At 49.5% G+C, this 131,807-nt stretch overlaps 2 protein-coding genes and 1 non-coding gene across 6 annotated transcripts; 2 read left to right on the top strand and 1 right to left on the bottom strand.

Moving 5' to 3' along the window:
- Nucleotides 1-2,364: 2,364 nt before the first annotated feature.
- Nucleotides 2,365-15,717, top strand: MAPK1IP1L (mitogen-activated protein kinase 1 interacting protein 1 like). Its single transcript, XM_090034372.1, has 4 exons — nucleotides 2,365-2,494; nucleotides 10,392-10,419; nucleotides 10,974-11,687; nucleotides 12,546-15,717. The coding sequence occupies exons 2-4, from the start codon at nucleotides 10,396-10,398 to the stop codon at nucleotides 12,555-12,557; spliced, it is 750 nt and encodes a 249-aa protein (XP_089890498.1). The 5' UTR covers nucleotides 2,365-2,494; nucleotides 10,392-10,395; the 3' UTR covers nucleotides 12,558-15,717.
- Nucleotides 15,718-34,500: 18,783 nt separating this feature from the next.
- LOC149872378 (signal recognition particle RNA) lies at nucleotides 34,501-34,790 on the top strand. The gene has a single exon (XR_016440890.1).
- Nucleotides 34,791-42,483: 7,693 nt separating this feature from the next.
- GNG2 (G protein subunit gamma 2) lies at nucleotides 42,484-127,298 on the bottom strand. 4 transcript variants are annotated; one of them, XM_090034367.1, is made up of 6 exons: nucleotides 127,182-127,298; nucleotides 125,957-126,095; nucleotides 108,938-109,030; nucleotides 52,706-52,800; nucleotides 49,603-49,701; nucleotides 42,484-45,798 (listed from the first exon to the last, which is right to left on the bottom strand). In XM_090034367.1, exons 5-6 carry the CDS (start codon nucleotides 49,687-49,689, stop codon nucleotides 45,670-45,672), a joined length of 216 nt encoding a protein of 71 aa, XP_089890493.1. In that variant the 5' UTR covers nucleotides 49,690-49,701; nucleotides 52,706-52,800; nucleotides 108,938-109,030; nucleotides 125,957-126,095; nucleotides 127,182-127,298; the 3' UTR covers nucleotides 42,484-45,669. The 4 variants fall into 4 exon arrangements, with proteins under 4 accessions (XP_089890493.1, XP_089890494.1, XP_089890496.1 ...); XM_090034368.1 differs by having other exon boundaries at nucleotides 108,964-109,030; XM_090034370.1 differs by lacking the exon at nucleotides 108,938-109,030.
- Nucleotides 127,299-131,807: the final 4,509 nt, after the last annotated feature.

The following is a 131,807-nucleotide window of genomic DNA, read 5'->3' as shown; positions in this document are numbered from 1 at the left end:
TTGATGGATGGCAAGTGGTTCAATTTTTACAGTAAGACATTGTAACCTGCCTTAGCTGCTCATTAACATTTCTAGCTACTGTGGTGTTCAAGTAAAATGCAGGCACCGTCTGAACTCCTGCTGTCACTGCTGTGTATGCTGTGCATGTGGGGACTCTTTTCCCTGGCATATATGAGACTTTTCTAGTTTGAAATCAGCCGTTGTGAATGGTGCAGCGCTGGGAAGGACAGCTTGACTATTATTCGAATTCTTTGCTTTTCCAAGTGGGGGGATCCTCTTGATGGACCGGCCAGTGATAAAGATACTGGCCAATCCATCAAAAAGCCCAAAGAGAACATTAAAGAAAAGGTTTTGAAAACTGGCTTTAGATACCTGGTTAAATGCTGAGTGAACTGAGCATCAGAGATGCTATTAAATGGTCATTTGCTTCATAAAAGAATTGGGGCTTAAGATTTAGGAAACAGTGTTTGATGCAAGTAAGTGGCATCAGCAAACTTACTACATTTTCATTCCTGCTCCAGCTACGATAATAAGTGGTGCCTGCTCCTGTTGAAGTGTTTTCCCCACGGTATGCCAAAGGGAGCAGGTCAGGACCTTGAGAATTTACAGTAGAGGCACACCTGGGACATCAGCAATGAGCATGGGATGAGAGTCCCAATCCTACAGACTTGTATATGCTATCTGAACCTCACCGCCACCAGCAGTCTCATAGAATAATCACACCCATAAACATTTGCAGAATAGAGCATACGTATTTCAGGTTGAATTTAATTTGAATTTGTGGCATTAAAACCATACAGAAGATTACTATCAGGGCTCTGGACAGCACAGTGCAAGGTACATGACGTGGAGAGAGAGAGCTGTGTTAGCCTGAAGTCAGGTAGAACGCAGGGTAGCTCTGCACCGTGTAGACATATACAGGGTCTTCATAAAGTCCTTGGGCACTTTTAAACTTTAATAACTTAGGTTGTAGGTATGATAGAAACAATCTGTAAACGGCATTTAAAAGCAAATGTATTAAAGTTGTGGGACAACTGAAGTACACAATGCTAGACTTCATAAGTAATAATTAATTTATTCTTAAATAAGATGGAGCCCTGTGCCACTACGCTGTGAATGTACGACAGTTCCTAAATGACGTTTTCCCAGAGAAGTGGGTAGGCAGACGTGGACCAATTGTTTGGCCACCTCGTTCACCTGCCCTGTCGCCATTGGACTTCTTTTTATGGGGACATGTTAGAAGTGTAGTTAACTTGTCAAAACCACGTTCTTTGGGTGGAACTTAGGGCTAGGATCACCAGTGCAATTAGTGCAGTAACTCAAAAGTAACTGGGAAACGTTTTCAAGGAGTTGGAAGATCAGATTGAGCGCTGTATCATGATGCATGGTGGTTATGTGTACTCTAGTTGTCCTAAAAATTTAACAAATTTGCTTTGAAATGCTGTTTACAGATTGTTTCTAGCATACCTACAACCTAAGTTATTAAAGTTTAAAAGTCACAAAGACTTTATGAAGACCCTGTATACCATGCATGGTACAAGCTTTCATGAGCTGAAGCTTGCTTCATTACTGCTCATTTGTTTGCCTCTTCTAGCATTTGTCCCCCTACCCTCTTTTTTAAATCACAGAAAACCAGGTTCCTTGTTGGGTAGTCTATAAGGTGCAAATCTACTTCTACATGATGTGAAGGCAAGGATTTCTTAGGGTGATGTCTTGTATTTGACCAACCACATAGTTTATCCCAACTGCATTTAGCCCAATGGAAGATCCCACCCAAAGAAATCTTTGCCTCTGGCACAGTTTCTAGTCCATAGCTGCTACAACATCGTTCTTACATTGCCACGGTAGGTGATGGGCAGAGGTAGGTAGGTGGATGGATCCATAGGTGGATGCAGGGACCCACGGCTGGGTGGGTGGATGGGTGTGGATGCATGGCAGGGTTAGTGGCTGGGTTGGTGATGGATGGAAGGAAGGATGGGTGTGTGCATGGACTGAGTCATGCCTGGGTGGGTGGATGGAAGAAAGGGGTGTGTGCATGGATATGTGCATGGGTTGATCTGTGCCTGGGTGGATGATAGATGCATGGAAGGATGGGTGTGTGCATAGATGCATGGCTGGGTGGGTGTGGATGGATGGGTGGATGATAGATGGAAGGAAGGATGGGTGTGTGCATGGACTGATTCGTGGGTGGGTGGGTGGGTGCGTGGAGGTGGATAAGAGACAGACCCGCCCCTTCCACCCCCACCTGGCAGTTCCACGTGCCGCCGCTAGGGGCCTCCCTCTCCCAGCCCGCTCCGCACCACGTGACTCCCTCCCCTCCCTCCGCATTCCAGCACGTGACGCGGGGAGCGCTGACCTGCGGAAGGGGCGGGACGAGCGCTCGTGCCCTTTCGGAGCGGAGTCAGGACGCGCTTCCGCTTCCGCCTGGGTCGTGCTGCCGCCGCTGCCGGGCCGCTTCCGCCTGCTCCTCCTCCTCGTCCCCGTCCCGCCTCAGGTAAGGGGAGGACCCCCCCGCCCTTACAGTCCCGTCCGGAAGAAGCCGCGTGGGAGGCGGCGAGGTGTGGGGCCGTGTGTTGAGGGGCGCAGGGAGCCGCCCGTCGGGGTCGGGGGTCCGTCTTCTGGACGCCAACGGCCCTCGCGGCAGGGCAGGCGCCGTGCCGGACGAGCGTCGAGACGGGCCCTACTGGGGCGATGCCGTCCATGTTCCTGGAGTCTAAAGAGCACGACGTACAAAAAACTATTATTCTTGGTTGCAAAATGATGCCTTTTATTAAACCAACCGGGAAAATCGCAAGAAAATGGTGCTTTTCTGCAAGCTTTTGGGGATCAAAGTCCCTTCGTCAGGCAAGGACCATTTTCCTGCAATTTCCCAGTTGGTTTAATAACAGGCATTGTTTTGCAGCCAAGATTAATGGTTTTTTGTATGGCGTCTTGTCTCGGGCCAATGTGGCTACCAAGTGCCGCCCTGCATGTCGTATAAGCACTTTGTTAAAGAGGAAAATGCAGGTAATAAAGGGCCTTTCAACCCTGCAGGTGATCGGGACTCGTGGTAGAGGTGATCTCCTTTATTAAACCAACTAGATTTTTGCAAAAATAAAAAAAACCCCTTTAATTGCAAGTTTTGAATTGTGTGCCTGAAAGCTTGCAATTAAAATTTTTTTCAATTTTTGCAAAAATCTTGTTGGTTTAATAAAAGATCATTACTACGAGTCCTGTTTGTCTTTTAATGTATATAAGCACTTCATAGCGTATAAGCACTTTGTCAAAGAGGAAAATGCAGGTAGTAAAGGGCTTTTCAACCTAGTGGGAAAAGGCTTAACAAGAGTTAGTTGGGACTCAAGGTAGAGAGTGATCTCTTAGTAGACCAGCTAGGTTTTTGGGGGAAAAAAAGTCTCTAATTGCAAGCTTTTGGGCGCAAACATCACACATCAGGAAAGTTCATATTTCATATGGAGGAGTCAATACATGTAATTAATTGCCTGCCCAGAGGACTAGTCCACCTTACTAGTTAAGAAAGGCGGGCCCAGAGGAGTAGTCCATCTGTTGACTCCTCTGAAATCCTATGAAATATGAACTTTCATTTCTACCCAGGAGAACTTTTATGATCTTTTCTCCAATGCCCAAAAGCTTGCAATTAAGGATCTTTTTTTTCCCAAAAATCTAGTCGGATCACCTCTACCACAAGTCCCAGTTACTTTTTCTTCTAGACCAATACAGCTGCAACCTGAATACCTAACAAGAATCAGTGGCTGGAAGCTGAAATTAGGTCAATTAAGACTGGACATAGGGCAATCATTTTTAACAGGAAGGATTGAACCTGCCCATGGAAATAATGCGTTATCTTCAGATGGGCAGTAAACACCTTTCTGGAAGGAATACTTTTAGCCCAGGGGTGGGCCATGTGTGGCCCACATAGATCTGTCCTGCAGAGCTGTGGGGCCAGGTGGCTGGGAGCTATGTCCACACTGCAGCTGGAGGGCAGGGAGAAGCAGCAGTGGCCAAGTTTGGACGTGGATCCAAAAACCTGGGGACCGCTGTTCTAACCAAATACAAATTACGCTTCAGTTAAACCCAGGTTATTGGGTTCATTACATGGGTAGCAGAATGTCCTTTTAGTTGTGTGCAGCCAGGTCCCTTCTGGCCTTAAGCTTTATGGAGCTGAGAATTGGCTGCCCAGTGCAAACAGATGGTGGAAGAACAAAAATGTAATGAGACAATGAGCAGAAATCCCACAGGGGAAGGACAAGAAATATTAGTATGGAGGAAGTTACATGCCTGCCAGACCAAGGCTCTTAAATGGTTTGTTTGGGGGTGGGGTTTGGATGATGGGAGACAATTATTTTGAAGAACGATTCCCCTTATATGCAAATTTACTTTGTCTTCTTGGAATCCTAGGTAATTGTTACCACTGACTGTGTATTTATGGCATTTGTCCCTTTGTTCTTCCTTATGTCTACCTCAAAAATAGTCTGGAAACTTCTGACAAGATTTAAAAGCCCTACTCCAGCCCTTTTCTAGTTGGGACAAAGATAATGGTGGTATTGAGAGCGAGATTAACCTGCTAATGTTGAATGATTTAACTGCTTAATCTACTCCCTCCACATGTACTAGTCATATTTATAGCTCATAATGATGCATGGTTATGAGGTCAGAGTCGATGATGCATATAGGGTGTGTTGGCCTGTCTTCTGATAAATCATGAAATGTGAGAAAGGAAAGCATGATAGACTGACACAGTGATTGAAGGAAAGAGCTGTAGGAACTTGACCATGGGATAAACTTTAGGGTGTCTCTTTTATACTTGATCATACATTTACGGTTTTGCCACCACTATTATTTGTTTGGACTGTGGAAAAAGAAATCAGAATCATTGGCATAGCTGTGCAGAGCAAAACTCATAATGTAGGTGCAGTTATACTAGGTAGGAAGTCCTTTTGCTGTTTTAGTTTATTCTGTTCAGTGAACTGGGTTAAACTGTGCTGACAGAAGAGCTCTTTGCCAGGAAGGGGGTTGTGCAGGCAAACTAGTTTTAAGGATAGACCTACAAATAGAAGAGAAATGACCCTGCCCCCTAAAATATCTAATCTAAAAATTATAAAAGGATACAGAAATGAACACACTGCAAAGGCAAGAGGTAAAAACTCCTGTGTTAGTTTTAGGTACCTTTGGCAGCATGATTAGTATTTCAAATAATACCTCTGGGCAGGGTTTTTTTTTTTTTTGGGGCGGGGGGTGTTGGTAATGAATGTGTATGTGAGGGGGTGGAAACAGGATTGGGGAAACCACAGAGAATATCATGCTGGGTGCTGGAAGTGGGGTGGTGTTGGAGGTTAGAGGGAGTAGCAGGTAGTCGGACATACTTAGGAAAGAATTCATAATCCTGAAAAGTTGGTGTAGAGGCCACTTGTGATTTCGGGGAGTGAAGGCAGTTTGCTGGTTCTCCTGTGACCTGGGAACTTCTAAAGGCAGAAGGCAGACAAGGTTCGTTGGGTGAATCTGATATCTTTTATTAGACCAACTAAATAGACCAACACGGCTACAACCTACACCTCTCTAAAGGCTGAAGGATTTCATAGCCTCCCTGGAGGCCTCTCCATACCTGGTTGTTGGTGGTTAAGATTGGAGTCTGCTGCAAGGCTGTACATTGTGTGTCTAGGGGAGGAATGAGAGGGTCTAGCAGACCCTCTGAGGGTCAGCTATGGGTAAAGGATGAGGGAGGCATTCGGGGCAGGCTCCAAATTAACCCTGATAGTCCTGGGTAAAGATTTGGGTTGATTTGGTGTCTCAAAGCAACCAGATCTGTCCCAATGGCCTGGCGCTGCCAAGTTCCTGTGCTAAAATTTACTCTTGGGAAGAAGGGACAGTTTCCAAGGGTGGAGGAGGGGCCTTTCCTTTTGTTTTTATAGTCTTATCTTGCAGCAGAATGGATAGAGACAGGACTTTGACATCAACGTTGCTAACTCTAATCTTTCCTGTTCCCTGCCAAACTATTTAAACCATAATAAGTCCTCTGCTCCCAGCCCCTGAAAAAGAATAGTTTGAAAATTGCTTCAGCCTCTAAACTCTGGTGCAAAAACTGTCAGTTAATTTAGTTGGTTTCATTTTTCTTCCTCTCGACATGTAATAGCACTTGTGTAATTCTCGTCTAGGAGGCACGTAGCAAAACTGTTCAGGCTGAAACTCAGATTCCATTTACGGCTAGCCCCAACTTTTGCACAAGATACAGTCAGTGCATTTATTTGCTGCACTTCCCTGTAACACTGAGTTCATTAACTTTAAGTAAAATAATTGGATGGTCTCAGGTTAAGTACTTTAAAATAGTTCATAAGATTTTCAGGAATCGGTTTAATGTTTTGCTTCATGATTTTTTTTTTTTTTAATTGATGCACTTCCACTATGCCATTGAGGTTATTCATAAACGTAAAAGTAGTACTTATAGTCCTGCCATGATAAACGATGCGTGTGTGGGGGGGGGGGGTCCCCCAGTAGCTGACCCAAAAGTGCCGGCGATGGACCTAGAAGTGCTTCCCTGCATCCCACCCACACAACCTTCGCATCCCACTGGTTGAGAAACACTACCTTAATGCATTTTATAGTTTGGACTACCTTAATGCATTTTATAGTTTGGTGGCTTGTTTGTTTTTTAAGTTAGCTTTAGATTTATGAAAAGGGAAGGGGCAGGGTTATGGTAAAACAACATAAATCTAAGACTAAGGTTACTGAATGGTGTTCCTTTGACCTGCCCCATTCATGTCTTTAAACTTTATCCTACTTCTACTAGGCTTAAGAATCAGGTTGACTTGGGAAATAACAACTGTCACTAAAGCCTCTTGTTCCAGGCTTTATCCCTCCAGTGTAAAGGAATAAAACAATTGTGTTTTTAAATTCTTGTTCAGTATCTTTGTTCTGTGACAAGATTTGACTGGTTTACTGGTATTAGTTGAATAATTGTCATGTATGGTGGTTGAACAGTGTAGAAGGTACTTTGTATATAGCTGTTGACAAACTTATTTGGTGTTGTCAAATTCTGGATAACTGCTCCTTTCAGCCAGCCCCACTTCTTCCCTTCCTTGACTCACGATCTTCCTCAGTTCTGCAATAGATGATGGACCTCAAAAACGACTCCGAAAAAGACATCCATCTGCTCCATTTCTCTGCCCTCTGTGATTTATAGTGTACTGCCAGGTCTCTGATTTTTAATCTTGTTCTGTATCCCTTCCACCTCTTTCCTGATTATCTTTAATCAATTAGCAGGAAGGCTTTATTATTATTATGTCAAATAAGCTATTTTAATCTTAAATTGGTGCTTTTTATTTACTTATTTTTTTTTTTAGAATTTAAGTCTCATTGGTTTCGCTTTTATTAGCCAGGAGCTAGCTGTACAGATCTATATTACAGTACCTCTATATAGCTCATCATAAGTTTGCTTAGATGCTCCCATTTTTGTTAAATGATGAGGAATGGCCTTTTTCTTATTTACTAGATTGTTATGTTCATGTCCAGCTATGTGCACATGGAAATAAAAAAAATTAATAAAGTGCATTTAAATAATTTTTTAAAAATTGTATTTAGTCAAATAATAGGTGATGATCTATCAAAGTTCATAAAATAATAGCAAGATTTATGTTTTCCCTTAAACTAGGGGTGCTAAACTCACCCAGCTCCCTGGGCCAGACCCAGCCTGCAGGGCCTCCTGCAGGCTGGATCCAGATGTGGAAGTGGCCTCCACTGGGGTTGACATGGCTGTTGCTCTCCTGCTGCTGCTGATGCACATCCCCGGTGGAGCCTAGATTGCAGTGGTGGGCTTGGCCTCTCCAGGAGCCCTGCAGGTCATATGACATGGCTTTCTGACCTGGATTCAGCCTCTAGGTCTTGCATTAATGCTTGTACCTTAAAGGAAATATGAGGAGTTGGTGATTTGAACTGGTTATTTCTAGACATCAACCCCTTCAAGACTCTAGAAGTAGCAGATCTCATCCTCTGGCCGCTAGTTTATCTTCATAGAGTGGATGAAGAAAGCTGAATTTCTTGCTTTCTCACCTCTGTGTGAACTTGTTTTTCAACTAGTACGGTTCAGTAAACTGAAATGAAGAAAATGGTCTTTTCTGCCGATGCAGAGAACATATTGCCAGAAGCTGATTTAGTACCTTAAGCAAAAGCTAGTTCCATTGACTTCCACAGGCTCCGTGTAGTTTGACTTCCTTTAAAACTTTTTAGCAAGAAGTATTTCTCAAACTATTTTAATTTTTAACTATTATAACAGATTATGCTAAATTGAGGTTTGAATATGTTGAGTTTTAAAATAAGTTATTCATATCCTGTCGATTTGCATCCTAGGCTTAGGAGTTGATCTCAGGGCTGACATTTACGCTGCCTGGCCACAGATTGATACAGAGATGCAGAGGTGCCACTCCAGGGACAATCCCTAGTAGGGTAGTTGATGTGCCTTTGCTCTCAGGTTGCTGAAGAGGGTTGTCCTTTGTGGTTTCTGTTTGGGTGTTGTTCTTGCATTCTTTTTTGATAGTGCTGTGTCCGCTTTACAGTGTTACCCCACTGCGCAGCTTTTTACTTTGAGAGAGAAAGTAGAACCATGGGGTTTTTTTCCCCACTCCTCCTCCCTAGGAGCTTCCTGCTGTTGGTGAGGGAAGAGGAGTATAATTGTTTCCACTTATTCCTCCTTCCCTGCTTCTGGCCACACAGATGTAGGTGTCTGTGCATTTGTCCCTCTAGGCTTCTGGTTGTTGCCCCAGTTTTTCCCCTGCCCATTCTTCTCGATATTGGACATCTTTTTTAACGAGTAGTCGGATTCCAGATCTTGCTGTGTCTCAGTTTGCGGAAGGAGCAGATTGAAATTAATTTATCAGGTTTGCCGCTGTTGTGCGGATCCAGACAACAGCTTTGAAGACTGCCAGGGCTGGTTGGTTTTCACCCTGCCGCAGTTTGGGTAGGTTCCTGGTAAGCCATTCCCAATCTTTGTGTGTGACCACCCTTACAGTGCAAGCTGCAATGCCAGAATTATGTTTCTGTGGGTGTCGCACCTCCAGCTTTGAGAGTGCCTGATTTGAGCAGCACTAGACTGGTTGGTTGTGATGCACAAGCATGGCATTTGTTTAATCACTTCATATTTTGAAGGTTATCGCTGTAATTTGAATAGTACATTTTTAGACCTATTTAAAATAAGACCTTAGGACATGCCTATGTGCAGTTGGGTTATTTTTGACTATTCCACAGGTGCAAGGAATGCACAAAAGATACCACGTATGAAACTTTGTAGGTACCCTTGTGCTTCTGAGGATTATGCTTGGGCAGTAGAGGGCCAGTTTGCTCTTCAATGAGAATACCATATTTTTTCACACACAACACCCTCCCCAATATAATACTTTATTTATTTATTTATTTATTTATTTATTTATTTTAAATGTTATGAAAACATTTTGTGCCCCCCTTCCCCCAAAGTTATAGTTGCAGGGAGCCAAGAGAGCCTCATCTTCAGCTGATATTTTCCTGCTTAACTTTCTACCCTTTCTACCCTTTCTACTGCTGAATATTGGTCTCCATGGGTCTTGAAAAGAGCTGTGAAATAGGAGGAGAGACCAGAAGCCGGAGCAGCATAATTCCACTAAGGAAGCTAACTTTTCTTGGGGGAATTCAAGGCCATTAAAAAGAAGAGATGATCTTTAACACCTGTAAAGTGAAGAACAATGGGCCATTAACTGAATGGCCTATTAATAGCCCATTGACTCCTTCAGCTGCCTTGAAGCTAACACCAGAGTTGCTGCGCTGCAAAGCAAGGATCACAGCAGGCTGCAAAAAATCTGCTTCCTGTGTAATACATTCACCCCAGTTTTAGGGAGGGGTCTAATTTTGGGGATGGGAAGTGTGTGCTGTATGCAAGAGAATATGTACCCTTATGTTTAACAAGCTTTAACTTGAATACAGTGACTGGGAAGTTGAGGCAAATCAACTGAAGTTAAGTGCCTTCCTGTAGACAAGCCCTTATATTTTGTAGAAGCTGAGATTTGCTTGCCTAGGCAAATGTCCAACTTGTCAATAAATGGATATTACAGGTTCTGGTTATAAGATCCAGGATGGCCAAATTCTCCCTGTTTACTGATTTGGGTCCCTTTATGTGGTTATAATCCTAATATAGATGAGGGCTGTACTAAAGCTCTGTCTCTTCACCCACTGCAGAGCTGCTTGAGGCTGTACTGGTAACAGATGGGTATCTGTTCAAGTCTAAATCATCAAAGCAAAACTATGTTGAGCAGTACTACCACTTGGAGTGTATGCAGCAGTTTCTCTGTTTCTAGGCAGATAGCCAGCTTCCTTACAAGCTGTGGCCTGAAACACTTGCGGAATTATTTTTAATCAACTTTGCTTTTACTTTTCAGTAAAATGTCTGGAGCTGATGACTTTTCGGTAAGTAATCCTACCACTTTCCTTTCTCTGAGATCATGTGGTCCAGCCACTTGATTCTGAATTCCAGATGTAATGGTTCAAGAAGTGGGGAGGTCAGCCCTGGGAGCCTTTTTCTTTGCTGCTGTGGGTGTTATGCTAGCTCTGAAGTGGGCATAGCACACTGCCATGCTGAGTGTACAGTGTGCGCTGTCTGACTTGTGCAGACTTTCAGATCTGATACCATTCTTGAATTGTAAATTCTATTTGTTGCTTTCAGTGTGGCTGGGTAGGAAACTTTTAAAGGCTTTTTGAATCTGTTTTTGAGAAATTACTTGCTGCTTCATACAGTAGTTCACCTCCTTGCCCTTGGGTTTTTATAATTACTGCATGTCCATATATCTTTTCTTTTCATCTTAAAAGATAAAAAAATGCCATTTGTCTCGCCTTAGCAGCACCAGATGCAGCCAGTTCTCCCTCCCCAGTAATACAATACTCAAAAAGTAATAGACTGTCAGGCACAGCAGATGATTGCCATCGTGGGCAGCGTGCATTCTCATCACTGCTTTATTTTTCAGTTGGCAGATGCTTTACCAGATCAGTCACCTGCTAAAGCCTCCAAAGTGAGCAACACAAAACCCAGTCAGCAACCTGGGCAGCCACCGCAAGGTTGGCCAGCTTCTAATCCTTGGAACAACCCGAGTGCTCCACCAGCAGGGCCATCTGGATTGCCACCAAATACATCCGCCTCCAATGTGCCATTTGGCCCACCACCAACAGGAATGTATCCTTCAATGCCCCCTGGACCACCTGCTCCATTTCCTCCTCCTCCTACTGGACCCTCTTGCCCTCCTCCTACTGGTCCATATCCACCCCCAGCTGTTCCAGGTCCTGTCCCACCAGGGCAGTATCCTCCACCAAATATGCCCTTTCCAGAGCTTCCACGACCATATGGTGGTCCAACAGAGCCAGCTGCACCTCCTGCTCCTGTTGGGCCATGGGGATCCATGCCCTCTGCAGCATGGGGACCAACAATGGGAGGGCAGTATCCTGCACCTAGCATGCCATACCCACCCCCAGGGCCATATTCCACTCCTACCCAGACACCAGGGGCTGCACCCACAGTGCCATGGGGTACTGTCCCACCTGGACCATGGGGACCTTCACCACCAGGTCCATTCCCTCCACCCACAGGATCTTATCCGGCTCCAGGACTGTATCCGACACCCCCTAATCCTTTTCAAGTGCCGTCTGCTCCTGCTGGTGCTCCATCAATGCCTGGTGGCCCCCATGTGAGTATTTTAATATTGCTATGTCAGACGTTGCCAAAATTCCTTCTGTTAAAAATGGTAGACCTGGATAGTATAAGACCCGTTAGCAAAAAGCATGGCCTCTTGGAACAGCCAGCTGCTTAATGCCAAACTCCCTGCTGAGGAGAGCAAAATGTACCAAAATGTTTGGCGTAAGCAATTATCATAGAAAATTAAGGTTGGAATGGACTCGGGAGGTTATCTAGTCCTTCTAGCTTGGACTTTGAAATACTGTTACACTTGTATTAATATAACAGTGATCTCTAGGTCTGCATTTTATGGTCCTAAAAATACTTAGCAGTTTAGCAGTAGCTTTGGTTGGCTCTCTCTGAGCACAAATTAAAAATGGGAAGAATTCAACTCTCTATACAAATAGACAAAAATAGACCAGGGCTGTCTACCTGGCATCCCACCAGGAGTTAAGTTGTAGCCCTCCAGGTCCCTGCCCTGCTGTAACCCCCCTTATGTGTTGCAGATGGAGTCTCCAGGCTCCCCCTCCCTCCCCTGGCTTCTGTATTTTGTGCTTGCATGAGGAGGGGGCATTCACATGGGGTGGTTGTAGTTGATGTGGGGGTAGGGTTGGGTGCTCAGTGCATTGAAAGGGGGCATCCATGCAGCCCATGGGGCCCATGAACCTTACTGGTGCAGCCTGTGGAGCATGCAGCCCCTGGCCACTAAGAAGTTTGACAGCCCTGATAGACATGTGCTAAAACACGGTAGTAGCGATTTGACTTGTATGCTTATCTTGAGAGAGACTGCTTTCAACTGTGCTTAAGAATGGGTTACTGTCTAGATGCTGTACATTGACCTTATATTTTATTGGGTTGTTTTTTTTCACAGCCTTACCGTTGAACACATGCTGGGCAACAAAGTACTGTAGCTTTCCACCTCCAACTGATATTTACAGAGATTTTTACAACTTTTGTTTCAGTAATGTTTGGGGTCGTGAAGAGCACTCGCCTCTTGTACATGCATTTTGAGGTATGAAGGAGCAACCTGCATAAATTTAACGTGCTGGCATCATGTTTTGTTTTGTTAAAATGACTTAAGATGAGCAAGCAGAAAAATCGATCCTGTAGTTCTTGGACAGATGTTCTTGGGAGGGTGGGGGTGAGGGGGAAATGGAAGTTGCCAAGTAAGGATTATAAAATCAGGCCCAAAGATTAACTAAAATGTTTAATCTTAAATTTCAATGACTGCTTTAAGTGTAGATGCCAGACTTGTGCTGGTCGTTAAATGGATGGATAGTCATATGTCATGTTGGAATTTTCAGGTTCATCCAAAATGTCAATAAAAGCAATGTACTTTGAGATTTTTATTTTTTTTTCCCCGAGAGGTCTAATTTAAACATGCTACAGTAATCCAGCAAACTAAGGAGGATCAGAGCATGTGAATTTGAAGGTGTTCTCAGCATTTTGTATATACTCATTCTCTGTCTGAGACTCTAACAGAGAAACTATGTATTGAAATACTTGGTCTGACTTGTGCGCACACCTGTTCATACTCACCAACAGGTATTTCTGTGCAAATCAAGTACCTGGATGTGCAGTTAATTAACTTGGAATGAACAAATGTGAGGTTTGTGCATGCAAACAAAGGTATGATTTTGCCACTCCAGATTACGAAGTGGTAGCTGGAAGTTTGGCTTTGTCTGCATAAGGATAACTAATTCCCACTGGAGTGTCGGTACTTACTTCCCTGTCTTGTAACCTGGGTTGTAATTATTTGAGATTGACTTGGCTGCTGAGTTGTGTACACTCTGCACATTTTATTCATAATCCCTGGAAATGAGGCCTGAGATTAAGAGTACAAATGACAAAATGGCAAAAAAATTGCTTCCGGCATTGCACATAGTCCTACTAGATACACCAGGCCTTGGGCTGCATCTCCCTTCTGCCCTATTTGGAAATGAGCTGGTCTTGTCGGAGCTCCAGTGAATGTGGTATTGGGGTAGTCCTTTGTTCTGACCTATGTGTATATTGTGTATTGTACCTCACCAAATGACCTGATACGGTTTGGGGCGAGCTGAACGACTAGATGTCTGTGCTCTGCTGCAGAGCTGCCTTTCACCTGAATGGATATTGCAGTCCGTTTTATCCTCCTGCCAGTTCTCTTGGACAGAACAAACCTTTTTAGCTATTTTTAGGGGACTATTGCAACAGTAGTTTTGCATCATGCTGAGACTTGGGCATTCATGATGGTACTTGATGAGCTAGGCTTTGTAACCATGGAAAAAAAATCATGTTATCCCAGCTGGGGAAATCCTAACTCCACCTTGGTAGGTGGAATTAAAAACATAAGGGAATTAGTGATACTGATGACAGCTCATTAGAAAGTCCCTTCGTCTTGTGGATCTGTGAAAACAAGATAACTTTCTTTTCCCCTTCCTTGCCATGGCCTCCTGCATGCACGTAATAAACTTTTAAAAAATAAACTGGGTTGCCTGGTAGTAAGACTTGTTAGGCTGGCTTAACCTCCATGGCAATCGCAAAAGCCCTGGCATCTTTTTCAGGGCAGAGCAGTCTGCTGTGGAGCTGTGGTTGTTCTAACATATTGCCATGGGGTCTGATAGCCAGGATAAATCTGTCTATATTAGGAAGAAAATAGTGGCACTGAACACAATAAAACAAAGGATTGTCCCTAACGCTTCAATGTAAATCATAGCATTTTTGAGTCCTAGAAATAAGAACCAGAAACTTTATTTTTCTGTAAGATTTTTCTCATAATTTTAGTGTAGGACGCTATCCCTATAGAATAGGAATAAGAAAAAATTCCAAGAGTATATTTGCCTAGATTTCCCCACTACTAATTAATTCTACATCTGACTCAATAAAATGTGCATTTGATGTCTGCACCCTTACTTTTGTAAATCTAATGAAAACTTTTTATTTAAATGAATGAATTCTACTAGTGATATTCCTGTTTGAACTTGCACTGCTCTGGATCTCTTGATCAGGGAATGAAAAGATGTAGAAAAGGCTCTAGTGAATACTGGGGAATGGAGATTTTCCCAAAGTAGATTCTTTAGGTTCTTCCTGAAATAGGCAGGATTTATTACTGGAAAGTCTAGGCTAAAATTCAGATACGTATGGGACATTTTTTTTTTTTTTCAATGTATATGCGTATTTCTTGAAGTCATGAAAATTGTTTCCTAGCCCCTTTGTTTTGTGAGCAAGGCTCCTTGCATAGCAGTGAAAGGGTTTACCTGTTAATCTATTGTATAAAAACTCCAGTTGTCCCTATATGCTGTGTAGTAACTTTATCACATGTTATGTCAAGTGTGAGCAACTTCTGGCCTGAAGCTTTTGCGATGGACTTTGTACATTTCTATGCATCATTTGAGTTAAATTGCTGAGAAGTTTGTTTTTGACTTGTGCTTTGAGATCGACATACTGCATTTGTTTACAATATGAAATATAAGCAATCACATCTTTAAAGTATAGATTATCACCTGCTGCTGTATTTTCTTTAGATGAGACAAATATTGCTGTATGATAGTGAGAAGCTATAAATACAGGATTTGATATTTTTTGAAAATGCTGTCACTTTTGTATAAGATTAGACATTAAACGTATTTTCAAAACTGTTGCGTTCCTGTCCTTCAGTTACTGCTTTATCCCTCTGCCATGCATCAAAGTACAAATTGCACCAGGATGGGGAATGGCAACCCTGAGTAGAGAAACCAAGGAGAAGGTGACTATACAGATTCACAGAAGTTTAAGGCTGAAAGGGACTGTGTCAGACCATCCAGTCCAGCCCTCCCTGCTCTGGTCAGGAAAGACTGCTGGGGTCAAACAACCCCAGCAAGGTGTGCATCCAGTCTCCTTTGGACGAGCTGTAAAAGTGTGTTGCTATCGTAACCAAGATCTTCTACTTGATTGTCATTTAGAATAAACATGTTTTCTTATTTGTTCAATTTATATGCTGCCCTTTACCACATGGGCTCAGAGCAGCTTAAAATAAAAGAATGAAATAATGTATAATAAAAAGTAACAAAATAAAGCAAAAACCTCCTCAACAGTATACCAGCCTACCTCCGTATGCTAAATGTTTGTACAAATTGGAATGTTTTACAGCGCTTTTGAAGGATGCCCAGTCTCGGGTTTTGCACTCAGAAACAGTTGATTTCTGCAAGATCCTGGCACTTGATTTTAAAGGTTGTTATAAATATGGATGTGACTGCAGTAGCAGTGTAACACATTAGGCCAGTGGTTTTCAAACTTCCTGAAGTTGCAGAACCCTTTTATATCACTTGTGCCATAGAGCCCCTACCCGCAAGCTAAAGACGAGCGGTGACCTGACCTGGCAACGGCAGGGCACCACGTTCCAGCCTGATCTTTCACCCTCAGTCTCCTTGCAGAAGCTCTGGTGGCCTACTGCAGAGCCACAACATTGAAAATCACCGCATTAGGCTGTGTGTGTGGAGCCTGCTTTAAAAACTGCTTTGATACACTCCTGTCCAGTTACCTTTAGCTAAGCTGTTAAAGCCTCCTGCCCCTTTTGGTATCCTTGTTTAAAGTCGGGGAAGAAAGGCAGTGTGCTGAACTGAAGACCCCTTTTCCTAAGCTAGGCACTGTGTATACACGCACTCTGTAGGGTATGGTAAGTTGTGATATCTTGCAGGAAGAAAACATGTTGAGCTCATTGGCTCCACTCATGACCTCTAAAGTTACACTCCCGTCTTATGGAGGAAGTAAAATATTCACCTCAAAGATGTAAAATTGAGGTGGGTTTGTTTTCCATCACTTGTCACCTTCAAGCTGGAGAGAATATAACCAAGTTAAGAGATGAAGAAAAACCAAATTACCTGTTGACAACACTAGCACTTTTTGGGTGTTTATATATGTGCTCCAAGGGGCATGGGGGGGGCGTGATTTAATTAGATCAGCTCCAATCTCTAATTAAAGCACCTCGAGTGGTCACATGTACCAGTATCCCTGCCCTGAAAAATGGCAGCAGGGGGACTTTAATGCACATCAAACAAGCTTTCATTAAAACACCCCTGCCACCCTTCAGTGTGGGGAAGCTGATACACGTGATGCTGGAGCACGGTTTCAGCAGACTTGATTAATTAAGTCTGCTTTGACATGCTGTAAGTACAGTACATTGCAGCAGCCTTGATGCATGTGTATAAGCATCCCTTGTGGTCAGCTATGTCGAATCGGGAACCAGCGCACTGTATTGTTCAATTTAATGTTAAAGCCTGGATGTTATCACTACAGGGCTAACAGCATCTTTTGTCTCCTTGTTGGTCTCTGAATTCACTCTGCCAAATGAAAGGCCTTTTACTACCTGTCATGGAGTGAATCTTGCCATTCTTCCACTCATGTGGAGACCAGGACCTTGGTGTATATTGGCTGCTTACCACCAGCTGATGTACATGGAGCAGCATGCTCAGGTCTGGCTCTTCACATCACCCTGCAGCTCTGAAGGGGTTCAGGTAACTTTTTTCCTTTTTTAAAGTTGCATTTAATAGTATGAAAAAATATTCAAAAAGACTGAAAAACAAACTGCTTCCATGCATGCTTGGCCTATCTGTAGTGTGACATGCAATTAAAATAAGAAACAAAGATACTTTCTCCTATACAAGAATAGGAGAGCCAGTTAATTCTCCCCTAAAAAACAGACCAGCCAAAAGAGTGGGCTTGTACTATTTAAGGGTTTTCACACTGGCAATCATTAACAGAAGTGGTTGGGTAAAGAAGCTGTTATTTGGTTGTGGAGTGAAGCTATCTCATCTTACTGTGAAAATCAAGTGCAAAAGTTCCACATTGAGAGCTATCTTTCTATACGGGTGTTGGCATACTTTGCTGGAGAATTGGTCCAAGTGCTTAGCAAAACATTGACTTAATGAAAAAGCACAAAAATGTTCATTTGAGGTTTCCATCATACCTTTCTGAACTCAAATCTTGTATCAATAACGTGCACTTCAGAGCAATCTCTGCAAAATGTGCATTGTTCTTGTTGGGCATTTTTGGCATCCCTCACCCAGGCTCTTCCAGAGCCAAGGTCAGTGTACTTGGAATCGGAGTAATTGAGGCATTGGGGTGAGCAGGTCAGGTTTGGGCAGCCTTTTCTAAGCACTTCAGGAACATTGGACGACGTGGATTCTCGTGCTTGAGATTGAGTTGGTCACGCTGGTTGTATGGTACTTGAGAATTGGTTCTGTTCAAGATAATCAGCTCTGCTGAAGTCTTTGTTGCAAGTGGTTATAATTCAGTCGAGCCTGAGGGCATTTATGTGCATACATTTGTTCGCTCTGATCTGGCGTGTCGGAGTAGACGCAATCAAGTCAGCTCCGCAGGCCAGCTGATACATCTGGTGCTGCATCACATATGTTTGTATAAATGGCAAAATGCACGTTAGCACTGAGAAAATGGTGGTGGTGTGCTTTTGACCTAAAACACCTTTGATGCGTTTTAGTTCAAAAGCGCGCTGCCACCATTTTCTCAGTGCTGATGCACATTTCACCATTTATAGAAATGGATGCACTGCAGTGCCGGGCGTGAGCATATGTACAAGAGTACCTCTCTTCTGAGAACAGAGCTGGCCTTTACTTTCTCATTGTGAAATCTGGCGTGTGGGGGCAGAGGCATAACTGCTTGGCGCAGCATTGTGGCCAGCCATCATCTGCGGTGGAGACTGTTTCTGTGCCCCCCGCAGCCCATTTTCCCATTAGGTTGGTGCCTGGGGCTGCTGCCTTAATTGCCTCTTTCAGGTACACGACTGGGGGGAGCGGGGGGTAGTAAGAGACCACTGTTGTCCATTTGCCCTTGTGCTTCAAGTGCCTGACAGCTGACTCGAAGGTAGGCTTGACCTTTGTGCTAATCTGGCTTCAGTTTGCCATTTTCTGCCCGTTGTTCCAAAGCCGTAAGTTGGGGGACGTTCCACATGGACTTAATGGAGTACCTCCTGGTCCAGGGGGCAGTGCTAGTTCCTTCCCTTCTCCAAATACGGGCTTGATAGTTCAGATACTTAAATCTGTGATTCTCACCCCGGTGGATGGGGCACCTTGGCGTTCTGCTAGGACCTCTGAAAGAAGCAGGTAAGAATAGGCTCAAGCTGGCCTTGCCTGCCTGCTCCCTCTGCCCCCGGTGCTCGCCACATCTGCAAGGGGGAAAGCACTGTAATACATGCATTTGCTTTTGAAATAGGGTGCCATGCAATTCACAGAAGCCCTCAAGAGTGGCCTGGAGTCTGAGCGTAAAAAGTTTGGGAACCGCTGACTTAGGCACCTTTGCAAGGGGGACGCGTCTGTATGCCACTTCAACTGTAGGGCAGACTTGTTTTGGCATGGTGACATGGTTGCTTAATCCTCCAGCATCTTAGCGCTCTCACTTGTGATGGTGCGAGACTAGTTGCAGCTGACAAACCTCCTTACGTTTCTATGTCAGGTCATGTCCACCATTGCTGCCAAAGCCGGTAAGTACTTACAAGGCTGCATATCTGGTGGAAATGTGATGTTTTGCAGTGGAAGCTGTGCATCCTACTAGATGCCCTTTTGCTTTTTCCTACAGCTGACATGTACTTAGCACAGGTCAAGACTGTCACTATGTGCTGGGGGGTCAACTGTAAAATAAAGCATTTTATTCCTGTTGTATTTAGGTCAGATGGAGTAATATTGCTGTTTCCCCTTGGTAAAGGGCTCGATTCTGATGTTTAAAAGCAGCAGCTGATGTTGCTACAAATATGCAGCCTGTTCAATTAAAAATATGCAACGAAACACAAAGTGAGCCTCTTGGCAGGGCGCCTTTTGAGAATTCAGTGGAAAAGGTGAAGTCATGGCTGATCAAATTGCATCTGTGACTTTCAGGTGACACCTTTAGACCTTGTTTGTATGGTTCAGATGGTCTCACATCACGCAGATTCATTTAACGAAAGTCTTGGACAGCCTGGAGCTCTGCCCACGGGACCTCTCGACATTTAGGGATGTTGCATATGCAGATAGGAGGCTGGATGAGCATCGGGATTCTGCATCATGCTAAGCCTACAGTTTGTTTTCAATATGTATTTCAGTGTTTTGTTTTTTAAGATAAAGGGTTTCGTTTCTGTTGAATGGTCGAACTGTGTGAAAAGAAATTTGGGTGCAAATATATTCCCTTCTGGTAGTAAATTGCCTGCCTTTTTCTTTTAAAGGTAAGTGGCGTTGTTCTGAGGTGTGCAGCGTGTTTTCTCGGGTGGTATCTGGTTGCTGGTTTTGACGTGCAGGCTGCTGGAGTCTGCACCGGGGGGCCGCTAGTAGCAAGACGTCTCGCAGATTCTGAAGGTGAAGCAGAAAACCAAAACCAGGTTTGTGGTTGGTGGCGAAAGGCTCGTCATAGTCGACAGCACGCCAGTCAGTCCAACTTGGTCGAGCTCGTCCTTGACAGGTAGAGACACTACAGGTTATTCACGGTCCTCTAAGTCTCTGCAAGGGACTCGTCTCTGTTCATACTTGTGTGCCCCCTGCACCCTGTCTCATGCCAATTCTTGTCTCTGTTGAGGTGTTCGGCTCTACTTGTTTTCTTTGCCAGGTTTACACGCCTGCTCTTCCGTTCTTGTTATCTTGTTAATGAGTGCTGACTTTTTACATTCGTCCTCAAGTTTTTAGCTGCTCTTTTCATACTCCCTTCAGTGTCTTTTTGCACATGAAGATGCGCTAATTTTTTCTTTCTTTCTTATTAGGTCATCCAGTGATCATGGTCTCATGTTGCTTTTCCACACTGCCGCTTACTATAGCTTAGCATAAGTATGGCCTAGCATGACCAGAACTCCTGCAAGTGGATTAGCCCGAGTGCAACGGATGATAATTTCTCAGTTTTAAATGGTTTAGAGCAGTGGTGCTCAACCTCCAGTCTGTGGGCCACATCTGGCCCGCGGAGCTGTGGTCTGCCCCACGGGCCTGGACATTTAGTGGTGGGAGAGGTGGGGCAGTGTTAATTGCCATTCCCCCGCTGCCAAATTTCCAGGCCTGCAGGCCGGATAGCATGGCCCTGTGTGCGAGATAGCAAGGCCTCACACTTTCCTGGCAGAGCCCTGTGGTTGGATTGCAGTGTGTAGGGCCATTTATGGCTGGTTGGGGGTGCGTGGGGCTTGGACCAGTGTGTGGCCGGACTGGGGCGTGCATGTGTCAAGCCATCACCATGTATCCAGCCCACAGGCTTAGACTGACCAACGCACGTCATATGTAGAAACCAGTGCTTGTTCCCATCAGGAACAGCATGTTGCACACAGTTGTAACTTGTCAGTCCTGATTTGGAAGAGTCTGTCAAAGAATTAGTTATTATTTCTACTGGTAATGGTTTGTTGGCTTAGACCAGGGGCGGGTAATTATTTGGGCTGGAGGGCTGCTCTGTCTGGTGCCCTGGGTGGTGGGTTAGGGATGGACTGGCAGCAGCAGCCAGGCAGGGTGAGCCACCACTGCCAGGAAACGAGTCCTACAGCCGTGCCATCCTGTCCCCGCTGTGTGCCCAGGGCCGGCAGGACCCACATGCTACCCCCTGCATCTGGGCCGGCTAGGGACAAGGGACCCACTGCGCACCGGATACAGTCCCTTGGTGGGCTGGATCTGGGCCCTGGGCTGAATTTTTCCTACCTCTGTCTTAGAAGCTGCTACTTCCTTCTTCTGTCTGGGTCTCAGTCCCATATAGGCATTACAGTCCTGTGACAGACGGAGCATATGTGTGATCTGATGAAGTGGGCAGTGTTCAAAAGCTTATGCTATGCATCTGGTGTGGTTAGTTCAGGGGTGTCAAAGATCTGGCCAGCGAAGCCCTATTGTCTGGCCCATGGTATTGCCTTCCACAGGTCTTGGACTGGATGCAGGACACTGCATGCAGCGGTGCCCAGACAGGCCCCCTGTGCCGGATCTGGCACACGTGCTGCATGGCCAGATGAGTCTGAGCTAGTCTATAAAGTACAAATCTACCCTGCCTTTAAACAGGTCAGGTCACACAGGTAATCTCTGGCATATTTGGAAGCAATATGAGATCTTATATGGAAGATGGCTTCCCCCCTGTCTGCGGGGTTTTGCCTTCCTCTGTAGCAGGATCCTCTACCCGGGATCTCTTAAGCATATATTGACAACATTTCCTAGATGCGGGATGCTGGCTGCTGTGGTCCCCCTGCTTTACCTGTGGTGAGTTCAGGTGTTAAGTTTGTGCTGTCAGGTTTGATGGTTGTCTTATGTAGAGTTTAGATGGTGGATGTCATAGACATTCGGGCTGGAAGGGACCCCGGAGGATCATCGAGTCCAGCCCCCTGCCCAAAGGGCAGGAAGTCAGCTGGGGTCATAGGATCCCAGCAAGATAAGCATCCAATTTACTCTTGAAGGTGTTCAATGTAGGTGCTTGAACCACCTCCGCTGGCAGACTGTTCCAGACCTTGGGGGCTCGGACAGGAAAGAAATTCTTCCTTATGTCCAGCCTGAAACGGTCTTGCAGGAGTTTGTGACCGTTCGACCTCGTCATCCCTTGGGGCGCTCTGGTGAACAAACGTTCCCCCAGATCCTGGTGGTCACCCCGATAAACTTATAGGTGGCCATCAGATCACCCCTGAGCCTGCGCTTTTCCAGGCTGTTGCCGTAAGGTTTGCTTTCCTGACCTCTGATCCTGTGCGTGGCTCTCCTCTGGACTCTCTCAAGCTTCTCCACATCCTTTTTGACTTGTGGGGCCCAAAACTGGATGCAGTATTCCAGCTGTGGCCTCACCAAGGCCGAGTACAAGGGGAGAATGACGTCCCGGGATTTGCTCGAGAAGCATCTATGGATGCAAGCCAGCGTTTTGGTCACTTTACTAGCGGCAGCGTCGCATTGCAGGCTCATGTTCATCTTGTGGTCAATGATGACCCCCAAGTCTCTTTCTTCCGTAGTGCTAGCCAGCGTAGCACTGCCGAGCCTGTAAGGGTGCTGCAGGTTTTTCCTCCCAAGGTGGAGAGCCTTGCATTTTTCGGTGTTAAACACCATCAGGTTCTCATCCGCCCATTTGCTGAGCCTGTCCAGGTCAGCCTGGATCACCCGCCTATCTTCTGGCGTGGATGCTTTGCCCCAAAGTTTGGTGTCATCGGCAAACCTGGCCAGTTCGCTCCTGACTCCAATGTCCACATCATCGATGAAGATGTTAAACAGTGTAGGCCCTAGGACAGAGCCTTGGGGGACCCCCTTGGTCACAGGACACCAAGACGATCGGCTCCTGTTGACCACCACCCTCTGGGTCCGACCGCGGAGCCAATTCCCCAACCAGCAGCTTGTGGTGACATCAAGGCCACAGTTAGCCAGTTTAGCCAAGAGGTGATCATGGGATACCAGATCGAAGGCTTTTTTAAAGTCAAGATATACAACATCGATCTCTTCCCCCTTGTCCAGGTGATAGGTCACCCGGCCATAAAAGGAAATTAGGTTGGTCAAGCAAGACCTACCTGCAACAAACCCATGCTTGCTATCCCTCAGGGTATTGCCTTCAGCTAGTCTGTTAACGATAGCCTCTGATAATCTTTTCCAAGATCTTCCCTGGGATAGAGGTCAGGCTGATGGGCCTGTAGTTAGCTGGATCTGCTTTCCTCCCTTTCTGAAAAATCGGCACCACATTGGCCTTCTTCCAGTCTTCGGGCACTGCACCAGAGTGCCAGGAGCTGTCGAAGACCCGCGCCCGGGGCTGGGCTCTGACGCTCGCCAGCTCCCTGAGTGCCCTGGGGTGTATAGGGACTGTATAGGGCGGTTTGCATAGGGGTGATCTTTACCTCTAGGGGCCCCTTACAGTTTCTCTGATTACACGATTCTGTGCCTAAGCCATGAACTGCCCTTCCCTCTGTGAGCCTACCCTTTACAACAGGAGTGGGCAAAATATAGCCCATGGGCCAAATCTGGCCCACCAAGGGATTTTTTCTGGGTCATGGCAGGTCCTTTGGTCCCACCTAGCCTAGGTGCAGGGCAACCCAGGTCATGGCACGTGCAGTTGGTCCTGCCGGCCCGGTGCGCAGCAGTGCTGGGGTGGCGCAGCGGCTAGACTTGCTGCCTGGAGGTGGTGGTGGCTCCTTCCAGCCGCTGCTCCGGTGTCACTGCCACCGCTGGAGCCTGCTCTGCTGCCTGGGCACCCCGGCCCTACCGCTGTGTGTGGGACCCATGTGGGCAGGGCACGAGGCTGGGCAGGTGGGATGGGGTCGGGGCAGGATGGGCAGGTGGGGCCAGGGATGTGGGGCCGGATCGTGAGGCAGGGATAGCGCAGAGCCAGGGCCTGGGGCAGAGCCGCAGTCTGTTGCCCACATGCCTCTGCAACGGGCACCGGCTGCATGGGCAGGGACATGCAGGGAGCAGGTCACAGTTTTGCCCTGGGCCACCCCCCACCTGCCCCACTTCTGGATGCCGCTCCCCACACCCATGCCCATCCCCCTGGCCCGGCCATGCTCCCTGCCCGCACGGGTCTCAGCCAGTCTCCGTGTAGAGCCCGGGGTTGCCGAGCAGTGAAAGCACGGGGCCAGGGCCTGGGGCAGAGCCGCGATCTGCTCCCCGCACGTCCCTGTCCAAGGAACCGGCGTCCATCACGGGGCCGTGCAGGGAGCAGATTGTGGCTCTGCCCTGGGCCCCAGCCCCACTTACCCATCCTGCTCCTGGCTGCCATTTCCCACGTCCCCACAGCCCCGGCCCATCTGCATGGATGAGCGGAGAGCAGAGCCACGTCGTGAGCTGCTCGGGGGGTGCCGACCCAGCCCGTGACCGCCCACCAAAACTTCCTAAGTGCCCCTCCAGCCCAAACATTTGCCCACCCCTGCTTCACATCAGTTCAGCTCCCTCCCTTATGATGTTCTCGTAGCTTCGGGTGGTGTTCATTTCTAGAAAATGGGCATCCTGGAGAGCACCCATCCTACGGCAATAACGTTCAACAAACCGCTGCGCGTCCTTGGCAGCTTCCAAATAATTCAGACAAAATTCTGCTCTTCAGACTGGTCCAAAACATTAATTACTGAGCTTTTTAGTTGAGTCCCAGTCAGGACGGTAGAGGGCACTCTGGTCATGCTTTATCAGACACCGGAGAAGGTGGGTCTCCAGCTACTGTGCCAGCCAGGTTTTCTTTTCAGCACTTGTTTTGTCCAGGAGCTTACTGTTTGGTTAAATGGGAGGGGAAAAGGAAAACTGTTTTGCAGAATGACCATGCCCATCTCGGTCCTTCGTAGCAAACCCAGTCCTAGAGCACCTGTGTCCGTTTTGGCTTTGCTCGGTGATGGCCCAAATAGTTTTCCCTGGCCTGGCCTCTGAGCAGGGCTGGCACAGCTCCCTGGATTCACTCTGGAGACTCAAAGTGCATATGTGCATGTCTGTGTGTGTGCACGTGCACTCAAGAATTGAAGTGTGTGAGCATGCGACTTAACCATCAACCTGGAGTAGTCGTGTCTCAAAATCTGTATTCACATTTGGACGATGGCAGGTCTTTTCCCGGGTTTGATTTTAAACAGTGCTGTTTTCTCTCATCTAGTTCTCTCTTCTTCCACGGCGAGAATCCCCTCCTCGTTCTCGGCACTAACTTGGTTGTAGATTAGGAGGAATTTTCGGACTCGGAGGGTGGTCGGGCATTGGAACAGGCTGTGCAGAGAGGTGGTGGGATCTCCATCCTCGGCAATTTCCAAGAGCAGGTTGCTGGTTGGGGATGATCCTGCCTCGACCTGGCGGCTGGACTAGATGCGTCATTCTGCAAAACAGTTTTCCTTTTCCCCTCCCATTTAACCAAACAGTAAGCTCCTGGACAAAACAAGTGCTGAAAAGAAAACCTGGCTGGCAGAGTAGCTGGAGACCCACCTTCTCCGGTGTCTGAGAAAGCATGACCAGAGTGCCCTCTACCGTCCTGACTGGGACTCCCAGCCCTATGTTCCTATGAACTTAGTGTCTTGAATAAGCTAAATTCTTCAAGTGCACGATACCGGTGAACTGGAATTACAGATGTTTCTTTATCAGTTAGATTTCTGGGCATCACACCTTGGATTGTATCCTACCGGTTTAACCTGCGGCCCGGTTTTGTTCAATGCGAATGAACTAGTTCTCTTTAGCCCCCGTCCCCAGCTGCTCCCTCTAGCTTGTTTGCAGCCACTGTCCTAGCCCCGGGCGGGAGCGAGATTTGGAAGCGTGGACACAGAAGAGGGCAGGGGCTTGTGGAGGGCCATGGGGCGCATTAAGCAGAAGAGAGGTTTTGGGGTGCCTGTTTGGGAGAAGGTGAAGGGGATCTGTGCTTGTCTGACCCAAGCCGCTAGGGTGCTAAATTGTATGTGGTGGCCGTGTTGGTCTGAAACTAAAAGAAATGCAAAACTCTAGAGGTCTTGGTTCAGCGATGATACCTTTTATTAGACCAACTAAGGGTACTAAATTGGCATTCAAGAAGGCTGGGTTCGATTCCCTGGGCTGCCCCTCAGATCACTTCACTCCTCCCTTTCTTCCACTTTCTGTTTGTTTCCATTAAAAGCCTTTGGGGCAGGGCCTAATCTGTGCCATCTTCTTGCACAATTGCCACCCCGGTTCTCCGGGATCTCTCTCTGGTGATCACCCGGGTATTTAACGACGTAAGGTGGCCGACCTTGTCAGTAAGCGCGCCGCTCGCACGCTGCACTGACTCTTCGCCTCCCCTGCAGCCAAGCCAAGAAGGAGCAAGTTAAAGTTTGGCTTGAAGATCTCTCTAGATGGCATTTAGCTGATTTTTTTGGATTTTAAACTTCATTGCAGAACAAGAACAATTTTTAAACCTCCCTGCTTGCTGTCAGACACCGCCAGGGAAGGCATCCTACCTGATCTACACAACAAAGAGCAACTCAGAACAACTCACCGCAACGCTCTCATGGACGCAGCGGGGCAGATTTTCCATCTCCAGCTCCCTCTGTGCAAAAATGAAGTTTATTTCCTACACATGGGGACTTTTTACCATCTTTAATTTTCCCAGAGCCTGATGAAGGGCATTTGAGCTCGAAAGCTTGCAGGAAAAGATTTTTTTTTGGTTTTTTTTTCAATTTCCTAGTTGGTCTAATAAAAGGTATCATTTCTGAACCAAGAGTCTGAGATTTTTGCATTTCTTTAGATGTTGGGCTCTTAATGTCCAGGTTCTGCAGCCCTCCTGCTGGTTTGCGCTTAGAAAGTAGCTTGACCTGAACATGCAAATGGAGGGGCCCTGGGCCTTGCTCCTCAAACACAAAGTGCTTCTGGGACCAGGCAGTTTTTTCATAACATAAAAGCTGCAAATTGTAGTGCTCCTTGGCTCTGCCCAGAGCATCAATTAGTGTGCGACCTCCCCAGGGGGTGGAAATGCCTTTTGCACCGGCTTTGCAAGAGGGGAAATGCAATGCGCCACAGTCTTTTACATTGGTAAAGCAGAGCAGAAACTATGTGAGCAATCTTGGGATGGCTACTGGAAAGAACAAAGCTCTGCCGTTCAACAGAAAAACAAGCAGGAGCAAGTCAGCCCTGGGCTGCTGGGTGCAAAGGTGATACCCTGGCTGGACACGGCAGCATCCCACAGTCTCCCATGCCAAGAATGGCCCGAGCTAATCGGGCACGAGGCAAGGATTTCTTAGGGCACTCTAATTGGACAGCTATGTAGTTTTTGACAGGCTTTTGAAGGTAAGATGTTCCTCCTACTTGAGCAAACGGGAGTGGGGACCCCAACCCTTCTCTAGCTTGCCAGCTCAAGTAAATCACATTCATTGATCACGCTAACTCTCCCTAGAAATAGCCATCTCCCTGCTTCTACCCAAGCGTGTAGTAGGAAGCCAGAGGCACGTGTATGAGATCAAGAGCTGTTTAGCCGGCTGTTCGGATGCAGAAAAAGTCAGTGGTGTAACTTGGGGTGGGGGTCCCCGAATGGCAGTCCCTTGAAGTCTGTGGTGCTGCTGCAGGAGCCACCGGGTGCACGGACCCTGCGTCGCTGCTGTAGCCACATGCGTTGCTCCATGCCAGCAGCGGCCCTGGGGTTTGTGGTCCTGGGCTAAATCCTGCTCGGGCACCGAGCACTCGAGCATGGGGGGAGAAGAGGGTCAATGCGTTCTGCCCCAGGGGCAGGGGTTTTGCCCCCGTCTTGGCACTCATCTCCCCCAGGGGGGGTTGCCCAGGAAAGCCTCTGGAAAACCCACTCTTCTCTGCACCAGCATATTCGTTTCTGATTATTTGTAAACTCACTAAAATGCTGCTGGTTTTGCAAACTTGGCATCGTGCTATGTCTGTGGGTCACCACTGCTTTGTGGTGCTGCGTCAGTCCCGTTGCGTCGCTCACCGTGACACCTTGCACCTTATCCCCTTGCAGATGAAGAAACCTGGCCAAAGAGATTGAGCAACTCACTGGACTAAGGTGCCAGAGAAAGTTAGCGCTAGAGGTGAGGCTAGCACTTGAGTGCCTGGCTCCTGCGTCTCTTATCTGCACTCAGGATAAATCTGGGGATGTTTTATGAGACCAACTCAAATGGTTGGAAAAATTCTTCTTTGCAAGCTTTCGGGTACAAATACCCTTCGTCAGACCAAGGAAGCAAATTGGTGTGTGCTCTTCCTTGATGCATTACAGCTTGTCCTGGGCTTCCTCGAGAAACACTTGCTGGGACCCCTAGCCTTGCTCAGTCTCCTGGAGCACGCCTGGCATAGCTTCCCGGGTGGCTGAGACCCTGGCTTAAGACCACTTTTTTTTAGTCCTCAACTTGCCGGGTTATCTGCGGCCTCCTCGGGAAGCTGCCTTCTGCCTGAGCTCCTGGACAGGGGCTTTACTTGCTTAACAGGATGGGGTGCACCTGAAGGCTCATGCAGCAAAGCAGGCGCTCTTTTTAAAGCCCAGCAGCATTTACTGGTCCAGAGCAATACAACAGGCAGCATCCTTGGGCCCCAAGGCCCCTGCAGTCAAATGCCCTGCTAAACAGTCTCTGCTCTTGCCTCTCAAAACCCACCTCTGACTCCTCTCCTCCTGCCTAGCTCTCTCTCCCCTTCTTTTTGTCTTGGGGAGACTCTTTTTGCATTGTCCTCTGAAGAGCTCTCCTGGTACCAGGCCCTGCAGGTGCTCATCCTTTGCTTGATGAGCCGTACTAGAGCCTTCCAGGCAGGTCGCCCTCCAAATACAGCTAACCCCTTCTTTCTCCGTGTCCAAACTAGGGAACCGAGGCATGCAGCACTAATAACATTAACCCACTCAACTTGGATACACTTCGAACCACCGTCGGGGACGGTCACAGACCTGGCAAAAAATGTTGGATAAATCAGGAAACGTAGCGACTAACTGTATGTCTTGGATCGCATCAATCTGTATGCATGCCGCTACCACGTGGGGGGCCCGTGTTGTAATAACTCTGATTTTTAACAGTGTCTAATAAAGTTTTAAAATCCAATTCATCAAAACCTGTATTGTGTAGCAGACCAAACCTGTTTGTGGATTTGGCTCTAGTTCAGCTCGTGCTGAAACAAAGTAGAAAACAAAATTCTGGAAAATGGTAAATGCCACAGGATCGTGGGAAAATAGGGCTAGAAGGGACCTCACATAGGAAGGGATCTTTTAAACCCTCATATAAATGTTGTCCTTAATATATGACATGGACAGACTTTTTCCATCTGGGGAAAGGATTCCTAACCTTGCTTACCGTAGCCCAGGGATTCCCACCCAGGGGTGCTTTGAGATGCTTTCAAGGATGCCAGGGGGCACCACGGTGCTGTGAGATGCACAAACATGATCCACAAGATAAGCCAAGAGCTTCCCAATAGGAAGCCATAGCACGAAAAGCAGATCTGCTGTGGTTTCCTGAGTTCTTTGCAACAGAAGAATTGCTCTATTATTTTTCTGTAGGCAAAAACCAAGAAAAGTGAAAAGCTGGTATTTTCCAAGGGAGGCCTTGAGTGCAAAAGCGGTGACTCTCAACGCCCCAGTCACAGCCCAGGAGTCTGTCGTGGCTGGGGCTGTACAGACGGAGGGGAAAGGCCGGCGCTGCCTTGGAGAGCGTTAGATGCTAAACAGAAAACGCAAGGCAAAATACGGCGGGAGGAGGGAGCACCAGGCAGCAACACGGTGACGTACATCAGCTCCGGCCTTGCGTTCATATGTCTGCGCTGGACGGTGCCAGCTCTCACCCCGCGGGGCGGTCATCTCTGTTAGCGGGTCTCTCCCCTGCCCCGGGGCAGTTGCAAATCTGCCTAAGCTTTACCCTTCCTGCAATGAAAGAAACACTATGCAGTTATTGAGGGTTGAGGATCCCGCCAGGAGCGTCTCACCAACTCATTTCCAGGGTAGGAGACATACCCTGCGCATGGTTTTCTGGCCAGTACCGTTCTGGGGATCTCCGGGCTAATGCCCGTGCCCCGCGGAGGCGCCCTGGTCCTGTCGGCGGGAGAGGGGCCGTGCCGCGCTGCTCCCGCAAGTACGTGACAGCGGTGCCCGTTATGTGCGGGTCGAAACAGCTTTGTGAGGCTCCGGGTCCGTGGCATCGCAGATACGTCTGGGTGAGTCGGTCTCGGCGCGCAGGGCTCGGAGAGCGGGGAAACGGGAAGGCTTTCCTCCCAGAAACAGTGGGTGAAGGATGCTGGAGCTGGCCAAGGAGTCGGCAGCACTTTCTAATGCCAGGTTCCCCGTTCGGAGGGAGGAATGGCTCTGAGACGGGGCGAGATGCTGAGGCTGTGGTCACTTCCCCAGCCTGAGATCTGAAGGCTACGGGCGACGTTTGAAAAATGCTTGGTCACGCCGCTGAAACGTGCAGGCCAGCTGCCCGTGTTTCAGGGAGCCGTGCAAAATCGTCACGTGGAGGATAAAGCGTTGTTCGGGACAAAGCGGGCTATTGGCGCCGCAGCAGAAATTTGTGAGGACGACTGGAAGACCCGCAGTCTCATGCATCTGTTGGCCCAACCATAAAAGAAAATGCTCCGTCCGTGGTTTCTTGCCCCGTTTAATATTGCACGTATCTATGGTACAGGAAGAGGCAAGTGCTGGAGGGAGCGTGTGCGGCCTGGCTCTCTGGGTAACAGCATCCTGCTACGAAGCTCTGCTCCCTCTGCCTAGTTAATTAGCCGCGGCATTGTTTGTAACCTCTGGGGCCAGCGTAGATGAAAAGGACCCGTGGACATCAAGCCCAGGCCTCTATTATCACACGCAACCGCATCCTATAATCCCTTTCCTGAACTAAGCAAGCTCCATTTTTAAACTAGTTGAGTTTTATGACCCCACTACTCCTTCGGGGAGCTTTTCTGGAAGCTGTCCCCTCTGATGGTTAGAAACCACCTAGTTTCTACCATAACTGATTCACCGCCAGTTTAATCCCTTTAGTTCTTTAGCTTCAGTAGCTTTTTCCCGGCGTCTTCCCTAACGGCCCTCTTAATAAGCCAAATTAACATCAGCTTGCTATAAAGTAACCCTGTGTGGGCACGCGGCAATCGTTCTCATAACCCAGTTGCATCAAGTACTTTAATTAGCCAACAGCAGTAGGTAGCAGCACCCTTAAATGATGATCTAGCCATTCCTCCTTGTGTTCAGACCGGGCCTGTGGTGGGGATGGGACAGAAGTTCAATACTAGATAAGAGGGCATGTCAACGCAGCAGGCTGCAGGGGCCGGAGCTAGCCTGGTTTGGTTAGGAGTTTGGCAGCGTCGGGATGGTTCGGCGCTGGTTTACTTACTGTACAAGGGGCTCCCATATTTCTTGGAAAGAAAGATGATTGCATGTGGCTTAAGTGTGTAGACATCCCACACGTGCACACACCGTTACAACCATATATAGCTGTATAAAATAAGAAAGTATCTGTCTGCTAGCGCTCAAGGGCTAGGTGGAGATTTAAAATGAGCCGAGGCTACGGATAGTAGCGCTATTCGGAGGGTACATAGGGAGACGGTAGAGCTAACCAGCCTGTGGAGCTGCCCGATCAACGCTGCCGTGTGGCTGGCCCCTTGTTCCCTCCCGTGTCCCTGTGTGGGGTCTAACAAACCTAATTTTGCGACCGTATTGACAGGGGCAGACCACTGTGCCTAGGCAGGCTCTCAGCCATGGTCAGCTGAGCGCTTCACACTGGTCGGGGCAGGGACCCTGCCTGGTCCAGCACTTCTGTACAGGGGCCTCGAACACCTCTCGGGATGGGGACTCTGCAGATCCCCCCGGCATCTATCCCACTGCCTCGCTGGTCTCGCAGTGACGAAGTTGTTCTGGGTATCCAGTCTAAGCTAACTTTCTGCAACTTCCAGTCATTGATCCACATCCTCCTCTCTGCAGCGAGAGAGAAAAGGTGCTTCCCCTCTTTTATTGCATCCCTTCAAGTATTTGAAGACTGTTATCATGCCCCTCTTCTATGGTCTGCTATGGGTATTGCCCATGCTTCTGCGCTTTGCTGGTTGCTCTCCCCCTTACCATTTCTGCCGCATGTATCAGGGTGCTTTTAAACCCCCTTCAGAGACGCTGGAAGTTGGCTGCAGCCCAGGCTGAGGATTTTGGCGGGGCTGTGCCGATGTTCCTGCTGGGACCTAACTGGGAGGGTCCTGGCTGGAGGGTCTTGCCCCTCTGCTCAGGGTCAGACCGACAACATATTTGGGGTCAGGAAGTAAATTTACCCCCATGGCCAGATTGGTACGGACGGGGGTGGGGGACTGCCTTCCTCTGTAGTGGGGGTATGGTCTCTGCCTGGGACAGCATTTCGCAGAAGCAGGATCCTGGCTGCCCTGTTGCCTGCTTGCCCTGTGGCAGGTCCGGGTTCGAGCTCTGCGTTGCGTCGGGATTGCTTGTTGTCTTATGCAGAGTTTAGAGTATGGTTTTGTGGCGTGGTTTGGGTAGGGATGATCCTGCCTGGAGCGGGGCTTGGACTAGAGGTGACCTCCGGGGTCCCTTCCAGCCCCACTTCTCCGTGAGTCTTGTGCACGTGTGTGCATTAAGGATGGATCACTGCACCCGCTGCTGTAATGCAGCCACTTCTGGGGTGGTGGGCAGCAGCTGTTTCGTTATGCACAACGCTGTATGACAGTCTGAGCAGAGAAGTAATAGCTATGACTCATACATTACTGGAAGCAGCTTTTTCACGTGTTTGTTTCCATGGCAGTAAACCCAGCGATTCTGGTATAGATGTGTATATGTATTGCATCCTCTGATTCTATTTTATATTCCCAAGGAAGAAACTTTGAAATCTTGGGAGCCGTACCCAGGCCTGCGGCCACACCTCACTGCTCTCCTGCAATTCCTGTTACCTGAGGACAAGGCTAAAGGATGCTACACAAATTAACAGCAACACATGCAAAGAGCTGGTTGAATCCATCCCTTCCAGATGGAGAAAGCATCCATTGACTGCGTCTGGCCAGCACTGCTAATGTGAGCTAAAAGCTGAGATTCTGATGCAGGTTTTCATCGCGTGCTTTCTTCAGCGTATTTTGGGTGAAATGTTGTCGGTGAGGTGTCAGCTGTGGCATTAACCTGGGCTGTGGGATATGGCTTCGAGGATGGACTGAGGGGCTTCCTGGACAAAGCGGTCCCCAGCAGAGTATCTGGGGACCCGTGTAACTCAGCAGTGTCAGTCCCCTGGGGAAGTGGCTTCCTTGGGGCAGGGGCCAGATGACCCTCCTGCCAGATGACCTTTTGCAAAAATCTAGTTGGTTTAATAAAAGATATCACCTCTACTATGAGTCCTGGTTGCCCGTGCATACAGGCACTCACAGGCGGTCCTAACGAGGAGGGAGTAATGGGCATTGCAGGGGCAGAGAGGTCCAGGAGAGATGCAAGGCCTCAACATGTGATGAGCCAACCATGAATTCATCACAGCCACTGTCACCTTGTGAGAGGTGAGAGGGACTCGGACTTGGGAGACCTGTAGGAAACAACGAGCAAAGACCCTGCTGCTCTCTTGCTTTGCTTTCCATGGGGTCAGGAGCTCTTCTCATTTTCTGGTCACTGCCACCTCTTCATAAAAGATCGACCGTGGGGACAGCACGCCCCGCCAAAGGCTGTAAGAAGCAAGCAAGGCTTTTTTGTGATAACTTATATTGGACCGGCTGTAGAGGGGGAAGAGCTTCTGTCCTTACCATGTCATGGGCTATTGCATCCTGTGCCCTGACGTGCCAGGGCACCATCCTGGCATCGTCTGATCACTGCAGTAGTGGAGGTTTCCCCATGAGAGAGGAAGGGGCTGTTCCCCGTGTGAAGCCTGTGGTCAGGAAGAAGGCAAGGCAGGACGGCACTGCGAAGGCTAACTTGGTCAGTGTGACAAGAGCTTTTGTAGCCAGTTGGCTGTCACCTGCAAAAGCTCATGCACGCCTGGCAGAGTTAGTCTCTTAGTGCCTCCCTGCCTTGCCTTCTGCTTGGAGTAGGCATGATCAAGGCTGCTGAGTGTCTCTAGGTACCGCTGCAACCGCGGCAGTAGGGAGCCCGAAGCAATCCTGTCTGGAGGGGTGTGCTGCCCTGCTGGCTTCAGTAGGGCACGTCCCCGTGCTTGGAGGGGCTGCATTTGGTGCCCACGCCATGCCAGGAGGGAACCTATGTGCAAAGGCTGGGGAGAGAGGAGAAGGAAGAGCCAGGCTGGGAAGGTGAGCTACGTGCGTTGCCCAGGAGGGTGATGATGACTCGCTGCTTCCCTTGCAGACAGCACAGGGGCTCTGTTCAGCAGCGCTGCCTCGGGGTTGCTCCCAGGGGGGCCTCTATCCTCGGGTGCCTGCCCGCTGATCCAACGCCGAGGCTCAGGAACAGCTCACGCTCGGTGCGCTATCGCCTGGTCTGAGCGCAGGGGCTGCTGGGCTGTCTCGGCTCCTTTCTGCGTGCGGGGAGCAGGTGTGCACGGACTCCGTGCACCAGCCGTGCTCTCCTCTCCTCTGCCACGTCACAGCGGCGGCTGGCACGGTGACCTCCGGTCCTGGGCAAGCCCTGCCGCCACGCTGGCGCGTGCCTGCAATCCCCGCTGCTGGGGAGCAGAAGCTGGTGGATCACTTGAGCAGGGCAGCTCTGGGCTGCCTTGTGCCCTGCTGAGCAGGAGTCCACCCTAGGCCTGGCACCAACCTGCTGGTGCGTGGGGAGCTGCACGTCCCCAGGTCACTAAGCAAGTGAACCAGCTCCAGCCGGGAAAGGTGCAGGTCAAAGCTCCTGTGCTGACCCGTGCTGGGACAGCGCCTGCGAATGGCCCTCGTGCCACGCCTGGGCAAGAGAGGGGGCTCAGCCTCTTCAGACCAAGGCTGCTTTTGGTGGGGAGATGGACCCTGCTGTGGAGCAGGACAGGGGTCACGAAGGAGTGCCCAAGGGGAGCCGGGATTAACGAGGGCTAACTCCTCCACCCTGTCAAGCCATGCTTGGGGCACGGGTGGGGGAGATGGAGTTACGCGGCTCCCTGTACCCGCAACGGGCTGCCCTCCAGTCTGCGCATGTAAGGCCACCTCTCCCTCCTGTGGATGTCTTACTCAGCACCCGCCTGCCGCAGGGCAAGTGCTGGCCGCCGCGTCGCTTGCTGTAGGCACCCTGCCCCTGCCAGGCTGGGAACGCTGGCCCTGGACCCCCGGACCCGCACCCCAATGTTAACAGCTCGACCCTCAGGGGCTGATAGAGTCATAGAAAATGAGGCTTGGATGGGACCTCTGGGGGTCACCTCTAGTCCAACCCCCTGCTCAAGGTGGGATCATCCCCATCTAGGTCATCCCAGCCCAGGCTTTGTCTAGCCGGGTCTTAAAAACCTCCAAAGAGGGAGCTTTCACCACCTCTCCGGGTAGCCTGTTCCAGTGGTTTACCACCTTCCTAGTGAGAAAAATTCTTCCTAATATCTAACCTCAACGTCCCTTGCTGCATCTTGAGCCCATTGCACCTTGTTCTGTCACCCGAACACCTGACGCTGGGCCCAGCTGCAGAAGATGCCTCCCCTGCCCTCTTTCTGCAAAAGGAGGACAGTCATTTCGTGCCCGGGATGGAGGGGTTGGGGGTGGGGGAACGAGGCTGGATGAGCTGCCGCTCTAAAGCCGCTAGCGGCGATGCGTGCAGGCGGGCACAGCTGCAGCACGGCAGCCTGCAGAGGGGAATAGGTGCACCTAGTCCGCTGCGGGTGCAGGAGCGGAGGCGGTGGGTGCTGGAGTTGGCCCACAGAGGGCATAGCACGAGAAGCAACTGCAGCGCCGCACCCAGACACGTCTGCACACGGGGAGATGCACTGAGGCACCGTTTTCCAGGACGCTTGGCGTGGCTGGTACACAGGAGCTGCGGGGACCCCTCGGCACATCGGCCCGCGCGCTGCTGCCTGGGCACTAGGGCTTTGGGCTGATGCTATAAGTCGCAGGGGTGTCGGAGGGTGAGTTGGGAATAGTTAGAGGAACGGACTGGCTTTGCGCATCCTCCTTTGCCCCCAGACCTTTTCAGGCTGCGTCTCCCATCGACAGCCGAAGCTCGCTGTCCCTGACTGTTAGGAGAGCCACGAGGTTTGCCCCGCACCAGCAAGAGTCCCACCTGCAGGGACAAGGCTGCGGCTGGAGATGTTCAGGGCTGGTAGATTTGGACTCACGATTGTCTCGTGGCTGTTGGCTGTTTAAGTTGCCATGTGTTTTCCTAGGACGGCAGGGCCGGATTCTGCTCCCTGGTAGGCACCAAACTGCAATCCTGTCCCCCTAATGGAGCCCTTGAAAAGGCAGGACTGCATCTGCTTCTGTAGCACGCTTTAGCCTTAAGACCGAGTCCTAAAAAAGCAGCGGGTGGGAGGAGATCCCACCCACCTAGCCGCCTTCTGCAGTGGCGGTTCTTCGGGCTTCAGGCAAGCGGGGCTTGGGATCTCACTGAGGTGCCTAAGTCCAGTAGGCCCCTGACAACAGATGGATTAGAATATGGCCCCTTCTGCCCAGTTCAGCACCCACCTTCATTTTTCCAGCTGGGCAAATTAAGGCTGAAGAAGGCCAGATGGGAAGCACGAAACTGTGCAAGCAGGAAAAGCCCTGGCAGCAGGTGGCTTCTAACCAAGGGGTCACTGCAAGCAGAATCTGCCTCTTCCTTCGGCCCTTCACACTGGTGTAAATCTGGGATAACTCCAGCTGTGTCAGAATGAGGCCTAAAGCTAAACGCGAATACTAAAAAAAAGAAAAAAAAATCTGTAGGGCAGCTTGCTCCAGGCTGCAGCCTGAGTTATTCTTTAAAATCACTGACCAAGACGTGTCTGGTTAATGCATTCAAGGAGTGCATGACCAGTGGCGCGAGAGCTTAAGCCACTAGGGAATTCAATAGGAACAGGTACCTTTTTTCTAGAAGTTTGGGAACTCGTCTATGGCACTTAAAAGAGAATTACATTCCTGCTATAGACTCCTACAGAGAGATACAACGTGCCTAAGAAAATATCTCCTTTCCTATGTGAGTCTTGGGCTGTCTGGACAGCTGTCTAGAGACCTCTTATGTTTTGCTGGAACTCATTTGAGTTCCCCCGCCCTGTCCCGTGAAATCCTAAAGGGCTCTTCCATCAGGGGGACAGAAAGCAACTACACCGATGGAAAAAAAATAGCTAACACAAATGGCTTGTCGCTAGCATCAAATGCAGTGATGCTTTTAGGAGATGGACTCGACTGATCAGAGGCCAATACGTTTCACAGAGTCCCCATGGCAGTGACTTACTACCGGGGCCATGACCGCTGGCGCTGCATCCCCAGCTGTCACCAAGTCCATCGAGGGAGTCGTTTCCAGTTACGGCGTCACTGGAGAGACCCTGGGGAACGCTGCACCCTTTGGGGAGATGCTAGGGCTGTTCCAGATCAGCCATCGCGATGCCTGGGAGGAACTTACCTACTATTTAAGGGCCAATTCCTTTGGTGGCTTTGGATGCTGCCTCCTTACCCAGCTTGCTCGCACTTCTGCATATGCCCTTTGGGTGCCGGGGGGGCTGAACAAGCTCAATTTGGGGGTCAGAGGAGCCACGGGTTTCCAGGAAACACCCTCTCCTCTCAACACAGCATTTCTTAATTCCTGACCTACCCCACCACTGTTTTTGGCACCTATCTGGCGTCGGATCCATGCCTCTGGTCACACTCCCAGCAACTTAGGGGCTGAACATGTGTCCCAGCTAGTCAACGCAGCCTCCGTGGGGCAGCAACGTGGAAAAACAGGATGAGAAAAAGAGTTTGGCTCTCTGGGCCGGCACCACGCACCTATGAAGAAAGGTCTCCAGCCAGTCTGTAGTCCCGTGGCTCCGGGGGCTCGCAGGAGGATGTGCTGTGGCTGCTGAGTCTGTTGTGCACCCAGGAAAGATGCATGTGAGCTGCCCGCTGTAGCAGGCAGAGGCAGCAGCACAGGCCTGGGTATGAAGGTATGTGCTTTCCCCATCAGTGGGAAGAAATAATCCCGGGGCATTAGCACAGTCAGGGTTTGTCTCCAAGGACAAGCTCCATGTGCTGGGAGGGGGCAGTGTCTGGGGCTGCAGTCATGGGAGGAACGAGTGCTGGGGGCAGGGGCAGATTGAAGCCTCCAGTAGGGTGGAAGATATAGGGGGAATGGCACTGGGCACAGCTACATCCTCCCTGCCTAGTCCAGCCTCACCCTGGAGCTGAGGTTCGTTCCCCTGACGCATAATGCTGTGAGGGGTCCCGGCTGGCACAGGATGGGCTGATGTGGCGCGGTGCTGATAGGCAATGCCCTCGGGACTGGGCTGCTGTGCTGCAGGTCACGCTGATGGCTTGATTCAGGCTCAGGAAGGCATTTGCCCCCAGATCTGTTTGGCTGGGACCTCGCTGGGGGTCTGGGGGTCCCTCCTCTGCAGCACGGGGCATGCCAGGGTTGCAGCCGCTGCATCATTTCCCCTCACCAATTCGCAGCCAGGGTGGGGGGTGCGTCAGGCTGGATGGCAGCCTGGCTCTGCTGCGGTGCCGCTTTGCGTGGGGAGGACTGCCACGTTTGCTCCGAGGCGCTGGGTTTATCATAGCTGGGTCCCATGCCAGGGCCTGCGAGATGCTTGCTGGCTTTCATGTCCGTGGGGAAGAGCCAAGGACTCAGCCCTTCCTTTGGGGTGGGAAGGAGCACGTGGCCTTCCTCCTTCCCACCTCGGAGAGCCCGTGCAGGGGAAGCAAGGCAGCCATCGCCATCGCCCCCTCCAAACACCAAGGGAGCGGAGGGCCGGCAAGCGGACACAGCCCCCACGAGTGTGGAGGGGGAGCGATGCACGCTACCGGGGTCAATGCTCCAGGGCTACGACCACCGCCGACACAAGGTGCTCATGGCCTGAGGGTTGTGGGCCTCAGGTGAAGCTCGGGGCTCCCCAGCAGCTGCTAAGATCCTATCAGTCACATCCTGGCCGCGATGAGCTCCCCTCGCCACCCTGCGCTCGGCATGCTTGACTCCACGCTTAATGGAGTGATAGGGGGAGGGAAAAGGGGGACTTAAGTTAGTAATAACTATTTCTTTCAGTACTCAAAGACCTGCGAGGGAGCCAGTTGGGTCTTTGCATGATCAGGCTGTAGATGGAGAGCTAAACAATGCGCGGATCATTGCCTGGGAGCTAAATACTCTCTTTGCATCTGTTTTCAGTGTGGAGGATGTAGGGAAATTCCCTCCCCAGGTCCATTCCCCCCTACGGACAAGTCAGTAGCGCTGATCCCAATGGAGGGTCCAGTAGTTGAGTTGGTAGAGCAACCCGGTCCACCGAACAGCAGCAAGTCATCAGGACCTGGTGGCATTCATCCTGAGGTCTGGGTTGGAAACTGTTGAACGTCTAAATCATCACTAAAAACAGCCTCGGTACCAGAGGACTGGAGGGTTGCCAATGTTACGCCCATATTTTAAACAGGGCTCTAGAGGGGATGCTGGGAACCTGACTTCTGTTCCTGGAAACCCTGCAGAAATAATAAAGAACGAATTGCTCAGCACATGGATGAATACGACTTGCTGGGGAGGAATCAACGCGGCTTTGTCAATGGAAAATTGTGCTTCACCAACCTATTTGAGGGTGTCAGTAAGCAGATGGATCAGGGCCAGTTAGTTGACATGGTATATATAGCTGGACTTCCAAAAAGCCTTGGACAAGGTCCCCAGCGGAAGCTTGAAGCTGAAGTCAGGTAGTCAGGGGATTGCAGGGCATGTCCACGTCTGGGTTAGAAACCGGCTCCGCGATAGAAAGCAGAAAGTGAGTATAACCCGTCAGTTTTCATCATACAAAGAAGTGACCAGCAGGTGCCCCAAGGATCAGTGTTGGGACCGGTGCTCTTGAATGCATTCATAAATCATCTGGGAGAGGGGGTGAGTCGTGAGGGGGCCAAATTTGCCGGTGACACCAAATTATTCAAAGGGGGGAAGGCGGGCCACGAAGAACTACAGAAGGGTCTGGCGCTGTTAAGCAAATGGGCAAGGAAATGGCAAATGCAACTCCATGGCGGTAACGTGTGCAGTGCCGGATTGTGACATGCTGAGGCCCTAAGCTATGTCCATTATTGACCCCACGATAAAAATAATCCACAAAAACGGATTTTCATGAAATCTGAAGGTGAATTCTTGTTCTTTCTGCACCAGTTTATGAGCGCAATATGAATAATAATTCTGGAGCCATACATATATATGTAGAGTTTTGTCATATTAGAACACAGGTGTCCAGTTTTTTTTCTTATTTAGAGGCCCCCTCATATTGGGAGGCCCTAAGATGTAGCTTAAGTATTTTAGGCCTAAATCCAACACTGTGTGTATGTGTGTGTGAAGGATTGCACCCGGGCCCAAATAACCCAAACTAGTGAAGGTCCAGAGAAGGGCAACAAGGCTGAGGGGTGCTATGGAGGGGCTTGTATATGAGGAGAGACTAGCGGCCAGGCCTGTTCAGCTTAGAGAAGCGCGGGGGAACACGAGAAGAGTTTACACTGGAGCACGGACATGAGACGGGTTTACAAAATACCCTTTATTATACCAATTATTATTCATATGGCGCTCAGAAATGTGGGCAAAGAGAAAGTAAGTCGCGATTTCTTATTTATGCTCTCTCACAAGACCGGAGCTGGGGGTCACAGCGTGCCACGAGTAGGGAGGAAAGTTAAAATGAACACAAGGACGTTCTTTTTTTCACCCAGCGTGTCATTAAGGCGTGGGACTCACGGCCCCCGGATGCGGTGCAAGCCGGCAGCTTAGCCAGAGCCAAGAAGGGCCTGGACACGTCCTTGGAGGAACGGGGCATCAAGTCGCTATTGAGCCAGGGAGTGAGGGCCACGGCCTCTGCAGCAGCGCTTCCTAGCCCTGCAGCGCTGGAGGCTGCGAGTGGGAGAGGAACAGCGGGAAAAACCCTGCTCAGACCCAGCTCACCCTCCCTTTCAGCATCCAGTCTTGGCCCGTATGGCACAGGAGACTGGGCAGGCCAGACCTGTGCAAGCGGCACGTCTGTTCTTACGACTGACTGGCAGCAGCCGTCCCTGGAGCAGGGACACGGCCCCATAGGACATCGGGGCAGCACTCCTGCCCCTCATCTACCGCACAGCCCATTTTGTGCCTAGTCTAAACCACCTCTATTCCCCGCTGTCCGGAGCGGGGCTTGGGGACCGTCAAGGGTGGTCACAGGGGTGTCCCACCTGGCCGGACGTGGCCGTGGCACAGAGCAAGGCTTGTCCTGGTGAGATGCACACCACAGCTGCCTCCCTCGTGTTGAGCACGAGGGGTTTGCACGGCAGGAACTCCATCCCCGTGCGTTTCCTTGTGGCTGGCAGGATCTGAGAGAGGGCCCTGGGAAAGATGAAGGTCTGAAAGGGCTCTCTTTCCCCGTCCTACCAGGACAAAAGCTCCTATTGAACGCAGCCGCCTCGGCGCGGTTCACCAGGGAGAGCTGCAGTTTACTGCTCGGTTTGGACAGTGCCCTAAACCAGCACTGCAGCCTGAGCGCATCTGGCTCTCTTATTAGCAGCCCAGCTCGCTGCAGAGAGGAGCAGAGCCCCTTCCCTTCCCCCCACCCCGCATCGCGGGCTGGTCTTTTAAAGGAGCAAAACAGCCACTGGGTTTGAAATGAATCCAAAAGTTTATTTCAAACAAGTACAATGATCACGTGGGATGAGAGTGCGCACGTCACGAGTTCAAGTTTCCCTGTTTAAATAAAAAAAGAGCAAAAAACCCTGACACTTACCCCTTCCCCTCCCCCCTCCCCGAAACAAATCACTTCTTTTGTCAAAGATGGGTGGCCTATCCGATGGCGATGATGTCGCGTACACGTGGCAACTCACCGCTGCCCTGAACAAAGATTGTAGGGAAAAATAAGTCACATGCCAGTACTCGATTTTTTTTTTTTTTGGTAACAAAAAGAAACCCCACAACAGCCTTCAGTAAGCGTCTACCATGTTGAGAATACAAAGTCACTGGATTTGTCAGTAGGGAGATACAAATTTTAGTGCCTATGGGGGGAGAATTTCCTGGTAGATAATCTGTACCTATAAAAACGAGGGCAGTGGTGGCCAACCTGTGGCCTGGGCAGCCTCTGTGTTAGGGCACATCCCAGATCGGGCAGAGAGCAAAGCATCAGCTCGGGCAAGGAGTACAGGACAGGGAGCAGAAAGCAGAGCAGCAGATCGGGCAGGGGAGGAGGGGCAGCGTGGCACTTGGGGAGGCTGCAGGGCTTCATTTGGGCCATGCCTGCCAAAGAGGTTAGCCCCCGCACTGCACTAGGGACAGACTTTCTGGCTGCCTGCCCAGCTCGCTATTAAAAAAAAGAGAAAAGAAAACCAAAGCTTCCAACTCAATCAAGAACATCTCAAAGGAAGGTTTCAGAGTCATTTAAAAATCTCATACACATTTCATGCAGTGGGTTGTTTTCTTTTTAAGCCGTAAAATATGCAGGTCATTAAAAAGTTATGACGAGCTCCTGCATTACGGGATTGGAGTACTGGCAGGGCATTAGTGAGACATTAGGGGCCTTGCGTGATTAGGCTGTGCTTCATTGTCGGTTGTAGTAGATTTCAGAATTAAAAAAAAAAAAGAACGGCTACAATATATTTACACTTTAACACCACGAGTGAAACCAGCTGTAGAGTTATTCACCGTTCAACTGTTTCTAGAGGAACCTAAGCTACTCGGGAATGCAGTATAAAGATGGAAACATGGGTTCTTTTATTGAAAGCTACCAGGGGAAGTCTGACACCATTTCGCTAATCGCTGAATTGTACAAATATTCCCAGATGCCAAAAAAACCAGAATCCAGTGTTAGAATAACCAGTCTTCTAACAGAAAAGACTCTGTCTGCACAGAAGGCTATAAGAGTATGAAAAGTTAGCAAAAAATGCACTTTGTATTGGGCTATAAAGATTTGCAGAAAGGTACCTAAAAGACTATTGCCCTTTGAAATAAAAAAAGAGTTTTCATTCACACCTGATTTGGAATTGCTGTTTAACAGGGTTGCCATCGATCCTGCACCGTCCTAAAGTCTACCTGCGGGCTTGCGGGTCCCGTGGGGATATGCCTCGAGAGCCTGGCGTCGCGTGACGCGAGGGATATGTCACCAAATGAAAAGCACGGCCTTGCAAACCTCGTTCTCTGTCCCGCTCAGCGTCGAGGCGGGTTGACATCAGGCCACGATGCATTTTTCAGCAGCGGAGAGACTCCAAACAAGGTAAAGAGGGACCTGTTTTGATCCCTTCAATATTTAAGCAGACTTCCAACTGGTTTGGCCTGGATGTGTCCAGATCGCTAAGCTAAATAGAGCAATCTTATTGAGTTGTCTGCCTTTTCTATGCTCCTAAAATGATCATCTCCAGATCCAGAGGGAAGGAGGGCTGGAAGGGATGTCACGCGGTCATCTAGTCCAGCCCCCGGCCCAAGGAAGGATCATCCCTGACTCAGCCATTCCCGCCAAGTGTCCAACCTGATCTTGAAGTGTCCCCAGTTGGAGACCCCACAACCTCTCTGGACAGCCTGTCCCAATGCTTGCCCACCCTCCGAGTCAGAAAGCTCCTCCTCATCTCCAGCCTCATTTCCCCTGTTGCAGCCTGAGTCCATTGCTCAGAGTCCGGTCCCCGACGGCCACAGAGAAAATTCTCCTCTCCATCCTCTCTCATTGCCCTTCAGGTATTTGAAAGCTGTTATCAAATTCCCCCCTCAGCTTTCTGATCACCAGGGTAACTAATCCGAGCTCTTGCAACCTTTCCTGATAAGTTTGGCTTTCCAGGCCACGGGTGTTGCCCTTTCCAATTGGTCCCCACCCTCCCCGAAGCGTGAGGCTCAAAACTGGACGCGGTGCTCCAGGGGAGGTCTGACCGGTGCGGACAGGACCTTTATTTACCTCCCGCTCCTGCCGATGCCAGGTGGCAGATCAACAGCGCTGGGCGCTCCTGCCGTCCCATCAGTCTGACCTCTTTGCTTTGCAAGGTGCACCTGCCAGAGAAGGGAGCCCCATCTCCTTTGGATGCCTGGCTAGCCGTGTCCCCGTAACAGCCTACCACTGTGCATGCGTCTTCTTAGGTGTTACATATGTGCATACGTCTGGATTAAGTGGTAAAGCAACAACCGAAGAAGGTGGAGACCGTGCAGGAAGTGCTGCCTGGACACGAAGCAGGCAAGCAACTACGCTGGCACCTTAAATGTCCGAATTTGGCCACCTGGGATGGAACCAGAGCTCGGCTGAGCCTTTATTCACTCTTCTCCCATTTACCCACTTCCTTCCCATCTGCACGCTGCTGTTGTTTGAATACAGACTGCGGGGGCCCGTATGTTGCTAACAACATTCTCTGAATAATCCCTGGGGGAGGAAGGAAAATAGTCGCGCAGATGAGGAGGCAGAGGGAGTTGCGCCAACAGATCGGGGGAAAGAGAGACTCGTGGAGGACAACACAACAGCAGCCGAGAACCGTGCGCGGGCGGGCGGGCAAGCTCCCAATGCCGTCCATCTGCGGCCCGCTCTACGAAGCCGCGCTCAGTCCTGCTCACCAGCCTGCCTGCTGCCGTGCAGCGTGCGCCGGCTCTGTCACCCTGCTTCGGAGAGGCGGCTCTGCGAGGAGACGCCGCCAGGGAAAATTCACTTGTGCCCTGCGACACAGGAGCCGAGAAACAGGTAAAAGGCAACAGGTAGAGAAGCGTGGGAGAAAGGACAGGAGTGCAGAAACACGGTCAAAATAAGACGTGTCCTTGGCAGCGGGATCTGCCCGATTCTGGGGATCCTACACTGCCCTGAACTCAGGACTGGGCTTCAGAATCGCTGGCAACCCTATTATAACACAAGAGGTATTTCAGGCATGGCTAAGGCATCACTGTAGTCTTCTCTTTGCTTTCAGGACCTCCTCTGTTTTTCTCTCTACAGCTTCTTCCACCAGCACGTGGCACCAAGCAATAGAAAACTCTACGTGGAGGGAACCTAGGGAATATCTTCATGCACTACGACCTCCGAGTAGTCACAAAAACATGAAGCACCGATCACAACACACAATTTACTTTTACTTGCAAAATGGAAGCTACCATATACAAATGTTAGACCTGTGGTAATATAGTTTGCTAGGAACACACAGACAGCCAGCATTTATACCGCAAAGTGGGAAGTAACATTGGCTATGGCCTTGCTAAACTCCTCCGTTTAATTTTTTTTTTTTAAATTTTGGAAAGCAGTCATAAATCCAGTTCCAGTCTATCTCTGTGCTATTCTAATGGGGAAAAAAAGATGGAGCAAAAGAGAAAAGCACAAGAAGGTATGTTAAGTAGCATCGTAGTCACCTAGGCAGCTGCTATATATATTGGACAATTCAACTTAAATAAAAACACTTGCAAAAAAATGAACAAAAATATAGTCATTCTGATACGGTTATACACATCCCTAGCATTGAACTTGCTCAGCACAACTGTCTCTCTTTCTTTTTTTCAAATATGGAACAAACAAATATTTTTGTGAGCAGAAACGTGACACAAATTGAATCTTTATATTTTTCCCCCCTCTCTAGGCATCTCTGCAGACTTCAGATCTGTAGCCTCATGATGTAGGTCATCTTGTTTCCCAAAAAGGTGGCCAGTTTCTTTAAACACACACATCTCTGTAGCTTCCAGGGCTCTTTTTTTTTAATTATTATTATTTAATTCTGTGGACTGGAAAGTTGTCCACGTTGCTAAAAACTCTACATCAGTGTTCAGGGTGCCCGAGGCTCAGCAGGCTCCTGCAGGGTTTACAGGATTGCACAAAAGAACTTCTTCTCTCTAAAGGGGTTTTCTGAAGCCGGGACAGGAGTCAATAGAGGGTCTTCCTTGGCGTGAGCTTCGCAGTATGCCATCAAGTCTGCTGCTGCTTTGGATACCTGCAAGCAAGCCCAGACACAAGCCAAGTCTTGGATTAGCTGCATGACTTCTTTCTCAGAGGGAGCAAGGAGCGGAAACAGCTCACTGCGCTGTGGGGGACTCGGAAACACTGATCCACATTCCCCCTGCATGCGCCACGATGCTCCCAGCCCCGCAGCACATTCAAGGGGCCCCTGAAGTCCCTCCCGGGACTGCCTGGAGCCTGGCCTGCTCCTGAGCTAATGCTAGCTGTTTCCAAAGCATGAGGCGCTTGGTTTTTCTATAGCAGGCGGTCTCTCGTCTACCTGCAGCAAAGGATTCCTAGTTGTAGTGTACTGCATTTCAGGAGGCGAATACCTGTGATCTAGCAAACCTTACTCAGGCTGCACTTCAGGGAAGTCTGCCTGAGGACACACCTTGATCCTGTTCACAGGGATAATAAGTGTGAATGTGTGTGTGTGCACCCGTACCTTTCTTGAGCAGTGGTCACTGCCCTCCACTGCTTTCCCCACAACACGGACGACTGGCCTTGGTCACACTTGGGGAATACAAGCGGGTGCCTCTATTGCAAGGGCTGCGGGGAGGAAGCCGTGGCGAGGAGAGCAGCCCAAGGGGATGCAGCACTTCAACGGGAGAGCTGAACGCTTTCCCGCTGCCAAGGGGTTGAAATGCCTTGACGACCAGGCAGTGATTTGCCAGGCTGAGCATCGTTTCAGGAGGCAGGTCCTTGCTGTTAGCTGCCTCCTCCTTGCCACCCGTGCCGCAGCGTAGTGCCCCCAAATGCCACCTCTTCCTGGACACTGCACCCCCTGCCCCTTTTAGTCTAAGCTTCACACACATGTGCCCAAGTGTTCTGTGGCCTGGCTCTCTTCCCTTGCTAGACCTCATCTCCTCCCCTCCCCTTTTGACTTGTTACCTTTCATCTTCCCCAGCTGGGTTAGCTACACAGCCGCCAAGAAGTCCCAGAAGCTGGGGGTCCTGTTGCCAAGCCATTTCCCCTTCAACCCTCTCTGGGCAGAGATTCAGGGGACTGTAGGGTTGGAAAGGACCTCGGGGGTCACTTCAACTCCCTCTCCCTGATGAAACGGTGCTGAGCTTGGGCGTATTTCAAGAGTCTGACGAGACCAGGAGGACGCCAGCAAAGACATGTTGGACCGTAACCTGCAGACCTCTGTTTTATGCTCACTACAAACCTGAAGGGGACTTTTGCTTTAGCAGCTTTGATGTGCCGCGCATATAAATCAGGGCCTTCCTGCTCCCAAGCCCCAAGCCATGCACGTCTGCATCAAGCGTACAGACTGCAGCGCTGATTTATTTTACCGTTAAGGTAGTTCTCATTTGCATCTCTTTCAGGCAACACAGCCTTTTTTTCTGACCAAGCAGCCTTGCCTTTCAGTGCCTCTAAACATCCAACAAGAGCCTATTAGCATTTGATTTTGAGAGAAAACCAATGTGATGTGCAAGTCTATTTTTACTGTTTGGTTCCAGGCAGGTACTGGATGTCGACGAAACAGCCCTCCCCCGATTTCATCTCACTGAAGGCACCGGTGTCGTGCAGGGCAGATGAGATGGCAAAGAGCTTGCAGTCGTAAATGCTACGCTATTTGTTACAGGCATAACGGAGGATGCAAGCACATGCTAGGAGGGGCAGTCATCTTTATGCCATCCCCAGTCGTGCCCGTGGAGATTTGGAGTTCCCATAGTAACCGATGTTTGCTGTATACAGTCAGTGATCTCACCATCTCTGATTAACATGAATCTGGCTCAGCAGAAGCTCCTGGAGATGTGGACATTTCACTGGGAAGGCCGACACACACACACACACACACAAGCATGCACACATACACATGTGCGTGCACACACATCCCTCTCTCAAAAGGCTCAGATACTGGGTGCCACTTTCTGAAATAATGACAGCCTGCTGTGTGTGTGTGTGTACACACTCACGCATATACATATACACACACATACACATCCATTCATGTATGTATGTATGTATGTATATATACACACACACACATATACATACATACACATGCACATCCATCCATCCATGTATAGGCAGATGCATATATATATATATACACACACACGCGCGCGCGCGCACGCACATGCACATCCATCCATCTATATACATATACATATTATATATATACATACATACACACATGCACATCCATCCATCCATATATATACAGATACATATATACACATACACACATGCACATCCATCCATCCATGTATTTACAGATACATATATACATATATACATACACATATACACACATGCGCATCCATCCATCCACCCTTTCATTCTTTCTTGCTAATCTACAAAGGTGCATTGCTACCCTGCCTTCTGACTAACTTTAGACTCATACTACCTCTCTCCCACCTCAACCTGGGATAGATCAGTTATATTAATCCAGGGGGACAAGTTCTTAGATGCCCGAGCAGCGCATGAAAAAGAAATAGGTAATTGCATGAACCATCCGAGTTCCTGACCAGCAAGAAAACCTGTGCCTGCCCAAATTTCTGTTTGGGGCATGCAGCCACTTGTTTGTGAAGGCATGCACTCCCTGCTCTGGTACAGACTTGCAAGTATGACATAGGCACCTGGATGAGAACATTTGCCTTTAAAGAGAGAAAGAGGCCCTCCATAGCCACAACTGTTTGCAGTAGCATTCATATTAGCCAGCAGCTTTCTAGGCATTCAGGCAGGGGCAGCCCACTCCCAAAGAAGCTCCTAGATTAGAAACAGAGCTTGCAAGTGCTGGAGGGGCAGGGGCAGGACTGTACCCACTCAGCACAACTCGGCTGAACAATGTAGGGTCTCATTATTCCAGCCTGAGACCCAGGCTTTTTAAAAGCTGGAAAGTGTAAACAGCCACAAAAAAGAAAAATACCTCCTAGAAAGGACCAGCCTTTCAATTTAGAAGGAAAATCCTGATTTCTGTTTGTGGTTGCGTTCTCAGTTGGATAAGGCATGGAGTGCAATTTCACGCATTAGACCACATTATGAAGAGAGCACAGTTTTGAGTGGCTGCAATCAGTTAGCTGCTCACATGCATTAACCTTCAAACAACACCCACGCAGCCTGAAAAAAATCCCTTCCCGTTTCCCAAAAGGCCATGCAAAGAGGGTTGCTTTAGCCAAGTGTTTTCGAGTCCCGGTGTTTGTCTGTGATCACACCAGCCACACTGCCATCACCAGTGAAGAAAGCAAGGCAAGTGTCTACTGACTTGACAGATCTGAAGACCAAAAAAGAAAGAGCATCTAGGCTGATTTCCTATATTAAATCACTGGCAATGATTTCACCCAGCAATTCGTGTGTTTAGCCCAACAGCCTGTGGCTGGACCCGCGTGCATCTTTGAGAAAGACGTTCCATCTAGAGGCAAGGACCAGCAGCGCTAAAGAGCTTGCAACATCCCTTAGTGATCTTTCCCAATGGGTGGCCACCCATTACCGGGTGTTTTTTGTCACAGTAGGACTTCAGTGAAGTCAGAGAATCAACCCTGTGATACACACAGCTTATTTCAGCTGCCAACCACTAGGTTGTGTTTGGCCTTCGGCTAGTAGATCAGACCTCTTTTCCCTCAGTGAGGAACTGTCGACCACCACCAGGTGATTTTTCTAATCTTTCCTTCTATAACCAAATAGACTGAGCCATTAAGTTTGCAAAACATCCCATATGCAAGATTTATTGCCTGTGTTTTCCAAGGGGTCAAACCACAGGAGCAGAACAGCCCTACCTGGCCTTCAAATCTGCACCCAATCATGCAAACACCCAGAACAGGCGAATTAAATACCTTGGACCAAGTGTTACCTTTATTCTGTCGATGTTGGCCTCCATCTTCAGCTGTTCCACCAGTTTCCTGGCTTGCGCTATGCTGGCGGTGTTGTTGCTAGCCATCTGAGGCAGGGACTGCGGAAACAAAGTGAATTAAGCAAGCGCACCGGGGAATTCAACGGCATCAGCTGCATGTTCCTCAGGGCCACGAAATCTAATAAAGGTTGCTGCAATTAACCCAGGTGGCAGCACCTCAGCTGAGCTGGAGATGGCCTCCATCAACTTTTGTGTGATTAAACAGCCTCGAAAAGATACAAGCCCACATGTAGTATCGCTGCTACAATCCTGACAATTGCTTGCAATCCTGACCCCAGGTAGAAGGAAGGAAAAAGGTCCCAGAGTCAGAAACACTATCCCAGCGGGACAAGAGCAATGGTTTGAGACCTTTAGAAATACATGCAGCGAGGCCTCTGGCACACAGGTGACAGACTGGGCGTTTTTCACAGGAGGACTTCAGGGAAGTCAGCAAATCACACAGAAATTGGGCTAGAAGGGACTTCTGGAGGTCATGCAGTCCAACCCCTGTTCAAGGCAAGGACCATCCCTGCCTAAAAACCATCCCCAGACGAGTGTGTGTCCAACTCAGGGCAGACAATTATTTCAGGCAGAGGGCATCTTACTGAGTTTTTGCAAGCCATCAAGGGTCGTAAGACAGGCAGCCAGGGGCAAATAAATATTAATTTTCTTAATTTTTTAGGGGCCCCGCGGGCTGGATAGAATGGCCTGGTGGGTTGCATCTGGCTCGTGGGCTGCATTTTGCCTACCCCTGGTCTAACCTGTTCATAACTGGATGAACAACCGTTGCGTGCAGCTCCCAGGCACGATGCCCCAAGGTACCAAGGACACCCTAATCTGTCACAGGTAATGCAGAGAGATGAGGGGAACAACATCAAGCCTTGTTTAAAAAAAAGAGGGGAAAAAAGATCAGGTTCACAGTTTGCTTCCTTACATTCAGGGTCTGGGGCTGAAGGGAGAGGGGCCTGCCCTGAGTTTTTTCCAACTCTTACTGCACATAGTCACCAGGGCTATAAGTACCAGGATGTCCTGAGTGGAGGCCAACCTTTTTGCAAAAATTACCCCTACCTGAGTGCCACTCCGGTGCCCTTCCCCTTTCCAATGTGCTGCTCTGCTTTCTACTTCCTCCATTTTGCTCCCCGCCCAATCTGCTGCTCTGCTTTCTGCTCCATGCCCTACCTGCGGCTGCACTGCCTGCGCCCTCCCCGGTCTGCTGCGTGCAACGTGGAGGCTGCCTGTGCACCCGGGCTGCTGGCTGGGCGCCCTGCCCCAGACCTTGCTACGCTTCGCTTAGCTATAATAAGTGCTGGGATCCTGTTCATTTGGCCGAGATGGCTGGCTTCAGAACAACAACGCTGTCACCAGCTTGCTTCGGCATTTGGGGTGTGAGCTAGCTGGCTTCCAACGAGCAGCTCAGTCACTCGCTCGTTAGAATTTTAATTTCCAGGTGGGTATGAAAGAGAACAAGAGAGAGAGTGCACAAGTGAGAGATCACGGCTACTGCAGAGGAATTTTCTCCACCGTTCCCTTTCCAACCAAAAGACCTGACACTATAATTATGGTCAGAGTAGGAACAAGCTTTTCCTCTAGCCTTTAAACAAATGGCACCGACTTAAAAAACAAAACCCCCACCTTTGGTTCCAGTATTAGGCCACAGTGGACACATGCTTTCAGCAAGTTTCCTGCTCCACTCTTTCATGCTAGTGTCAGTCAACTTAGGCTCGTTACACCGGCCCTCCGATGCCCAGGCTGATCACAATGCTTGGGAAGGAACGTGCCCCCGGGAATGAGAGCATCCAGTTATAAACAGGCCGATTTCTACGGGCAGAGGCCGTGCCCTTGCCCAGGGACGTGTTAACAAAGCGGCCAGTGAGCAGCTCGATGCAAAACAGGATACGGGAGCTTCCTGTTTCTTTAGACACTTCTACAAAGAGGCAAGCTGCCGGTGTGCATTTGGTTACCCACTTGACTCGGTCTCCAGGAGATTTTTGAGCGCTGCCAGGCTCAGTCAACAGTGGGTAGAAAGACACAGCACCCGTATCCTCCAGCAAGAGCGTCACTGAAGCTCGCTTAGCACTTGTCAAGGGAGGAGATATAAATCGGTGCAGGGCTCTTTCAGTGTCAGTGCACCGTGCTACCAGCATCTCATTTTGCTGGTGACTAGGCATCAAGAAGGGGAGATGCATCTTCCCCTTGGCCTTGGGGATGCAGCTGTTGTGTCCTCACTTCGTCCATCCCTGGCTTTCCCCGCAGACGCTGTCCTCGGGAGGCTGGAGCGGTACTTCCCCCATGACAGGATGCAAGCGCCAGGGAGGCCTGGATTCCCTCGAGCCCACGGTTAACGGGGGCAGGTGCTGCAGCTGGTCCCCACTGCATTTCCTTTTCCCCACAGAAGCTAAATCCGGGCACTTCAGGTTAGCGACTGCCCCAGGCACAAAGGGTGCTGCCCCAGAGCCACTGAGATGCAGACGTGTCCCAGCCCCTGTCCAATGCAGGTGCATGGACAGTTACCCCCGAAGGGGGTTGTAAAAGATGCTACATCTAAGTCGGGTTGTGACAGGAGCCAAGTGGAAATCCCAAGCCTCGAGGGAAGCTGCTCTCTGCTCAGGCTCTGACTGGCTGTCCCTGTGGCTTTTCTCTGCAGGCAAACAGAGGAATTTCCTCCCAACAGTGCACCCCAGGGTGTCTCAACCTGGGCGCTGACAGCACCCCAGTTTCAAGAGTGCCAATGCCTGGGAGAGCTTGAGTTGTAGAGAAGCAAGGCTGGAAGGGACCTCAGGAGATCATCTAGCCCAAGCAGGGAATCAAACCTGCAACCTTGGTGTCATGAGCGCCATGCGCTAACTAAGCTAAATGGCTGCTCCTTCAACCATTAATTCAGGGACTCAACTCAGGACCTAGGCAGCAGTATGAGGCCACTGCCAGGCCAAGACTAGCTTGAAATAGCCAGCTACCAAGGAAGGCAAAGAAAACTCAAGCCATGGTGTGATGCTCTCACTGCGGAGCACCCCATGAAAAGCCTTCCTGGTCCCCGCACCATGGCCAGGTGATTGGTTGTACTTACAATTCAGTAACAAAGTGGGTGATGCCCAAGAGTCTTTTCAGCAATTTGCTTCTCGAGTGGGAGTAGGTCGTCTGCCAATCTTCAACAGTCACTGCCTTCAAGGGAGGGAAAGAGAAGGGGAGAGAGGAGGAAACAGTGTTAGACCAGTGTCATGTCAACATGGGTGTCACTAAATGAATGCACGGGGAATTTTACACGAAGTATGAGGAAATGAGTGCGTCTGGCAGGGGAGGGCAGTCTGAAACAGCAGTGCTCAAGGACAGGTAGAACAGCAGTGTTTCATTAGGATCACAGAACAAGGGAGTTGGACGGGACCTCAGGGTCATCCAGTCCAAACCCCTTCAGGACCAGCCCCAACTGCATCATTCCAGATGAACATCTTGCCGGGGTCGTTTGACCCCAGTGCTCTTTCCTGCCGTGGCAGGGGGTCAGACTAGATGATCTGCTCAGGTCCCCTCCGACCCTAGAAACTATGAAACTAACTATTCCCTAACTAGCCGGGTCTCAAACTCCTCCAAGGATGGAGATGCCACCACCTCTCTGGGGAGTCTGTTGCAGTGCTTTACTACCCTCCTAGTGAGAGTTTTCCCTAACATCTAACCTCCACTTCCTTTGCTGTAACTTGAGCCCATTGCTCCTTGTTCTGTCATCAAAAAAGCCACCAAAGAAAGAACCGCGGCGATGAGGCCTGTTTTTACTCTGCAGGAATGGAGGGGCTAAATCAGAAGTTTGCAGACGTTGCATGCGGTACCAACAGGGCCCCCTTCATTGTGTCCCAGTTCTCACTTAGCCATGCATGGTTTAACCATCCCCGGTTATGAGCGACTAGTCCCATGTGGCATTCAAATCTGCTCCCCTGGGAGGGCAGTTACATCCTCCTGCACCATCCATGCAAGACTGGTGAAGTAACTGGGGTGGGGAGCTGTTGCAAGAGAAAAGACATGAAACCCGTGGTTCAGATGATGCAGTGCTCTCATTCTGCGCCCATTCATTCTCCACTGCGGGCACGACGCAGCCAAGGGATCAAGCAGGACTGGTCTCAGGTGGGAGAGCTGGCCTGACTCACCGCTCCTTCCTACGGCCACCCCAAACTCCTGCCGTTCCAACCACATTGCCTGTAGCAACTCATCACACATCCTGTGTTATATAAACATACCCCCAAGTTTGCGCATGCACACATGCACTTCTATAGCAACACTAGACAGAGGACAGCACTGAGATCTGACCTCCGGCACATCTTCAACATGTCCTATATATACCTACACGAGCTGCTGGCTTTCTCTCCAACAATTTGCCAAGGTTTTTGGGAGGTTCTTGAAGAGGCTCTTGAAGAACTTGAAGAGGTGCTTGGGGAAATAAGCCTTCTACATACAAATGCACTCACAGCTTTACCCTTTTGGTGCTTACTTGCTCATGGAGTAAGAACTGCTCGCTATCTGTCTCCTTTGTAGGTTTAGGATCCAATGTCAAGAGCAGCCGACATGCTAGAAGGCATCCTCACTGCTGCCGAGACGCTCCACGGCGCAGAAGATATCATTCATTCTGGATAAACTACACTGCTGCTTTGTGGTTAACCAAGAGCAGCTGTGATTGGAGAATGGCACCAGCAAGAATCAGAGGGGAAGTAGCCAGCTTTCCTTTTTGCCTCCCTGTATGTTCACGTAACCTTTAGACCCGCCTCTAAAACCCGCCTGCTGCAGGACAGAACGCACCAGGCAAAGGACGAGTTTTCACAGCACTGTTTGGTGGCTGGACCCGGGCTTGTTTAGGACATTCAGCGCTGCCTGGTGTGTGCCTGTAGCTACAGCTTCATTAAGAGAAGCTCTTTACAGCTCCGTTAGCGCTCATCAGCTATGCTAATATTTGAATGTTGCATTCCCTGCTTGGAGGCATCAGTGTGGTGGGGGGGAGCAATGACTGCCTATCTAGTGGAGTAAGACTTGTATCTTGATTGGTTTTTGAATTACAGCAGTGCCTAGAGGCCCCAGGGACTGGCTCCCTTTAATGTTCATGGGAAAAACACCTAGCAGGAGGCAGTTCCTGACCAGGAGAATTTGCCGTCCAAAAACCCAAAATAGGCTAGAGGAGAGGAAGAGGCACAGAGACAGCAAGGGATGTGACCAAGAACACCCACCTGGTCTGTGTCAGAGCAGAAGCCTAGCTGGCTGACTCCCAGTCCAGCACCCTAGCCACTAGGCTACATGACCTACCGATCACACTGCGCTGCTCAGCAGCCGAGTGCTAATGCATACACAGGCAGGGCATCGCTGAATGAAATGCTTCTGGCGGGGACCCAAGGCAACTTCAGTGGCACTTCTGCATGCTTGTGGGATCAGGTCTTCACCCCATGGACAGAAGCTCTCTGCAGCTGTGAGCTTCCTTGCTCACAAGAATGCTTTTGGAAAGTTTTGACACTGTGCACCCGGACCACATTCAAGTGGTGCTCCTCATGTTCAGCAACACACGTGTCCTTGACTTGGCCTACATGCCACACCACAAAGAATTAAATGCACTTCCCCTGCCACACAACCCTGTAACTACAGAGAAGAGCACAGAGGGACTCACAACCAGGCTTGTGAGGGTGAGACGTAACAGTGCTGCAGGACTACAAAGGACAGCTTAAAACAGAGCAAAGCAGCAGGCAAGTGCCCATGTCTGAGCTGCCTTCAAGTTAGGAAGAAGTGTGTGTGTGCATGTGTATGTGCATGTGTGTGCGTGCATGCATGTGCAGGGGAGGGGGATGGAGGAAGGAAGGGAAGGAAACAAGTGCATCTTTTCCACCTCTCACTCACAGAAGGATCTCAGCGGCTCAGACCCTCACAAGCTGCTCGCTCATCCCCTCCAAGGCAACATGTCCTCCTTACCAGGGGCAACCTCCTCCCTTTCTATCCAGTTCCCTTCTGGCAGGTCCCACCAGATTTGTCCTTGTTTCAAGCTAGCTCAACAACCCCTTGCTGCCCAGGCCATCTACCTGCATATACCTTAACCCAGCCCAGAGCGAGGTCAGAAGAAAAGAGAGACTCCACCACAACTTCCCTTGGCACCTTGCTCCACTGCCCTACTGCGCACACCCTTCAGATGCTCTTCTGGAGATCTGACTTTAGCAAATGTCTCTCTCTCCTCATTTGCTTTTATTTATTCTTTTTCCCTTCCACTTCCTTCAGAAACACACATATGGGACACGCCGTCCGCAGCAGGATGGTGTGAAGGCCCAGCCGCTGCAAACACGCACTTCCGTGCCACCAGGAAGGAACCCACTGTGAGGACGGTGGGAAAGCCTGGCCTGTGCGTAAGTGCCTGCTGGTCAAGGTAAGCGCGTGCCAAAGTGTTTGCAGGCCTGGGGCCTCTACTTGCAAAGTGGATCAGAGAAGGGCACGGGGGTTGGACCCGACGATGTCACGAGGTCCTAAACTTCTGTGAATCTGCAGATTCTGGGACCAGACAAGTGATGCTTTCCACTTAGCTGCATTGCATATTTACTCCTTTTTCTCCCCTTTCTGAATACACCGCTACAGATAAGTTGCTATGAGACACTTGACTTTTGCCCTTCCTTATTGATTTCCTTAAGAAGAAAACAGCAGTACACAGGCAAACTGCTGCTGTGCCTCTCCCACTGGAGTCAGCTCAGTCACCCAAGGGTAAGATTAGTAGAGTTTGACTTGTAGGAGGCATTCCCCCCCACCTGAAAAAAACAAGAGTGTGATCAAGAAAGATCCTTTTGTGTAGTGTGCAAGAGCTGTTCAGGGCTGCATGAATGCCGTTTCTGATTTGATGGCATGTCAAAAGTCCTTGCCTTCAATCTGAAGCTCTCCTCCCCACTTCCAGCTGTCCGCCCCGAACCACTCCTCTTGAAATGCAGTTTGTCCATGATGTGCCGAGGCAGATAAGCCGCAGGGAGAGATTGCCACTGCCCAGCAGGGAGAAGCAGTCCAGGCAGAAACAGGAGGCTCATGCAGGTGGATGGGGGGTATTTTCATACCCAGGATGATGACATCTCCAGTAATGCAATGCGACGGTGCACACAGAAGCAGGAGTGAACGTAGGCGTGACACAAAACACGCTCTTCTTATTCTAAAAATCAACCTGTTCTCATGGCAAACCTGTACTTGAGCAAAACCTTGTTTTCCCAATGGGTCAACACTTCAAAATCCCCCTTCCAGCCCTCATTGGAAGGGCATGGACGTCTGCTTCAGTCTGGACACAATGTCCACTGGTATTTTGGATGCAAACGTATTTTTAGGGCCCCAACCATGTATATTTTTCACAGTGGTTTTCTATTACTGATCCAACTTATGGGGGTGTGTGGAAGGAGCGGGGGTAACAAATATAACACTCAGTAGACGCGTACTTCTGTGAGGCCCTTTCCACCTGAAAAACATGGGAGGGAAGACAGGCCACTAGTCAGGTGGAGAAACTCCACCCAACACAGACTCTGGCTTTCTTCCCGATCAAACCTTTAAAGCTTCCTTCCTGGAGACAGAGGACATTTATATTTTAGCATCATTATACAATGCACTGCTAGTCCAACCTCACCCCAAAGACACTGAAGGCATCCGAAATGATGTTGCTCATTGTGGGGAAACCCTGGGTGGCCCACATGTCCTTCTGCAGCAGGGGCTACCGCTTTGCAGAGGACTTGGGCAAGCCACTGCCTGTGGGTCTGACCCACTTAGCTACTAGGAAGTCTCTGTGCAAGGGTCAGCCCCTGGCCAGCAACAGAGACAGAAGCAGAGCTTGAGCTGTGTGGATGCCCAGGTGTGTCCCTGCAGCCTGCTTTGCTCAATAACCCCCTCCTGGTTTAAATACATGATGACACCACACAGCCTCCCGAGAGGAGTCTGGGATAGTGGAAGACCCTCTGGCTCAGTCCTGAGTGCTTGCCCGTGGGGAACTCTGCCAGACACGGCCCAATTACTGACACCCCATGCAGAATCCGGGACCTGATGCCCACAGCACACACTGGTGCTTACAGGTTTCCAAATGCAGGTTGTAGACCGCCCGCCATGCTTACAGGCCAACCTGGAAGTTAAAGAAGTCGGGCCGGAAGGGACCTCCAGAAGTTGTCTTGTCCATCCTTCTGCCGGAGGCAGGGAGCTGGACTAGATAACCACCTCATGCTAAACAGACAACACGTGGCCCGTGTCAGTCACTCATTCACCAACACCCAAAGTCCTTCTGCTCTCCTCAGCTCCGCATGTGACTTCCAAACCGACCCACCGCACAGCTGTGCCTATGGAGGCTGGCAAATGTCAAAGGATAATGAGTCCAAACACGGTGGCTCCCAATGCAAATGGAAAGCAGCAGATGGAAATGAGGCAAAGAAATCCTTTTTCTTTTTACCCAGCAGAGCTCGTCATTAGAAAGTGTTATATTGAGAGCTTAGTTGGCTCCGAAAGAGCTGGATGTTTGCATCAGGGTGCTCAACTGTTGGCCTGCAGGTTGGATCCAGCTTGTGACACTGTGTCCTCAAGCCAGCGGAGCTCCTTGTTGTTCCAGAAATGTGGTGGTGGGGAAGTGTGACATTAGGAACAGCATGGGCCTGGAAGGGGTTGCCCAGGCTACAGAGTCCAGTCCTTTGAATCTCCAAAATGACCTCAAATACCACACATGTGGGGACGGACACTGCCGATGCAATAACAGGGAAATAACTGGTTAATAAATGCTCAGAAGACCCTGGGAAGAGGAGTATGCTCCATGCGCTAGAGGAAGGCAACACCTCCACAGTCCAGCCAAGCTGGATTAGGGGAAAAATTCCTTCCTAACCCCAAATTTTGGCAATCAGTTGGACCCCAAGAAGAGCCTCATGCCCAGAAACTCCATTCCCCTGACTGTCTCAATGGTTCTTTTTGACGTGCGTTCAAGTTAATCTGTTGTGAACCCTGGCAACCAGAACAGCAGGCATGGGGCCTTACCCATGTCTTGAACAGGAAGCTTCCCCAATGGGCAAATTATTTCACAAGGACCCACTCCAGGGATTTCTGCACCTTCTTCTAACACGTCTGGGCTGGCTGACTGTAGAGACAGGATGTGCAAGTAACCAGATCGCTTGGTTGGTCCAAAGATGGGAAGTCTTGTGCTCCTAGTACAACAGTGTCACTTAACATGGGGTGAACTCAACAGCTTTGTGTGCAAACAGTAATATGGGTTAGTAAATATATAGCGGCTACCAGGTAAGCGAGGGTTTATATGTGCAGGTGTGTTAGGCGTCTCATTTGTGTTACCTGATTTGATCCACATTGCTTCCCTCTTTGCTTCCAGGCAACGGACTCTGCACTTCATCATCTCGACAATCCTTACAGCACAAATGGAGTGATTATCCTGAGCAGCATTTTTCCAATGATGAGCAAGAGACCCATTTAAGCAGAGAAGGAAGTCAGGAGAAAATTCAAGCCTAAATTGTCCACCTGAAGCCATACAATAAAGCAGATCAGGAAGTAGCTTCACTTTGCAAAGGCCCCTGAACCCCAATGTGCAAGCAGTTAGCTCTTTTTATAGATAATAAACACACGTATATTGTTGTGCGGGACTTCGAAGAAAGACCTGGGGTTTTTTCTTTCTTTCTTTGCAGTGAAAAGAAGCCATTTGGGTTAAACTAACCATGGCATATTGATGGCTCCTTGCTTCTGCTGCTTAATGATGCGCACATGTTGTGGATAACAGGGCTCTGCCTCGGAGACTGCAGGTTAATGATGGAGGATTCCATTTATTTCCATGATAATGATGTTTATAAAGTACAATATATAGGTGCCACCTCCCTGGGGGATGGCACTTTAATTACAACTGTGTATTTCTGAAGATTGTTTTGATGCTTGCGTATATTGTCCTAGGTACAAAGGGCTTGGTTGCGAGTTATTACTTGCATGTGTTCCTGGGTGGGATTCATTCGGAAAGAAAGGACAAAGAGCTCAGATATCAGCAGCTTTCTAGCTGATTTTTTTCCTTCAGCCAGTACCTGCACTCAAAAAAAAAAAAAGAAAAAGAAAAAAATAACCGTCTCATTTGAATTTTCCAGTGCTTTTTAAACGAAGAAGAGCGCTTTGTATATTTGAGCAACATTTTCCTCTTTCATGCTTTCCTGGCTTCAGAACAGCTAATGGGTTACTTGTATTCAAAGGAGAAATACTTTCCTCTTCATGGAAAAATGCAGTTTTTTCCTACATCAAGTCCTGGTGATCAGAATCTCTTACAAGAGCGGGTCTTAGTCTTTTTTAGACTCTAGGCACCCCTCAGAAAATGCCAGGTCTTAGGGTTGTGTTACATGTGGCACGTTGAGCTGCTCAAATGTTGATCGGTGTTAGTGCTAGCTGGAGTTTGCAGCAGTTACATCTTAAGGCTAAAAACCTTTTCTGACGGTCCCTGACCTGCACAGCTGGGACTTGAAATGAGAGGCCTGGTAACCAGAGGCCTGATCAGGAGCTACTGCTAGGTGTTGCCACCCTAGGGCTGGTGAGCCCAGACAGGCTTCCATCCCTGCTGTAGGTGGGGCAGGAGATGGAAGGGACAGGGAACATGAAGCGGGGAGGCAGAGAGTTAATGGGACAGGGGTGGGTAATGAACTGGGAGGTGGCAAGGAAATGGGGGTGGGGAAAGGGAGTGAAATAAAGGAAGTCAGCCCCTGAAAGATAAAATAAAAAGTAAAAAGGATGTAAAAAGAAATAAAGAGGAAGGAAATTAAAGAAGGTTTCAGGTTTTAATAAGTTTGGATTTGGGATTGGGAGCTGCTGGATGTGCTTCCCAGGGTGGCTGAGAGGTGGGAGCAGTGACAGAAGGCACTTTTGGGGGGAGCTACTGCCCCTATCCCAGGAAGAAAGCCCCAGGTCATGGGGACCTGATCCAGTCCCCTACCTCGTTCATCCCCCCAGACCCCCACTCCTGGGCCTGTCCATGGCCGGTGACCTGGCTAGCTGGCATGTGCTCTGTGGGCTGTTTGCAAAGGCCTCCACTCCTGGGGGCAGGATGGTCAGACCCCTGGGGGCAGGAGGGGGAGTTGGCTTGGTGCCAGAGCTGCCTCCTGGTCAGTAGAGTTCAGGGGGTGGAAAGTTTGTCAACAGGAGGGTGGGGGAGGGGACACTGCATTCTGGGGTGCTGAAGGACTGCAAACCTAGGTGCCTCACCTGTGGGGAGTGGCCACATTAACAGAACAGGAGCTGGGTAGCATGGATCAGAGATAAACCTATCCTGGAGTGGTGCAACTTTAAGCTGCTTAAAGTGTGCTTAAATCTAGTTTCAGGTGTTAATGTGTGGAGAATCCAGGGATGAAGAGCTCTAAGAGTCACCTAAAATTAATGTGGAACAAGGCCCTTAGTTTTCACTTGCTTTTTTACTATACATATTAGAGCAATTCTTCTGTTGCGAAGGACTCAGAAAAGCCACAGTAGTTAAGAATGTTTTTGACACTATAGCGCCTCCTTGAAATCTCTGGGTTTATCCTAAAAATCCTGTTTGCACACCTAACAGTGCATAGCACCCCACAGCACCCTTGAAAGGATCTCAAGGCAGCCCAGAGTGCCAAGGCACTGTGGTTGAGGACTGCTGCCTTACAATCTTTTTTCTGAATTCATCTCATGTTATGCTTAGGAAATATGTAGCCTTTAAAGTCCTCGCCATCGGCATCTATCTTTGTTCACTGATTACTGGCCATTTACACTCGCTGCCTTTCAACATTAAAACATTGTTGCCATGAGTATTCTGGGGCCTGGGAGGAACTGGGGAATTTGTGTGAAACGTACATTTTGGTGGAGTCACGGAAAGTCCTAGCATGGGACAGGTCAGCAGTGGGCTGACCACATATTGTGCCCCTGTCTGGAAGAAGGTAGGGGCAAAAACAATGGAACCATTAACTTTAACAGCTGAACTGTGATCAAACAATAGGTTTGCAAGGATGGGGATGGGAGTGGTGAAAACCAGCTGCACCCGAGTGGTGTGAAGGAAGTGGGCTTCAAGAGAGAAAATCCTGAAAGAGCAAAACAAAGGCAACAGGTGGTAGCATTTGGCTTTGAAAACTCAGAGGGTCTGGCTGGAACAAAGGATTCCTTAGCAAGGTAGGGCAAGCAAGGGGTCCTTTTAATTATGGGACTAATGAAAGGAAAAAGGAAATTGTGAGAGAGAGACTCCGTGATCCAAAGGTGAAGTTGCCATGTTAAAGAGGCAAAGTCATGGACTTAAATGCATGCTCAGGATTGGTGAGAGGCAAGGATTTCTTAGGGTGAGGACTTTAGTTGGACCAAGGGTAAACCTGGGGTAGTTAGACAAGCTTTCGAATGCAAGACATTCTTCACCAAGTCTGAGCAGTGAGGGCCAACCAGGACTGGTGAGATAACTCCAAGCAAGGAAACAGGCAAGCACGTTGTATTGGTTTATCTAGGGCTGCATATTTCTTGTGCTAGCTCAAGTCAAGAGTGCCTGGTTTTTTGAGGCCCCTGCAAAGATGGCCCATCTGATCCTATTACAGGACCAGGGTCTAATGCTCCGGTTCAGCACCTTGCTAAATGCCTGAGCAGTCTCATTGACCTCTGTGGCGCTGCTCACTTGTTTAGCAGGACACACGGGCTTGCTGACTCGGGTCTAAGATTGTTGGAGTTTTGCTAGTGTTTGATCTACAATATGTGGAAATCACAGTACCCCCTAGGAGCTGCCCTAATTGCTCAGCCCACGATCTGCTCTTTGCTTATCCATCTTTGCTATTTGAGCGGTCAGAATATCAGGCTGCTTACCTGCAAGTGCTTCGGTTTAATACTTCCTTCCCTATATTGTTTTTCCCCACAAGACTCAATCCACTGCATTAAGGTTAAAGCAGAAAATCTTTTCCCTTTCTAAATACTGTAAATGATTTGTTCCTGCCTCCTTGCATTGTTTTCCCCCACCTCCCCTCCATATTTTTAAACAGGGAAATAGCACCTGTACCCGATCGAGTCCTGTCTGATTGTTCATCTTGTGTATACAGCACAACGTCCGTGCTGCTTTGCTCTCCTGGCAAGTCACTGCATTTGCAGAAGTTGCAAAATATCTTTTTTTTTTTTTCTGGAGTGACCCTTATCGCTCCCAACTAATACACACCTGCTGCAGGCCCAGAACTGAAAGTCTAATTTCATTTTGATTCCAAACCACTGGAGAATTTTTAAATCACTGGTAGATTAATTTATGATAATTTACTCCCTATCCATTTTGAGCCTGTAGAGCATTGCTTCAATGAGATACTGCAGGTAATCAGGGCTGTGCTTTGTCAACATCTTCCCCTCTAGAAGGAAAGAGAAGAGCAAGAGAAAAACCACATGTGGGCCCTGCACCCAGGGAGGTGATGCTGATTTACATCAGGTGAAGATCAGGGTCATGCGAGCCCACAGAGTTTGCAAATCTGTTTTCTCGCTCCAGATCCTACAGTTGTGAGTTGTGGCACTAGCTGTATTCTAGCATGGGTGTGCCTCACGCACGCACATGAGGCAAAAACCCAAGAGAACATATGCCCTTAAATTGTGGGATGCCCTGTGTGTGCATCTTCCCTTCAGGCCCCTATAGTGATAGTTTGCTTGGCGCCTTGGACCAGCCACCGACTTTTCTTCAACTGCAAAGCTGAGGTGAGGTAATGTTGTGGTGCTTTTTATGCAACAACTCTGGTACCTCAAGAGAGGAACAGATTGTGTTCCCCATCCCCTTCCTTGTCCCGTCAGAGCAGGTCTTCCATGATGGAGGGAAAGAGGCAGCTACTGAGTGAGCTGCTGACAAACAAGCCCTTCTTTCCCCTCCCAGCTCTCCTGTAGCCTGGTAAAGTCTGGATGGGATAATATAGACCAGAGGTGTCAAACACAGAGCCTGTGGGCTGGACCCAGCTCATGGAGCCAGTCTATCCAGCCTGCTGGGCTACCAGAAGTTGGGGGATATGGCCTGCCACAGGATTCAGAGCCTTTGGCTCCACTGGCCATGGCCATTGGCAACAAGTTTGGCTCACAGTCCCCGGGCTCATACTGCCACTGCTGCCTCCCATCACCACCCCATTGTCCCCATAGTGGTCAGGATGACTGCCCTGTGACTTGGTAGGATCCAGCCCATGGGGAACCACACAGTCCATATCTGGCCTGGGACCCCAGGTGAGTTTGACACCCCTGACATAGACCCCTGGGGCTTTAAAGTGTCCTGTGCCGGGTGGGTTTTGCCTATGCCAGTGGTTCTCAACCTTATGGACTCAAGACCCCCCAAATAGATTCAAGAAACACCTCATTAGACTCAAGACCCCCATTAGATTCAAGGCACACCTCATTAGATTCAAGGTTTCCCCCCTTGGAAAATGCCAGCTCTTAGGTTTCACTATGGAAAAGGCCATTTCTTCTGTTGCCAAGATCTCAGAAAGACTACAACAAGTTTTCCTGCTTGAATGGATACCTATCTGAAGTCTTTGGGTTTATCTTGTAAATCATGTGTAGTGTTTGCATACTGAAGAGTGCTAATATTGAGCTGCACCCCACAACACCTCTGCAAGATCTCACGGCACACCGGTTGAGAATCACCGACCTAGGCCAGCCCCCAGGTACAACCCAGAGATGAAAGGGGCCTGGCCCTTCCCACCAAGAGACTGACCGGAGGATATCCCTCCCTCTCACTCTTGCTTCAAGCATCTGGAGTTTCCTTCCAGGCAGAGCTTTAAAAATATTGGCTTCCTTTCTCGCTCATTGTTTGCGATGGGGTTATTTTTGTTGCTATGCGTGGTTACAAAAAGCTTTATTTGCTGCATGGCCATGGTGGCTTGTTGACAAGATTTTGTCTTCATTAATCACTGTTACCACCAGGCAGGGTGGACTGGTTTACATCTCCAATGGTAATCACTATTTATAGAGCTGGAAAGCTTGGTTTAACTCTTCAATAAGTTGAGGTTCCCATTTGTACTTTTCAGTTCTTTTTCACAAGAAATATCCATCATCCTCAGCCAGCTACCAACCAAACACGGATTTGAACTAAATATGACCTTTCCCTTAAATTTGATATCTTTCCAGATCCAGGAAGACACATTATCTTTACAAACATCTACAAGCATTTTTACAGCTCAAGATGGACTTATTCAGATTTACTGCTCCTATCACTTCAATTTTTACTCAGCAGTTTGTGTGCTCTACATTTGAATGGCAACTGGAATTCAGTTAAATATACACAGGCAGCATGCCTCTCAACCAACACGTATTTCAAGATTTAGAATGAATACAATTCATCCTTTCACACCTGATTTTTGATAGTTTAGCAAGAAGGTTTTCCTGTTTTTTTAGCACCCAACTGATTTCTCAACTTTGAATGTACTTGTCTAAAAGAAGAAAACATTTTCTTTGTACTTACAGGCTGAACTGAAACAAAAAGTACTTTGCTGAAACACAAACCTTTTTCTGCACAACCAAAACTGAATGCAATGTTTGGAAAAATATAAATGGCAGTATTTACTCCACGGAAAAAGGTGAAAATAGATACTTGGTGCAGCATATGACACTGTGATATTTTATATCCCTGAATTCCCCTCCATAGACCATAGGATCGTAGGAAAGTAGGGCTGGAAGAGACCTCACAAGGTCACATCTAGTTCAACCCTCTGCTCAAGGCAGGATCATCCCTGTCTAATCCATCCCAGCCAAGCGTGTGTCCAACCTGTTCTTGAAAACTTCCAAGGTTGGAGATCCCACAGCCTCTGTGGACAGCCTGTCCCAATGCTTGACCACCCTTATCATCAGGATGTTCCTCCTAATCTCCAACCTAAGTGTCCCCCACTGCAGCTTGTGGCCAACGCTGTTAGTTTTGTCCCCAGTGGTCACAGAGAAAAGCCCATCTCCATTCTTTCTGTAACCACCCTTCAGCTATGTGAAGATGGTGATCAAATCCCCCCTTCAGTCTCCTCTTTTCCAGACTAAATAACCCTACGTTGCTTCAGCCTTCCTCAAAAGCCTTGCTTCCCAGGCCCGGATGTTTTCTCCTATGTAGCTCTTTACCCCATGTTTATTTAAGTGATTACTCGGCTATAATAAGTTTAAGCCTTAACACACTAAACATCATTTCATCTTACACAGATTTATTCCTAAAAGGAAAAATGCACCCCTTTCCGTAGGCTTACCCAAGCAATACAGTGCTTACAGCAAGAGCTTGGGCTAGGGGATACAGGACTTGAGTCCCTTACTGCTATCTTGATGTTGGGCAAGTTGCTATCTGTTATCTTTAGCTATTTAAATACACTCACAGAATATAGCCCAGAGAGCTGTTGTATGCACAGAAGCCGTGTGTGTGCGCGTGTGTGAGAGAGAGAGAAAGCTGCTTATGAGTATACCCATGTAAACGTCCCACAAGGACCAAGCCCAAACTCAGGGTTGCACTGTGAGCTGTAGGTAACAGCTATTCCCTGCCTCTCATAGGGAGGTGATGAGCAATCTGAATCCTCTCAACAGGTTTTCAACTTTTTTCACCCCCCCAAATTTCAAATGGACGTGTGGACCCCTTTGGAAATTTCCAATGGAGGTGCAGACCCCTTTGAATTGTAAGTGTGGGTATTTACATGCTTTTGCTTGATCAGAGTCATCTTTTGCAGACCCCTTGGACATAGTCTGCAGACCCCCATGGGTCCATGGACCACAGATTGAAAACCACTGGTCTAGATGACTTAGGACAGGGACATCCTATAGGAATAGATGAAAGTGAGATGGAAGGGGGAGAGAGATACCATGATAATAGCCTCCCCCCCCCACCAGAAATCCCCCTAGAAACAAGAAGGGACCACAAAACTCTGCAGCTTTGGCACACAGTATAAACTGAACTTCAACCCCAGCCTGCTGCTGATGTGCCACATCCAGTCCCTGCAGGTTAAAAAGAGATAAAGATACCATGAAGCCTCAACAGTTCACCCCGACCCAACCAGTCCATTAAGCTGGTGCAGTTAAGGTGGGGCCAGATGCAATAAGCAACAGTATACGAAGGGGAGATGAGGCTAACAGCCCATCTGCCACCTTGGGCTCCCTTACCTGAATGACTGGGGGCAGCTTCTAGTCAGGGTTGAGCCCACAGCCCTGGAGTCATCACAAGATGCCACGGCTGCTCTGCCACCAGGCACCAGGACCTCTGAGTTTAATCAGTCTAATCTGATGGGGAGCTTAGAAATCGTAGGGAAGAAAAGTGATATTTGACAATAGGCACAGAATTGCTTAAACCGTAAAAGCTGCTCTCGGATCTGAGGTTGCATCCAACAGTTTGAATTCGACACGCAGCAGATTCTGGACTGCCCAGGAGAGAAGGCAAATGGTACCCAGGCTGTGGAAATGCATGGCACTTGAAGGTACCTATGCTATGAAGTCACGCCGGTATCATCTTTGACCAACAGCTCAAAACCAACAGCACTGGGAACACGTGCCACTGTAAAAGCTTCACCCATACTTAGGATCACAGGATCCTAGGGGTGATGAGCATGGTGCAAGAACGTGGAGAGATGCAACACGGCACCCAGAAATAACACTAAATAAGTCCGTATGCTGTTCTCTGTCTACATGGATCTCCTCTGTGGTTGTCTCTCTCATCTATGGGAATCCTGCACTCCATGCTCAGCAACAGTCAGTTGGCATTTTCAGCAATACTGCTGTTGTGAATGGGTTTCCTTCTCAAATAAGCAACTCAGCTGGAAAATAATTATGAAGAGCATCTCCCCTGGCAGTAAAGCAAGAGGCAGCAGGCTAACGTGCTAACTTGGCGTGATGCTGTAGACTCCTCTGATGTGGCCCATGGTTTGCAAGAGGGTCTTACTATGTGGGGCGCATGCATTTCATCCTTTTCTTAAGCAAGGGAAGTGTTGCACATTAAAATTGTGCCTGCAGGTTCCCCTAGAGCTCATTAACTCGGACAAAGGGCTTTATTCATAAACAGCAGTTAGAGTTTATAGACTCGGATACAGATTTTTTTTCTTGTAAACGCATATTTTTGTCTGATTTACGATGCAGTGTTGAAATTTTGTAAAGCAGCTTATAAATCAGAAGGGAGCCAGCAAACAAAAGAGAAGAGAGAGAGTTGTAATGAGCCACTTTCTAAAGAAACGGATTCATTATCACGCTGGTAGCTGATACTTTCTGACAGCAGGAAATGGTGGGGGAGGGTCCAATACACTTTGTACTTCAGCTCCAATGCAGGGCCAGAGAGCTTCAAAAACAATGACGTTTTGTGGCTGATGCTATATTGTCCAGGGATGAGCCTCTGACTTGGGCTGCTGTTTTGAACTACAAAGTGAGCCTTTAAAAAAAATGAATACATCAATACGTTTAGTGAAAACCTGTTGGCCAAAGCAGGTGAAAGGGCGTTTGCCAGGGCATCTCCGTTCACAGAGGCCCGGGAACAGTTCCAGCTTCTTCCTACATTTTATTCTGAAATAGTAGAGTGGGTTGTGTTTAAACAGTCCAATAAAACAGATGGGGTGGGGGGACCTCTGGGAAGATGGAGAGGGATTCTTCGGGGTTCAGATGTCAAGCCTAATGCCCTGTACAGAAAGGCCTGCTTGCATCCAGTTTGAGATTGGAACAGCTCAGTCAACACATACCTTGGACCGACTACATAAAAGGGAGCAACTAGCCCTTCTCGTGTTTGACCTTCAGCAGAGCTGGCACAGAGGCATGCTTCCTGCACCCTCCAATACAGCCCATTGCACCCAACCCATCCTTAGGCAAGACAGGTAGTGTTTCTCTCTCTCTCTCCTTTGCTGGGGTGGGGGACAGAAGAACCGAAGCATTCCTCTGTACTGGAACCATGAAAGAGGATAACTGAAAAGAGCTCCTTCATTTGTCTGGCTAGTTAACGCCCCGTTAGGATCAACACCACCCTACGCGGACATCAGCAAAGACAAAGAGAGATGCCTTCCCCCTGGTACGGCTGTAACTTCAGGCAATGCTACTACTCACAAGACTGGAGATGCTGATGAAGCCAGTGAAAAGCCAGTGGCATTTATGGAGCAGTAGAACCGGCTGTGGGCAAGCATTGATTTTACCCAGGTAGTCAAAGGAATACGGTAGTCCTCAGCTAGCTGTACAGACGGACTTTATACTGATGGAGCCTCGGCCGTCCAGGGGCTATATTAGCATATGTTATCTCTGTATCATGCAACTGTCCTCACAGTTTTGAGCTGTACTTATATAACTGCTTCAGTAGAAAAATTAACCCCCTACCTAACACAGCTCCTGAGACAGTGGGTAAACCAAGCCAAAGGGGGGCTTAAAACCTACAAACCACAGACAGAGTCCAAAGTTTGACAAGGGGTTTGGAGTGCGAATGAACACGGGTAGTTCGAGAGAGGAGACACATGGGATGCCTGAGGCTCACTGAAAGTCAACGCGAGTTGGCCATAAACTCTTGCAGGTGAAAAATGCAGCCTAAAACTCTAATTCTGACCTTTCTCCCCAAACCAGAAAGAATCCTAAATGAGACGTGCCCTAGGAAACTTCCAGCATGGGGATTTTTGGAAATAGGAGATATTTGCACTGACACGTAGGAAGCCAGCAGGTCTCTTCTAAGAATGGAAATAAGCTTCTATGGTCGGGGTGATAACCAGGGATCCTACTTTTCTCCGATTTAAAAAAATCCCCAGTTTTTGATTTAAAAAAGTCACCTCAAATCCACATTTTTCCATGATTAAAATAGAACATCACTTTATATATATATGTGGTGTTTCATTTAAATCACGGGAAAATGTGGATTTGGGGTGACTTTTTTTTTAATGGAAAATTGGGAATTTTTTTTTTTTTTTAATCAGAGAAAACCAGGAACCCTGGTGATAACTTAGTCATGAGCATGTGGCCCACAGTTGGAAACTGCTAGGATGAAACAGAGAGTGATCTTTATTTCCAGCAGCTTGCACGTTTTTCTTCAAGTGTTGGCAAGCAGTAAAGATTTTAGCAAGCACAACAGTGACAGGATCCTTCCCATAGGCTCATGGTCAAAAGCACAGAAACAGCCACCATGTGAAAATTATCCAGGTGACACCAAGTGTTTATTGCAGAAGCACAGAGAAGTGGGGCTGCAAGGGACCCCCATAGGTCATCTAGTCCATTCCCTTGCCTAAGGCAGGATCATCCCTGCCCAAGTCAACCTGTACAAATCCAGAATCGAAACTCTACATATGACTACTGTCTACCCTGACACAATACAGACCTACCACCTTACCCTGCCAGAGGTAAAGCAGGGGAAGCACAGCAGCCAGCAACAAGGCAGACTACTTTCAAATGGGAAATAAAGATACACGCTTCAAACAGTGATGGGGATCAACTCTTGGGGTGAGGTTAAGTCGTGCACTCATTCTCCTGTAGCTTCTTTCAATCGCGGTGGATGGCTTTCTGAAGGCCTGCTCCAGTTCATCCACAGATCATTGGATTCACTGCTAATTTCTGGAGCAGGAAAGAAACATGCTTTTCATTGCAGAGTTTGCAGGGTGAAAGTCTTCCGCCTGTGTTTATGCAGGTCGGACAAGCTGACTGCCGGGGTTTCTTATGGCTGAAGACATTTATGAAACTCCAAAGCCTTGAGCAGCAGAGTACGACCATTTTCAAGGCACTGCTGACGCATGGCAGGCGGTACGGAGCGAGTCTCCCGGCAGAGACCCACTCCAGTACAAAGCAGGCAAACAGGGTGGATGAGAGGAATCAGAACTGGACCGCTGTGAAAAACCAATACAAGATGCAGAGGTATTTTTGTACCAACGTGGGTACAGGGCCATACGACTGCACAAGACCTTGCAAGGCAAAACAGGAAAGGAAAACCTTCACATTGAGGAAGGTAAGGTCACCACGGGGCAAATCTGGAGACTTTTACTACAACTCTCACACCAGTTTGCATTTCTCAATGCTCCAGCTCCTTAAGTCATGTGAATTTGAGTCAAGAAAATCTCAGTTTTCATTTAAAGATGACCTATAAGCTCCTACCTGTCTGGTTCCAGAGGAGGTGACCAGTGTACACCTTAGCAAAGGCAAAGGAGAACACTAGGATGGGAAAAGGATGGGAAAAGGAGTGGCCACTTCCCACTGTGTTTTGTGTAGAGCCTGGTTCTGCTGGCGGCTCAGAGCACGGTGATACCCAGCTAATCAGCCCTGACGGGACAGCAGTGAGTGCAGGTGTGCACAGTAACACAACTAGACGAGCCCACTGATGTTGCTGGTGGAAACTTAAGTCGCCTACAATCTTCAGCTGCTTGCAGGGGAAAGCTGAGATTTTGAAGGCTGCGCTCCTGGACCTAGACGTCTAAATTTTGCCTAGGCAACATTTGGGACGCCCAAGTCTCTTGGTGCATCTGGCCCTTAGTCCACATTTCCTTCTTTTCCTCAACAGGGATAATAGTTTCTCTCAACATCACAGTTAGGATGATGAGGAAAGACATGCTGGAAGAGCATGCATTTCTCCGCTGCCACAACACAAGCCATATTAGCGTGGTAGACACAGCATGGAATTTGGCCTCCTCCCTGTAAAATGTTGGAGAAACAGCAGAAGCATAGAAAAATGGGGCAGGCATAGACCTCGGAGGTCATCTAGTCCAAATCCCTGCTCAAGGCTGGATCAGCCCTGTCTAAGCCATCCCAGAGAAACACTGGTCTAATCTGCACTTAAGAACTACAAGTGACAGGTGTCCAGCAATGGAGGAGAAACGGCAATGGGCTGTGCTATTGGAAAGATCATTTGGACTCAACCACCTTGCTCTGTATAAGGCTAATGAAAGCTTGGGATGGTAAAAGAGTTAACAGTACAAATAAAAATTGTTGGGCTTCTAAGATGGAAAGGATTCAAGAATACATGCTGCTGAGAAGTCAGCTGCAATCATGCTCAGATGATGTGGGACTGTCACATCTGCCTTCAGTACGCATCTCAACAGCCAGTGACCTTGCTGATTGTAGAAAGCTTCCAAATATGTCAGGGATGCTAGAGGACAATGCACAGAAAGCAGCCCGGGGGCCCTCGTTCGATGTCAGAAGTCAGCATTGAGTAGACATCTTCATCAGCAGGCTGCTGCCGATGAGCAGAAGACCGACAGTGACTTATGAGAGGTCAACAATGTGTTTTCTTGACTCTGATTTCTAAATGACTCCTTTCCTGAAGTCCACCAAAGAACAAACCTATATCATAGAGAATATCACCCCCGCAACCAAATATTCAACGTAAGCCACAGTAGAAGCTCACACAATAGCAACAGATTAGACTGTGCTTTAGATGGGTTAATCAATGTTCAGCAAGGTAGTTAAGGAGGGGCATATATTTTAAATGGCTGTCCTCCGCCTATGTGAGTAACTGCTTATGGATAATTAGCTAAAATATCAAAAGTGATGAAAATTCGCTTTTTGAGAAAGCAAGCGGTAGCTGAAGTGGGCAGGAGTGAGAGCCCTTGTGTGATACAGTAAATTCAGCTGTTAGTTCAGTCTCCTTAGATTAGGACGGGAGGCAGATCCCTTTGAATTTTAGAAATATTCAGCTCCCTAGAGCCAAACTTCAGGGTTCAGCTGGTTCCCTCTCCGCATGCACTCCATTTCTGTTGCTGCGTGGCTGTAATATATTTGTAAGCAGGTGGTGGTACTTCTACAAATGCTGCTTCCAGTAGATGGGGTTGAACAAGTCAGGTAGTAGTATCCTGTCTGTTTTACCTGGATGCAATACTTGAAACCATCTCTTCCCATGGATGCATGTGTATAACACTTAGTCCTGAGCACCCTCCCGCGGGTAGGTGAGTTTCCACATTAGCAGCCTTCCAGAAGAGCGGTTCTCAACCAGGGTGCCGCAGCACCCTGCAAGATGCTCTTAAGGGTTGTGTTATACAATATGAGCTCTGCGAGCTGTGCAAACAGCTACACACAATTCACAAGATAAGCTCAGAGATTTCAGATAGGAAACTAGAGTATCAGACACAACCTGACCTGCGGTGGACTTTCTGAGCTCTCTGCAGCTGAAGAATTGCTCTAGTATTTTTCCTCAGTCAAGAAATGACCCAAAGCTAGGAGCTGGCATTTCCCTGAGGGGTGCCTTGAGTCTAAACATGTTGAGAGCAACTGGCCTAGACCAGTGGTTTCCAACTTTTTTTTATTTGTGGACCCCTTTGGAAATTTTGAATGGGGGTGCGGAGCCCTTTGAATTGTAAGCGTGGGTATCTTTTGATTGATTCTCATCATCTTTTGCAGACCCTTAGACATGCTCTGCTGACCTCCAAGGACCACAGGTTGAAAACCACTTGTCTAGAAGGTCCAGAGGTCTGTGAACTTAACTGAACAAAACTAAGATGGATTCTGGCTGATCAAAGCCTAAAACTAGCTAGAATATATCTTAATTTTGCCTTGCCTTCACGTTACTGTCTTCCATTTCCCACCCCCAACCCCCCAATCATCCTTTTGGGGTAAAGGGTGGGGAAAAAAATCTTCAAAATTAAAAAGCACAAGCTCTTCATTAAAACTTCCTGGAGGAAATGATGCTTGATGAGGTGCTGGGTAGTCCAAAATGTAACCTGCACCCAACACTGTCAGAACGCGTGGAAGTGGGCCTGAGATCTGTTTATAACATGGCACAGAGAGGAAGATAATCTGCCATTCTGCCAACTGAAAGTGGTTGCATGTGATGGTGCAACAAACCAAAAAGGAAAGGTAGAGCTCACGTTACATCCTGTCAGGCTTTGCTAGCCTGCCTGAGGGTTTCTTTATGTGCAGTCCAGCCTCAACAGGCAACGTCAAAACAGGTACCAGCCCAGCACAGCCCTCTGAGTACTTCTGTGCATGCATCCCACCGCACACACCAGTGAGCTGATGTCCGTGGGGGAGAAGCCATGGTGACACTTGCTGGGAAACGAGGAGGAAAGATAGGGCTGCTTTCAACTTAACCAAATGTTACAGCTTGCTTGGAAGCGGACCAGTCATTTGGTCACTGAAATATCATTTCATTCTCCGGATACTTCCCCAGCCACCTTGGGCTACTGGGTTAGGAGGCTGGCTTGAAGGTCCTAAGAATCAGTGCCACTTAGGGCATGTTAACTGCACTTTAAACGTGTGCATCTGTGCATTCAAGCAGTCAAATGTGCTAAGTTAGTGACTTGTCGTAGGAGGGGTCATCATCAGCATCGGCAATCCCTCGCAGGTGAGGATGATTGTTTTTTATGATCATCTTATCTGAGGGTCTGATGATGGCTGATGAGGTCCATCTGGGATTGACGGACTCTGTTGTAGCTCGGGCACACGTTTCCATGCGGGGTGGGTGGCTCTGGGCTCTTGGTTCAGTCTGTGACACTGTTTCCGCTGCTCCTGTATTTCTGTCTCCCACAGATGTTAGATTTCAAAGTCCTGAGATCCCTCCATCTTCATTTGGGGCAGTCTCCCATGACTTGATGGCGATGTTGCATTTTTTCAAGTTGGCCTTGAGGATGCCTGGAAGTGCTTTCCCTGTGCTTCTCTTGAGTCTGGAGTCAACCTGGGAGAATAAGACTTGCTTTGGGAGTCTGGAGTCATAGTGACACATGTTTACCTGCTGATGGTCAGTCCTGGCCCTGCCACTTTACCAGACCAGTCCATGGAGTATGGGCAATCTGGGGTCCCCTGATGTGTCCATTCAAGTTATAATTGGCAACAGCAAGCAAAGGGGCAGATTCTCACTGCCCCTCCGGGCTTTGCTGTAGGTGTGCCCTAATGAGAAAACAGCACCAGGGCCTGCCTGGAGCCCGATCCTGGTGTTTCTCCTTCCTGAAGGGGCTCTGGTGCCAGGGCTGCAACTGCCAATCAGCTGATTCAGACTGGTGCAAGACACTGGTGAAGTGCCAGGGCCAGGACTCACCATCAGCAAGCTGTGTGTGTTGGAGATAATAGCAAATATTATCAAGGGACTGCTCAGAACATGCTCGATAACAGATTTAACACGTGCCCCTTATGGCAGGACCTTATGAGAGATGAAAGAACAAAGCTGCCTGTCCAGGGAGCCCCCAGATAGAAACTATGCCCCTCAAATTTAAATAAAGGCAAATGTGGCGCTTCTGGAAGTCAGCTTGTGGCACAGAGCACAAGGAAAGGTGACTGAATACAGTAGCTGAGGGGGTCTCTCATTTGCTGTAAACTCTCCTTTGTTACACGGTGCATGTAAATCCAGTTACTCCACATGCTGTAGCAGAGCGTGTCAGGGCCTAGTCTCTTGGGCAGAGCAGGGACTAACTATCTGGTGGTTCAAAACCTGCATGGAGAGACCTTGGTCAAAGCTCACAGGCATCAGAGGAAACCTCCTGCAGCATCTGGGGTTGTCAGGGAACACTCCCATTCCTTAAGACCTGGAAGGATCCAGAGATACACAAAGGCACTACCCTGAACCTTACAGTAAACAAACCCTTGTCGTGGGGTATTCAGCCCTGGGTCACCCAACGAAGGAGGCAAGTTTGTAGATGGTGGAGCATGCCTCTGACTCAGGACAGGGTCAACCTTTTTTCCAGGTATTTTGAAGCTTACTAGGTTTGGGTGATCTGGGCAATATTCCTTTAAAAAGAAAAAAAAAAAAGAGAGGGTTGTGGTTTCAAGTCTGATGCATGTGTGCTCTAGGGATATAAAGGACAGTGTCATTCACAGCCCAGTGGTTTGCAGAAGTGGCTGCCAGCATGAAATGCCCATTCCTCCTGGAGACCAGTGAGCTCGGAGCAAATGCTGTGGCCCCTGAGGAACATCTCCCACCCCACAGATGTTTCAATGTCTTTGCTGTCGGCTCATCCTTTTATTTTGGTCTGTGACTGTCTGGGGACACGGCCTCTCTCTTTTTAGAGGACGTCAGCTCTGGTGCCTTGCAGCCAGTGCAAATGCTTCCCAGCCATGCTGAGGCAAGTTGGTGCCAGACTGAAATGTGCTGGGGTATCACAGTTGCCCTGAAGCAGGGCAGTAGTACATACTGTGAGCTGGTCCTTGGCCATTAACAGGAAGGCACGTTCCAGCCATGTTTCCTTCCCCCAAGTACTGCTCTGGGGTTTCTCCAGGCTGGGGGAGCAGATGGAGAGTACTTGGGCTGGCCTGCCAAGCCAGCTCATGGGTTTAGATGATCATCAACTAAGAATTAGATGAAAAAGGCAGAAACCAGACCACAGAATCATAGAAAATTCGGGTTGGACGGGACCGCAGGAGGTCGCATCTAGACCAACCCACTGCTCAAAGCAGGACCAGCCCCATCTAGATCATCCCAGCCAAAGCTTTGTTGAGCCAGGTCTTAAAAACCTCCAAGGATGGAGAAGCTACAACCTCTCTGGGTGGCCTGTTCCAGTGTTTTACTACCCTCCGTGTGAGACAATTTTTCCTAATATCTAACCTAAACTGCCCTTCCTGCAACTGGAGCCCATTGCTGCTTGTTCTGTCATCTGCCCCCACTGAGAACAGCCCAGCTCCATCTTCTTTGCAGCCCCCCTGCAGGGAGTTGAAGGTGGCTATTAATACTAATGATACCACTGCAGACCTGGGGCTCTCAATGGTTTTCCTACACTCTTGCACTGTACACACCAGCTTCAGGATGCAATGGGGCACTCACAAATGACTTCAACCTGTCACCCATATACTGGAAAGAGCTTCTGTCCTATAGCAGCAGCCACTAATGCATTGCTTAGCTGCAGATCACAACAAGAACATGTGGCGGGCCAGTAGGGGGCGCTCCTGCGTTGAGCCGCCCACCTCCCTGCGCCCGCCCACCTTCTGGGCTCCGAATGCCTCCCCAGGGGCGCCTTATGCTTGGCCGACCCCTCTCCCGGAGCACACTCGCTAGTCTGGGGGTAACGTCGCCGCCACCACCCCGAGAAGGGACTGTCTCGGCCCTGTGTCCTCGGGGAAACACAGGCCTAATAGTCCGATGGGTACTCGACCCGGTACAGGCACTTGGGGCACTTCCCCAAGTCAGGGGGCAAAAAGCAAAGTCTCCCTTAGTCCGCAGACCTAAGGGGTCTCTTAGGCATAATTTAGACCCACCCCTCAATAAGTCTCCCACACCAGCCGAAAAGGAGAACTTTATTGATTACAAGGGGTAGGGTAAACTAGGGTACAGGGTTGAGCATTATCTTAGAAATCCTAACGAGCAAACAGTGTGGCTGAGGTAGCCTTTTGATCACGCAACTGTGTTACTGCCAGCTAGATATCTAATCCGATTGAGTAGCTTCCTCACAAGCATCTTCCAGAGTTCTCCAGTTTCCCCTCGGGAGTCTGGGGGTGAGAGAGAGCTGGGTCCCGATGGCAAGGCTCCTCTGTCTGCCCTGCTTTGCTGCTGCTTCACCTCATGGCCGAAGAGAGAAGAGCGAGCCTCCTCCCCCTCCCAACCTACATAGCCCCTGTGACCTCATTCACTTGGTCCAGTGGAGGTCAGCCCCAGTTGGCTGTCAGTCAACCAATTTGAAATACATCACCTGTTACCAGGCAGATTCCAGCTCCCCAGGTAGAAAGCCCCCACCCAGGTCATTGATGCAAGTCCCGTAGGCAGAGGGAGCAGGTTTCCCCCCTCCCTCAGGAATGCAGCCAGCTCAAGTCACCTAAAGAGACAGGCCAGGGTGTGGTCCCCTCCGTGCTGGCCCACCCTAATCAAATGGTTGCTGCTCAGAGATTTTAGTCACAGTGTCACAGGGCAGAGATTTTGGGGAGAAACAAGGTGGCTTTCTGCCACAGAACGCACCAGGGATTTTTGTTTCCTATCTTTTTGACTACGAGCATCCTCTCTCTTCCCAATGGGGTACACAATGCATGGTTTTGGCAAGTCATTAAAGCATTAGTAAACAATAGGGTAGCTAGACACGTTTAGGCTGAGTAAGCATGCATTAACGTTTTCCTAATTTGGGGTTATCTGATGCTTTTATTTCCTGTTCCATGCCCCTCTGCTCCTTCAGACTCCAGATAAGGCTTGCTTTGTTGTTGTGCCAACTAAACTGTTATCTCAACCTTAGGAAGAAAGTGTGCCGACCATGGCTGAAGTGCGCTGCAGAGTTATTTGGTAAAAAAGCATTATTTAGCCCAGTGCTTCTCTTTGCCGCCCCCCTGCAGGGAGTTGAAGGTGGCTATTAGTACTAATGGTACTACTGTAGACCTGGGGCTCTCACTGGTTTTCCCACACCGTTACACGGTGGGGTGCCACGAGATCCTTTAACAGAAGGCTGAAGAGTGTCAAGTAATATTAGCATTGTTCAGTGTGCAAACATCTATGCGTGGTTCACAAGATGAAGCCACATATTTCCGACAGGAATCCAGAGGGTGAAAACCATCCTACCCTGCTGGGGTCTTTCTGAGTTCTTTGCAACACAAAAATTACTCAAGTATTTTTCTGTAGGCAAGAAATGAGTGACAGCAAAGAGCCGGTCCTTTCGGAGAAGTGTCTGGAGTCTAACGAGGTCGAGAATCGCTGATCTAGCTATTAATGCTGGATGGACAGCCTAGCCCTGTTCTCAAGCCTGCCGCTGCCTCTCAATATAACCTTCATCAAATCATTTAGGTTACACTGATTTGCCACAACCCTGCTGAGAGCAGATTCTTTGATGCATCACCCCCTTACACTGGGGCTTCTCCTTGCTGCCCCCTCAGATCTCATCACAGCCTCCTCACCCTGGGGCTTCTCACCGCTCATAATGCCCCCTCTACTCGGGGTCTCAGGGCTTCCCTCCTCAGGTGGGCTCAAGTGGCTGTAGCCATGCCTGGCCCCAACTCTTCTCTTTGGGGTCTCACACCCGCCAGGCTCAGGCAGCCTCGGTGATACCTGGCCCTAGCTCCCCACTCTCCTTCTCAGGGCTTGCACCCCCACAACTACCTCCAATGGACTGCAACCCACCTGAAGGCAAGGGCTAGGGGTTAAGGTGCCCCGACCCACCTTTCACCAGGATGGTAACTGGCCTGGCATTTCCCCAGGGGCTCCTGCACCACTGGGAGCCTCACCAGGCCATGCACTCCCAGCAGGGTGCAGCTTTAGGTCATACCCAGGACCAGGAGCCTCCTACCATCCCCTGCAGCTCCTCCCTTACCTCCAGATGAACCTCAACAGCCCTCTGGCCAGGCAGTGTTGTTACCTGGCCTCCAGGCAGGCTAACTGCCTTGTTTATATGGGCAGCCCTGAACCTAAAATGGCCACCCTCATCAGGCACCTGGTGGCTGCCAGCTCCAGGCCTTAAAGTGGCAGCACACGCAGTGCCCTGCCACATAACCGGACACTAATGTATTGATGAATATTCAAAGACTGTAGTAGCTCAGTGATCAAGTGCAACAAGTAAGTGTTCCCATCTGATCTTGTTCAGAAGGGCTGGCAGAGTCCACACCCATCTCAGCCAAAGCAGGTTAAGTCCTTGAACAGCACCTATCATAAGTATTTCTGGGATATTTCTGCCCTCCTGCAATCCTACATCAAGCCTATCTTTTTAGGCCCTGGTGCACATTCAAGTTACAGCTAGATAGAAACCAGCTATCAAGTAGTTACACATCTTCAGGCATGAACTTTATAGCTGGTTAGCTCTTTTTATAGCTGGAGAGTCGTTTGTATGCTGTGATGATTACTTTGCACGGGTGGTCGGTCTAAATTGATTTCCCGATTAACCAGATAACTGCGTAAATAGGGAACGTGTTGCAGGGGCCTTTATCACAAAGATGAGCTCTCCTTTATTGCCCCAGTGACTTCTGAACTGGCTGTTGATTTAAAAATGGTCTGGAGTGCTGCTTTCCTTCAGGCCAAAACCCCACAGCCTTGCTGCCCTTGGGTTGAAGAGCACCCTTCCTTTCCACTGCTCAAAAGCAAACAAGACCAAGCTGACTGATCTGCAATGCTCTTGCGCCTGGGGGAAATGCTATTTCATCAAAGACGGCGGTGACCTGCATTCACACTCTAGTTATCGCAACTTGAACTTGCCAACGCTGCATCTCACAGGAAACACAAGCCTCAGTCTGGCAGCATCCTACATACAGGCTCTCACGGTGAAGTTGCATGCGATCTTGCCATGCAGCTAGTCCCCATGCATCGCTACGGGAGTGTTAGCACAGGAGGCTTCACACAAGTAGAGTAGCACCTAGGGAGCCTCCAGCTGTGGATCAAGAGCCAATTCTGCTGGGCAGTGAACAAACCGACCCTACTTTGTTACATACGATACACACTATTTTTTTTCCAAAAAACTGCCACTGGAAATTGCAATGCACCGTATGTGGGGAAATACGGTAAGAACAGTTTTTGCTGCTTACCAGGCAAAAGCAAAAATTAAACTGCACACAAAGAGCAGGCTCCATGTCCTGGCTGCTGCTCCTCAGTTACTACAAGGAAAGATCTTTCTCTCTTCATTCTGCTTTTCAAAGACAAGGTGCCTATTTTAGAGGGAAGGCAAGGGAGAGAGAACCATGTTACGTAGCATCCATCCACACAGACATGGTTAGACACCCATGGGCTCCCCCCCCCATCAGTGCGGTGACCTTATGGCAGGTAGATCTCTACAGCTTGCAGTGCCTACAACCTTTCACTGGGATGAACGATGCTGCCGGCAACAGGTCAAACCTTCTGGAGAAAAACGCAGCTGAAGACCTCGTGAGAAAGATGACTGAACTCATCAGTGGCATGCATGGGCCTAGGCATTTACATGAATGCATGTGTGCATGCATGTAGCTCTTGGTGGATGCTGCCAGCTTGGCTTGGTTTTGAAACCCTTTGCGGGCATGAAGGAGAGAGTTGCTTTTCCCTACAACCTCACCAGCTATGTGCCACCACAAGCACCTAAGGCCTGGATGGTACCCTGGTCTATCCTACACAGCTGTGTTTCCTAAGGGTTGTTTTAGTCTAATGCCTTGGTCTCCCCACCTGTATTTGCAGACTTGAAGACTCTTCACCCCTGCTCACAGCCACAGGACAGGTTGCTTTCCACAGATACACATTGCTGGGGACCCACGTTGTAATTCAAGTTTGGGACAGGGTATCTGGGCAAACCTTTCTAGCCCATGTTAGGTGGGGCGGGGGGGGTCAGTACAGACTATCTAATGGTTTCTTCTGGCCTTAAACTGCTTGGATCCTTAGATAAGGGAGCACATGCATTTTTGCAGGGTTTCTGCCACATTACATTTTGTCTTTGTGGTGGTTTTACCAAGAGATAGCAAAGTCTCATGTCCTGATAAATGACGAGGTATGAGGCTGAAAGCGGAGTCTTCATTAGACCAAAATACACAGCCTGGAGTGCTTTGGGATTCGGAGGGATTAATGATTAAAAGGAAATGCACGCTGCGTGAGAGAGGCTGTTGAAAGAAGAGAGTAAAACAAGGGGGTGGAAGGTGACTTTGGAAAAAACAAACAATTAATTTATTAAAAAAAACCCCAGGAACTCAACATTTGATCATGGGGAGAGCACAGCTCTTGGAGAGCTGTTGAGGACTGGGCTGGGGGCACATGGAAAAAGCATGTTTTGAACATGAAGCAAGGCTGTGTGGGCAGGCCTGGTGTGCTAGGACTCAGTTGACTTCATTCTCCCTGAAGTCAAAACTTCAGGGAGTGCTGATTTTGCACAGTTGAACGTTTCCTTTTTTTTTTAAAGAGGAACTTGAATGCTTGAAGAGGAAGATGTCAGAGCTGTTTTCTAAACTATTCCTAGCTTTCCCCAGGCCGCCTCGATGCTGGCAGCAGCATCAACACATTAAAGCACGCAAAAAGACACTGTTGTTTTTAACCTCGCCTGCCTTACCTATCACCTAACTAATGCTCTCATACAGAAGTCAACAGGAGCCACACAGAATAGGGAAAATCTGATTAAAGAAAATGCATGATGCACCCGTGCCAACCCCAGCTACCTTTTGCTACTTACTGAAGTTTAAGGGTTGCTTAAGTTATGCCAGTAGGCTATGATCCCTTTTGGCCTGCTGTGAATTGGCGTATTTTAGGTGTCTCCTGCCACCCTCCTTTACATCCCTGTGCCATCAAGGTGTGTGTGGTGCTGGCGGAGGAGGGACAGCTGACAAAGAAGCCAGCTACTCCACTTCACAGGGGCTTATCCCTATTGCTCAGGGAGCATTCAGCTAGCCAGTTAGGGTCAAACCTTGATCCTATGAATTGCAAAGTGGCCAGAACAGCAGGAGAGAATCGGAGCTATCTTTGGAAATTATTTATTTCACAATGCGAGTCTAACACTGGGATTTTAAAAGAGAATTAATAAGCGTTGGCATGGCAACCAAACAGAAACGCAAACGGGAAAGAGCCTGGAAATCCAGAGCTGTCGAGAATGTAGAAGCTTTGCATAGCTGACAACTTTGGACAGGCACATTTTTTTTTTTTAATTTGCAGTGCTCTGACTCCTGTCCCATTGAACTATGATGAGCTCAGTTATACTTAGAGCTGGGAAATATGAAGGTTAAAAGGAGCTGGGTAAAAATTGGTGGATATTGTTGGTCTCTAGCTTTTAGTTTACTTAGATTACAGGACGTGCACCAGTCTCCAAGCAGATAAATGCACACATGTGCACGTGCACGCATGGACATGCACACACAGTATCCATGTCACGTAAACAGTCAATAGCCTCTGAAATAGCAGCACGCAATTCCTTGAGCAACAGTGTGAATGCTAACATGTCTAATTACACCACATCCCTATGACAACAGCTATTTCCATTGGACATGGGGCCCAAGACCAGCTAAAGGAAAGTAAATGCAAAAAACCAAAAGCCCATGTTTTGCAGCTTATAAATAGTCCTGGAAATTACGAAACCCACATTGCAGACAGAATTTATTAGCAGCTCCCAGCGAAGCATACATGGACTTCCTTTTCCAAATATCTCACTGAAGGAAGCAATTTTCTGCCCCAGAGAGAAGCGGTTTTGGGTGGCTAGTAGATGCAGGTCTCCATCTGACTGTGGGAGATCCACTGCCCCCATCTCTGCAGCAGCTGAGTTTATTGCATTCGATGGAGTCACTCTATAAACCACTGAAATGCTGCTGTCCTCACAGATTTCCTTCCTATGAATAATGATCTCCTCGGACCTGTGACTATGGGGACATCAGCTGTTTGCAGCCAGCAGCTAAAACCAGCCCTGCCAGTACCAGGGAGCATGGGAAATGCCTCGTCCACAAGGTTCCTTCCAGGAGAGGGAACTACCAAAGCCGGGTTAATTCAATCCTGCTTTAGAAGGCATGCGGCCGACTACTGCTGAACGTGGAAAATTCCACCCTTGGGACAGCCAACGCCAGCCCATGGATGCCTGTTTCCATTTCTACCGGAAAGGCATCCCTGGCAGGCTGCATCTGTGGGCCTTCTTACTGAATGAGCAACGTCTTCATGTAAAACATGGGCACATCTTCCTACTCCTCAGCTTCCTGTGGTTGGAAGGCCAAGGCAGAATCTGGTGAATGAATGCACCAGTGGCCACAGGGCCATTTAGGACAGGGATGCTCAACCCCTGGCCCGCGGGCCAAATCTGGCCTGTAGAGCCATGGGCTCAGCCCCGCAGGGCTCCCCACAGGTCAGAAAATTTGGCAGCAGGGGAGCAGTAGCAATTAATACTGCCCTTCTCTTCTGCCAAATTCCCAAGCTCTTTGTGGCAGGACTAGAGTCAGGCCACTCTCCCTCCTCCTGCAGGGCTGGATCAGGGAACCCATCCCAAGCGACTGGATCAGGCCCCACCGCCTCCACTGGATTGGGCCCGCTGGTTGGATTCGACCCACAGACAGACTAAGCACTGCCCATCTGGTCCACCGGGCAAAAATGATAAGCCCTCCAGATCTAGGACGTGGGAAGTTCTCTGCCTTGAGATTGCCCGTGTACCAAAGAACTCGATTTTGATGCCTAAGAGATAGAAGAGTGTTCTTTGAATTTATTTTGGGCAGGCCTGCTCTAACAGTGCTGAGGATTGCCCGCCTGAACAAAAAGGTCAATAGTAGGTTTTTTGAGACAAAGCTCTCCACTTCAGAGCTTGCCCGAGTGGAAATTACTACTATTGAGAGACCAATTTGAATGGCAAGGAAGCATAAAGACTTCAGGCCACAACTCTTGGAAAACCCTCCCCCACCAATTTTAATGACAACTTTCATCATCTCTCCAACTTCCATGTGCCTTCATCGAAAGTGCAAACAAGTCACTGTGTAAATTAAGTTCATGACTATATTGTTTGATTACACACCCATTTTCCCTTCCCCCAGCATCCCAAGGCTATATGCAAGCTTTGGCTTGTTAAAAAGGAAGCAGCACATTCCTATAATAGCGAAATTATTTCCACATCTGTTCCATACAGCTCTGAACTGCTGACCCTTAATTAATAGGAACAGCCAAGAGGCAATTATTGCATGTTATTGCATGTTAATTAGCTGATCCTTTCTAAGTTTGTGCTTCTGATATCTTGTCCTGCAATACTTGCGAGTCTCAAAATGTGGAAGTTTTGCAGAAGGTGCTAATAGTGAAAAAAAAATGAAATGCATGTTTTAATTAAAAGAGCTAAGCTAATTTACAATATGACTGCTGTGTTCTGGAGTATGAAAAGACTTGTGGCTGGTCTGGAGATAAGGACACTGCTTCCAATGGAAAAGATTAATGGCATCATTAACTCAAAACCAGTGCAACTCCAGGCCTGGACCCTTTTAAACTGGTTTAAACCGGACTTACTTCAAGTGAGGTGAGTGAAACCATCCTATGACCCCAGCTGACTTCCTGCCCTTTGGGCAGGGGGCTGGACTCGATGATCTCCCGAGGTCCCTTCCAGCCCTAATGTCTATGAAATCTATTACAAAACTCCTACCCATATATCTGGACACACTACATCAGAAGAACATCACACCTTTAGGTTTTTGGAAAGCTTTTGGGATGTATCATTATACTAGTGCAGCAATCCTAGACTGAAGGCACTGCATGCCAACAAAACTGGGCTTTCACTTATTCCTCCCAGCCCCACCCTCACCCCAATCCCAAACCAAAGAAGCTTTACTGGCAGAAGTTAACATAGATTTGGCTTGAGTAAATACGTTACAATCTCTGTACATAAAACCAGACCTAACCTCTGCATATTGTCAGAGGCTTTCATTTCTCCCTTTGCCAACACAAATCGAGGGCTGCACCGAAGATAAATTCACGCCCAATTCACATGTGATACTCTCCCACCCTCTATGCAGCTGACTCAAGCTTTGGCAAAAATGGAAGGCAACAGCATATGTAGATTGAGAACTGCTTAAAAGATAGGAAGCAAAGCGGGGGGCTAAATGGTCATGTTTCAGGATTCAGGAAGCTCAAAAGTGGGGTCCCCACAGGGAAGGGTGCATCAATGACCTGGAAATGGAGGTGCATGGTGAAATCTCCAAGCCTGCAGACGATACCAAATGATTCCACATAGTCAAGTACCATGCTGACCAAGAGAAGCTGCAGAAAGATCTCACTAAGCAAAAAAATGGCAGATGAACTTCATTGAACAAAAGTGCAAGGTAATGCAATGGGGGGGGAACCCCCTCAACCAAACCTACACAATGCTGGGTTTTGAACTAGCTATTGTGACTCAGTCATTGTAGATAGTTCTCTAAAAACAGTCGCTCGCCGTGCAGTGGCGACCAAAAAAGCTAATAAAACGTTGGGCATGATTAAGAAGGAAACTGGAAACAAAACAGAGGACACCTTCATGCCATTATACAAATCCACAGTGCAACCACATCTTGAATACTGTGTGCAGTTCTGCCTGTGTCTCAAAAAGGATGTAGCAAAATTAGTAAAGGTATAGAGACAGAGCATCAAAATAATCAGGGACATGGAGCAATTGCCATACTGGGCAAGACTCGGACTCTTCAGTTTGGAAAGGATGCTGAGCAGGCGTATGATAAAGGGCTGCAAAATAACGAAGGGTATAGACCGAATGAACAGGGAACTGGTGTTCACCAAGGCACAGAATACCAGAAATTAGTAGGTGACAGCTTTAAAACCAACAAGAGAAATGACATTTTTATATAACACGTCGTTAACTTGTGGAATTCATTGCCACAGGAGGTGGAGGAAGTAGAGAGCACAGCCAGGTTCAGAAAGGGACAGGGTGAATTCATGGCTGGTAGTTCTATTAATGGCTATTGAACAGAAGGGTTGGAGACATTTCCTTTGGCATCTCTGAACCAATAATTGTGGATGTCAGGGAGAAAATGAAATAGGGGATAGATCACATGAGAGATATTCAGTTCACTGCTCTTCCTCTATAGCAGTGGTTCTGAACTGGAGGTATGTGTACCCCCAGGGGGTATGTGTAGCCTCATCAGGGGGTATGTGAGATATTTCATACGTTGTCTAAAACAGGTCGAAGGGCCTAAAATATTAATTTTCCATTGAAAGTGGGTACATGAAGTTTCACTCTGAGACCAAGGGGTACGTCAACTGAAAAAGGTGCAGAACCACTGCTCGATAGCATCCACTTCTGCTGCTGTTAGAGATGGACCACTGGGCTAGACAGACCATTGGTTGGACCCACTGTGGCATTTCTTATGTATTTATGTATCAGGCATCACAGAAAAACAGCTCAGCAGAAACCCTTGTGCTCAAACAGGTGCACTGTACCCTCTTAGTAGAGAATAAAAAGTTGGTTTTCCATACCCGAGAACTGCCAACTCAATCTGCTGATCACCAGGGAATGTACCTTTTTACTACAAAAATTCCCTTCACAATCTCAGACCATCAAACTCAGGCCCTCTCTTTTTGGTGGCATTTTTCCTTGCTCTAGCTCAATTAAAATAATAAGAAAAAAAAATTCCTTTCTAATAACTAGGAAGGCTTCTTGCATTTCTCTTTCACAGCAAAAAACTTACTGATCATATCAAATTCAGAACTGCAGCCAGGTTTTTCACCCCCTAATAGAGCTTCACTGTCTTCTCCATCCAAGTCAAGCTTTTATTGGAGTTTTATTTTAAGCAACATTCAAAGGAAACCTCATAAAGCTGTCCGGCCTGTGGGAATCAATTCAACAAGTTACATCAGCGGAGAAACAACCCTGTTAACCCTCCCATTAGTTCAAGGCCTCGCAGGAGTTCTCGGAGACTGTTTTAATTAGGTATCCATCATACAAATGAATGAATTAATTAGTGATACACACCTGAAGCATGTTACGTGTAAGGATCTATTTCAAGCTTCAAATACACCATATGGGACGCATGCCCTGTCAGGGCCACAACAGAACAAAGCCGCCGGCTAACTTCCAGCTCCCCATTTCCAATGCAGCCCAGAAAGGAGGCCGAGAGCGCTGGTTTTAACCAATCGCTGCTGCTGGAGTGCAAGGGCTTCCCAGGAAGCATCAGCTCTAAGAATGAAGATCTCCAAATTAAGACTGGATGAGTTTCTAGAAGATGAAATTGGATTTGGTTGAAATTCTTGGGCAAGAAATATTGGGCAAATATCCATGGCTTAGTTGCCACAAAGCGTTCCTATGAAACGTTCTCCCTGCCCAGTGCCATTCAAGCATGCCCAAAATGGATTAGCTACTGGTCAGCTGACAGATCTCAGGAATTAATGGTCACAACAGAGTCCTTATCAAATGGGCTAGGATCAACACTGAACAGTTTTATCAATGACCTGCAAGTCATTGCTGCCAATGATGTTTGCAAACAATGCACAGACTGGCAGCGTGACAAATAAAGAGGAGGACAAGGCAGCCAGAAAGAGCAATGGGGTCACTTGGTGAGACATTTTGGAGCAGAGAATATAGACCTGTGCACTGGAAAGCAGAGCCTCTGAAAAGGATAGACAAATTATACAGGGTAAACAACTCACCACAAGCTCCCAGTGAGATGCTGTGCAATATGGGCTAATGCAATCCAAAGGTGTATACCCTGGGGAGCCGTGAGCAGGGTTAGCGAGGTGATTTTGCTCCTCCATATACAATGATTCTCAACCAAAGTGGTGGGATACCTCAGGGTGCCTTGAGATCCTTTCAAGGGTGCAGTGGGATGCCATGCCATGTTAGCACTCTTAGGCGTACAAACAAGATCCACAAAATAAACCCAGAGCCTGCCAGAGGTTATCCACAGTGTTCAAGCCATACTTCTCTGCTGGCATCTTTATGAGTTCTTTGCGACAGAAAAAATTGCTCTAGCATTTTTCTGTAGTCAAAAAGGAAATGAAAACTAAGAGCTGGCATTTTCCGAGGGGGGCCTCGAGTCTCATGAAGGGTGCTGTGAGTCTACTGAGGTTGAGAAATCACTGCTATGCACCATTGCTAAGACAGCATCCGGTCCTGGCAGTCACCTTGTAAAAGAGAGGTTGAAAAATTACAGGCTGAACGTAATTTCCGGCCCTTCAAAATGACCAAAGGGCTGGAAAAAATCCCTTTAGTGTCTCTAAAAGAAGACTGAGAAGCGACTTGACCGAAGTGTAATAAGCACCTCTATTTGAAGGAAACGCCGCTCGCTGAAGAAGCCTTTAATCTAGCAGAGAAAGACACAACAAGGAACCTAAGCTGGGAGCTGAAGCTAGACAGACTCAAAAGTCAAAAATAAAAAGATTCACCTTTCTACCAGGGAGGGTGATTAACTTTTGGAGCAAGCCACCAGAGGAAGTGGCAGTTCCTTTCTCTCTTGTAGTCTTCAAATCAAGAAAATGTGCTTTTTCTGGCAGCTTTGCTTGAATCAGAATAAGACTTTTTGGCCTCTGGACTAAATGCAGGCCAGCAAGATGCACACCATCAGGCTAGATGATCCAGCGGCTTCCTTTGGCCTTTGGATCCACAACAAGATAGTCGTTCTGTTCTGTCCTCATCCCCGCAATGTTGGAGCACCCTTCCAAAAGCTCATTAATGAATGTAACTAATGTTGATCACATGTGGCTTGTTATTCTATCATCTAAGGCAGGGGTGGGCAAAATGCAGCCCAGGGGCTGGATGCAGCCCACCAGGCCATTCCATCTGGCCTGCAGGGCCCCTAAAAAATTTAGAAAATGAGTATTAATCTGTCCTGGGCTGCCTGTAATGCAGCCCTCGATGGCGGGCCAAAACTCAGTAAGCGACCCTCCGTGCAAAACAATTGCCCACCCCTGATCTAAGGAGTACTGAGGTCTCAGGTCAGCCTTAAAATGTTGGAGTTGACCAAACCCGTCAGAATGGTTAAAAAAAATAAGTTCTTCAAAGTTGTTTTCTGGCATTCATTCGTAGAGACCTGAACCCCCAAGAAGCTAAAATGCTGGTTGCAACAGCTCACTCAGCAAGTCCTGCATTTTAACTTCTGTACAAAATCTCGGGTGAGTTATCGTCATGCAGGAAGGGGCTACTCAGTACATCCTCTTGTCTCTGGAAAACCAGACAAACAAGCACAGAATTAAGCTGTTATTTCCTCCCTCTCCACAATATTAATATGAACCAAAGGTGAAAAGGGCACAATTTTCTGATTGCTCTCTAAAGGGCTTTGCACAAATGCAGTGGCAGCTGTGAGAATTGGCCACCCCTAGCCACGATATGCCACCTCCATCCACAACGACTGCCATGGCCCTCTGACTGCACCGTGGCTCAGCCTGCCCTTTCCCTGCGGCTCCAGCTGCCTGGGTGCTCTACGCCTGCAGTTCCCCTATACAGGGACGTGCAATAGGGGAAGCAAGCAGATGGGGGCTTTCACAGACAGTTGCAAAGCCGCTGAGCTGGTATGAGAAATATGCCGATATACAAAAAATAATGAACTACTTGCATGCATTTCCCTGCCTCATTTCCTTGTCGCTCTTGATGCAGCTTTCGGACACAGGTCAAAATCTCCCAAGGTGTCCAGGACGCTTCCACTTGTCCTGCCCAGGGCTTCTCCTCTGAAAAAGTCTCCCTCTTTGGTTTCTTCTCCCCTTTGCTCTATTTAAGAGGGTGATCTTATTTATAATCTCCCATCCACTTCACCATGCAACTCACTGGACATCCCAATCACCTGATGAAAATCCACCACCAGTTACCAGCCCCTTTTCCCCACCCCAAGAGCTCAGACCTAAAAATCTGCTTTGACCAGGGACACCATCTGCTTTGCCCATCTCTTTGTCCAAAGATGCCCATATGAATTGACTGTCCAAGCCAAAGGCAACATTTTTTCCTAATGCTGCCTGTGAATTTTATCTCAAAAAAGACAGCAGCAGGGTAGATAAAACATAGATTTAGAAACTTTAAACTGGATCCTGTAATTTAAATTAAGACTCATTTTTCTTTTTATAAATAAACCTACTTGAAATTAAAAATTATGACAAATCTGAGTTAAGGCCCAAAGCTAATGATCTATGCAACTATTTCAATTGAATTAAAAAAAAAGACATCACACACGTTTAAAAAAACAAAACAAAGCTCATAGCGCTTTACACGGTAAAAATCCCTAGAACCAGAGTTTACTTAGTTTCCGACAACAGTACTGTCCTCTACAGATGCAGAGAGAATGATTTCTTGATTTCAGCTCAATGACTAATTCATTCAAGTTTGAGAAAGTGTGTGGAAATGGAAGAAAAAAAGCCCGAAGCTTGTTTTCTTCTTCCAGTCTATGAACAGCTTGATGTTAGAGTGTGAGATCTACTAGTTCGAAAACTTTAAACAACAGGAAAAAAAAAATCAGTTCCTTCGTTACCCGTATTTCCTGCATTTAACAAAAGGAATCAGAACTCGTGGTAGACATGATATCTTTTATTCGATCACCTAGATTTTTGCAAAAACATTTCTTTACATTTTTTAAGATAATTAAATTTCTTAAAGAATTTTTTTTGCAAACATCTAGTTGGTCAAATAAAAGATATTACCTTTTCCACAAGTTCTGATTTCTTTTGCCTCTACACCAAGACGGCCACAACCTGGATACCTGTATTTAACAAAACACCGTTCAGTGCAAAGCATGTTTAGAAAAGCCAACTTTTTATGTATCCAGTATATACAAGTTAAGTTTATTTGATTAGTAAAAGCAATTTTAAAATGCTGGTTTTGTGCATTTCTTTATTGAATTCCAATTTCCAACAATAGAGATCTCAACTCAAATCATAAGTAAAAAAAACTACTTGTTCATTAAGAAAGGAATGAATCATTCAAGATAACAGCAATGGAAAATATAAGAATGCAAATAAACGTGTGTTGATCTACATAATGGCTTAAATTAATGTGCAAAGACTGAGTACATTCTGTTTGCAAAACTAAATTCCAATTTTCCTGTAAAACCTATATTTATGAACATGCTTGTATGGTTACCAACCGGTGAAAGGCAACCTTTCCTTAAGAAAATAAATTAAAAAGGCAAATAAAAAAAAAATCTTGTGAAAATAAATACTGATATCAGGGTTTCGATTTTGCAGAAACAAATCAGGTTAAGAATCAGGTCACTTAAATCCCATCCACCCTGGAAAGCAGAGCCCCTGTCATGATGGAGTTTGCGGTCTAACACGTGCCCAGGAAGACTGCTCAAGATCCCGCAGAATTTGCTAGTGTACGGTGATGTTCCCTTGTCACCGCATCCTTTGCGGCTTTGGATGCAGAAAACCCAACAGTGTGGATGAGAACAGGCAAGCAGAGGGCTCCCTGGCCAGCACTTCAGCATAGGCAGACAGACCAATTAAGAACTGGGTCCAGGCAGAGGACCTGAGAATGGCTGCTACAGCATGTCCACGTGATAAGAAATGTAGGCTATGGTAGGTCCCAAGATCCTTAAAGACAATATGGCCTAGCATTTGCTTAAATTTACTTGACCACGGTGTGGGTAAGAAGCAGCCGCAAAGGCAACGAGCAGGCAAGAGAAGGTCTGAAGTGAGAATAATTTTAGGAAGTTTAAAAGAAATAGGGTAAAGGTTGTTCAAACTACGGTTAGTAGTTTTATGCCAGTTAGATCTGCCTGGAGAATAAAAATAGGTATATGAATATTAATTAGAGTCAAGCCTATTAGTTAGAGTCAAGCTTATTAGGAACATTAAAAAAAAATTGGCCTTACTAAAAAAGTTTTTTGATATGGAGCTGGATCAGAGTATAAATATCTGGGTTCATCTCAGCATCTTTGCTTTTCAGCTTTGAATCCTGGTTCTTGCTGCACAGCCCGTCTGCAAATGAGCCATGGGCACTCTTTAAAACCTACGGGGGAAGTCCTTTTCCCTAACAGGCTGCTCACCTGAGAGAGGGTTTTTTTTAAAAGACTTTAGGACTTAAAAGAAACATTCTCTCAAATGTTAATAATATTGCTATTTCTCTGGATGAGCGACCATTTTACAGAACTTCACCATCAGTTGTTTGAAACGCCTTACCTGTCCTGTTTGGTCATTTTTATCTTGTCTGCATTTTATTATTACATCTGCTTTTACCATTTCTCTCCATTTATGTTTGCGAGTATCTCATTTTGGTGGGGCTGGCTCTTTGAACCTCTCTTGGATCTCAGAGTACCTCCGGGGGTCCACAAAAGGGAGGACAACCTCTCAACTGCCTAATGAGCCCCAAAGTTGGCCCAAAGAGAGGCATGGACAGAAAAAGACCTTCACCTCTTGCTGCTCTGCAAACCTCACCTCCCTGGTACGGGTCCTGATAAGTACAATAGGAAGTAAGTTAATTGGGTTCCCACTGTTAACTCAGCTTGGTTGTGCCTTCTCTTAACTTCTCAGGTGCTGCTGTTGGGTTAAAGGGCTCTTCCTTCCTTTTCCTGGTAACTCTCTCCATAACTTTCCTTGCAGAGGGGTCAAAGGCTTTGCTCTCCAGATGTGGCCTGATGCTTTGATGACTGTGTGGGCAGCATCCAGCACAATGAGGTCTTGTAGCTAGGAACCCCTGTCAAAGAAGGACTGCAACTACAGACAAGTCCTAATCAGACGTGGGAAGATTGTTAGGAGGAGAGTTGGCCAACATATGCCTTAACAAACCACCCAGAGGCAAAAATGGCAGTGATCTTGAACTTGTTGATCCCTCCTGGTTTGGGGAGCAGAATGCAGGAGGGGACTCTGGGAGGAAAAAGCTGGAAGGAGAGGGGTAGAGGAGATGGGAGGTGGCAGAGGGAAGGCGTAGATGGGTAGCAGAACACACCCAAGACTCACAAAGGGATCAATGTTTGCAGCTGCCACTAAAAGAAAAAGTAAAGAGAAATAAAAGGAGAGAAGGAAAGACAGCCAGAGAACGAGAGGCTAAGATGAGACCACGGTGCTGGTGCTCTGTCCCGAGAGGCATGGCTAATGCCAAGTGGAGATGAGGCAGAGGCTTCCCCCATGCTTTGCTCATGCTTCTGCAGGCTCCCACCACCCTGCAGGTCCCTGGTGAAGGATAGTATGGGGACACTGGCTCCAAGCTACTCCGCACATCCCTTTTCTGTTGTATGCTGACCTCCCATTTGAAAACGCTGGTGCAGCAAACTGGTTTCTGGGAAGCAGAGAGAAGCAGGCTGCTGACATGTGCCTCTTCCCAGCAGCTGGGGTGACCCGCATTAGCACAATTCAGTTTTGCTCCACCACTGTGCTCTGTTCCCACCAATGGCTTTCGCTTGCAAGCAGCAGCCGACAAAGGTGACAGGACACAGTTAAAAGAACGGGGCACTGACTCCTGCTGCAGGGCGCATGGGCCCGGGCTGCAGAATTGGGACAGTCACTTTGAGAAGAGGGAGGCATCTACAAAGAAGGGCTTGGTCCACACCGAGCACCTGCCCCGACGCAGACCCAGGTGGTTGCGTGGGTACCAATTTCATGCTCAGACACAGAAAGTGGCAGGTTGCACCAGCTGAGCCTGGTCTGGGATTCAAGCAGGGGGAAGATAAGATGGTGCAGCTTCCCCTTGGCTTGGCTCTCCTCAAGGATTGCCATGTACAGCTCTGCCACTCGGTCACCTGGGCTGATTCTCCAGGGCCAACAAACCCCAAAGCAGCTGAGTGCACTACATCCACCACCCCTCCACCTCCGTGTCCTCTGGCACCGGACTTGCTCCCTAGTCCTTACCAGGACACATTCTCACCAGCCTCAACCAGGTACCGGCTCCATCCTGGGGACCTGGAGGAGCGTGGACTGCAATGGTTGATCTCTCCTGAAGAAGGGCCCTCTGTAGTGGCACGGGGAAAGATAATCCACATGGAACATACTGGAGGTTTCACCCTGCAGCAGCTTTGAGGGGGACTCAGAAATCAGACAATCACAGAGATGGGCTGGAAGGGACCTCTGGAGGTCATCTCATCCCCCCTTGTCTGATGCAGGATCAATCCTATCCAAGCCACCCTATACAAATCCATCATCTAACCTCTTAGTAAAAATTACACAAGACACTTCAAGAGGGATGTGGACAGCACGGAGAGGGTCCAGAGGAGGCCAGGGGACAGCAGGGCAGGCCCTATGAGGAGAGGCTGCGGGACCTGAACCTGTTCAGCCTCCACAAGAGAAGGCTGAGGGGGGGTCTTGTGGCCTGTTACAAACTAGTCAGGGGGGACCAGCAGGCACTGGGGGAGTCCCTGTTCCCCCGAGCACCGCCAGGAGTGACCAGGAATAACGGTCACAAGCTGGCAGAGGGTAGGTTTAGGTTAGACATCAGGAGGCGCGACTTCACGGTCAGGGCGGCTAGGGTCTGGAACCAGCTTCCAAGAGAAGTGGTGCAGGCTCCTACCCTGGGGGTTTTCAAGAGGAGGTTAGATGCACATCTTGCTGGGGTCGTTTGACCCCAGTACTCTTTCCTGCCATGGCAGGGGGTCGGACTAGATGATCTGCTCAGGTCCCTTCCGACCCTAGAAACTATAAAACATAACATCAAACTTGTCACAGGTAAAGCAAGGGACCGTGGTGGCCAACGTTGTTAAAAGATACTGGAGAGATGCAAGAAAGAAGGTAAATCCCCCCCTCCCCCTCCAAGTCTGTACCAATCTGACTATGGAGGAAAATTCCTTCGTGCCAGTGTGTACTTCTCAGTGAGTACATGCAGGCTGGGCACATGTGCCCGGGCCTTGCCAGCGCTCCTGTGGCTGCCTGTGTGAAGGCAGACAGACCATCGGTGCGTGCTGTCTCTCTGCGGCTTTCCCCGCGTGACAGTCACCGCAGAGGCTGAACAAAAGGTATAAAACAGGATGGCTGGTGCTAATTAAAGCACTTGGGACAGCAATAGTCCGGCTGGGATGCTAGAACACTGTACAGCTGGCACACCAGATACACGGACCCATGGACGAGACACAGCCTGGGTGGGGAATGCTGCTTCTCTTCTGTAGCAAGGGAATCCTTTTCACCCCAGGCAGCAAAGCAGGAGCTGGGCTCTCATCACATCCCCCTGTTTTAAAGCTTCCTGTAATGCTCCCCGCACTACTGTGCACCACAGTCGTCACGAATTAGAGGCAGGAAAAGAGAAGTAACCAGCTCACGCGATTTGCATGTGGCTGTTCAGTCTTGCGAGCAGGGCTGAGACCAGCGGCCTCAGGCACTGGCAAGAGGTGCAGGGAGGGGAAAGGGCACATGGCAGGGATGAGGCAGTGCAGGGTTGCCCCATGCACCGGCTTTGCTGTGGCCGAGTGTGTGGAAGCGCCGGGGTGTGGCTCATCCGGCACGCAGGCCACAGTCTTCCTCCTGTACAACGTCACGAGAGTGCAGAGCGGGGGTACTGCTGGCCTGTTACTGGCACAGTGCTACCTCCCACATGGGGCCGAGCATACCAGGATGCCGTCCTGGACGCTGGTCTCTGACAATCACAGAGTCACATCTAGTCCACATCTAGGAACGACCATCCCTATCCAAACCACACTATGCAAATCCATGGTCTAACCTCTTAGCAAAACTGCACAAGGCATAACACCAAACCTGTCACAGGGAGCAGGCTGCAGGGCGAACTATTCTTGCAGAAATGGCTGCTGTACCTGCTGCTGCCCCAGTCCCTCCCCACCTACTCAAAACAGTGGCTATACCTCTGTACCATCTTCGTGATGAGCAGCCGGGCTATCAGGCATCCTGCATACATCCTTTCCTGCCCCATCTTCCCGACGTGATCCAGGGCTGCCTAGCAATTGCTGGCAGAAGTCCCTGGGCCGTCTGTGCTGCGGGGCACACAATGGTAACCAGGTCCTACCCCTCCACCGGATGTCCCAGCCCTGCACTTGTAGCTTAGGTTGCCTCGACCCAGAGGATTCCCCCCAAGCTTCAATCACACCCCAAGATGCACCTCAGGCAGAGGGAATGGGGCCAAGGAGTTTGTCATAACATGCAAAAATCTATCTGGACGATATTTATTTATTCACCTCTGCTGCCAAAGGAGGTCAGGCCATGGGCTGGCAGGCTACACTTAGGAGAAGAGGATTCAATCCTTTGAGCATTGTTTTAGCCTAATGAGCTGGCCCCAAGACAAGAGACAGATGAGCTCCAAGTGTGACATGGGGTGGGGGGGAAAGTGGGATGTCTAAAGCATTTGGCAACCCAGTTGTAAGCCTTTGTTCCAGGCTGAAACTCATTCCTCATGCTCTTGGCTCAGCGATTTTTATTTCCTATTGAGTAGTATTCCCCCCGGCTCTTCATCTCATTAAATTAAATAAAGCTAAGCCTGTGTGAATGTCACAGCTCATTTAAAGGAAGGGGATGGGGGTATGTCTGATGCTAGGGGGCCAGGCTTTCTCAGATAGCTGTAAAGGTACGTAGGATGGCAGCCTGCAGCCCCCTTGCTCTTCCAGTCCCAGACCTTTCCTCACTCGCAACCTCTGCAACGCAGATCTTGGCACTGGTTTGGTAAAAAGGGGAAATGACTGGTTAGTGGTTTGCAGGCTTTTTAGACTCAAGGGCTGTGTCTACATGAGATGCTTACTGTGCTGTAGCTCGTTACTACTGCGCAGTAGTGTCGTGGGGCAGAAACCATGATGCATGCTACTGCGCAGTAGTCATGAGCTACTATGTAGTCAGCAATATCAGGAAGCCATGCAGGGATGCTACAAGTGAAAACTACACACTAATGTCCCAGCCTGGCTTCCTGGTGACACTACTGTGCAGCAACGCCGGTGTTACTAAGAATGCAAGTACTAAATAACTGTGCAGTAACAACTGCGTCTCGTGCAGACGTGGCCATGACTGCCCTCATTAGAGTCAGTGCATCCCTTATAAAATGCAAGCTCTTGGCTTTCACTTGTGTTTTTGGCTATGAAAAAAAAAGACTAGAGTGGTTCTTCTCTTGTGAAGAACTCAGAAAGCCTGCAGCAGGGCAGGATGGTTTTGTCACTCTGGATTCCTATTCAAAATCTCAAAGTTCGCCTTGTGAATCACATGCAGATGTTTGCAAACTAACAGTGCTAATAGCACATGGCAAAAATGTATATGGCAGACAATAATGGATCCAGTGACGCCAGGACAAAAAGCTATGCAGACAAGGGATTTTATTAGCCACTTTGTGATGCGTACTTGTATTAGCCACTTTGTGATGTGATGTGGTTTATTACCATATTTTCTCACATACAACACACTTTCCTGCTCCCCAAACTAGCTGTTGGAAACTATACTGCACATTATGTGCAAGAAATACAGTAAGAGCAGTTTTTGCCTGTTACCGGGCAAAAGTGAAAGTAAAATCTGCACATGACAGAGGGAGCAGAAGAACGAGTAGGCTCGCTTCCTATCCTGCTGCTGCTCTGCACAAAGAACTGTTTTCCTTCATTTTGCCTTTCAAAAACAAGTGCGTATTTTATTCTAGAGTGTGCTGCATGTGAATAAATATGGTATAATTCCTTTGTATTATCTTTGCACTAAGGAGGCCTATTGTGCAGGGTGCTGCACAAACACAGATCAAAACTGCTGTCCCTGAAACAGGCACACTATATAAATTTAACCTTTGAGGCCGGGGTCTCCACGCACGAGCAGTCGAAGCTTTATCAAGTGTTTTGAGGTGTCCCAGCAAGGCAGGGTTTGAAAGGAGGGAATCAGAAGGAAGCTTATCTTTATCTTGAAGCTCAAAGAGATTTGCTTTTCCTATAAAAGGTCAAAACTAAACAAAGCCACCAACATTAAGTCATTTTAAAGTGCAACCCTCAAAGCATATTTCTTCCCCTGAGCACGTTGCTATTTAAAGTAACCCCCTGGAAACATATGAAAGCTGATGGTATTTCCTTACTGCACTTCCTGCAGAGGTGAGGCCACTAAATTTAAGTATTGTTTTTAAAAAATGTGCAAAAGGAGATGGACTTTGCAAGAGTTATATTATGCAGAAGGGTGAGGAAGGAAAAAAATACTTGAAACCTCCCAGCCTTGGGATTCAAACCAGGAGAAAACAAGACTCAATTCCAGGATAACATCCCATTCTTAAGACGCCATCAAAGGGCCTAAAGACCAAGAGTATGGGAAAGGGCCTAAAGACCAAGAGTATGGCATTTTGACATCCAATCCGTATTCCTGCACAGTGTGGGACGCAATGACCATGCTGCATTTCATTCATCGTAGGGCCACGTCTTTAATACAGTATTAAAGCATGGCCAGCAGCCATTCAGTCCCCATTAACACATAGCCCATGTGTCCAGGAGGTCACAGAGGCAAGATCTCTACCATCCCAGTTGGGCAAGAGCGAGCCGCTAGAGCACAACCCAAGCAGCCATGGTGCTATCAGCACTGGAAATGTCTTCGACTCCATCCCGTCTTTCACTTCTGTGCAAAACCACATGGAACTCTTCACTGCATCTCAACGGGACACCGTAAGCAGCTGCAAGCAACCCGCCCTCCTCTGCCTGCTATCTGTATGACTCACGCAACCAGTCATTGCGTGATCCATCCCCAGAGCATGTTTTTGCTGCTCGCTTTCTCCTTTTTTCTCAACTCGAACTATGAAAATCAAGTTAGTCCATCGCAATGTTGAGTAAAATGGTGCAGTTTCAGGCCTTGCAAGGGAGCGTTTCTTGTTCCCACGCGTACACACACTTTCTGTTGGGCTCTGAAAGAACTGATGGAAACGTCATTTCCACTGATTTTAGTAAGAACAAATTTCACTTGTTCATTATCCACTATTCACTTCTTTCCCTCAGTCCTTTGTTTCTGCTTCAGAAGCATCATTTCCACCCCAGGTGATCTGGAGAGATGAGCCCAGTGATTCCCAACCAGGGGGCCAACGCATTCTGGGGTGCCTTGAGATCCTTTCAATGGTGCCATGGGGTGCCATGCAATATTAGCACTGTTAAGCATGCAAATGTGATTCACCAAATAAACCCAGAGCTTTCAAACAGGAATTCATAAGTGGCAAAACCACCCTGCCCTGCTGTGCTCTTTTTGAGTTTCTGCAACAAAAGAACTGCTCTAGTATTTTCCTTTGGTCCAGAAACAAGGGGCTGGCATTTTCCGAGGGGGACCTTGAGTCTAAATCGAGAAGTCCTTGAGTCTAAAAGGGCTGAGATCCTGGATTAGCTTTTCTATCCTGACTGGGTACAGCCTAAATGACAGGCAGGCAGCAAAGGAAAAAGATCCCAGAATGACACAAGGCAGGAAGAGGAACTGGGGCGGAAGGGAGGCAAGCTGTTCCTCCAGCATTTCTCTCTCAAGCATTAGCCCAGGAAGGGAAGGAAGCACTGGATGTGAAGGATGGACTAGCTCATTGAAGATGAATGTCCGACTGACAATCATATTAATCTCTGAATAAATAATGCATTCTGTTATTATAGTACCAGCAGTCAGTGCTTGTCCCAGGGCCCACCGTAACTCTACCCTATTAAAAGTGCAATAGATGGAACATGGCAAGATAAAAACCACTGGCATAATTGAAAGAAAAGCTGGGCTGCAACCTTTCAAGATGACAAGGTCCTGACTTGCCTTAAGATAAGGTTCCAGCTCTCCTCCAGGAAGATGCAGGCAACGGGTCATAGCAGAGGTTGGTGTCCAGCTGATGTTAGTGGGGTTCCACATGGGACCAAGAGTCCCTCGAAGTAGATCCAAGTTCAGAGTCAGGACCTAAAACCGTGCTGCATCCCACATCCAGCCCAGAGCCTGAATGGGTCTCTCTTCATGGTAGAGTATCAGATATAACATGGACTCTACTCTTGTGCCCATGTCCCTAAAGCCACCTCTTCCACTTCACTCATAAATGGATTCTAGGCTATGGGAACCTATACAGGATAGTAGGGACTTGGCCTTTGAATGGTTTGGGGAGTTACAACAAACTGTAATCTCCTTCCCAAAAGGCAGCCAGTGCAGAGCCCCAGGCATCTGCGTCCTTATAGCCCTGTCTTCTCTTCTGCAGAGCATGAGCCCCATGGGTCCCAGTCCTGGTTTGGGCATTTGGATGCTACTAGAATGCAGACACCATACTATTTCACACACAACACACATCTCTTCCCCAAAAAACTAGCTGCCAGAAACTGGAGTGCTCGTTGTATGCGAGGAAATACGGTAAGAGCAGTTCCAGCCACTTACCGGGGAAAACAGGTGTAAAGTCTGCACTCGAAGCACAGGGAGCAGAACAACACAGACTTGGTCTCCCAGCTGCTGCTACTTGGCTACAAGGAAAGATCTTTTTTCCTTCATTCTGGCTTTCAAAAAGAGGTATGTTCTAGGTCATGATGCACACAAGCAAATAGCATTATAGCAGCGGTTAGGCAAGACTTGCCTGAATCAAGTTATGTGCATGTGGGTTTGCAGACTGTGTCTGGTTCCTAGCTAGCTTTCCAGATGAAGGCCTATCTATGGATGTGTGTACAGGTCCTGATGTTCTCTGGGCACCACTTAAATAATACTGTCACAAACAGAACAAGTATGTTGGAGGACATCAACCAACAACTTACAAGCCACCTGGGAAATGGAAGAGCAAACTGGAGGGACAAACAGTTAGCCAGGCTGGTTCAGACAGAGCTGATCCAGCTGTGAGGAGGGAGTTGGACTGGATGTGGCCTCCTGAGAGCCCTGCCAACCCCACTCTTCTATGACTGAGACACTGGTGCTAGAGAGGTGTCATTTAGCCTTGGACTGAGTGTCTCAGCAGTACAATTGCACCACCGCTCCCTAAATGAACATCGTATGGGTCAAAACAGGAATCCAGCCGCACTGACTCCTGATGTCCTCTGCCCCTGTGAGCCGCAGATGGGATCACAGGTACCAGCCAAACAACCGAGGCAGCTATAAGGCAAAGAAGCTGTCCTGCAGAAAAGCGACCACCCTGCCCAAGTCCTTTCAAGCTTTCTCTTGGCTAGCATAGTCTTTAAGATAAAACTTGGACGTTGTACTTGGACTGATCTGGGCTCCCAGCACGATCGTTAAAGGGCCTAATTTTTCATCAACACAGGGCTTTGGCCTCTTTGCACCATGCTGGCACCAAAAAATGACCCTCAATGACTTGCTGAGACTCCCCTATGAGGCAGGCTTCCCCAATCAGTGCAGAGTTCATTACAAGGGTCCTGTACTGGTCCTTCCATCTGCCCTGGCATATGGGACCTGCCTATAAAGGTCCAGACTTACTAGAGTGACCATGGCTACAGTCCTGCTATTCTCTGCTTTGCAAAGGCCACTAGAAGAAGAGTGTAAATTAGAGCCAGTCTCAGAGCTGTCCCAGCGGACACTGGGACCATGCAGATCCACAGCTGGCCCAAGAATACTGTCAACATAAAAAAGTGGCTTAAAAGCCCTGAAGCCTCATCCTTGCCTCAGGACAAGGCTCCAAGGTCAGACCGGGGTGACCACCCTACAGCACAGGTGCCATACGTGGCATGGGCAGCGTCTGTATGTGGCACGTGGCAGACCAGGGAGGGGGGGACACACATCACACTGGGAGATAAAGCAGGGAGCAGAAAGCAGAGCAGCAGCTCAGGAAGGGGATGAGGATGGCACTTGGGGAGGATGCTGTGCTTACTCTTTGGCATGCCTTCCAAAAGTGTTGGCCCCACTGGGTTAGACCACAGATAGTGAAAGGAAAACAGGTAAAGCAGACTTCTATCTTGAGAGAACAGCGGCTGGTATGCTGTACCCACAATGATTCATGATCTCAGCTCCTGATACCCACAGTCTTTACCTGGCTCCAGATGTGTTCATCTGGAAAAGTTCAGCAATTCAGGACAATGTGACAGTGAGGGATGACAAACCCTGGCCAAATCCTGGACAAATTTCCCCATAATGGATTACTATCTCTGCTCACATGTCTCAGTCCAGAGCTGGGCATCAGTCCGGGCTTTGACCAGATTTCCCATTGTAGCTTGTTTTTATTACACAGACGGGCAACCAAACTCTTTGGACTGGCGCAGATCAGCAAGCAGATCTTCAGATACAGTCCACTACCCACTCAGACCCAGGTTTCCCATAGTTTCTCTCTGCCACAATGCACTTGGTTAATCTGACAGAAATAGAGAAAATGCACGGGGAAGCATCTGGGACAAAGGCAACCCCGGCCTGGACCTTTGAGACCTTGGTCTCTGCTCTTCTTGCAAACAGCTGCTAGCGATAACCCTGGAGCTGCCTTGCCACAACATTTCCAGGTTGGGTGCATGCAGGTGGGCAGGGTGTGCTCAGAGGCATCTGGTGCCCCATGCAGACATACCCGTAGATGAATGCAATTTGCTGCGATATAACCTGAATGTACAACATAAACACCTCGCGTGACCAGCGCAGAAGAACTGTCCTCAACCCCGGCTGCCAATAATGGACTACACGTACGTCCATTTAACTTGTTCATTTGACAGCAAAATTGCCATTGCAAGGGCCTTCTGTGTTCTGGGGAGGATTGTGGATGGGTTGCAGCGAGAAAGGTCTTTGCAATCCGGAACGCAGATGGTGGGTCATTATTAGTACATTGTCTGGGAAATTGAGGGGGAAGCTTGAGCCAAGGAAGCCTTTGATAATCACAGAATCATAGACAACGAGGGCTGGAAGGGACCTCAGGAGATCACATCTAGTCCAACCCCCTGCTCCAAGCCAATCACTCACTGCAATGGACATGACAAAAAGCAGAACTTCAGAGTGAGTTTGCTGAGATGGGTGAAGCCCAGTTTGCAAAGAAGGATCAGGACATTTCAGACTGCATGCAGCTCCCAAGTGGTAATGTGTCTATGCCTCATTACTGGCATGCCGGCTCTGCTAACAAGTGCTTTGGTCTCTTACTGGTGAACCGCAGGCAGGATGTCAGGCTTCATTCCCTATTTTGTCCCCCCCAACACCTAGTAGAGGAACAATTTTCTGATAAATCAAATCCTTAGCACTCCCATCTGCTAGGAGTAAGAACCATGTCCCAAGAGCTGCCTGGTTTCCGCTTTGATTTGCAAAGACAGCTCCAAGATGATGGTTGCGGAGAAGGCAATGAACCAGAGATAAAATCTGGCACTGTGTTTTTGTATGAGGAAGGTACAGATAAGGAGCCCACTTCCTCCAGGTGGTGAGCACCATGCACATCACAGCTCGTGCGGGCTATGGGTTCTCCACTGGGACAGGTATGGAGGGACGAGTCACTCACCAGGATGGCAGCAAAGAGGAGAGACTGTCAGAGGATCCTTCTGATCATCTACAGCAGGGGTGCTCAGGCCCTGGCTTGCAGGCCAGATCCTGCCTGTGGATCTGTATCAGTCAGCCCGTGCAGCTCCCCCAGGGTCCAGCATTACTTGCTGCTCCATTGGTGCCAATCTGGGGAGCGGTGGCAGCATTACTTGCTGCTCCCTTGATGCCAAACAGCTGGGCCCAGGGGGAGTCCTGTGGGCTGGGTAACATGCTTTTTGCACGCTGGACTGTGCTGGCATATGGGCAGAGCAGGGTGGTGCAAGCCGGACTGGGGCAGTGTATGGGTGTGACCAAATCCAGTAAGCAAATGGCATGCAGCTGGATGGGGGCAGTGCAGGATTGGACCCATGGGCCCTGCACAGGATCTGGCCCACTGCCTGGCTCCGCATCATCCATCCGGCCTGCGGGGCCACAAGGTTGGACACTGCTGATCTACATGGATGCCCAGTGTGACCCAAGCCAGAGACCCTCGCCCTGTGGCCACTGCCCAATGCCCATCGATCCTGGGCACACACAGGCACGTTGCTCCAGATATGGAGTCTTCTTGCTGCATGGGGCTACCGTACAGGGCATTCCCCCCTCTGAGGGGGCTGTGTTTTCCATCAACATCACATGCCAGAACCCTTGTTGGATTAAGCAGGTCCTCAGATCAGATCCTCTATCAGACAGGGTGCACAGGGCAGGGAGCAGAAAGCAGAGCTGCACATCAGGCAGGGAGAAGAAAGCAGAGCAAGAGTTTGGGCAGAGGAAGGGGATCCGAATGGCACTTGGGGAAGGTGCAGTGCTTGCTTTCAAGGGTCTATCCTGTCAAGGGCAGCGTGAGCACTGCAGAGAGGGAAGGATCACAGTGGTTACAGACCATCAGTCCATTGGAAATTACCTTTGTGGCCTTGGTTACGGGCCATTACTATTGGACCTATTATCTGCTATTATTATTTTATCTGTTACTTGCCATCAGACACATGCTGAATGGACCGGGCACCCTACCCAATAGCAATGTTTGCCTGGGGAATGACCCTAGGCTTCAGTTCATTTTGCATTAACTCCTCCTTGGGCACTGCCAGGCTATTATGAGGCTAGTAACAGAGCCGACATGCCCACTCTGAATACAACAGTGGAGGAGGTTGTTTGCTCTCCTGCAGTCGCAGTGCACCTGCCTCCGGAGTCACAGCGAGGAGTCTGACTCCCGTGGGCAAGCCAGAGGGGACATCTGCTCCCCACCTCCAAGCCCTCTTCTGTCACTGCATTCTCAAGCCCAGCTTTCTGGGAGTTACTGTAGCAACACAATCACTCCCAGGCAGACGTAGGAATCCATCTCCTTACCAAAGCATCTGAGGGTTAGTGGTCTTCCCTGGCTGCATCCTTCAAATGACCTTGAGAGGCCACGCAGTGAAACCGAGGCACAGCAAGGCAAAAGGATCCACCCAAGGAAGCTGTAGCAGAACAGGGATGTGAACCCATGCCTCCCAAGTCCCATGCTGATGCTCTGACCAGTGGGCCATCCAACCTCAGAGGCTTGTTTTGGGCCTACATGTGCATTTTGCTCTCTGTAAAAATGGCAATAAGGAGTTTACGACTCAGATGATGCTGTGGTTTATTCTTCTAGAGACCTGCATTCGCCAGTGCTAGCAGCCAGCCGAGGCACAGCCTTCTGAAACCAAATGTATGAGCGCAGCACGAGGTCGAAGCAACCCCTGAAAGAAAGGACCTCATCCTATCACCAGGAAGAGTCGATTTTTTTTCCCCTTCATCTGTTCCCTTTTCTGCCTCGTTTGGCTTTCTGCTCTGCCCAGCCACGCGGGATAAATCGACATGGGGAACGGGCACTGGAGCCGGGCTCCCTCCCATGGCTTTGTCTCCTGGGTGCATCATTAGTGACAGTGGTGGTCTATATTTAGTGCAGAGAGGCCAGCTCGTGAAGGAGCACTGCTGGTGCTTTTCACCAGAAAAAGCACACCAGCACCTCGCTGCTGCACAGGGGGAACCTCTGCATTCAAACCCACATTGCAGCACATGGGGCCAAGCAGGGACTAAGCCAGTCTGCAAGCTTCAGAGGGCAAATGTGGCACTGCGCATCTGTCTGCAGTTGTCTGCTAGCTCCTGCTCTGGCATCGTCAGCCCACCTAGCTCCTGCAGTCAAAGAACATTGTACCCAACAGCCGGCCAAGGAGTGACATGGCCAGCCACCTTTCAGTCCTCGGCTTGAGCAGCCAGGTCCCATTTACAGCTGCATTGACTACGGGCAGTCGTTGGCCTGAGTACGGAGCAGGGCAGGAACACAGTAGCAAGGCCCCTTAGCGGCTCTGGCAAGGAGAAGGCTACAGAGGTTTCATTAGCATTGCTGGACAAGCTGTTTTAGAAGACACCCAGCACAGCAAGGGAGAAGAGCATGAACTAACAGCGTACAAACTTCAGGGAAGGCAAGAAGCATTTAAAGGAACATACACTGGAGGATGGGGCATGCTCCTGGAAGGATGCAAGTGTCTCTTCTCATCTGGAAAGGATATGCCACCCATCAGACTATTGTACTACAGGCTGCCCTGGGAACAGGAGGGCATTTGTCTGCAGTTTTCTGCCACCTCTCCCCTGGCATCAACACCAGGGACTGTACCAACGCACAGCAAACATGCTCCCCAGCATGGGAAATGATGCTCAGTCAGGGGAGATCTTTCCATGAGAGTGAGTGGTGCCACCCCACTGCTCTCCTCCAAGTGAATGGCTCCTATTACCCTTCTCCGGATTCAATCTCTCTTCAAAAGCTGGCCAGCAAATCTTTTATGCACGTGCCTCCGCCACCCTCCAATTTTGATGTTTTATCCTCTTCTGTTAAGTCTAAGCAGAAGTGGAGTGGGCACCACCTGCCTGGTTTGGAGTGCTTTTGGCCTTCTCACCTCTCAGCTCGTCTCCACTGCAGAGTTAACTTTAATTTCAACTCCTGATCTGGCCCTGGTCATACCTAAAATCCCTTCGCTCAAGAGCAGCGGTGCTTTTAACTCAAGTCAGCCAGTCCAGGAGGCAGCTCATGTTGAGCCAGCCCAGCCTGTCTGCTGCTCACACATCTGCTTCCAAGTGCGGACAAAGGCTAGTGTCACCTGAGCCCAACCCGGCTTCCACCCCTGTCCTCATGCTCTCCCCACGAGCCCAGAAGGGACAGATTCCTCCACCCACAAGTCACTTGGAAAGCATCTGGAGAATGGCCTGGCTTTCTGCAACACTAAGAGTTATGGGACAAGCTCCCAGCTTGCATAGAGCTCCATGCAGCACTTGCGCAGACCACCACCTCGAGTGTTATTATGCCGCACGGCTGCTTTGATCCAAGCTAGGCTAATGCAAGAGGTATATCACTGCCTTCCCTATTCAGTGAAGAGGTACCTGCATGTCCCAGACTCCCCTCTTCAGAAGCAATCTTACTGCCACTTTCTCCCTAAAGTGGGTACTTCCACAAAGAGCCTCTGATGCCAGACAGACAATCACGGACCCTGCTGCAATCTCCGTCTGTCCTGTTCACAGGTTATGCCACGATCAGGAAAGGCTCTCCCAGGAGAGCTGCACACAGCAGACACCACTTTTTGTACCTCGCTCCTAGGTGACAAGGGAGTGAGTAGCAGACAGTCTGCATTTACTAAATAGCTACCTGGGATGGACATGGACAGGCAACACTTAAATCAGTATAACTTCTATGTGTGGAGTTTTATCTCTGATCCCTTTCAGGGTAATTCTCCACAGGATTGGGCACAGGTATCCCAGGGTAGGGCTCTGCATGGCCTACGCATTCCTTTTCGACAGTGCTATTATGCCGACTGCATCAGTTTAAACATGCCATCTGTCTGGGCTTTGGAAGCCAGGTTGCATCTGATCAGTGGAAGCTCAAATGAATACTCTGGGAAATAAAGCCTTAAACTGAAAGCTAAAGTTGTAAGAGATGAGAGGAGTTCTGGGCAACTGAGCACCTAATGAATGGCCTTGTGTTTCTTAATGCTCCTGGCCTGAGTGTTTCTGTAGGGCTGCCGTCATTAGGGTACCCCACAATTCTGTCTGCACTTCAGCTTCCCCGAGACTGGCCTTTTTGTGTTGAGCTGAGCTCATTAAAGGGAAAGTTGAATTTATATTTGCACGTGGAAATACCGTCTGCCAGTGATTTCTCCCCAAACTGTTGGTAAAGGAGGTTTCCAAATCTTGCAGCACCCTGCTGAGTCAAACAGCTCCCTGAGGCCGGAAATAAGAGGCATCGGCTTAAAGCATAAAGAATACCTTTGACTTAGAAATCTGCATTTGCTCCTGTATCTCGAGAGCCGCGGAGAGAATGCTGTACCGGCATTTGCTCAAGGAGATGATTTGCTCTGGAAAGTTAAGAAATGCTTTCTCCCCTGCCAGCAAGCAAGCAAGTCTTGCCACCCTCCCAGCGCCTGCTTATTTCCCTCGCTGTCTCTAGCCACCCCGCTCCTTCCTCCGCCCCCTCCTCTCTGAGACATAGTATTTCTTATTCCAAAAAGTTGTCAGGCCAAGTGTGATTTGCAGTGGAGCCGTTGTGAGCAATGCCCAGAATTTCAATCAAAAGGCAAGCATTCACTGTGTCAGCAGCCTGCTGGCTCCGGCTGTACCGCGCCCCTGCCAGCTTTTCAAAGACACAGCAGCTGTGTCAAGCTAGGAGAGAAGCTGCGGCTCTTTGGGTTCAAATGTTATTCTGCAAGCTCACACGGGAATCAATGTATGATCCTCTGGGCCCTATTCAGTCAAGCTCCTCTTCTTTTCAAAGAGATTGGATGTTGGTGGCTGGCCACTGGCTTGGAAACGTCTGTCCTGAGGCAGGCTTGAGGAAGGGGCGGCTGGCTTCCAGCACAGAGATCCCCAAAGGCAAATATATCTGCATCTCAATTCTTATAAAATCATGAAAATGAGGGTTGGAAGAGACCTCAGGAGTTGATCTAGCCTAACGCCCTGCTCAAAGCAGGACCAGCCCCAACTAGGTCATCCCAGCCAAGGCTTTGCCTAGCTGGGTCTTAAAAACTTCCAAGGACGGAGATTGCACCACCTCTCTGGGTGACCCGTTCCAGTGCTTCACCACCCTCCTAGTGACAGAGTTTTTCCTAATATCCAACCTACACTTCCCTTGTTGCAGCTTGAGACCATTGCTCCTTATTCTGTCATCTGCCAGAGGAGGAACTGATTCCACTCAATTAATGGAAAAAAATGGTGCTCACTCTTTCTCTCTTCTCTCAACACAACAGGGATGCCTCTCCTTCCTTTCCTTTCCAGCATGTGTTGCTCAGTAGTGAATATATATTAGTGATCATTAGGCTCCAGAGTCAACACCCCACTCACAGCCAGGGGGCAATCACATCTATGAAGGCTATTCTTTCAGGCTACCTGGATTCCCAGGCAGATATTACTACAGATTTACACCCAGTACACTATCTTTGCTATGATCAAACTTAGAATTTATACCAGGAAAATAATGGAGGCATAGAGGGTAGGGAAGGTACAGGAACACCCACAATCTAGCTCTAGCCAAAACTGGGCACTTTGGGTTTGTAGATAAAGAGGCTATTTAATGATTAAGTTCACACAGAGACTGCCTGGCAGTATCTACATGTTTCCCCCCAATACTAGAAGCTGAAAGCATGGCTCTTACAGCCTTTGCTGCTTGAAAATCTGTTCTCTGCCAAAAAAATCAAATGCATTTCAGCATCACTTTCCCCTTTCCTTATCTCAGACACTGTCAGGTACAGGAAGAAACATCTAGACCCCTGAGCAATTACATCCATGCTGGACACCTCACACCAACCTCTGGCTGGGTCATTCAACAAGAACAAGCTCAAAAACATAACACCCAAAATCCTGGTGCTAGTAAAACACACCCGACCGACTGCACTGGCAAAGCTCATTCCTAGAGATGCAGATTTTAATGCCACAAAGGACTACTGTAATCACTTCAGCTGACCTCCTTCATAATTTAGGCTGTAGGATGTCACCAAGGTGCTAATGCATTGGCCCGTGCCTTTTAGTTACCTGGAATCGATCTCTGTGAAAGCTACCTGGTTCTTGATCCGAGCGATGGAGATTCCTTGATTCAAGTGACCTGGTCCTAGGTAAGCTGTTGATCTGTTAAAAAAAAAAAAAAAAAAAAAAAAAAAAAAAAAAAAAAAAGCACCTTATTTCTAGTTCAAACAGGCCAACATAAGCTTCCAACCATTCCTCCTCTGTACAGCACAGGTGGGGACAGCAGACTTCCCCATGCTATTCTGAATAGGATTTGTATGGGCTTCAGGGCAATGGAGAAGCACAAAAAATATACAAGGCAATGGGGATTTCTGGGTGGAAGGCAGCCCCCGTGTTTGACCTACAAGGCCAAATCACCTCCAGGCATCAGTGTGGGACTCTTGGCACAAAATACCAAACTGAACCGATTCAGCAGAGAGAGCAGTGAATAATGGCCATTGCCACAAACAAGAGATGGGTGCCCATGTCCATTGCAGCTGGAGGAGTGGCAGAAAGTCTTAACCCCCATGCCTCCATGGTCCTGACCCTTTCTGAGATACCCATGAACACGTCATGTGCAAGATGCAGGGCTCTCACGAAGCTGCCAGCTCGGCTCACGCCAACCACTGAAACGGCATTTCAGAGCCATGCGTGCCCCTCCTGGCCTGGTTCTTATATTCTGCACATCACCAGGAGTATTCGGCGCCTTCTGGGGTTATGAATAAATAACTAAGCCTTGTGACTACTGATGTGGGCTGCAAGAAGCTGGTAATCTCCAATCTCTCCTCCCTATCATCTTGCCTGAGTGATAATATGAGGTAGTCCAGACCTGGAGTACTAATAGCTCCTGAGATTCATTAGGCATGAAGAGGTGTCCCTATGATGTTTCGTGAGATGACAGCACGGGTCCCCCTTTCCATTCTTCACCCCAGTGTGTCCCATCCAGCATGAGGCAGAACTCCCTTTCACCCCACCTGTGCCTTGTTTCTCAGGGGCCATCCCACCTCACTCCTTCCCTAGTACAACCTGCTGCTGTGCCTCCCAAGCTTGCAGCACTTCGCCTGCATCCTGCCTGGGCAGGAATGATGCTGGACACAACTGCACCTGTTCTGCCAATGCCCAGAGCTGCTCATGCCTATTCAGAAGTGGGAAGTGGGCCAAGAAGCTAACGCGAGGCAGCCCAGCTGGTGGGTCCTGCATCCCTCCATGGCAGCGAGGAAGTGGGAACAAGGGGAAGAGACACTTTGGGGCAGAAAGCCACCCCCTGAAGCTGACCGTGATGTCTCAGGCAGCATCCATTATTGGCTGGATCAGACCTTTGCAGCTTGGATCTGACACTTCATGGACCAGATCTGGCTGGCACACTGTAGGGTTGCTGACCCCTAAGCTATCCACGACCCAAGAGCAACCCATGACAAGTGACAGTGCTGGATGCTCACTGCCGAAGTTGCAAATAAAGACCTTTTTTCCCAACTATCTAGTTGGTCTAATAAAAGACATCACCTCTACCACACTGATTACTTCAGAAGTGAGGAAGACAATGCAATCCAGATCCTCTCCGACTCCCTCCGGAGAAAGCTCGGGTGCAATGTCTGGGGCAGATTGGGCTTTTCAGAGAGGTTTAATGTTTTGCTTGCTGCGGGGTTGAAACTTGGGGCAAAAAAGCAACAGGTTTTTCCTCCATCTGTTAAATCATGGTGTGTTTTGGTGCTAGCGTGGTCAGATGGAGCATTGAGGAGTGAGTTGGGAAACTTAAGATCTTGCTCTTTTCTTATCTGTTCTCCCCTCCTAAAGCTCCTCTAGAAATCATAGAAATACATATGCTCGTTCCAAAGGTGCCAACACATCTAGTTCATGTGCAACAATCGGGGAGGGATGGGGAAGAGAGAGACGTCTCCCAGCAGCTGGTTTTGAGTGCTAAACCTCTCCCCCGCCCCACACACGCGGTAGAGCTGGCAACACTTTCAAAGCTTTGAATATTGCATTTTGAAGTTGGGGGGGAAGTTTCAAAGCCATTTATACACTGCCCCCTCTCTTCTCTCTCAGCAGTTGAACCACACTGCTCCATTCCTCTTTCCTCCCCCATGACGGAAAAAAGCTCTCGTTAGTTTTGATGTGCAAGGTCTGTGCCTTGCTAAGGAAGACCCAGGTCCATGCTCGTTTGTACTGCAAGAGCACCCAGGTGAGGCTGCACGCTCCACACATGTCCGGAGCAAATGATTCAAGGCCCTACCCCTCGATGACATGTTTGGGGTCTATTTTATTTGGCTCTGGCTGCCTCAGGGCTCTACTTTCAAGGGCTAGAAACATCCCTCTTTCTTTTTTTTTGAAGCAAAGTTCTCCTCCTCCCTCCCTCCCTTCCAAAGCTGATTTTGCAAGAGACTTAGCAGGGTCTCTGTGCACAGGCAAAGATGGGGAGCACTGCTGAACCCTCCACCATATTACAGCGGCAACAGGGGTGGGAGAAAACAAGCCCTCGCAGTCCCCAGTTATAAGCACCTCTCCTCTTTCTCATGGCCCTCCTTATTATCCCATGTTTTGGGCAGCACAGTGAAATGTATACCACCACCAGAAGCGCAGGCTTACACAGAGATGCACGACAGAGCCCAAAGGGCTGTCTGAGAATCAGCCCAGGGAGAAGAGTCAGTCGTATCCCTGCCTCCCTCTTGGCAGCTCAGACAGAGAAAAATTGGTGTGTTGCCTAGCTACATCTGTGCAGGCAGGCTCAGGAGAAGAGATCTCATCTCTGACCAGACTTGGGGAGTGTTGAAGTGCCCGACTCCCCTCATCGAGGGGCCATACGGGTTTGCAGAGGCTCACGACTGCTCTTGTGCCCAGCCTGGAGATGGTGCCTGCATAGGCACCTGGTCACGGGATCCCTGGGGAACGTGTTATGGGTGTTCCTGTCTAAGCCCCTATCTAGTGATGCCGCTGGAGGTTGTAGCCAAACTGGCCTTGACCTTCACTGCTCTTGAGCTAGCAGCGATAGGGGCTTCAGCATGGGCTGCACAGGCCCGTGGGGGAGCTGGGATAGACCAGCCTGCTCATGGGCAGATCTAGGATTTTGAAAAGGGGGACGCACATGGAGAGGGGCATCGTCACGTATAACATACCACACATTTTTATCTGGGTAGAACAAACTTAGAAGCTTTACTAAGATGCCAGGGGCCTGGGGCTGTACTTTAAGACTAATGCAGGAACAAATATCACTTGACTGGAATAAGTTAAAAACCATCCGCAAGGCTAGGAGATAGGCCTATTTGAAAGCCAAGGCCGGGGGCCTAGCCCACCAAGCGTATCATGGCTGCTACTAGTGGGCAGTGGTAGTATCCTCAGCTAACAACTGATTACGGGGGACAAATAACGGAAAAGCAGGGCATGCTCGTGAAGGTCATAGGGCCAAAACAGGCTGGGAAATAGCAGCTTCAATGCCAGGAGCAATGGGCAGTCAGCAGAATGGCAGAAGTAAGGCTAGCTTAATTAGTGGACCAGCAAGGCCATTAAAAAGAAGAGGGGGTGGTGAACACCCACGGAAAGAATCCAGTAGATGATAATGAGCTATGAAGTCAAGTGACTCCTTCACTGCTGCCTGAATAGAAATGCTGCTGCCACTGCCAAGCAGCTACTTTTAACCTTTGAGTGGAGCAAGAACCCAAGTGGGGGTGCATGTGTGCCAGTGAACACCCCTGAACCTGCTGCAGACACTGCTCATCCCACACAGACCACCTCTCCTCTACACCAAAGCTGGGCAAGGTCCTGCCCCGCTCACTCCTAGGGAGTCCAGCGGCCGGCTTTCTGCAGGGGTCCGTGGCGAAGACCGTGGCAGTACGAGACAGCTGTGTAATGGCTAGCAGCTGGCTCGGCAGGTGGTCACTAGAAGAGGATGCTCACCCTGCTCTCAGCGGGGTGCAGGGCCCTGTCCCATGTGGCTCCAAGCTCAGTGGGGTTGAAAGACTGCAACATGCATTGATACCCAACGCGTGAGAAAAATTCCAGGGGAAGTCCCGAGACTTGAGGCATTTAAGCCACTTTGCTCTAAAGCGTGGAAAGCTGTGTCAGGCCCCTTCAGCAAGTCTTCTCACATCAGTACTTTCCCTTTTTCTCTCCACTTGGCTCCTGAGGGCTATGAGAAACAAGTCCTTCCCCCCACTCAGGGTCCCTCCAGCTCCTCATCCCAGTGCCTTTATCCAGCAGCCCCAGGTCTCCCACTTCCCCTGCCTCTTCACCACAGTTGTCTTCCCATAGCGCCTTTCCCCTCTCCACCATCTTCCTCCTACCCCACTGGTTCTCAGCCTCCACCTGAGCTCAATGTCTCCAGTGTCTGCTAGCTCCTGTTTCTTCTGTGTGTAGCCTCCTTGCCCCTCCAACCTCTCTCCCCCTGCCGGACTCCCATCCCACTTTCCCCCCACCCCTGATCACCACCTTGGCATGCTCTGAGCATGCCTGTGTCCCTTCAGCCATGTAGAGCACTGGTTTTCAACCTCTTTTCATTTGTGGACCCCTAAAACAAACCTCTCCCCCGCCCCACGCACACGGTAGAGCTGGCAACACTTTCAAAGATTTGAATATTGCATTTTGAAGTTTGGGGGGGAAGTTTCAAAGCCATTTATACGCTGCCCCCTCTCTTCTCTCTCTTTGAAAAGGGGGGGAGCACACATGGAGAGGGGCATCATCACGTATAACATACCACACATTTTTATCCTGGTAAAACAAACTTAGAAGCTTTACTAAGAAGCTTTTTTCTGTCACGGACCCCTTTGAACTACAAGTATGGGTATTCACATACTTTTGATTGATCGCAGACCCCTTAGAGATACTTTGCAGACCCGTAGGGCCTGTGGACCACAGGTTGAAAACCACTGATGCTGACAATACAGAGGCACCGGCACTGCCATGGCCTGTGTGTTTGTACAGCGCCTGGTACTTTTCATACTAGGTTTGTGCTAAAATGGGTGATGCATTCAAACCAAGAGCCTTGGGTGTTATATTTCTAACAGGTTCCCTGCAGATAAGAAAGCAGGCTCTCAAAAACCAAAGTTCATCGGTCATTTATAACATGGTAGCTAAAGCTACACACAGTGGAAGTACCCACACAGCATAGCCCTTCGGCTCCTGGCTTTTGGAAAAGCCTTCCCCTTGGGGAAATGTAGCTAACCCCCGATTAATAAAAACTCAGTTAATAAAGTTTGCATGTGGTTTGTTACCTGCTAGACCACACAAGACAAGAGCTCTAGTCCCGTGGAGCTGCATGCCCGATTGTCCAGGAGCAGAGGCTGAAATCTTTCCCTTTTTGAAGCCATGGGTGTTTTGGGCTACATCAGAGGTGTTTCACCATCTCTCTGGTGCAGATCATTTCGAGCAGGAACCAAGATGCTTTGGAGCTGCTTAACCTGCAGCCCTGAAGTGCAACAAGAGCCCAGCACTCTTTGGCAACCTGGCATTTCTCTCCACTTGCACCCCCAGGAAGGATCAGGGGCTGCTCAGGGGACAGTATGGGATCCCTCACATGGATGGACATATGGACAGGCAGCACAAACAGCTCCCTCATTATGCTGACATTGTTACATGCACTGGGTCAGTTTGCTGCTTTCTTAACCTGACAGCACATGGCCATCCTATCCTCCCCGTTACAAGCACGGCTCTGAAGACAGAGTTAGATTGTTAAGAGCATCTGTGGATACAGAAAAAGGACACTTGCAGCGCTCAGCTGCTATTTCAGCTCTGGGTCTTACATACGCAGTGACTATTCAATTTGATTTTATTCTTCGCTGAAAGATTCTTTTCTAAGCAAGGATACAACTTGGGACCCAGGGGAAAACCATTTAAAAGACAAATGCTGGCCCCAGCTCAGGAAAGCAGCAGATCACAGGCTTGCATGCCAGGGTAAGCGAAGCCTCAGTATCTCTATGCAGAGAAGCACTTAAGCACGTACTTTATGTGAAGCTTATATTTAAGACCCACAGAAGTTCATGGGGCTTTGGCAGGTGCTCTAGTACTTTCCTGCAGGGGCTTGTACTGGAGTCTTGTACCAAATGACAAGAAGTGGGGTTGGAAGGCTTCTCCATAAATCACCTAATCCAACCCCCTGCCTGAGGCAGGATTATCCCTCTCCAAACCATCCTATACAAGTCCACTGTTCAATCTATTAGCAAGACTGCGCAGCACAAGACCTAACCCCCGAACCTGCCACAGGTAAAGCAGGGAGACGCGGCAGCCAACATCCTGCCCATGTAGAGGCCACATCCCCTGCGTGCCACAATCAAGCCCTCCATCCTCCCTGACGTGCTACTCCAGGTGCCTTCTCCTGCCTCATCAGCTTTCTGTTCCCTGCCCTGGGCTCCCCACCTGATCTGCTGCTCTACTTTCTGCTCCAGGATCCTCTGATTTCCTGCTCTTTCTGCTCCCTCCTGCAGGATCCCTGCCTGAGCTGGTGCTCTGCTTTCTGCTCCCCGCCTGATCTGCTGCTCTGCCTCTGCTCCCTGATTGATCTGCCACTTTTGCTTTCTGGTCCCTGCATGATCTACTGCTCTGCTTTCTGCTCCCCTTCCCTGATCTGCTGCTTTGCTTTCTGCTGTTCACTGCAGGCTTCCTGCCTGATTTACCACTCTGCCTTCAGCTCCCTGTCTGATCCACTGTCCCTCTGCTCCCTGCCTGCTCTGTCACTCTGCTTTCTGCTCCCTGCCTGCTCTGCCACATGCTGTGCACAGAGGCCACCTGTGCCACCCCTGCTTTACAATTTCTTAACTTGGATCAGAAAAAGGATCTGAATGAGTCACTTGCTAAAAGCGCCAAACAAAACACGGCATCAGGCCTCCAAGAGCGAGACTGACAACCTAAAAATCCCACTTCTCGCCTGGCATTGTGATGACAACCAAAAAAATTAACAAAAACAAGCAACTTTTTTTTCTCAGATTTTTTCCCCCCCCCCTCCACGTTGAGCTTTTGGCAGCGCCATGAGTTGAGAATTTCCCTGTCCCCCCGCAGAAATTGTTCAGCTCCCTCAGTTTGGGTCAAATGAACATTATACAAATAGGAAAACAGGACTGCAAAAGCCACAGCCGCTCACTGGGGGGACTTGGGGTAAGCAAAGTCTTAGATTCTCTTTCTAGCCCGTCTCTTTGAGACCGGCTGCATTGCCAGCAAAGGAATCAAAATGGTTTTCATGTCTGTCTGGTGGTGCCCAGCCCCCCAGAGACCCTATAACTCATCATAAAGCAGTGACAAGCACTCATGTTCCTGCATAGTCTGGGAGACTTATAAAGACGGGTCCACAATTTCCAGGCCCAAAGGCACGGCAAGTTGCAAAGTCTCATATGCCATCCTGCCTGCGTCATGCTGGACCGAGTGGGACCGTTTCATGTCTGCGGTCCTGCAGTCTGCTTCTCCGTCTCTTGAGGCTACTCAGAGTGAAAAGCAGGTGGGTGCAGGTTGCTTCCAACTTCTGAGCAAAAGCCACAGTGACTCACAAGTACTTGTCCTAAAATCTCAGCCTCTCTGACTGGGGGATTTAGGTGCCTCCTTCCCATCACCGCTGACCTCTGCCAAAAAGACCCGTGGGGAAAGCCCTTATGAGAAGTGGTCACCCAGAGCTGAGAGAACCATATCAAAAAGTTCATGCCGCACGCCCACGCCCCTGCCCTTCGCTCAGTGCAAGACCAGAGGGAGGTGAGGCCTCTTGCTACCACCCCGGACATATGATCTTGAACCCTGTGCCAGGCCTATGCTGGAGACTAGCTTTTAATGACTCTGCTCCGCTGCCCTCTGGCTTCAACCTGCCACCGGGGATTTAGAGAACTCCTTCCCATGAATACTGATCTCTGCCAACACAGACCCAGGGGAAAGGCCCTTGCGAGAAGGTCGCCCAGATCTCCTGAACAGCTGTGAGAACTGCACCAAAATCCAGGATCTGCACCCATGGCAGGAAACATGGGCTTCTGCGTAGCTGTGGACTGCAAAGCGTCATCCTTCCACAGATGCTCGGGCATCCTAGTCTATCCTGACAGTTTGCTCACATCCTCCTGATGTCTCCAGTGCTAGGCTGCTCCTCCAGAGCCTTGCTGGGGCCAACACACTCTCCCACCCTGAAAAACTGCTGAGAGTAACTTTCACAACCTGAGATACGGTTGATTTGGTGCCTGACACCAGCAAGGGTAATCCCTTGATAAATGTTTTGCCCCAAGATACCCAGTCAACCAGAGGAGCTTATCGAACAAGTGTGAGAAGCTGGTATGATAGAGAGGTCACCCAGCAGCTTCCACATCCTCCAGCCTGCTGCCCCCCACTCGCATCACCGGGGAGGTTGAATACACTTGGCTCCAAATATACCATTTAAAGCATGCACCTAAATCAGGGAGGGTGACTCAGGAAACTAGTTTGCTGCAACTTCAGCCAGGGTGACAAAGAGCTTCAAAATCAGCCTTCCCTTAGTCCTGATTTTAGCTTCAGTTTCTCCATTTAATCCCAGAATATTCTCTTAATTACTGGTGGACTGGAAGCCCAGTCAGATTCAAAACGCCCTGATCTGGTTTTCGGTGTCACAAGTATGATTCGAGTCAGAGCAGAGAGGACATGTTGTCAAATCTCCATCCTTGGAGGTTTTTAAGGCCCGGCTAGACAAAGCCTTGGTGGGATGATCTAGTTGGGGCTGGTCCTGCTTGGAGCAGAGGGTTGGACTAGATGTGACCTCCTGAGCTCCCTTCCAGCCCTTGTTTTCTAATATTTTATGATTCTATGACATGCCATTAAAAGACCTCTTTGCTCACCAGTTATCAAGGAACTAAATCCTTGCTGTAGGTTATTATTATGTTCTTTGTACTGCCGTAGCACCAAAGGCTGGGTTATCTGGAAACTGCAAAAGCATAAGCAAGAGGCAGCTTGCCACTTGAACACAGGCTTCCTAGATCCTAAGGTGAGAAGGGCCCGCATGGCTATCTTGTCCCCCCTCCTCCATGTCACAGGCCCTTACCCAGCAAAGCCTGGATCATGCCAATAGCTTCAGAGTGAGCTACAGCCTGCCCTTAAATCCAGAGTGGGTATCTTTGTAAAAGGACATGCAAGTAACAGGGAATCCACCACTTCCCTAGGGAAGGGTCCATGGTTTAATTTTCCATGTGGCTTAATAAAATTAAGAAACAACCTACAGTTTCTATTCCAAACTCAACGAGCTTTGGTTTCCAACCATGGGCTCCCACTCCGCCTCCTATTGCTAGTTAAGCAATTGATCTGCTTCTAGAAATCATGGAGGTACTCGCAAACTGGGATGGAGCCACCTCCTCCCCTCCTCCTGGGCAGACTAAGCAGAGACGCACAACAGGGGAAGGAACTGATCAGGTGAGAAGTACGGATGGGGACACATTAATTTTGTTTGGGAAGCAGCAGTGTCACTGCATCTGGGAACTGGGGACTGCGAAGGGGCTGTGAGCAAATGCTTTGCTAGTTTGTTAATTTGGTCCAATTCCATTTCCTCCGGGGGACTGAATTTTCCAGGGTTCAAGCTGTGAAACCCACGGGCCCTGCTACACGTTCAAGTGGAAGCTGGATAGAAACCAGCTCTGGAGTCATTACATATTTTCAAGCACTAACTGTAGCTGGTTGGCTCTTTTTATAGTCATTTTTATTACGTGTTAATGACTTTGCATGCGTGGCTGGTCTACATTTATTGCAGGATTCACCAGTTAATTGTGTGATAATAACTTTGCACTTATGGCCAGTCTTATTTTGCATGTGCGGCCAGTCTAAATGTACCGCGCGATCAAGCAGTCAATTGTATAATATATGTAACATGCAGCACAGGCCCATGAGACAGAACTTCCTGCCGTTTGCAGACTAGCAAATCTCCAAGTATATTTTAATACTTCAAACTTGCTGCAGATGAGTGACTTAGACATAAAGGGCAGAAGTGTCTGAGAATTGGACTGCAGCACCCGCTGCTTTCCACTGCTTGGTTAAGAGCAGGCCAGGCCAGGGAGCCCTCCATACTGGAAAAGGGCAAAAACTGCAATTAGCTAAGGTTGTTTAAAGCTTTATCAGTCAGTCTTTGCCCTTGCAATCCAAACCCAGGAGCCCTTTGTAACTGGCTCCTGATTCCTTCAAACCCTCAACGCTTTGAAGATTCATTTCAGTGGTTCTACTTCATGTCAACCCATCTATTAATTACAGGGCAGATCAAAGCCTGACAGTCAATGGAAATGTTCCTAATGACTTCAGTGGTGGGTTGGATTGGACACAACATGACCTTGGGCCAAACCCTTGTCACAGTACTCGTCTGCAGGAGTTCACAGGATCATAGGAAAGCAGGGCTGAAAGGGACCTCACAAGGTCATTTAGTCCAGTCCAGTTCAGCCTTGCTCTCCTGCATGCATTTGGAGATTGCATTCCCCATCAGACACTTCCCCTCCAGAGAGATGAACATCGAGCCACTAATGCAAAGGTGAAGGGTGAGGTTTTCTGTGCTCATGTCAGGAGATTCAGCCTCGATTCCCTCAGCAACCATCATCTATGCCCTTGGATCAGGCTGGCATTGGCATTAATGTAGATGATGTTTCTATAAAGCCAGGCATGGCGGCGATACAGTGCCAAGCTAAGGTTGGCGTGGGAACCCGCCACTGCATTTCCTGCCACTCCGTGCACTTCAGTCCCAACCACAATGCTGCATTAATGTACCTTTCCCTTCGCATTTAATATTACATTACTGCGTCTTAAATAAAAGCATATTTTTCGCTGGCTGAGCATGCACCCCTTTAGCAGGCTAACGTCAAGAGCTGTTGGAGAGGCTGAATCCCAAAGTACTTGCTTAAGAAGCAGCAGTTACACCGTGGACTCCTCCCAGCCCATTAGGCTCGGGTGGACAGCTCCTGTTGCTGAGAAGCCCAGTGCTACGGGGTTCCCTCTGGCATACAAATTGGGCTTGTAGGGATAGCAATTGTGCATGGATCCAAGCAAATCTGGATCTTTATCAGAGGCCACATTTCAAATCTTCGAAGTCCCATGGGACGGCTTGGATAGGGATGATCCTGCTTCAGGACCTCCAGAGGTCCCATCCTGCCCTACCCATCTCGGATTCTAGGAAGTGTTTTGTCGTGGGCTTGGAATACCTCTACCCAGACCCAGCCTCAGCCTTTCACAGGCCTGGACTTTGCCATTCGCTGGACAGGAATTAGACCCTAGGAAGGAGGAACAGCAGAGCTAGAAGAGAGGAAAGAGTCCCAGCAAGAAGAAACCAAGCCACGCCTACGTGCCTGGGTCCACCTCCACTTCTCTGGTAGGGCCTGGCTTTGTCCGATGGCCTGCAAATTCGGCTGAGAACTGAGCGTAGGCACTGAAATGCTGGCTTCAGGCTGTGCTACACACAAAGCCATTGAAAGGATAACGTGGCCCCCACTCTAGTGGCAATGCCATCCATGCCCGGGGATAACGGTGGCACTGATATACTTGGCAGAAGGGGCAAACCCGTCCTGGGGAGAGGCTCCAGTTCAAGTGCCGCTGTGGCACCCGGGCCAGGGTATGCATTCAGAGCCACCTCTCAGTGCAGGATTCCCCTGACACCCAGGAGAGCTCTCCACGGACAGTGAGGGAGTCTCTCCATATGAACTGAGAGCTCAGTCACTGTCATCGAGAATGAGTCATTTGTGCCAGCTAAGCTGAAGGGTATGGGGAGTTCCCACTCTCGGAGATCTGCTTCAAGGCTGACTTCAGGCTCAGGCAGACAGCGCTGCCCTGACAAACACTCAGAGGAGGAGCTGTCTCCCAAGCCTAATGACTAAACATACATTAAGCCCCTTCAAGCTGAGATGGCGCAGAATCCAACACCCTTGCAAGCCACCTACAAGCGTGCAATAGGTTGGGCCTGGCCAAAGACCAAATGGACAACTACTCCAGTGCAGCTGGCTCCATTGCACATTACAGCCCTCCTTTGTCTGCTCCCACCACCTCAGGCAGAAGCCGACTTAGGAAACCCACCATCGCTCCAAGGGCAAGAATGCATCTGTTTTGGGAGAGGTAAAAATTCCAGTTGCCACCCAACCCGAGCAGAAAGGAGTATGGAGGAAGCAGGGGAGCAGCTTGTGGAAAGCAGGATAAAAAAAGGTATAGTAGGTTGCCCAGAGCCAGGGGCCTGAAGAACAAGCCAGGTGGATGCATGTGTCATGAAGTGCAGCAAACCCCAAGGACCCAGCGCAAAGGCAGCAGAAGTGAAAACAAGCACAGGCTGTGGCAGGAGAGCAGCATCTGAGGCATCGCATTAGCACATTGCTTGGGCTCTGGACAGAGCTCCGTGAACGGGACTGAAAACCATCCTCAGGGAGGGCTGGGGTTAGTAAGCAGAAGGATCGGGAGGAAACCCCATGGCGAGTTTGTGGTGGGTGGGTACGGGCCATGTCTCCCTCCGGCCTCGCTGACCTTCCACCGCTGTTTCCCACGGATGCTGGTCAAATTCCCCATGTGTTTGCAGTTCCCAGCCTCAGGGCTTTGACCTTCCCTGCCCCCAGAGGGGTGGGGGAAGGCACAGATGGCCCATAAGCAACATAAGACCTGTGCTACTGCAGAACAGGGGAGGACTGTCCCCCAGCACAGCACACAGGCAGCACTGCCTAGCTTCCCTCTGCAGAAGACGACCCCCAATTCCCCTATGCATCCCCAGGCCTGACCATGAACTCCCTAGGGAACCTACCCCCTCCTGAGAGCATCTGGGGTTTTTTTTGCAAAACTTGGGCCAGCAGTTGCTAGGGCCCAAAGCTCGGAGGCCACGGCATTTATTTGCTAATTGTAGAGTCTAAAGTAAAAATGACATCTGCTACGGTCCAGCCTTGGAGCCTTTGTAAAGGCAAAATTCTCTGCAGGCCTCCACGAGGCATTGGCCGTGGGTTGCAAGTCCAGACTCGGGCCCCTGAGCTCTTGTGGGTGTCTCCGAGGCCACGGAGCAAGTCCCTCCTGGCGTGGGCTCTCAAGAGGATTAAACGTTTTGTGCAGGATTTTCACGTTTGCTCAAGAACATGAGAAGCCAGCCAGCTTGCCAGGCCTAATTACTATGGTAACTACAGGCACTGAGGCTTGGTTTTCTTCTGAAGTGACTCAGGCTTTTAAAAGCAGAAGTGATGCCTCTCCCGCACACGGTTTTTAGACTGAAAGATTGAAGAAAACTCACGTGCTTTGCAGGGATGCTGTTAACTAAGGACTATCCTCATATGCTCCGAAACAGAGCTGCCGTGATCTTTAGACTCATAATCTGTTAGACCTTCCTCTTGTTACGTACAGGGGGGTGGGGAGCGGGTGGGAATTAAACAACCTTCATGCTTTTTCCACAGCTCCAAGACTAATCTATGTAAATCCCAGCTCTAAACAATTTACAATGTCAAATTAATTGGATTATAGTGATAACCTATCAGCTTCCATTATGAAAAAGCTTGTGTTTTCATGGCCTGCCTTATAGGTGCAACTCAAACTGTTAGGAGAAAGAGCACAGGGTTTGCGAGCAGTGTGTATGGAGGTGGGGGGTCTGGCTTGGTGGGGTAGATCCTCCATATAACCAAGCTCAGCTGCGGAAAGCGAGGAACCAGAGGGGATAGCCCACAGACCCTATTCTTGGCATCTCTTGAGTATATTTTAACAACCTTTAAAGCAGCAGGATTTTGGCTGCCGTGCTTCCCTTGCTTTACCTGCAGCAGGTTTGGTGTTATGTCTTGCGTGGTGTCAGGCTTGACCGTGCAGTTCTAATAAGAGGTTGGACAATAGGTTTGTATAGGATGGATTGGATAGGGATAATTCTGCCTCAGGCAGGGGGTTGGTCTAGATAAGAGGTTCACAAACCGTGGTACACGTACCTCCGGGGGGTACATGAGAGAAATTGTGTAATGGCCGATTTAATTTTCATAATAATCACTGGCATTTAAGGGGTTAAAATATAAAAGGCATGCTTGTAGGGGTACGCAGGCAATTGGTAAATCTGGAAATGGGTATGCAATAAGAAAAAGTTTGGGAACCTCTGGTCTGGACGACTGCTGGAAGGGTCTACTTCTCTATGACTCCTCATCCTGCAACAAACGGCCCCGGGGTCAGGCAAACTTTACAAGGAAGCATTTGAACGTGTAGACTTCCCATTAATGGAGGATGAAGAAGAGCAGAGCCTCCACCCCTGCTCAGGCTGGGCCCAGCTCTCCATGGCTCTTTCTAGCTTTGTTCACTGGGGACAGCTCTGTTCATCCTCCTGCAGGCAACACTATGCTTCCATCTTTCCTCCAGGCCAGAATTGCATCTACGAAATGCTGCCCTCCACTAACCACATATCCTAGGCCTCTCAGCAGCTGTCCTTTACTGGAGCGGGTTTTATTGGCAAACTAGGAGGAAAAAGGGTGAATCATTCACCTCAATGTGTGCTGTGAATGGTGCTATGGAGCTTAAGTTACTGAGCATCCGTTTTGTTACACAGACAGGGCTGAAATAAAACACTCCTTTCTTCTCCTGCAGCACAGTGCTTGCGAAGCCAGGCTGAACTGGAGTCCTGGCTGAATGGTAACAGCCACCCTCTGCACTACACCTCTCAGATCTTGGAGATGGGCCTGTTCTTGGCTTATCCTTCTAGGCAAACAACAAGCAAAGAAAAGCACACATAAGAGAAAGCCAGTGGTCTGGCTAAAAGCCAGACAGATAAGGTGCCCAGCTGTGGTTGAGTGCTCAGCGCTGCAGAGGTGGAGGTGAGCAAAAGCCTCTACTGCTTGTGTCTCGGGTGGATTAGAGCAGCCTGGAGACTGCTCTAATTTGCACCCATGACCAAGAACCCAATGCAGCTGTTCCAGCAGCTGGAGACTACCAGAAAGCTTGGTCGCATTGCCTATGTTAGCAGCTTGGCAAAAAGAGCGGCAAGGCCACTGCTACAGGGGCTCTCCTGCACTCCTATACTCAGAGAGGGTCTTGCAGCAGGGAGGGGAATTTCAGGCTGTTTTTTTCTGGAGCCATGCGCAGAGACCAGACCAGCTGTGGGTCACTTTAGTGAGCGGGCAGCAAAGTCACAACCTGATTTATTAGTCCAGAGATATTCAGCTCGTACCAATTCATCACTCAAGCACCCTGGCACAGCTCTGGAGCGCACACATGGCAGTATTTAGGATCAAAGCTGAGACTCTCCTTTGCAGTGAAATGCAGGAGGGAAACATTTTGTCTGAGAAATGCAGGGAAGCCAGGTCGAAGAAGTCAGGAACCCTAGACGGGGGCCTCTCCGAAGTCAGCTCAAGTCAGAGCCCTGCCCGAATCAAACGGCCTATCCAGTTACCCTCGTCGAGGCAAACCAGCTCTCATCATAGAAGCGCATGGAGGGACATGCTCACGCAGCACCCACCCTTTTCTGACCCCCCCAGCCCAGATGACCAGGACACTCAAAGGCTGGCCGAGGGCACCTTTCATCACAAGTGCGGAGCAGAACTCGAACTCAGGGCCCTGAAGCCACAGGCAAGGCCCTGAAGTCACACTTTGCCAGCGCAGCCACACATAAGTGAATCCTACCCAGTTTCCTTGAATGCCAGGACCAGTTGGGAGACGGCTCTAAGCACTACCCCATGTGGGTGCTGCCTTGTCTGCAGAAAGCAACACCTATCTGCCTTCCCCCACCAGCTTTCCATGACTGTACCCTCCTCTGTCCTACCGCAAGCAGGGGAGGAAGGCTCGGAGACTCCCCACACCTAAACGCAGCACGAATCCAGAAGAGCAACACCCGTTAATGCCAGGCCCCCGGGGGAGCAGGCTTCTCCGGCGCACTCTGCATCTGGAGACCAAGGCTCAATATGTTTGTAACAAATTGCTGGCTCTGGTGAGAGCTGAGACGAAGAGCCTTGTCAGTGGGATTCCCGAGAGACGCCCGCGATGTCTAGAACCGGTGCCACACCTGATCTCCAATCTTTTCGGATTAATCGCATGCTGCAGGCAGCCAAAAAGCAAGGCCCTTTGTTAAGGTCTGGTGTTTCAGGGCTTACGTTCCCAGCCTGTTCAATGCTCCTTCTCAGACAGCAACGTGTGCAACGTGGTCCAGCGTTACCCGAGGGCTCGCTGCAACCTCGTGCCACCCAGGCAGGGGCTGTGCCCCAGCCCTCCTCAGACAAAACCATGAGGGATCACAAATTGGGAAACCTAACACCCCTGGCTTTTATCCCCCCACCCCGTGGACAACCATACTCTGGTGTCTACAGCTGTCTCAGCAAGGAACTGACGGGCTGGAAAAGCACGATGGCACGACACACAGCTCAGAGAGCAGCAACCGCAAACAAGAAGCTTCATTTCCACCTCCGGCACCCCCCAGCGCTGCTTAGCAGCCTTAAAAAGCCATTAGCAGGAAAGCAAACGGATCATGCTGCAGCCCATTCACACCCCAGATCCAGCTCAGCCTCCTTGTCTCACCAGCCCTATGCCTGACCCGTGCTCTCCAGCTGCCGACTCCACCTATCTTCCAACTGCTTCATTTTTGCCTCCCAATGCCCATCCATCCTGAAATCCTAAACGCCCCCCACAAAACTCAGTGCTCCCGGCCTGCCCCGTCTTCCCTCACCCCTCGGCCTAAAGCACAGCAGCAAACACCTTGGTGCCAGAGTCCAAATATTAAAGCACCGACAGGCTACGAGCGTCACATGCCCCCATCCCCCGTTCAGTAAATACTCTTATATTCCAGGCTCCTTTCCTATCGATTCCTAGCCCAGCTCCTAAATCCTGTAGGAAACAGTCTAAAAAAAAAGGGGGAGAGAGAGAAGTCTGTTTTCTGGAAGTGGGGGGGAAGGGAAATCAATACTGTTTTGCTCCTTCTTAATTAGGGGAAGAGAAGAGGGAGTGACCTATGAAGACGGTCGTCAGGAGGCTGCTAGAGAATTGATCAGCAGGCTAGCAGGACTCATTTATATCGAGGGTCGTGGGGAACAAAGGGGCTGGGGAAAGGATGGTACCAACCGCAGCCCGGTGCCGAATGCAGTAATGCCATAATCAAAAGATTTGTGGTGTATTAGAAAAGACCCATTATAATCCCCTGAATAAGTGCCCAGCAGTGCACACAGGGCCTCATTCTCAGCCCTGACTTACCCGACACGTCGACCCCGGCTCTCTGAGGCTCTTTCACCGCGTTAGAGACAGGCTTTCGCACAGAGCCGTCCCGGTGTGCCACACCTACTCGGGAGATGCAGGCACTTTCAAAACCGCCAGGGCTTTCGGCTAGTGCTTCCTATGGAATAATTAATCGAGTCATATTTCAGTTCAGCCACCGGCCATATGGCAGAAAAGAGGATTAAAAATCGCAGCCTCAAAATGCATTTGGTGAAATCCAGTTTATAAGCACAAATAAATACATAAATCAGGGCAGCGGAGGAGACAGCAGGCTGCCGGCAAAAAGGGAAAGGTTGCCATCTCGGGACGCGGCTAACCTTTCCTCTTCTGCAGCATGGAAAGACAGGCTCAGCTCAGGTCTAAGCGGCTGGTTCACTTCGAAGAGGGGTGTTTGCCAGGCAGAATAAGGCTGCTTCTTTGTCATCTTTGCAAGGGCAGCTGGAAGCCAGGAGCTGGCCAGAAGAGGAGAGTCCAACGCCAACTCCCAAATAACATATTGCACTGATAAATTGAATTTTAAATGACTTTGGTGGACTAGACCCAGCAAGGACCAGGCAGCGGGCATCCTGTCCAGCCTGCCCAGGCTCCGTCCCTCCCAGACTTGATTAGGCTCTAACTTTATTAGCAACGAGCTTGTGGCTCTTGTTGAAAACCCAAACCTGTCCCCAAGCCTCCCGCGACCGAGGGACACGCCACCCCGCTCCATCAGCCTCCCCGCAGCCCGTCTGCCCCCGCACCCGGGTTTTGCCCCCCGCACGTTCGTCACCCGGGACCACGGCAAAGGCGCCTTTGCTCTGGTGACTTTTCTGTGTCGCTTCCTGCCACCGCACGGAAACACAAAAGACCTCGGAAAGTATTTTGAAAAAAAACAATCGCTTGCACAAAGGGCGGCGCGGGGGTAGTGGATCTTTGGGAGACAAGGGGGGCTAGGCACGAAGTGTTGGGGGGGTGGAAATACTTGAGCTTTGGGAGAGGGGCTGTGTTTTGGAAAGGGAAGCACTGGCGTGGGGTTGGGGGGCGAGTGCTTGCCTTTGCTTGGCAGGACCAGGCGAGGAGGGGCAGCGGGGAAAGAAGAGCTGCATCCACAGCCCTCGGCGGGGCGGGGCGGGGCGGGGCTGAGCCGCGCCGGGAGCGGAGCGGACAGACATGCAGCGCGCTCGGAGCCCTTACACACGCACACGCACACGCACACGCACACCCTTACCTGGAGTGGCGACAGCCCGGCCCGACCCGCTCCCACCCGCTTTGTGCGCTGCCGCCGGGGGCAGGAACCAGCGCGGCGCCGCCTCCGTCGCCGCCTCCCCTCCCCCGCGGCCCCGCCCCGCGCTCGCTCCCGCCCCGCTCCTCAGCCCCCTCAGCCCAGCCGTGACCCGCACTCCCGCGCCCGGCCCCGATCCCCACTCAGCCCTGACCCCCTCAGCCCAGCCGTGACCCGCACTCCCGCGCCCGGCCCGCACTCCCGCGCCCGGCCCTGACTCCCCTCAGCCCAGCCCTGATCCCCCTCAGCCCAGCCGTGACCCGCACTCCCGCGCCCGGCCCTGACTCCCGCGCCCGGCCCTGACTCCCCTCAGCCCAGCCCTGATCCCCCTCAGCCCTGACCCCCTCAGCCCAGCCGTGACCCGCACTCCCGCGCCCGGTCCTGACCCCACTCAGCCCAGCCCTGACCCCTCTCAGCCCTGACCCCCTCAGCCCAGCCGTGACCCGCACTCCCGCGCCCGGTCCTGACTCCCATGCCCGGCCCTGACTCCCCTCAGCCCAGCCCTGATCCCCCTCAGCCCAGCCGTGACCCGCACTCCCGCAGCCCGTGCCCTGACTCCCGCGCCCGGCCCTGACGCCCTCAGCCCAGCCCTGATCCCCCTCAGACCTGACCCCCTCAGCCCAGCCGTGACCCGCACTCCCGCGCCCGGCCCGGTCCTGACCCCACTCAGCCCAGCCCTGACCCCTCTCAGCCCTGACCCCCTCAGCCCAGCCGTGACCCGCACTCCCGCGCCCGGTCCTGACTCCCGTGCCCGGCCCTGACTCCCCTCAGCCCAGCCCTGATCCCCCTCAGCCCAGCCGTGACCCGCACTCCCACGCCCGGCCCTGACTCCCGCGCCCGGCCCTGACGCCCTCAGCCCAGCCCTGATCCCCCTCAGACCTGACCCCCTCAGCCCAGCCGTGACCCGCACTCCCGCGCCCGGTCCTGACCCCACTCAGCCCAGCCCTGACCCCTCTCAGCCCTGACCCCCTCAGCCCAGCCGTGACCCGCACTCCCGCGCCCGGCCCTGACTCCCGTGCCCGGCCCTGACTCCCCTCAGCCCAGCCCTGATCCCCCTCAGCCCAGCCGTGACCCGCACTCCCACGCCCGGCCCTGACTCCCGCGCCCGGCCCTGACGCCCTCAGCCCAGCCCTGATCCCCCTCAGCCCTGACCCCCTCAGCCCAGCCGTGACCCGCACTCCCGCGCCCGGCCCTGACTCCCGTGCCCGGCCCTGACTCCCCTCAGCCCAGCCCTGATCCCCCTCAGCCCAGCCGTGACCCGCACTCCCACGCCCGGCCCTGACTCCCGCGCCCGGCCCTGACTCCCGTGCCCGGCCCTGCCCTCAGCCCAGCCCTGACCCCCTCAGCCCAGCCGTGACCCGCACTCCCGCGCCCGGCCCTGACTCCCGCGCCCAGCCCTGATCCCCCTCAGCCCAGCCGTGACCCGCACTCCCGCGCCCGGTCCTGACCCCACTCAGCCCAGCCCTGACGCCCTCAGCCCAGCCCTGATCCCCCTCAGACCTGACCCCCTCAGCCCAGCCGTGACCCGCACTCCCGCGCCCGGCCCTGACTCCCGTGCCCGGCCCTGACTCCCCTCAGCCCAGCCCTGACCCTCACTCAGCCCTGACCCCCTCGGCTCAGCCGTGACCCGCACTCAGCCCTGACGGCCTCAGTCCCCCAAAGCCCAGCCCTGACTGCTCAGCCCCCGTGCCCCCCAGCCCTCATTCCCTCAGTCTCCTAGGGCCCAGTGCTGACCAGTGCCGTACCAAGACTTCTGGCAGCCCTGGGCAAACTTTTAGTATCAGCCCCACCTTCACTGGAGAGAATGATAATAATAATAATAATAATGGGACAATGGGGGAAATGTGACCATTTTTGGGCCCCCTTTCTGTTTGGGCACTGGGCGGCCGCCCAGTTCACCCATGCCTGTATCCGGGTCTGGCCCTGACCTTATCCACACATCCCCCTCCTCCAGCTCTGACCGCCCGCCAGCCTCCCTGGAGACCAGCCTTGACCCCTGGAGACGCACCCAGCCCTGATATCCAGCAGACACCTTCGTGCCCAGCCTCGGACACCCCCCATCACAGTCCCCCACCACCCAGCCCTGGCCCCTCTGGCAAAACATCCCGCACCCGACGTCCGCTCCAGATGCCCCCCAGCCAGCTCTGAGCTCAGTCCAGACGCCTTCCCACGTCTGCCCCGTTGGTCCCTGCAGCCGGCGGGGGAGTTGTGGCTGGGCTGTGTCCCTCTGCCTCCCCGATGCCACCTGCGGTTGTGTGGATGGGATGCAGGAGGCCCCGCTGGGCTGGGATCTCCGGGCCAGTCCAGGGCTTCAGCCATGGGGCAGCTCTTGACCATTGTGATGGAAATGAGCAAGGCAGAGTGGAAAAGGGCACGTATCCCATCCACGATCCCCATCCTGGAGCGCCATCCAGCGGGGTGCTCACTTGGGCCTGCCTTTCTGGTCTCGAGAGTCCCCCTTGAAGCCAGCTCAGGCTTGGCTTGTCGGGCAAGAGGGGAGCCTGAGCTCCTTCCTGCTCTGAGACGGTATCCGTGAGGTCCCTCACCTTCCCTGGTGTGCGGCCCTGATGCGAGGAGCTGGCATCCAGCGCTCCTCCGGAGAGATGGACTTCACCCCCTCTCAGGGTGATGCAGTGCAAGCCACAGCACTGAGCAGCACAGCCAAGAGCCTCTTCCGTAAAGGGGCAACTGCCACTCAGCTAGAGGTCCTCCATCTCCTCCTAGGGATTAAAAGCAGTCCCTCTGTCCCCGATCCAGCCTGTGCAGCCCTGAGCACCCTCAAAAACACTTGAGACTGCTGAGGCTAAAGGTCTTCCATAGCCAGCCTGGGCACGTAACCCCTCCTTTTCCATGCAGAGGCCAAGGAGCTAACCAGAGTCATACGATATTATAACAACAAGGCAAACACAGTTAACAGAAACGCTGCAATAAAGCACGTGGTCCAGCACGTGGTCCAGCAAGGCAAAGAAAAAGTATTGACGAGCAAGGCTGAAATGGGTGCTTATCTCGCCCACAGCAGAGCTCAAAGGGATGTGATCCCATCCCTGGTGCTGCTAGCAGGGAGGCGGTGGGGAGCAGGTTCATGAAACAGTTGCAGAGCTGGCATTTGGAAATAAATTGAAGGGGGCAGGGCTTAAATCCAATAATTTTGCCTGGGAGCCACCGCTTCCACACCCCAAGGGACCAGCTCAGGTCTGACTTCCCGCTCTATGCTGGGCCCTGACTACCCCTGTTTGAGCTGGGCTCCCTACTGGAGACAGGTGCCTGGATGCTGCTAACCCCAGCCTGGGGCAGGGAGCCTGGAAGGACTGAGAAATCCCCGGTCTACATGGCAGTGGTGCCCAGAGCCAGGATCTGGAGGCACTGAGGACCCTGACCCCAGCAGCCACAGAGCCAGCAGCCTGCTATGAAGTGGACAGCCCAGCACACATGCTTCTGTCGGGACCCAGCCTGCCTCACTATTGCAAACAGCACACCTCCATAAAGCCATGTAGTTGCAGTGAGCATGCATTTTCTCAGGGAAGAACTGCTTCACTGGCAAACTCCTCACCCGTTCTAGCCACCCATCTCACTCCTCCTTCCAAGTCCCATGTATACGAGGAGTTGCAGCTACCTGGGGACAGGTAGCATTTCCACTCGCGCAACAAGAGCGGGGCGTAGACCCAGGTAATAGTCATGGTTTTGCTCTCTCCAAGGTACCTTCCCCTGAGGGCAGAGCCAAGTCTTGCAGTAAGCAGGAGAGCAGGGATTACCCAGGTGATCTGAACTGAGGAGTCAATCCGCCTCTTCAAAAGGGACTTGATTTGGATCACTCACAAAACGTGCACACTTAGAGGCAGAATGTGCACTTGTGTGCACACCAGCAGTTACCTGCCCATGGAAAGCCTGGCCTTCACATGTCTTCCTTCCTCACTGACAAGGAAAAATATGCCTTGCAACCATGTTTTATGGGCATTAGCTGGAGCAACTACATGTAACGCGTGGGCAGAGTTAAGGAGGTTGGTTTATGCTATTTGCCTTTATAAAAAAGATTGAATTAAATTTAAAACTAATATCGTCTAAAGTGGCCAATGAGGATCTTTCCACGATTTGAAAGCTTCAAAAGGGGACACTTGCAAAGCAGACAGTACCATAGGGAAATACTGCTTTATAAAGGAGTTTGGGGGTTTTTTGTAATATTTTTTCTGCCCAATATATGCAGCTAAAAATAACCCCAGTTTAGCTGTCAGTACCTGATTACACCAACAGATCAGGTATTTGGAAGTCTAAATAAACTAAATTGTACATCAGGATAATTGTTTGCACCTGCAAAATTGCAAGCACCAGGAGCAAAGGCAAAAAAATAATTGCATTTGTTCCTTTCAGAAACTATTGACACTGGAGGCAGAATCTACTGCATATTTCCCTCTCTTCTGGGATTTTTGCTGAATGTGGCAGGTTTGGATGGTTCAAAATGGCTCATTTGAGCCACCAGGTTCTGGATCATTTGGGGGCTGTGGAGCAAAATTCTCAGGGAAATCAGGGGCCTTTGTTTATACAGCAGCTTTATTAACACTCTTAATGAAAGCTACG

This window comes from Crocodylus siamensis, chromosome 2 (genome assembly GCF_052110815.1).
Source record: "Crocodylus siamensis isolate JL-2025a chromosome 2, ASM5211081v1, whole genome shotgun sequence".
NCBI classification, from domain to species: domain Eukaryota; kingdom Metazoa; phylum Chordata; order Crocodylia; family Crocodylidae; genus Crocodylus; species Crocodylus siamensis.
This window is presented reverse-complemented; position numbering and strand designations above follow the sequence as displayed.

Coding starts and splice junctions, on each gene's coding strand:
- MAPK1IP1L (XM_090034372.1), top strand. CDS start 10,396: ATGTCTGGAGCTGATGACTTTTCG. Junction 10,420..10,973: donor CTGGAGCTGATGACTTTTCG/GTAAGTAATCCT, acceptor TTTATTTTTCAG/TTGGCAGATGCTTTACCAGA.
- GNG2 (XM_090034367.1), bottom strand. CDS start 49,689: ATGGCTAGCAACAACACCGCCAGCATAGCGCAAGCCAGGAAACTGGTG. Junction 45,799..49,602: donor CCAACATCGACAGAATAAAG/GTAACACTTGGT, acceptor GCTTGCTTGCAG/GTATCCAAAGCAGCAGCAGA.